This window comes from Pelecanus crispus, chromosome 4, assembly GCF_030463565.1.
Source record: "Pelecanus crispus isolate bPelCri1 chromosome 4, bPelCri1.pri, whole genome shotgun sequence".
In the NCBI taxonomy this organism is placed as follows: Eukaryota; Metazoa; Chordata; class Aves; order Pelecaniformes; family Pelecanidae; genus Pelecanus; species Pelecanus crispus.
Genome location: NC_134646.1, coordinates 25,514,925 through 25,659,103, shown reverse-complemented (window position 1 = coordinate 25,659,103; position 144,179 = coordinate 25,514,925). Strand labels below are relative to the sequence as shown.

The 144,179-nt window shown below is 41.8% G+C and overlaps 1 protein-coding gene across 1 annotated transcript; it reads left to right on the top strand.

The window, feature by feature from the left end:
- Positions 1–50,790: 50,790 nt before the first annotated feature.
- TECRL (trans-2,3-enoyl-CoA reductase like) lies at positions 50,791–122,983 on the top strand. Its single transcript, XM_075709620.1, has 12 exons — positions 50,791–51,024; positions 68,055–68,106; positions 95,094–95,138; positions 96,402–96,505; positions 108,889–109,004; positions 111,652–111,757; positions 113,520–113,592; positions 115,632–115,675; positions 119,418–119,475; positions 120,728–120,813; positions 121,238–121,283; positions 122,856–122,983. Exons 1-12 carry the CDS (start codon positions 50,791–50,793, stop codon positions 122,981–122,983), a joined length of 1,092 nt encoding a protein of 363 aa, XP_075565735.1.
- The last annotated feature ends 21,196 nt before the right edge of the window (positions 122,984–144,179 follow it).

Below are 144,179 nucleotides of genomic sequence, written 5' to 3'. Positions count from 1 at the left end.
AAAGAGGGATCAGGTTCTGGAAGAGTATGTGAAGACAGCATGAAGACCTGCATCATGTTCCAGCCTGTACCTAAGGAGACATCCTACCTGCCACCAGCCCACAGAAGCCATCACTGCAGAAATTATAGAAATGGACAGTAAATACATCCTTCATTGCTGATATATTTGAGGCAGGGGTATTGCTCCTGCAAAAATCCGATGTCATGAAAAATGACCACTGCGTACGCCTGCTATAGCTCAGGTGGCTGTCTGAGGAAGTAGAAAGCCTCAATTTTAAATAAAAGGCTTTGATTTAAAAAATAGTGTCAAGAACTTAATGAATAAGACTGAAATCAGTGGCTCAGGGAGCTATGTTTCCACTTGATAGACTGGAAGGTGGTTGAAAGCCCAAAGACTTTTGTTTCACAAAATATAAAGTAATAGTTTTGACACTTTTTGGTAAAGTTTCTAGATAAAGCAAAAAAGCCTGCTTGCAGGTCAAATTTACATTTCCATTTCATTATGAAATAGCAATTTCTTTTCATTTGCTTATTAAAATCCAGAATGAAACACAAATGGAAGATGAAAATGCCAGCTTTATTTTGGATTTCTTCAAGAAAAAAGGACAAAAGCCAAACTGCAGAAGCAGTTGAAAACAAAGACTCCACTGTCAGAAAAAAACCTCCTCATCGCCTGATTAAGGAACAAAAGTAGGAACAGGGATATTTTTCACAGACTGGTTTTTTTGGCTTTTTTTAAAATGAAATACTGTTTCCTGACTACATTTCATTCAATGGGATGGATTTTCTCACTGTTTTCATCTCAGACTTTTCTCTGCCTGCAGGCCATTCCTGCAAAAAACAGATAATGCCACTGATACATAACTAGAGGAGAACTCACTGGAGCATGGAGGTGTGAATGGTTGAACCAGCCTTGACAGGAGCTCAAAAGATGATGATGACTTGTTGCTCAGAAAGGCACTACATGGTTGTATAAGATGGGGATGGCCGGATCAGCTGTGATTTCAGATCTGAATCTGTTCTAAGTCTGGAATAATCAGAAGCTGCACGACTGCAGCAGAAGCAAAAACTTCTTAAGCAACAACTTCCCATTTAGAAATCCTGGGTCACATCCTTTACCGAGACAGTCAGCTTCTTGAGATGAACAGAGCCCACAACAGGGCTGCCTGGACTTTGTGTTCATGTTTTTAGAGCACGGGAAATTCAGCAGGAAAAGCCGTCACCAGGTGCAGCTGAACAAGTACATTTTAAGCACCACTTCTATATATATATGGAGTTTCACAGTTCAAAATTGCTTGGAGGATCTTCAAGAGGGGAAGGGAAGATGAACTGTAGATTTTAATAAACTGCTGTGTTTTGGTTTCTGTCTCTACCTTATTTGGTTGCTAAGTATATGGCAAGAATAAATGAAGATAGATAACCTAGGGGGAAAATAACTGCATTGCAAAAACAGTTCAGCCAACCTTTATTTTTCAATTGGCTAAAGCAGCAGCTTCTTAAACTTAATATGACCTAGAAACTGCACATTCCCCAACAGTCCCAGCAGCCCTAATTAGCTGAAGAAACTGAGCGTTTTACCACATAACCTTCAAATCATTTCTTTGAATTCACTCTTTGCCTCTAAATCTCACTGGTTTCCCAAGTGTTTCCTTGTCTGATTTCATACAGCTAATGAAACAACTCAATCAAGGAGCAGGTTTTCATATGTGAGCAGATTCTGTCTGCATTCTAAAGGTCTGAAATTTGAAATAAATTACCACTCTTTTGTTTCTTAAAGTAAAATAAGCATCAGCACCACATCTTCTTTCTGACCCACGAATGGTTGGTCAAGTACCTCACCTCCCTCTTTACTCTCAGAAAAATACTTTCACATCTCAGGAGGAGAAGAGTTTGGGCACAGGAATCCAAAATGCTTTGTTTCTCCTGTACAGCTGCTGTTTGCAATGTGTGCCCCCTCACAAGCTTTACCTTTTAAGATGGGGTATTTTTCTCTGTACCCTGCAAAGGATTTTGTGAACACAACACAGTTCATACTTGTCAAGGCACTGATGTTGCCAGACCTGGCACATACATATAGAAATAAAATTTTATCCAGGACAGAGGGGTAAGGGGGCATCCTGTTCACCAAAGGGCTCTCTTCCTTTCTTTTCTTCCAACAGCTGATGAGAAATTATTTGTCTTTCAGTGACCCTTAGCCCAACTTCCAGGAACAGATCCCTAACCTAAGACATCTAACCTAAATTGACCAAAGTAGTGTGATCCCATTCCAAAGGTTTGGAAATTGACCCACAGAGAAGAAGTCTGGAATTTGTGCAGCATTTCTAGAGCTTCTTCTGTCTTTCTCCTTGTTTTCTTTCACTCACTTGTTTTCACTATGACTAAGTAGGACGAATACAGGTTAAAACTGCTATTAGTTATTGCCAATGGCAATAACTCTACTAGGGGAAGAAACTGTTGGAGTTTAATCCATCTGAAATATCAGTCAATAGTACTAAGATGGTTAAAGTGTTCACATTCTATAAGTACCTGATTACCTTCAAAATCTGGGGTCTAGTTGGCTCAGTCAGCTACCCCAGAATCCTCAACATGGTCACTGTTTGCCTCTTTCTCCTTTGAACTGGACCTAGTTAAAAACAGGCATTTAGTCAAGAGATTTGTAAGCTTATCTAATCAGTGTTTTGAGGACAGCTGGTAAGCAAAATAAAATGAAGTCAACTAGTCTGTAAAAGAATTTTTAACATTACTTTTTTCTAAAAATATTCAACTAAAAGCTTGTTTAAAATATGACAAATATTACTGGATTTTCACTAAAAACCCCAAATCTGTTCCTGCTAAAGTTGTGGGTTTTTTAGAGTAACTGAAGAACATTGACCAGCCGGGTTAGCTCAGTTGGTTAGAGCATGGTGCTAATATCGCCAAGTTCACAGGTTCAATCCCTGCTTACTGCAGGGGGGTTGGGCTCGATGATCTCTCAAGGTCCCTTCCAACCCAAAGCATTCTATGATTCTATGATTGTGTGCGTGAAAGTGTTTCAGTGAAAAACATTAGGCCAGCCCCAACAGAGTCCTAGAGAACTCCTTCCTGTGTCTTACTGTTAGTCATGTGGGGATAAGTACATAATGGGGTAAAGAAATTACTTCTCAGCAAAGGCTCTTTTCTGTCTGCTTTCTGAAACAAGGACACATTGTATATTTGATGACTATAAAAACTACAATGAGAATGCAAGCCCATGGTCTGCAGCATTATAACCCATTAATGCCACGGCACAATGAAGAGAACAAAGGAAAAGAAAAAGGGAAGAGATGAAAGAAAGCAGGGCACAAAAATCTCACTTCAAGAACCAGCTGGGAATTTTCCATCAGGAGGATTCCCTGATGGAAAACATCTTTGACAAAAATCCAAATTGCATTTTTTACAGTAAGTATTTCAACTCCACAGTGAGGGAAATTGCAATGAAGCTACATAATTTCAACACTTTTCAACATCTTCGAATTCTACTTTAGGTCAAAGACAAATGCGCAAAGATTAGAATATCCCTTAGAAGAAAAAAAAAAAAAAGTCCAGATTTGCTCGCTCACTTTGACCTTCTCGGGTAAGCTTTTCTTTTGACAACCACATTCCCATCATATGGAAGCAAGGCAATGGTTCAGAACCAACTGAGATGTCATTTGGCTCACAGCTTTGACAGCTTTTGCTTTCCCGATGTTCCTGGAGGGATGTTATTCAGAGAAAGTTTGCTCCAGGTTGCAATTGCTTTCAGATGTGTTTCCTTTTCAGATTAACTGGGGACATAAACAGAAACTGCCACCACTAATAAATGACCTATCCCTGTCGTTCTGTACCACGTTCTGACTTCTCACAATGGGGTAACAGAGTAGGTTATTTGCTGGGCCTGTTCAGTATCACATAAACATATCATATATCTCTTCTGCTACAACTGTTATTCCTTTCCTAAGAGCTGCTCATTTTCATGTGCAAACTTTTACAGCTGCTTGAAAATGTGCTTATATTTCTGCACTATTTTTGCCTAGTAAGAGATTCATTCACACAACAAACTTGGAACTTTGTGAAAAATGCAATTGATTCCAGTGTTGTGTCAAAGTTCAGTATTGTGCACCTTCCACAACCATTATATTAAAGAATTAGAAATAGTAACATTTCGAATTATCAAACACTTAATTTACATATCTAAGAATGAAACTCTCTTGGAAACCTAGCTCTATGATGCTGAATTGATGTTCTACCAGATGGTTAATTAAGAGAGCACAAGACTTCTGCAGGCCAATGAACTTGTTATGTAACTCCAGTGCTCACCTTTCTGTTACCTGGCACTGATATCTTTAAGCAAACCAAAAACATTTCTTTAAACACTGTTTCATCATGAGAAAAATTTACACTGCAGAAACTTTCTAGCCCGATTAAAATGTATCTGTAGCATAAAGCATGACTGGTTCAAGGGCACACAGCAACGCAGCTCTGTTTGTTTCTCATTCTAACTCAAACCAGTTCGGCTTTGCCTACCTGGGCTTCTGCAAACTGAACTGGGCTTGTCGTCCACACACCGAGCTGTCCAGCCCAGGGCCAGGAGCTAGAAGCTGGTATTCCTCCAGGCTGGGAGAAGAGCAGTGCTGGAGCTGGTGGGCTGCTTGCACCACCTAGTGATGCCTGCGGGCTTGCACAGCAACTCCTTCTTGCCTGAAGCACAAGTGAATCCTGGTTGAGGATGCTAGCAATCTCTGGAGGGACAAAAAGAGAAAAAACAACACTTAAAACACAAATATTGAGACAAGGGCTAGTGTCCTCTCCTCAGCATCGCCACCTTAACTGGCTTTTCCTCTGACACACTATGTAACACTAAGTTAAGTACATCTTCATCACATTTGTATGAATATCAGATGAACTACATAGGGCTTACAGGGCACAAGAGAGTGGGACTGAACTGGAGAAAGCAGGATGCAGTGGGGAGGGTCAACAACATTTCCACATGCATTTTTCTGTAAATGCAAAGTTTTCAGACAAAAAAAAAAATCTAGAGGATCTAGAGTATAAAAGGCTGTCCCCGTTGAAGCAAAATCCAAAAGATCACTGACTTAATTTGGCCCAGGAATTCACACTTACATTGCTATACACTTTGACAGGAACAGCAGTATGTTACAAAAGGCAGGGTTTTGTGTTTGGTTTTTTTTCTAATTAGAAGTGGGACACAGGAGTCATAAGTCTCAGGATCTGTGCTGTAAGTTACTAAGCACTTATTTTAATTTGAATTGTTTTGCCCATCTCACTTTACCTTTGCGTAAAATAGGGGTAATTCTTACCTGTACTGTCAGAATGTTTCCAGGCTTTGCTGGCTAATACTTGAAAAAGGCGTAGAAATCTTTAAATGAAAATTCTGTAACATAGACATTCAGGGGATCAGAATTAAAACAGAACAAGAGAAAGAGCAGATTTGTACAAAAAAACATTTCTCTAGTTCTGCCATGGGGAGCAGGGAAGCTATTCACCTAAAAATGAGCTTATAGGCTACTGGTGACTTCATGGCAATTCTCTTTCTCTCAAGTTGAGTTTGAGGACAGGGAAGATGGGAAGGAATGCGAGCAGAAGTGAGATGCACTCCATTTTTTGTGGTACTGTATTAAAACCCAGGTTGAATTTGTGTTCCCAGAGATTAACTCAGGTACCTGCTCACAGTCCAATCTTCTATTACAATTACCCAAAGAGGTCTCACCTGAAGAGTTAAGTTGCTGAGTGACATCTATATACGAGCTGACATATGCGCTTTTGGAGCCTGCCTTGGTCTAGTAAAGAGCCGTGGGAGCTTTTTCATTGCACTTTGGGCTATGAAGATACATATTGCCTTTTCTCTGCCTGAGCATTTCTCTGATGACTAGTCACTTAATTCCATTAGCAATTAATATCAGGCACTCTCCCATCTGTGGCTGCAAAAATGAAAATGCTATTACTTCAGGCAAGCCATAGGTAATTGGGCCTGAACAGGGGTGGGCGAAAGCCGTGTGTGTGGGGGGGTGGATTTTCTGGTCTTTGTTTTACTTGATGGTTCTTCCTGCTCCTAATTTCTTTGGTGCTGGCATTTAAAAGGGCAAGCCAGTTGAGCTTTAAATCAATCCTTTTTTATTATTAACTTTCAAATCCATTAGGATTTCATATGTTATTTGCTCTTCAGTGAGGGCATTATTAAGAATTAAACTTAAACCCAAAAAGAGCAGACTTTTCAGGATCCTCCAGCAAACACAAAACAATATTAACACTACTCCGCTTTTCTTAATACAAAGCCATTCCATTGCTGTGTTTCAAACTAATTGAATGTTTATCTGAAAGCCTTAATTATGCTAATATCAATAGGATCCATCTCTATGCCAGCTTCTACTGAGATGACTCATTTTAATCTAGATTGTTGCAGAGCTCCATTGCACAGTAATATGAATTTAATGACAGAAGGCCTCAATTAAATCTCTGAGGTTTCCAGGAACATCTTCAGCTCTTCAAAAAGTTATTATCTCCCAGCCACGCTGATTGGCCAAAGATATTTTAAAGGCAACCTCCTCCCCCACCTCATTATGAAGGCCTGAGAAAAATTGACATGCAAACAAATGGTGGTTAGTCAATCAGCCTTTTTGTAATGATAGCAAGAGTTAATGGAGTTTGGACATCTTGATTTTAGTGTGTCATTTAAGATTCATGTTCCTTTTTCTCCGGACTTAGCCACTTTGATGTTGACCTTCCCTTGCTGCCACTGTACTTGCCCTTCTTTCCTTCCCCCATACTCATACAACCGCATGGGTGTTCCCATGAAGCACATACTCTTCACTGGTCCCAAGATTATTTTATGCATTTGTGTAACTGCCTGAGTGGGGTCTGCAGTGACAAAAGGGGATCCTTGACCCCACTCTTCTTGAGCTCCAGTGTCTGATTATTAAAGCCTCCTGCTCTTAATGCTTACCCCTCTGATTCATTGGAACAAGCAGGGGACCTCAAGACCCAACTTCTGCTAGCATAGCTCTTGTGAAGACAGTGGATCTGTGCCAGAAAAAAATTCCAGAAGTGTTAAATACCAGGGAAAATTAGATCCCTTCGTTTGACCTCCTTTACAAACTCAAGGACAGAAAAGAGCCTAAATATTCCTATTATTTAAGAACACTATCCTCAAACAGATACACATCCAATCTGAGGCCACCAAGTAATGGAGAAACCCAGCAAAGATTCTCATACATTTTCAGTTGTTAATTGGCCTCACTATTAATACCTGATCCTTATTTTTAAGTTTTTTTGAATCTAAAAGTACTGTGTCCTCCTAAACTAAATCAAGGTGCTTCCCCCGCATACAGTTATTTCTACATTATTGCCAAATCACACCTCAATCAGCTTCATGTTTAGCAGAACAAATTGCATTCCTTAGTCTCCCACTTTAATGCCCTATGGATATAATTATAACATGCAAAAATAGTATTCCTTGTTAACATTTCTGTATCACGGGTGTGCTTGACAGCTACTGTAATTTTACATCAAGGATCTGAAACTTGCCCTGAGACTGCTATACTTGAAGATGAAGTCAGGTACAGTTTCCCCTCAACATTACTGGGATTTGTCTTGAAGATGAAAAATTCCCAGACAAGCTCTGCTGTCTGTCACTCCTTGCCCCACACACCCAATGCAACTGCCTGCATTCAAACACCAAATCCCTTATTACCGTGCTTTGCAAACTGTGGCAGATATGAGAAATTCCACGTCAGTCAAGAAAAATATGAATAAATGCCTTGTCACCATTGAAAGCAAAGCCTGATGAATTCAAATTCTTTTACAAAGGCTAGATTCATGTATAAATCAAATTGAATAAACGATTGATCATATCTATCTGCATTACACACACATCTTCAGGGGTTATACTACTGTAAACATATTTGTCACAGTACTTCTGACATATGCACGACTTAGAAGTAGCGACATCTGAGTAGCATCACAATATCACCAAACACTTTCAAACCTGTGGATCTTCATTAGACATCGCCAGAAATAACTTCGTTTCCAAAGATATTGCAAGCATGCAGATTTCTTTAAGTAGCTGAGTGGATTTAACCATCCTCAGAATCGAGCTCTGTGTGAATACAGATGTGGCACCTAGACAGAGACATGATGGGCTTGGCTTCTGTTCAGTCCTTGGGTGGGAACTTGTGCAGACTTCACGTTGTATCTACACGCTCAGAAGCTGAGTGATCCCAACTCCTTCAGATACTGTCACAGTTCAACAGATGTTAAATACAATCTGCATTTCCTACACATAGGCAGCAAGCGTTTTCAGAGATGCCAGGGTTTAGAGAAGTGATGGTACTCTAAAGCAGCAGGACCAGTACTCAGAGAGTAGGTTTGGTGGTGTTTATTACCAAGAAGTCTAAGTCACGACCCAGTAGCAGCTGCTCAGTCTGTACAGAAACTTTATGTCTACATCCTGTTTGTCTACCAATTGGTTTGCTTTATCATGCGGAAGAATAGGTCCTCAAACCAAAAGCTGTGCGAGCAGTCCAGCAGCAATTCGCAGTAGGCACCTTTGAAGAAGCACCAATGATCTCTCTTTGCCTTATGAATTGGACTAGCATGGACCTGAGCACACAGCAGGCCCTGTTCCTTAAAGTTGGTTTGAAAATGGCTGTGAACAATTTCAGCACCCTCAAGAGCTTTAGAAGTTTCCAAATCTGTGCCTCTGGAATATTTTAAACTACTAGAGCAGTAACAGCCCTAAAAATTTCTCAGGCCAAACAGCTGCTAGCTGTCATGTTCCCATATTTTTAAAATGGTTCTGGGGACCACTTACGACCAGTGCCTCGCAGTTTGGCATGGAAAGCAGACTGTAATTTGGGAACTACTGCAATGCCAACAGGCATTGGCTGGCTCCTCTGTTACTTCAGCATGGACACTCTTGTTGAGCTGAAAAGCTTAGCGGGGACAGAAAACAGAGTATCATTGTGCTACCCACAGAGATGATTGATACCTTTGAGAGAATGATAACTCGACCTCCCCTTATCCCTTGGAAAAGCCATGCTGGAATGCCATAAATCTGTTTTGCTAACAATTTAAAACTGAGTCCGCATAGGCATAAACAACTTAACAAGCTGTGAAAAGACAACATTAGAGCAGGACTGGAGATTTTTTGCCCTGAAGTTAAAGATTCTTAGTAGCATTTAAGCCAAGACTTTCACATCTACTCAAGGTATTCAGTATTTTTCTGTGCAGCCTTAAATTCTACTGTTACTTATTTACATTGTTTCCACAGGTGGAGACACCAGGTAGCTTGTGATACGGAATAAAAATTCCTGCCCAACAACCCCAGAAAGGCCTAAATTTCTTGAAGAGTCCCTAAGAAAATAAGATCCCTTCACAGTTACCAAAACTCTGCAGCCTAAAGCAAGCAGCCTTTCTGCAACACTTTCTGCAACTTTGAGACAGCAGCAGATGCCTTACCCATCTTTCAAGTGCCACCCTACTGCCAGGGCAATGGGGTATTACTGGTGCAGTTAGCGGCACTTCTCGCTTGCAGAAAACAAATTGGTAGTTATGCTCTGTGGGCTGTCCATTTTACAACTGATGCACCACTGAACTAAACAGGGCCAGATCCACCCTTATCAGAAGCAGGCAAGGCTCACCCAGGTCTGGCTCTGGACTGGCTTCCCACAGGCACATATTACCTTGGTCATGGGAGCTTCTCACTGTGTCTGCAAGCAGCAGTAAATAAAGTCACTCTCAGTCACTGCCATTGCTATGCTGTAGTCAGAGGCACAGAAAAATGAGGTCCCAAAAGGTTCAAAGGCTGAGTCAGGCCCACCAGAGCTGCTATTTTCCAACTCAGTCCAGCAGCACAATTTACCATGTCACACAACTGATCGGGTGAAACTGAGTGGTGGGGAAAACCCACCTGCTCTGACAAAACAGCCATCCAGAGAGATTTCTTGGAGAAACTCTGAATCATCACTAGTGTGGTTCCTCTGGACCCCTGCGAGGCTCCTCCTTGGGTTACATTTCTGCACTCCACAACTCACTTGGATCTCAATCTTTTCATCCTGGATGAGTATCCTGCCCTGATCTGAAGTTGGTCTCTTACCCACTCCCCTAAGAGTTGCATCACAAAGCATACAAAAAGAGATTTAAGCCTCAGACTTCACAGCACAGCTTCAGATCTCTAAGCACAGCAAGTCAGCAGCCCAAGCAGGTGCATTTTACAACAGCAACATCAACAAAACACCCAGTTACGCCAGTCACCCTGCAAAGCGTGCCCATGCAAGCTGGCCACATCTGCCTGGATTGCCACCTGGATCCCACCTGCAGAGCAAGACCTACCGATCATCAACACAGCAGTTGATGATATTGCCAAATCTCACAATTTTATCACAAGTATTACGGATTCTCACCCTCCCCCCCAGGAGGCCTGACATCTGATTTTATGAAAAGTAGTTAGGTGGCTAATTATCACCACAATCAGGAAGAAAAGTCACTCAATCCCATGCAGGTTTCATGCAAAGTTTCACCTTTCTTTAAAGAAATCACCTCTTCTGAGCAATTAGCTACAGAAAGACACTTGCAGGTGGCCTATGTTTATACTTAATAGTCAATGAAAAGAAACATTGGCATTTCCTTTGTCAGACAAAGCCTTCAAGCTCATTATCTGGTGCCTTAGCTGATGATTTTCAAAGAGCTAGGCTGCATGACTTCTGAAGGCTGGTAGTGCAGCAATAGTGCCCCCAGAACAGGGGAAACGGGAGCACACCAACTCTTCAGAAAAACTATGCTTTAAGCATTGGTTAGACATGCTTTCCCCCCCCTGAAGATCACAGGGCATACTGCTAAGGATGACCTGAAATGGCTGTGCAAATGCTAGACCAGTGATCACACTAGTTGCAGCCTCTTCCCTTCTGAGGTACTTGGATTAGACCAAAACAGCAGGCAAACATCTATTGCTGATCAGCAATTGCTACGCACAAAAAAAAAGTCTGTTTCGGAGGTGATATTCTTAGGCATTAAGGTGCTATTTAACACACATAACACCCTGTGCAGCAAGACCTGTCTATATACTGCTTTATTCTGTGGGGTACTATAATCCTTTTTATCTGACTTTTTTCAGTGCTTCTTCCCCAATGCTCAAAGACATGTGACTGTATGGACATTACAGCTTTTTAGATCCTCTGACTAAACGTCATTTCCCCTCCTGAAGATATATTCGTTACAGTCAATGCCTGCTAGCCAAATGGAGAAGCAGCATTTGATTTTTTTAAAGCCGCTGGAATTGTCTCCTTTTGCTTTCTTGTCACATCAGCCAACCCTCTGCTATAACCCAGAATAAACACAAGGCTCCAGAGTCAGTTGAGATGAAGGCAGCAAGCAGCTCTGGGGAAGGAGTTTGAGGTATCTTACCTAAATGTTGATAGCGTCCATTCCTTTTTTAAGAGTACAGTATTTGCAAAATAATTTCAAGCCTATAAAGCATTCCCATGAGCGCCTGCAGCATTTTTACAATCATCAATTAGACCGTCTCACAGCCTTACACATCTTTCCCTCGTGAAGGCCATAAAAGCAGTTAGGTTACTTGTCTACGGTCAGACAGCAGACCCATATCCGAAATGGGAATGGAGATTCAGGGCTCTTTGTAGGAAGGCATTGCTATTTTCTTCTGCCAGCTTTCCGTAGGGAAACAGTGTCTCCATCCATGCTAGCTGTTTTTCGCCTTTCATAAAAAAACCCCACAAACAAACCACAAACAAAACCCCCCCAAAAACCCCAAACAAACAAAAAACCCAGGCCGTAACTATCACAAGGGAAACCGCCAGCCTTGCCGCCCCAGAGCCACCGGCGCGGCGGGGCGCTGCCGCCATTTCACCTGAGCCTCGGAGCGGCCCCCGCAGCCCCCCGGGGCTCGGGCCGCCTCCGGCGGAGCTGGGGCCAGCCCGGAGCCGGCACAGACCGCTCCGGCGGCCCTCCCGGGCGGGCGGGCTGGCTCTCCACACACAGCCTGGGCTGGTGGCCCTGCGAGGGCCTCTCACCCCCTCCCTCCCTCGGCGGTTTTGTTCCCAGAAGGTAATTACTGCCGGGGCTGTAGCAGAAGTGTTTTACCAGGCTGTCGGCCGCGGTCGCTAGAGGTCACTCCTGCCCCGCCACACGGCGGTAGGGCGGCTGGCGAGCAGCGCCATGCCCTGCGCGGCGGGCGGGGGAGCGGCGGCCGCTTAGGGTGCCGGCCCCGAGGGCCATTGGAGAGGCCAGGGACGGGGCTCGGACGGCGGGGGAGCCAGGGCGCAGCGCCGGTGAGGAGCGGGCGAGGATGCCGGGCTGGCACGGTCCAGCCGGAGGGAGATGGGGCTCCTTCGCCTCCGCTGCTCCTTTGTGCGAGGGCTGTCGCTGGCCTGAGGCTGTGGGATGAATTTGTTCCCCTGCTACATGCGGAGGTTTCCCTGCTAGGTCCACTACTGCCAATGGGAGAGCCAGCGCCTAGCTGAGCATAGCACCTGTGGCCTTTGCATATCTGAAGGCCATTTGTTTCGCAGTGGACTGTACAGTGAAAGGAAGGCTGGGAACTAGATCCAAGAAAAAAAAATGTGAGCCTTTGTCATTTCTTCTCATTCACCAGGGAATTCCAAGTACTGACTGCCACTACATGTTATCTTGATGTGATTAAGGTAAGATACTGTATGCTTAGCATGAGAGAGAAAAGTGACTGAACTAACAAAGTGTCTAGCTGGTATAGCAGTAAGAGGTCAGATTTTCATCTAAATACCAGAATAAATCCAGAGTGACTTCAGTGGCGGACTCCAGACTTCACAGGCAGAAGTGACAACAATTTGTCTAAATAGTTTAGTTTCAGTTCCCCATCAAAAGCTGCTAAGGATTTATCAAATCCATTAACCGTAGGGAATGCATTATACTTACCTTTTTTTCTTCTCACTTGTAAGCCAAAGCATTAAGCAATGCTCAAAGGAAGCCATGGGAGGAAGAACTGTACCTTTGGTAGGGTAGGTGCAAGGGAAGCAAGTTTGACATCAAACCATCAGGAAGAATCTCTGTTCTTAAAGAAAATGTTGATGCAACTTCATTTTCCAAACAGAAAATGGCATTCCAAGCTTTCCGACTAGTCAGGATGATGGATATTTTAACATTACTCACAAATAACTGCAGGATAAGTATTTCTGATGCTTTGCCTCTCAAACAGCTGTAAAATTAAAAATAGCCAATCACAGAAACTGCCATATAACCAACCAGTTTTTCCAGTTCAGTGTCTTCACCTTCCCTCTGAGTGTCTCATGATAGAGTTGAAAACAACAGCAAAAAAGTAGAAGTGCAGAACTGACCGTAACTCAAAAGATGTCACTAATCATAGACATATGGGGGACTCTCAAACAAGACAAAGTGGCAAGAACTGCCATTTATGGTTCCTTGGTTCTCTAGATGAAACATTAGTGTACTCTGGATCGGTAAAGATATTATGAATGAAGACAAAAGAATGAAGCATGGAAACAAGAACTGTCCAGGCCAAGGTCATTAAAAGTAAAATTGCTCCTCCTTTTGTACTTGCTTTTTCAGAACATTAGCTATTGCCATTAATTCAATCCAAAATGACATGGCGCTTCACATCAGCCTAAGCATCAGTCTGATCAAACAGCAAAATACAAGGAGCCCAAAAAAAGCTCTCAGAGGTGCGCTACGAATGCAAATGATAGAACAGGTGCAGAAACAATGCATTAAAAAGGGAGTTTGTCTACAAAAGGAAGAGCAGAAAGAATAATTTAGTAATGTGGCTGATGAGCAACAGGGTATACTATGTAGAACTGTCAGCTGATTTTGTATAGCTGAGCTGATAAGTCTGTCTGATGAGAAGATACTGCTTTTATTTTAACTTGATTCCATTTCAGGAGTGTTTTAGGATGTGCATTAACATGTAGCAAAAAGACATCCAATTTCTGAAGCTAGAAAGCTGCTGGGGAGGGGCTAATTAACAGAGAAAAAGCAGCTAGTCTGCTGCAGGTCTCCAAGATCTTTTAAGTGCCTGCTCACTCTTTTCTGCAGTGTGCTGTAATCTTGACTGTTACAAAACAAACCAGGAGCCACCATCTTAAATTATGGGGTGTTTCAATGGCTCATGGATACAGTTTGAGGTACATGAAAGGGATGTTCTACAGACCTTTCAGCGTTAATAGGATATTGTATGCTGGCCTGTGACGGCAGAGAACTGGCATCGGTGGTCAGCGTGGCCTCTCCTGGTTCTTTTTTTCTGGCAGTGATCCACACACCCAGTTCCCTCTCCTGCAGTGTGTTAGGACTCTTAAGCACATGCTGGTAACTGAACTACTGTCTTCCTTTAAAGAGGGAGAAAAAGGGTTGGAGAATGGAGATATTCAGGATTAGGGTTACACCTATAAAGCAACGTAGAAAACTTAACTACACTGAACAACGCTGCCAGAGGGAGTTTGCGTTGCTGGCTGTGATGTTCCCTACAACTTCCTTAAAAGCTGACTACCGATACTGACATCAAGGGACCATTGTATCAGCCTGGAAGTATCACGCAAATTTCAAAACCATTTTCAGTTTTTTCTAAAAAAGTCTTCAAGAGCTTTTGAGTCTCCAATCAATGCAGTAATTTTATTCTACAATGCATTCCAAAAGCCTGTGAGGTCTGTGAAAGGAAATATAATCCTAACATTTGCTTTTCAAATATTTGGTGCAAGTGAAGAACAATTCTGTAATATCCACAGCAATGCCTTTTTATTAAATTCTTTGAGTGTGGATATATTTTAGATCTGTAGATATTTGCATAATTAGCATACTTGATAAATAATTACTAAGTTACAGTTAATTGTCCAATTAATTATGAGAAAATCAATTTGAAAATTGGAGAAGCCTTACAAGTTGCAATAAGAAGACTGAAGAGCAGATGAAAGGAAAAGGTAAATTCAATTAAAACCTCATCTAAGTCAACTTCATCATTTTTAAGACAGTGAAGAGAGGTGGGCAATTTCCATCCTACTGCTGTGAGATACTACTTCTCTGCCATTGAGATTTCTGACACCATTAGCTCTGATCCTCTGAACCTTCGCACAGTAGCTCAACTTATTATGTAGAGACCATTAGTCATTAGAACTCTGGACCCACTTTCCCCAAGGAAGGTTTATATACGTAAACAGAGATGCTTGAAAGCTTCTCTGTTTAATAATACACTATTGGAAAGTAGCTTTCTATGCTATTTTTTTTTTTTTTCATTCATTTTTGCAGGCTCAGCATAGGGCTCATAGCAAATCTAGCTAGACCATGAGTACATACGTGATGCTGCCTCTGACAGTGTCTTCAGCTTTGCTGACCCTTCTTTGATACAGGGCTGTTAGCAGCAAACTTCAGACAGGCTTCTACAGAAAGCGAGAGCCTGGGCCAATCTGGGTGTATAGGACTGTGCATCACATTATCCACGCTGAGGGGAGCAGAAAAGCTCATTTAAAGTTTGCTTTTTAAAGAGGAAAGAAAAAAGGGTGTTACAATAGAAGAGCTGAAGAGCAAAGGGTAAATTGCCCTTTCCGTGAACCAGCATTGCAGTCACTCAAGCATAAGACAAGACAAAAGGACTGCTCATCATGGGAGGGGGGAGGCAGCATCTTGGAAGAGGCTGGGAAGTTCTGATGTTCACTTTCTTCCACCACTTTAAAGGCCAGCCTCTACTTTTCACATGTTACTTTCCAAGCCTCCCATGCCTTGGCCATAGCTGCACCCACCAGCAGGTTTGCTTTTCCAACAGCATTTGAAGTGAGGAGAGAGTAACTGCAATTTTAATAATGCTTTCAAATGTGTATTTCTTTTTAGTGAACAGCCTGTTCCTCCCTCCTTTCCTTGCATTCACAGGTAATTGGGTACACATCTCCTACTAAATTAGCTTTCATTCTTTGCCATTGTCTTCTGATAAACTTTTCCCTGTCACTCACACTTCCTTAGTAGTTGAGAATGTCTGTCAGTATGCAGTAGGTTTTACTGTTTGTTTTATGATACTAATAATGAAACTCCTTTCTTTTTTTTTTTTTTCCAATTTTCCTGGACTACAAATTACATAGCATGCAAATACGGTAACTTAAAATCTTTGCAAAGTATAATTTTTCCTCTATTTGACATATAGCGTGTTGCCATTTCCTCTCTTCCTCTGCTTTCTGATCTCCTCTATCTCCAGCTCCATGTAAACACTGATAATAGAGAGAGTACAATACCTGGATATTTCAGCATGCCAGTATTACAGATACTCCCCAAGGACTTAATGAGGGCCCCCTTTATGCCCCTGTGGCTTTTTTGCCAGGGGGGTTGGCTGTGGGTGAGAACACAAATACAGACAGATATCCCAGCTCAGCTGACTGTGGATAACTGTATTGAATGTAAGTCTTCACAATTAGTGAAAAAAGAGGAAAGCTGGATGTTTCCTAGTGCATTTGACAGTGAGAACAAGCTGCTTTGGGAAGGAGGTTTGTTTTATTCGCTTTTAGGAAAAAACTGGTTGTGGTCCTGATTCAAACATCTCTGCATTGCTAGCCACAAATTACTGATGCTCTCCAAACAATCTTTCAGTTATTGCTCATATTGTTCTTTTTCCTTGACATTTTCCTATTCTGTTATTTCAAATGTCTGCTTCAACATGGCTGTGATTACCCACTAACCAGAGCTGCACTCTAACAAAACTGCATTACCTTTTTTCATCAAAGGAAGCAGGCTGTGTTGAGATGTGTTTGGCATCAGGCAATATCCAGGGAAAAATTCGTTTGAGAGTGAAGTTCAAGGTCACCATAAGAGAAATTCAGCCTGATTTTGGAATGTAACTTTGCCTCAATAATTTTAATGACTCTTTACCTGAATGTTAGCCAAGCAGACTATTATTGTTATTCATAATGCAGGGCTGTATTAAAATGCTGAATGCTTGCTCTTTCTCAGTTTTTCCTGTTTCATTCAGCAAATACTGGAAAGTTCTAATTAAGATGGAGAAAAAAGAAATCAATGGAAATTGTGCTGCATTCATCTCAGCTGCATCAAGCAAATTCTGAAAATCTGGAACAAATGCAATTGCCAGAAGTAGTTCTGCATAGGATAATATCTGCTGCTCAGCTCCACCAGAATTGAAAACGCAGTGGTGACTCATATGTGCTCTCTCTATATATATATGAGGTAAAGGCCAATATATGCCAGGCTAGTCTGAAAACTAGCAGATCCACTTTATGATGTTCTTGGTCTTACCATCCACTACACCTAGAGCTAGGGAAACAGCGGGTGTGTACAATATATGTACTTGTATGCTCTGAGGCATATTGCCTAATACTACATTTGTAAAGGTATTTAGGGGCACTTAACTTCTAGTGATTTTACTGAGTACAGGCACCTTAGCAGCTCTTGAAATATGACCTTTACCATGTATGTGCTCAAGTCACCTGGATGTAAAAAAAAAAAAAAGCAGTGAAACATTTCCTCATAGTAACATAGGGATTGGTGTATACAGGTTTGAGATACTGAGGTAGTTTGGTGATGGAAGGCATGTAGGTCTCTGGGGAATCCCCAACAAGGATTATTCATGTATCTAAACTAATCCCTTCATATCCCAGACCCCAATCAGATATTTCTAAGCCTAACTCATCAGCTCCAGCATGGCTGGAAGCAATGCAAGGAGAGTGGAGGATCTCCTGGTGTCCCCACATAGGTGTACAGGTCTTTCACCAAACAGGCACTACCAGCAGGTCCCAGATGACAGCAGCAGTTTCCCTTCTGAGCTGAGTTGAACTGCATTGAAATCAGCATCATCTGTCTGAACAAGTCATGCTGCTCATCGCTTCCTCAGAAGGGTCATTCAAGAGCTGCTTTGTTCTGTTATGTGGGACATACACCAAGCTGTATGATAATTAGGGCCTTTGGCAGACTTTAAAAAGGTTAGGTTTTTATATAAGCCTGTTGTAAGAGCCTCAATGCCTGCTGAATTAGCAGACATTTGCCGCTGTAGTTATGTACCCAGTAACCCCAGCCACAGAGCTCTTTCCTACCTAGTGTTATGGTGGCATATCAATACTTGTCACTTGTTATTTACGGATAAAAAGGTGGCATTTCAGCAGACAGTAGGTCTCCTGTATTTAATAGGCTTAAGGCAGAGGATCAGTTCTTTGCCAAGTTCTTTCTTGCTGTACCACTTGATGGCACACTTGCATTAGCACTCTGCAGGCTGAAGGCAGGACAAATCAACGAGCAAATCCTGTCCAAAGTTGTTCCACTTAATTTGTTTTGCATCATGAATGCACCTGTTTAATTGATTAAAGGAATGTAACACTGTAGTATTGAGTAGGAATAAGCAGGGCATACAAAATAATTACAGCAAGAAAGCCCTGTATTTTGCAATTTTAATCCCAGATATTGCTTGGATAATTCATTACTTTATCATTCTTTCAGTAGGTTTGGCTGTTGCCTTAACTGGGCCTTTTCTTCCAAGGGTGGCAAATTTTCCTTGCCCAGTATTTACTTCTTTCCCTCTGTCAGAAGGTTTGTAGCATGTTCAAGCACTGGAACAGGCTGCCCAGAGAGGTGGTGGAGTCACCATCCCTGGAGGTGTTCAAAAGATATGTAGACGTGGCACTTTGGGACATGGTTTAGTAGGCATGGGTGGGTTGACGGTTGGACTGATGATCTTAGAGGTCCTTTCCGACCTTAATGATTCTGTTCTATTTTTTACTTTCATGAAAAAATAATCCAGCCACCAAGCCAGGAAACGTGAAATTATTACTCTACCCTTAATTGGTTTAGTGGTGGACTTGGTAGTGTTAGGTTAATGGTTGGACTTGATTATCTAAAAGGTCTTTTCCAACCTAAACAATTCTTTGATTCTTCATCGCATATGTTGCTAGACTGTAAATAGAAATTAATGTGTCTTCTGAGTAATAAAATTATGATCAAACTTTATATCAAAGGAATGTTCTCCAGTGGGCTATATGAGGTTAATAAATGAGTATGAACTGTTATCACATATGCCACTTATCTCTAGATGGTTATAAATACATCAGCGAATGCTGCAGATGGTTACAGGCCACAGGTAGAAACAACTTGCTGGTCTGTTGGATTTTATGACTTTGTGAAGTATGTATTAAAACATTTATTAGCTCTTTATATGCAGAATCTTAAAGGCAAATGTAACTGACCAGGATCTGAAGTTAAAATGTTTCAGGGACTGAGGTGAAATCTTCAGAGGGTAGCTGACTGTCATAGGAGAATCTTCTGTTGAAGGGCTGGGATCCAGCTTCTGAATGAGAATCTCAAGGGGAAGACTAGAAGCATCTCAGTTCAAATGACCCTTGGATTTACCAAGGCCTAAATCCCACAATCTTTTTTTAAAAACTTTACCTGGTCCACAGTGCAGTTGCTAACAGTCTTTCCTGTCCATGACTTTAACTGTCTGATCCCTTACTTTCACACTTCATCAGCTCCCCTGAGGGCTAAATTAGTGAGTGCTGAGTTCTTGCCTTTATTCTGTAATTACCCTTGTTTAACTTTCTGAATTTGTTCCCGTCCTCCCACAACACTCCTTCCCTACTCTTTCAAATGCACAGGTAAAAGATGGGCTAGAGCTTTAAACCGGGGAGAGCTCGTGCTTTTTATTCTCCCTGGAACAATGGAGGAGCAGAGTGAGAGCCTCACAAATAAGTATCATGGATAGGTAGCACCTGTGAGGTTTTGAAGCATATACTGTCCCGACTTCCTCCATTACCCACTGAATTGCATTGGCAGCAATAATTGCAGCTTCAGGAAAAATAACTGCTAAACAATGATAGCAGTAAAGCCCTACAGCCTTTCTCAATTAAATTAAGTGGAAATTTAGTCCTTGAGTGCTACTTCTGAAACTGGCTGAGCAGAATAAGAGCAAGTGCTCTGGTGGGTTGGAGGATAGTTTAGAGCAGGAGAAAGACTGCTCGCTTTGCTCTGTGACCACCCTTCTTATGGCCCCCACCTGAAAAGTCAGTGGCCACCTCTGCTCTATACCTAATGTTGGCCTGAGAATAAAAGCAGCAGATTGCACGTTCAATCTACTCTAACAGAGGCCATGTAAGCTGGTGAATTTAGTGGGGGGCCATTGTCGTCTCTGTAGCCATCATTTCTCTTCTGGTTTTGCATCAGCAGCTTGTACTTCCACCATTACTCATCTGTCTCAGCCGCAGCCTCTTGATCTTTGAAGGCTGTTTTGGTATTGTTAGTATATCCTTTCTACCTCATTTATTTCTACCCTTTCTGTTTATCCCAGTACTTGCAGTTGTTATCAACACCATCTGCAAACATCTCGCATTTGTTAATGGGTCTTATAAACTTTAGTCTTACAAAGTAGAACTTTCTGTCTCTATACATTCCTGTGTGAAGGGGAACTGGAGTAATTTTCAGTAATAAAGGAAATATATTTACACTGATTTGATGTAAACTACCCAAAATGAAAGAATAAAGCAAACAAGAAGCCTTTGTCATAATACTCAGTGTATCCAGGAGATTTTTTTCAAATGATATCTAAGAGCATTTACTTCAGCCTTCGTAAAGGAAGAGGAACTCTGCCTTAATGAACATTATTTGGGAAAAAGATGGGATAGGAAGGACAGTTTTTTATGGAAGAGGACAGCCTGCAAATTGATACAGCCTTTTAACCTCTTTCTGCAGTGCTTAGAAACAATAACCCAAATAAGTAGAAAGGTTTTTAGCCAATGTTTACATTATGTAGCTCTTTTAAGGAATGCTGTCTCAAAGTGATGCTGTCACTTTAGTACCTATTAAATGAAGACCATGCAAAAAAATACAGAAGGCGAGATGAATTTAATATGTTTTCCATTGCCACTGAAATGGTGTTTTCTGCAGCTCAGAGTATTCACCTATCTGTAGAGTATGCAAGATAGTGTGTGGGTTTGCATTCAGAGTTTGAGGTGACTTGTATCAATGCAAATACCCTGAGGGAAAACAGCAGCATGTGAGTTGGTAGGATAGGCAGGAGCAGCATGGCAGAATAGTAGTGACTTCTGAAGAGTCTGCTCAGCATGCTGGAGACAGAATTTATTCAGATCAGTCTCCAGGGGACATGGGCTCCTACTGGTGCTGGGGAAAAGAGGCTAACTTCTCCCTTCTACTTCCTTGTGACATACCTTGGTTAAGGGTCCGTACACCTGGCACAGAGGTTCTCCCCAGTGGCAAGTCAGGAGTTTTTATCCTAATAGCATTTTTGTCAGGGGATAATATTGCTTCCCTACTCACATGCATCAGGCTTTCCATGAAGCACAGAACTGGATGGATGCATGTATCTCTGCTGCTCAGTGCAAAAGTTGGGATGAAGACATGGCCTTACACTTCCTCCCTTGGGTCAGGTAATTCTTCTTCACTACAGTACAGTTCTTATGTGAAGTATCTGGGCACAGATTTCCATATCCAAATTCTTCACAGTGATTAGAAAAACTATCTAAAACTTTGGAAAGCAGCTAGACACAAGCTGTGACCCAGGAATACTGGGTGCATTCACCTTTGTCTACCATCCAAAGCTTGTCTACTGAATTTGTGCTGTTGTCCCCATAAGATGACCAAGCTCTTCACAGTGCTTGGGTCTAGCCTGAAGTTTCCTTTCATCATCACTTCTTGTGCCAGTTCCCCATTGCTTTTTGTGTATTTTGAGCAGCACTTAACCCTGGTAGTCTGTGACAGGCACTTTATCAGTGTAACAAAGCATCTCTGGTCTTGTGGGAAACAGAAGTCATGGTCTGTCTGGAAGCGGCCAAGACTTACTGCAGGTTGTCATGCAGAGTCAGAGGCTGAGAAGAGAGAACTTGCAGCTTTACCTTGATAAGCCCATGAGTGTGAAAGACATGCCACATGCAATTTCCATTACAGAGATCATCAGGAATCCATGAGCAGTATGAATGAGTCAGGCATGTAGAAAATTATTCAGACCAGAAACCTTGGGCAGTTCCAGGTGTGCCTGCTTTCCATAGGCATCAAGAGGATTCTCAAAATTGTCTTACAAGATCAAGAGAAGATCATCACAAAGTACATCAAAATAGCAAGATAACATTTTCAGATTAACCTTCCTATATTATTTCCCCTCAAGCAAAAAAGGCGATAACTTCTCTCACAGTAGGAAAGCAGTTTTAGTGCTTTTCCGCTTAGTTAGGACCATCTCCCTGGTTCACTTAAGAGTGGGGTACTACATCCTCCTTGTCTTTCCCTGATACTGGCAACTTCATCTGCAGGTACAAGCATCCTCTCCCTTTGTGCTGGAGGAGGGATATGGTCTGCTGGTGGAGTTGGCTTTCAGAGGCTGAGAACCCCAGCTGCCCTTACGATGAGAGATCAGAAACGAGGATCCTATTCTTTAGTGGCATCTCAAATTCTGTAGCTGCATGAGCAATTCGCAGCAAAGGAACTGGTATGCGCCATGCTGCTATGCAGGCAGATCCCATCCAGGAGCTGACTACAACTTGGCAACGAAGAGGACTGGCCATCATCTGGACACCTACCACTCCATTTCCTCCCTCTGAAGCACAGCAATGAATAATGATCTACAGTAAGTACTTGCACTGTGGCACCATTGCCAAGCAGTAGCAGACATCACATCCTTGAATTCAGGGTTTATCAGATGAGAAGTCATGATTTGAGGCTCATCTTCCGGAATTTGGCTGGGGGAGATGCAAGGAGCCATGCAACTCAAACATGTGTTTGTGCTTGGTTTCCAGGCACCAACTTTGTTTTAAAAGCTGATTGCAGTTAAGGAAGGAAACAAGCTTTTGTTACTTGCATTCACCCCCTCACACAAAAAGCACCTGGAAGCTGGTAACAGCACAGCATATTTGTACAAGTTAAAAATACTGTTTTGCTTAGGAAAAATAATGCCCTTTTGAAAACTGCAATTAGTTGAAAAAGTGATTAATATGCATATAAGATCTTTCAAACCGATGTTACCCCCAGACAAAGTGTTTGTTCATCAATACAGTGCTAAAATAGCACCGCTGTAAAAGTTCAGTAGCCTGGTTTAAAGAACTAAAGTCAGATAATGGTTACTTTTGCAAGACAAGTAGAAGCAAAGTCTGCTTCTGTCAATCAGTATGAAAATGTAATTTAATTCAGTGCAACAGAAATCAATTTTTCTCCCAGGATCTAAGATAACTAAATATCACACAGTCAGCTTAATTAGTTTCTGATATTTGTACAACTTCACCTTTAAACTCTGGAAAAAGCACAGTTCATGTGTTTGTTCTTTGTAATTCCCTTCTGTTCTGCTTTACTGCTTAGAAGGCGGCTGACAAAGCTTCACGGTGGCAATAAAATCTTACTCAAATTCATTTTTTCTTTTGGTGACCAGGAGATGGAATCAATGCTCCATCAGATCCATCAGGCCATTTCATTAGTATCACTAAAGCAAGCTCAACAAAAGGAAGAACGCAAAACCAGAGGTCCTTAAACCTTTCAAAAAACCCCTTTTCTCATCACTTGCCTTCCCTAGAGAAGTGGCAGCACATAAACTGAACAAGACCCTCATTCAGTTACCTGTTCCCCCCAAAATGTATCTGTCCAAACCTTTTTCAGTATCAGTGGCTTCCCCTGCTCTGCCACCTTGCAGTCCAGGGGCACCCAGATCCCCAGATTTGGGCTAGGAGCTCTCACAAAGCAATCCAAGTCTCTCTGCTGCAAACAAAGGGCTCTGTGCCTTTGTGTTGCCCTGCCCCATGCATTCCCCAGCTGCTTTTCTGGGCTCTCACACCATGCATGGCCCTGCAAGGAGCATTACGTTACCAACAGCAGAACAAGTCATAGTACCTGTGGCATGGGCACACCCCCTGCCCCAAGGGGTGCTCAGCCAGTCTGACCAGTCACTGGCACACAGGGCAGCTACCTTGGAGGTAGGGGCCCAGCAGCAGAGTGCTAGAAGAACAGGCGTGCTCCACTGAAGAGGACAAACCACGATGCACAGGTTACCTTGCCACAGCAACTTCACCAGTGTGGGGCACGCTGCCAAGCAGCACAAGTGGAGCAAAGTTGGTAGCAATAACAAGTCCCAGCAACAGCCCAGTGACCATCAGACAAATGTGCAGGGATGAAGCAAGTCCCAGGGCAAGCTAGGAAACCTGGTAAGCAAGTCAGGCTCAGCAGAGAACAAGGCTGGGCCCAAACCCTCTCTACAACACAGTGCATAGAAAGGGTTAGAGTAGTCAGACCTGAGCTTAGATAGAGCTCCTGGGATATATATATATATGGCCATAATATTTGAAAAATCATGGCAGTCAGGTGAAGTTCCTGGTGACTGGAAAAAGGGGAATGTTGCGCCCATTTTTAAAAAGGGAAGAATGGAGGACCCTGGGAACTACTGACCTGTCAGCCTTACCTCTGTGCGTGGGAAGATCATGGAACAGATCCTCCTAGAAGCTATGCTAAAGCATATGGAGGACAGGGAGGTGATTCGAGACAGCCAGCAAAGATTCACCAAGAGCAAGTCCTGCCTGACCAACCTCGTGGCTTTCTATGGAGGAGTGACTGCATCAGTGGACAAGGGAAAAGCAACGGATGTCATCTATTTGGACTTCTGTAAAGCGTTCGACACAGTCCCCCACAACATCCTTCTCTCTAAATTGGGGAGATACAGATTTGATGGGTGGACTGTTTGGTGGATAAAGAATTGGCTGGATGGTCGCATCCAGTGACCAGGTAGTGGTCAATGGCTCGGTGTCCAAATGGAGACCGGTGACAAGTGGTGTCCCTCAGGGGTCCGTACTGGTCAGTGCTGTTTAATATCTTCATCGGTGACATAGACAGTGGGATTGAGTGCACCCTCAGCAAGTTTGCAGACAACACCAAGCTGAGTGGTGCAGCTGACACACCAGAAGGACGAGATGTCATCCAAAGGGACCTGGACAAGCTGGAGAGGTGGGCCTGTGTGAACCTCATGAGGTTCAACAAGGCCAAGTGCAAGGTAGTGCACCTGGGAGGGGGCAACCCCTGATACCAGTACAGGCTGGGGGATGAAGGGATTGAGAGCAGCCCTGCAGAGAAGGACTTGGGGGTACTGGTGGATGAAAATCTGGACATGAGCCAACATTGTGTGCTTGCAGCCCAGAAAGTCAACCGTATGCTGGGCTGCATCAAAAGAAGCGTGGCCAGCAGGTCGAGGGAGGTGATTCTGCCCCTCTGCTCTGCTCTGGTGAGACCTCACCTGGAGTACTGCGTCCAGCTCTGGGGCCCTCAGCACAAGAAGGACATGGACCTGTTGGAGCGGGTCCAGAGGAGGGCCACCAAAATGATCTGAGGGCTGGAGCACCTCTCCTATGAGGCCAGGCTGAGAGAGTTGGGGTTGTTCAGCCTGGAGAAGAGAAGGCTGCAGGGAGATCTTACTGTGGCCTTTCAGTACTTAAAGGGGGCCTATAGGAAAGACGGGGACAATCTTTTTAGCAAGGCCTGTTGTGACAGGATGAGGAGTAATGGTTTTAAACTAAAGGAGGATAGATTTAGAGTTGATATAAGGAAGAAATTTTTTACAGTGAGGGTGGTGAAGCACTGGAACAGGTTGCCCAGAGAGGTAGTGGAGGCCCCATCCCTAGAAACTTTCAAGGTGAGGTTGGATGGGGCTCTGAGCAACCTGATCTGGTTAAAGCTGTCCCTGCTCACTGCAGGGGGGTTGGGCTAGATGACCTCTAAGGGTCCCTTCCAACCCAAAGCATTCTATGATTCTATGTGTGGAGGCTGGAGGCACCTGGAGAGGTTGATGAGGGTAGTTAGAGTCTATTAGCACCCTCATGGCCTACCAGCTGGCTCTCCTTCTCAGGCAGGTTTGAGTCAAGAATTTTACCACTGGTCTGTGAGACACAGTAGACACTTTGGTTTCCAAAAATCAGATTGCATTTCCTCAGTTAAAAAGAGTTTTACTTGTTATAAAAGTTTTAAGCAGACTCCTGTACTCATCCCTCATCCAAGATGAGGTTTGTAAGGTTGAACTAAATCGGCTCTTGCACTTGGGTTTGCACCTCTAAGCCTATGAGAAGTGTGATTTCTGAGACCCCTGTGACGTCTCTTTTCCAATTTGCCCTGAAACACTATGCTTTTCCCTCATACACCCTTCTGGCTCCGTAGTCCTTTTCCAGGCTTATACGCTTGCCGTGAGTGCTATCCTTGAAAAACAAAGCCAGGTCCGTGAATTTCACAGGCATTGAGAACAGGCACGGTCCTACTGTGCCTGTAACACAACCTGAACGGCCCAAGGTCACACAGGTAGTATAGGATGAAGCACAGATTTCATCCCCTATATGATTAATGTCATGTTCTCTAGACCACAATAAGCACTTTTATAAAGCCATGCTCGCTGAAGGGGGCTTCACAGCATACTGTATCTATCCAGAACTTTCTTGGCAACTGTTGGTTAGAGAGAGAGGGGATGGTTGCTTTAGCAGAGCTATGCGCTCCTTTAAGTGCAAAGTCATGATGTGATAAAATGAAAGATGGAAATCTGCATGGCTGTGCAACGTGGAGTGATAAAGATGATTATAACCTCCAGTTCTCTTTAAACTTAGCAAGGGCAATGGGGTGAGAGCTTAGTTAATCAATCCTGAGGAATCCTTTCCTGCTATCTTTTCCATCAGCGAAAGAATGAAAGCACAAATGAGGAAGATGATTCATACCCAGCAAACAAAGGCATAAGAAGCTCAAAGTGCAGTTGGCTCAACACAGCTTAATTAAAACAGGCATTGCAGGAGACTGTTGATAATGCCCTCTCAAATATCTTCTTTTTGAAGTGACTGCATCCCAATTAGATAGGGTCTTGAGGTAAAACTGCTCTAAAACTGAAGGCAAAGCGCGTGTCACTCTTTGTCCTACCCTAACACTTAGATACGTTGGGGCAGAAGGCAGCACTAGGCAGGGTAGCTATGTGAAAAGTTGTATCAGGATCACTGTGGTTTTGCCACACATGTAGCTGCTTGAGACTTTCAGAGGGATTACCTGAGTGAGAAGCTGGTTATTGGCAAATGCTAAGGCACAGCATAAAAAACACAATCCTGCCCTCAAAGGCTCACAATTCAGAGTTTCATTATTGACTCTTGGATTAGTTATAGGATTGCAGAGGTAAAGATGTTGAGAAAGGAGTGTATGTTTGTGGACTGATTGTAGAGGGAAAGAGAAAAGCATAAAAATATTAAAATTCAGACTGGCAGGGGAAGCAATTTGGAGTGAAGCCAAGCCTCTGCAGCATGTTTGATTGCCAGTGATGGCAAGAATTCTGTGCGTGGTTGAAAGTCCTCATCTTCATATTCCCACTGGAGTTGATCATAATATGTAAAATGAAGCGCCTTTCTAGAATCAGGGCTCCAGTCATTCTCTGCTAAGACAGACAGTGCCCTACCAACATGGACATTAAAACCACCATGCATGGGGCATCAGAGATGAGAAGCCTAAATTTTTGTTAATGAAAGTTGATACTGTAGCATAACCACTTTAAGAGGTGGATTTTTCCAGGAAACCTCAAAAACCTCAAAACTTGCAAGGTTCATGCTTAAAATCTCTGCAGATCTGATTTACAGCACGGGACAATTTTGGAGAAAAATAAATCATGTAGCCATAATGGTGCTTGTTATTGTGAGCAGCAGAATTAAAACAGGTTAAGTGATGGAAAGATCCTCCTTAGGAAGGAAGACAGAAAATATACTTAGTTTTCCGTGTATTTCATTAGTTTAAAGATTGGCTAGTTTCAAACTTCAGCCTTTAAAGTTCAGAATAATTTGCAGTGCAGTGTACCGGCTTGTCAGAACTTCTGACAAGAACTTGACTCAGGTCTAGGTTTGTCTTTTCAGCCTTACTTGCAACTTTCTCTTCCTGTAAATTGTTGGGCAAACTACTCAAATTTCAACTTTTTCCTGTATTGACTTGGCTCTTATCCTCTGATATCATTCATTTTTCACATATACTGGGAACTCAGCTGGGGTCTGCTACATACAGCCTCCTTTACGCTACTCAAAGGGCCTGAATTCAAATCACAACTTCCATGTGGATTATCCTTGGATTAGAAAGACATCCAAAGGTCTTGCACGTTTCTCAGCTGGAGAAATATGATGTTTATGTGGGGATGGGAGACATTCATGTCAAGAGTTAATAACAGCATGTATTTCTGGATCTCTATGCCTGTACCCACATTTGGCATAGATAAGGGCCAACCATTTAGTGGCTGAGAGCAGAATTGACCTTTGAGATCATTGATGGGACAAATATTAGCACCTCTTGTAATATTACTAGCATCTAATAATGATGCAGAAAAAATATGCAGCCCATATAAAAGGAAGATACAGATCATATCTGTCTGGGGCCTGCTGGTTTTCTGCACTGGTGCTGTCTATATTAAGATCCCATATGTATGGTGTAGGTTAGAGCAACCCCAGAGCAGCTTTAAATGGTAACGTGGCCAGTTCTGGTCTTAGGAATCATTGCATTGGAAACAGCTTTCTCATAGTCTGCAGTTTCTAACGTGTTAATCGGTCTGCCTCAAGAAGCTGACAGTGTTCAGTCTGCTGTATTTGAAGGTAAAGAACAGGATTTTCTAAAGCAGTCATGTTTAATTTTGGTTGTTTAGTAAGACATAGCAAGGAATTGTCTAATTAGCAAATATTGTCTGATACAAATTGTCCAATACTGAACATCTGATCCCCTGTCTGATCTTTGGTGAGCATGAAGGGCTGTTTATTACTAGTGCTATTTCCAGCGTGTCTGAGAAGACAGGTTTTATTTCGTTAACCTGCACAATGGTAATTCTCAGATAGCCATCCTGTTGTTCCTCTGTGGGATAGATGTATATAGCTTATGGGATGCAAAAGGTGTTCAATTTTAGTGTGGAAGGGCGAGAAGCAAACTACAGTTGTCTTTCGAGAAATGGGCAGTCACGCCACTGTCCCTTATGTTGTTGTTCTGAGAGAATGGGTAAGATGTAATTCCTTTCATCTTACACAGAAACTACTTGGCCATGTTGACATTTGCAGCCCTTTGGGATAGCTTCAGCTAGTGACCTGTTTGCTAAACACTAGTTCAGCTGTGTCAGTTCTGTCGAAAACTATTTCCTGGCATTTGTGTTCAGCTCACACTATTTTGCAGTACCCCAGCCATGATTGTTTGAGGAAAATAACCTCTCTACTTAGGCCATTGAAAACCTGGGTGTTAAATGCCTTTCATGTCTTTTATCAGCACTGTGCGCCCACCTTCGCTGTTGTGAGAAATCATTGCTGTTCATAGGATGTCCATTTGTCATGCTTCACGTCCGCAGACTGTTAGTGGGGTTGTTTCTGAGTAGCTGCACGGCACAAAATGACCTCTGAGCACTCTGGACTGTGCAACTGCATTTACGCTTAGAAGCAAAACTCAGAAGCACTGTCGCTTGTGCAGCAGAAACAGCAGAGTCCTCAGAGGCACAAAAGCCTGAAGCTATTTCCTTCTGTCAGTTACTTAACTGAAGTCATTGGGAAGTTACTGAGGACAATACATCTAATTAGAGAGATCAGTTCTGCACATCATCACAGCACTATGCATAGTTCCTTCAGTAGCAAGCAACAGAAGTTACTCACAGGCATGTCTGCAATTCTTTGAACATACTCACACTGTAAGCAGCATAGACAAGGACTGGGTTTCTGCTTGCACAGCAGCTCTAGCAGTGCTAGATAATAATTCAGACTGGAGGACGGCACTTCTACTTCCTTCCTCCAGTTCTGTACTGTAGACATCTGTAAGCTCCACAGATGTTCCCCCCATATGTCCTAGTGAGCAGTTTTGAATAGGTATTATGCCATTGCATTTCAAAAGCAGCTAATCCCACACACTTAACTGGCGCACACTCCAACGAGATTTGTTTGGGGCTTATGTTTTACTCAATGAGATAAACAGACCTGAGATTCTGTGATTCAACAAGAGAGACAAATGCATTGGAGTAGCGAAAAACTACAAAACTAAACAAGGAAATGAGTTAAGTTGTATTAAATTGTATTTTTTCCAATGACTTTATTGAAAACATCCACAAGTGTACAGCATGGGAAGAAAATATTGAAGGAGACAGAGTCTACTATTCTGATAGTAGAACACAATTAGACATTTTTTTGCAACCTGTTTAGAAAAAGCCAGTGGCAATCTGGTCTGCCTTTACAGAAGTACTCTGGTGCACTCATTTCTTGAATGTGGTGCTGAGTCTGGGTATTGTGTTATCAATAGGGAGAGATCAGAGCTTAAAGAGAAAAAATTGATGAGCAGATCATTGACTTGGAATAAGCGACTTGTACAGTATGAGAAAGATTAAAAGTACTAAAGTGATTTACACCAGCTGAGGATCTGAGCTGGCTAGTTTAGTTTTGGCCACTAGCCAACCTAAAGGGTAAGAATAGAGCTCAGCAGTCTGCAAATAACTGAAGGCTGTTAAATACCAAGGAGGAAATGAAACGATTCAATGAAGCACACAAAGGTGTAACTAGAAGTAGTTGGACTTAATTAAGGAGAGGAAAATTGTAAATGAGTATGCAGAAAGCTTCCGCTAATGAAATATAGTAGTCTGCAAAATCACCTTCGCCTGAGACTTTTAAAACTGGGTGTGACAGAATACAAATGTCTTGCAGGTTGAGAAAGATTGTGTATTTATAGGATATGAATTTCTGGGGCTAAGCTAGCTGAGGCTTTGCAGTCTTGGCCTCATCATATTAATACTTCCCAACAGACACACCAAATAATACGTGCATCTTACCTGTTGCAGGCCATCATGTATGTTTGAGTGTCATATGCACATACCCACTATATTTTTTTGCTCCCTTTAATGTATATGTGCTCCTCTCACTTCTGAAAAGAAAAAAACCCAAAACCTGTTAAGGCATGCTTAGTAGAGAACCGAGTTTATGGTTAAATGGAGAAAAGTGATGATAACTATGTGGAAGACTAGCCAGGATAGTCCTTGCCAAAACATCAAAAGATGTTTTCTGAGCTGTCTCAAAATTCTTAGAAAAAGTCCACCCTGCAGTGAAGACACTGCAAAGGGACTGCCTGTGCATTCCCAGGCAGGAGAGAAACTTGAGCTTGGCTGGAGCGTTTAGGTACCTCTGTGATGCAAAGAAGAGGTATAGAATTGTTACTGCTCCCTTGAGATTAAAACCAGTAGCAACAGACTGGGGGAGTGACATTACCATTTGTGAACACACTGTGAATCATTAGCTCAGATATTTGAGAGATGGAGATTATTCTGAATTTTCTAAAATGGCCACATCTGAATTTATTTCACAGCTCATTAGGGAGCTGTGTATAATAAATTACCCAGCATGTTATGTTCAGCTAACCTGCCAGCTCCCTGGTTTGTTTTATGCTGTGGGTTGCTGAATGTGAATAAGTGAATAGTGTCTATTTGACCATTGTTTCATTGTGCAAATGACAGAGACAGTGACTTGACAGAGTGTTTTTTCTTTTTCCTAAACCTGAAGTGGCTTCTCGCAAACCTAGAGGTGATTTCCTGCGCTCTGCATCCATGAGGGCTGTTTCCAGTTGATAAGAAAGGACACATTAGCAGAAGGACAGAGCTACCTAAGGGCAGGAGGGTCTATTTCTCTTTCCTAATTGGTGCCCACAGGGATGGTTCCTCTCTGCCCAGTAATTTCCACTGCCCAGTGGGCAGGATTTCCAGACAGGCTTGAGATGTCTTGTAGACCTCAAGGACATGCTGGACACGGGCTCAGCCTCCTGTTTTGTTGTTCACTTTGGGCTGTGGTTTCATCTGGCTGCTGCACAGCATTGGGCATAGGGAAAAACCTTCGCTTCAGTTTCATCTGTAATAGCTATGTGTGGTTTTGGGTTTTTTTGTTTGTAAACTTGACTACACAGTCTCAGTTTGCTCTGTGGTCCCACCTTACCATCTCTAGAGTTGTGAGAAGGCACAGTTGCTGATGTGGAGGAGAGTGGCAAAGCAGGAAGAATTCCTCTGTGTATTTTTTTTAAACAACTCAATTTTTCAAAGAAGAGGATATTTATATTTTTTAATTTTTTTTCCAGAATTTGAACCTTCTTGGCCAGATTTTCTTATTTTTACTTAATCTTTTTTTCCTTTTCTGTTTTACAGTTATTACCTAAAATAGGTCCTTACAGAGTGAGAAAATGTTTCATTAATTTCTTTGGTGCTTCCTAGGAAAGAATAATTCATTACTGGAACTAGTTAAATATATATACACTTATATATATGTATGTATGTATAATAGTATTTACGCTTTCTCATAGCAAAAGCTTTTGATGATGAACAGGGAGCTTTTGTGAGATGTTTCACTGTGGAGTGTTTCCATTTTCTGTCAGCACCATTCATTGACAGGATTGATTTTTTTCACAGGCTGGCTGTTCCAGGGCATAATGCTGTCTGTACAGGACTGTGTGGGGACAATTTCTGTTTACTGTTCTCTGGCATGTTTGCATTAAATCTGGTCTAAACACAAAAACTGTACCGACTGCCTATGCAGATTTCCCTGTTGATTTCATTAAATCAGTGTCATGGTTTAACCCTAGCCAGTAACTAAACACGACACAGACGTTCACTCACTCCCCCTGCCCTGGTGTGATAGGGGAGAGAATCAGAAAAGAAAAAGTGAGAAAAACTTGTGGGTTGAGATAAAAACAGTTTAATAATTGAAATAAGATAAAGTAAAATAGTAATAGTAATAATAGTAGTAGTAGTAATAATAATAATAATAATACACAAAGCAGGTGATGCACAATGTGATTGTTCACCACCCACTGACCAATGCCCAGCCCATCCCCGAGCAGCGATCGGTGCCCCCCCGGCCAACTCCCCACAGCTTATATACTGAGCATGACATCATATGGTATGGAATAGCCCTTTGGCCAGTTTGGATCAACTATCCTGTCTGTGCCCCCTCCCAGCTTCTTGCTGGAAGGGCATGGGAAGCTGAAAAGTCCTTGACTAGTGTAAGCACTACTTAGCAACAACTAAAACATTAGTGTGTTATCAACATTATTCTCATCCTAAATCCAAAACATAGCACTATACCAGCTACTAGGAAGAAAATTAACTCTATCCCAGCAGAAACCAGGACAATCAGCAACATCCATGACTTTGATATGTATTTTAGATTGGAGAGTGCTTTATTCAGTGTTCTGTGGGAACAAAAAAACAGACAAGTATTGGATACTCTTATCTCATGTAAGGACTGCCCTGCGAAAGAAATAAGTATGTCTTTACCAAATCAGATTTCAAGCGGATATAGGAAGATTGGTGCTCAGATGGACTCAGATTCTTCTATAAAGTAAGTCACAATGTAGACTTCAATTTACAGGCTGGTGTTAAGGGATCAGTAGCATTCACAGGTACATGAAAGCAATATGCAGGTGTTAAGGCACCTGAAACCAGTGGCCGCATTTTTAAAACGAGCCATTTCCATCTGCTGGGACAAGGCCAAGGGTTTGTCCGCTCGTGTGGTTGTACAGCTGACCAGCTCTTGCACAGAGCTGGCATTTGAGAACCACAGGCGCCTTGCAGCAGGCAGTAGCTATGAGCATAACTGGAGGCAGACTGTGCCATGCCTCTGTTTCACCAGCTGCGGCCAGGGAAAAAATTTCACTCACTTCTTTATATGTGCTTTCATGACAAGTGCTCTGTTATAACCAGGCAGTAGGGCTGAGAAAAATGGCCTGTCTTTATTCCCCTATGCAACCGGTAACACTACTAAACAACCACCCCCTTCACCCCCCAACCCTCCTAAATAGTTCTGCAAACTTCTGATGTTTTCTGACACTGACCTAAACAGGGGATGGAAACAACCTGCTCTATGCAACAGAATAGAGGGATTTCCATTTTCTCCAAATCCTACAGCGTACCTTAATTGCTTTCCTGTAATAATATAGTGATATGGTTTTGGCTTTGTATGAATAATTCAGGGCAGTAAAATGATAAAGTTATCAACAAAAGATGGCTTACAGTGATTATTTAATGCATTTCATAGATATTTCAAAGACTAAAAGATATATCTGCAGGTGGAATGTGAAATACTACATTGAGAATGTGTACAAATGTATTAACTCTATTACTGGGGTAGACGAAAAGTAAGAGTCAGCTGAAAATAGTGAAGAAAACATTTTTATATTCCCAGAATGTGTGCTATCTTCTTCTATTAAATAATGGACAAAAGATCTTTGCAAAATTCAGATAATCTCTTGTGCAATAGGTACACTTTATTTTATTAAAAGGAATGGGAAGATACAGAAGAAGATACAGAACTCTTTTCTAGTGGGCTGGTTAATAAATGTGGCAGTATGTATGGCAGCAACACAAAAGGGGGCAGATTTTATATATGGGTTACGCACATCAGAGGGTGCTAGGGCTTTACATTAGAAAACATGCCCCACATGCAAAAGCTCTACTTTCTTTGTCCCCCTCACTCCCCCATTCTCCATGCTCTGAATGGTGTGGGAGTGGTGACCCGAAGCAGCAACTGAAGGCAGGTTAAAAACAAAACATGGAATGTTGCAGCTCCGAGCTTTCACACTGCAGTAGTGTTTTGTGCTGCCTCTCTGGCCCAAGGTAGAATGGAAAGAACTGAGGGAAACAGCTTTTCAGAGCAAAACCCAGTGGCTACTAAAACCTCTTGACGGCTTCAGCTGTGCTAACAAATGTGAGTGATGGGGTGAAGAGCAGCCCATGTTTCCACAGGTCCCCAGTTCCCAGAGCAGAGCGGGCCTGTGCATTTTGCTCCCTGCTCGGAGCACGGGGAAGGTGGGAAGCCTCCTCATAATGCAAAGCAGAATGGCCATGTCGCGTGCTGCTTTTGCAAGCCAGCCACCAGGAAAACAGACAAAACAAGATCATAGAGTCATAGAATCATAGAATAGTTTAGGTTGGAAAAGACCTTTAAGATCATCCAGTCCAACCATTAACCTAACATTACCAAGTCCACCACTAAACCAGTTAAGGGTAGAGTAGCAACTTCATGTTTCCTGGCTTGGTGGCTGGATTATTTATAATGAAAGTAAAAACTAGGAATCATTAAGATGGGAAAGGACCTCTAAGATCATCAGTTCGACCATCAACCCAACACCACCATGCCCACTAAACCATGTCCCAAAGTGCCACATCTACCCGTTTTTTGAACACTTCTAGGGATGGTGACTCCACCACCTCTCTGGGCAGCCTGGTCCAATGCTTGACCACTCTTTCGGTGAAGAAATTTTTCCTAATATCCCATCTAAATCTCCCCTGGTGCAACTTGAGCCCATTTCCTCTTGTCCTATCGCTAACTACTTGGGAGAAGAGACCAACACCCACCTCGCTACAACCTCCTTTCAGGTAGTTGTAGAGAGCGATAAGGTCTCCCCTCAGCCTCCTCTTCTCTAGGCTAAACAACCCCAGTTCCCTCAGCTGCTCCTCATAAGGCCTGTGCTCCAGACCCTTCACCAGCCTTGTTGCCCTTCTCTGGACACGCTCCAGCACCTCAATGCCTTTCTTGTAGTGAGGGGCCCAAAACTGGACACAGTATTCCAGGTGTGGCCTCACCAGCGCCAAGTACAGGGGGACGATCACCTCCCTGCTCCTGCTTAGATGTTTCATCTAGGAATCTTCCTGCATGTTGAATCCTCACTTCTGCAGCTACCCCTCAAGGAATGTGATTTGCCCTTTCCGTGTTCTGATACAAGCACCTGGAGAAGCAGGGAATGCATGGATGCACATTTGGAGAATTGCCTGAGGCTCTTGGCAGTTTGCATGTTCAACCGCTGCCTCTGCTGTGGAGGCTGAAAGGACTGCGGTGTATCTCTCACTGCTCCATGCAGCCTGCTCAGGAAGCAGTATGGGCGCAGCCAGCCTGCTCAGGAGAGCTGCAGACTTTGCAGCCTAGACCTTGAGAACTACTTGACCAAAGACCGCTGCTTATCAGCTGCTGTGGAGAACAAAAACTGTGAAGATGGAGACTTCAAATTTTTAGGGACAAGTCTCAAGTCACTCTTAAGTTTGGATCACAGTTTGCTTCTGTAAGTCATTTATCCATGCAGTAAAGTTCTTTGTGTCCATTTACTCTTGAGAAGGGAAAGCACCACTACAGAGCTGCCCCTGAAACATGCTTGCAGATTTCTCTTTTATTAAGTAAATTGCTTTGTTAAATACATCTCCCTTTTTTTCACATTCCTCCCCATTTACAGCAAGTTAAAGAGGAATCTTCACTTTTCAGTGTAAGAGAAAAAGGAAAAAAAAAGTCTTGACTTGTCTCTTCTTCCTCTCCATTCTATTACCCTTTACACTATTCATTTACCTGTTCACTATTAAAATAACTATCTGATGGTGGCATTACTTGGTGAAGTGATACAGATATGCTAAGTGGAGTGTGACAGATGAATTCCATAATTTGAAAACCTGCTAGCTATGAGGTAGCAAGCACTGCCTTTTTCTGTCTTTATTGACTATTAAAGCTCGATTTTGCAGCACATACTGTTCCAGTGACATGGTTTTCCATGCAAAAAGTCTTGATTTTTTTTTTCCTGAAACCAAAAGTCTTCCCTTCTGAGTTCAGGTGGGCTGTATAATATTGGGGTCATTTATTCAGGCCAGAGAAAATACTTTGTTTTGTTAATAAAATGGCTTTTCATTACCTTCCTAGAATGTAATTTTTTTTTAATAGGTAAATTGAAACCTTGCTTGTTAATTGCAGATCATGCAAGTGCCATTGGCATTCTTTCAGTATATCCGTGCCAAAGCTGTTGCTGGCCGGAATGTGACAAGGCACAGGGAGAGATCTGAGGTTGTATGAATCCATCTGGTCTGAGAGATCCTGATGGGAGATCTGGCCACAAATCCCTCTTCATTGCTTTCTGTGATTGCTTTCTGCTCTAATTGCTTTGTGAAAAGACAGAATGATTGTCTTTTTGATAAGCTGACATACTTTTTAGATTGAAACTGTAAAGTGTTTTCCTTCGGTGGAGGCTTCCACTTTAATGGACTAGGAGTGCTTACAAACTCAGTTAGTTTATCTCATTTTGGCTCAGTTCAGTTCAGCAACAAACAGCTGAGGAGTAACTTCATTAAACGTGTGCTGTGTGGCAGAGGAACATTGCAGGGGAACATTGCTTGGCCAAAACCTATACTTGTTGTGAAGTATGTTATTTTAAAGAGGGAAAGCTAGGATTTCATTATACATTTATTCCCATAGTAAAGATAATTGTATTTGTCTCTCGTACAGCAACTTTCATGGACTTTAATAAACATGAATTAAACCTAACCATTTACCCTGCAAACAAAATGATAAATATCCATCTTTAAAAATCAGCTGTCAAAATAGACTTTTATTTTATATATGTATCTGTTGTTAATTGGACTGTGTGCTGAAAATGAAAGGCCAGAACTTGATCTTGGTTACTCACTAAGGAATGACAATAAATGTGCTGGGGCTGACAGATTTGTGCAGATGTTTTCATCATAAAAAACTTGTCTGCAAGTGTTAACGTTGGAACGGTGGCCTTGTCCTTCACTCTCTGGTGGCAGGTGTGCATGTGCACCGCTCTGAGAATGGTTCAGTAACTTGCCTTAAATCTTCTGGGAGTCCTGTGCTACTGGAAGGCTTTTTGTAGCTGAAATCTAAAGTGCAGTTTCTGATTACCTACAGATTGACTGGATCCTTGCCTACCGTTTCTGAGAAGTCTGCTAATCCCAAAATTTAGGCCATGCGGTGACTAAAGCAGATCAGAAAGCAGAGTTTTCATTCCTTGCGAGTTTCTGATGGTGGACATCTAGAAGAATATTCAGAGAGTAGGCCCGCAACTCCATGGAAAAGGGAGTGGTTTTTTCCCAGGCCTGATTTGGGTGCCTTGATTTACCTTCTGTCCACTGACTACGCATGTAGGAAAGGTACAAAAAACAGTTTCCTGAGCTGGATGGTGTGAATAGTTGTATTTTATTTATTTCTAGGCTAAAATCATCTGATTGAGACAACGACTAGACTGAAATCTCTCTAAACCTTTTATCCCATAAAATGTTGATATGTTTCTTAGGTTTCAAAATATTTCATTTTTTAAGTGCTTCATTCAGATACTTTTAATCAAGGACATAAACATGCTGGTGTTACTCAAGCAAAACAAAGTTTCTTCTGGCTGCTGCAAAGAGTTCCATTTTGGTTTGTGTTGTTTCTGAGCTCAGCCTCCAGGTCACTGTCTGCTGAGCCCCCTGAGGCCTTCAGTATTTGGTAAGCTCCCTCTGGCCAAATGCCCAGTCCACGCTAATGCACTTGCTGTGATTTTCAAAATTCTGCCCAGATGGTCTTTTCCTCTGGAATAGTTTGCAATGCTCAATCTCCTATTTTCCTCAGGGGAGAAATATATAATTTAATTTGTGGGTTTCAGTAGTCTTACTAATTACTTTCTGCTTGTTCTGGTGTTTTTAAGTAGTTACAGATGCTACACTGGCACTTTTATATTGTCCTGTATTGTTTCCATCAGTTGTTGAATTTCAGGAGAGATGTAAACTGTACTTCAACTTCTTTGAGACAAAGCTGACAGAGCTATTGAAAATGAGGCACATGCTGCTGCTGAAGATTTTGCCTTTTTGGGTTGCATTTTGCAAGAGAGCTGGAAAAGTATATCCATATGAGAAACTACTGATACTGAGCTTGTCTCTCAAAGTCTAAAGAGCATCAAGTAGGAAACCATTAACTTTTGGCTCAGAACTTGCCCTTTAGCAATACACAGAACATTATTAAAGCAACCTTTAAGGATTTTGCTGGTGAATATATCTGACTACTTCTTTATCAGCATCTCAGCAGTGCTAACTTAAGGCATGGGCCTGAGGAACTCAGCCGGCCTCCTGATGCGACAGGTTCACAGGTCTGCGCAATGCCCCACCGGCAATGAGTCTAGCCTGTGCATCAGCTACAACAGGAGACCTGCTGGGCTGTGTGTGTAGGATTCCTGGGGCCTCTACTGTTCTTAAAAGAACCTCATACTTTGTTTAGGAGTGTTTTAAAAAGGTGTGCTGCAGTAGTTAGCATATAATAACAAAATTTATACAAGCAGAACAAGCAGAAATTATTTCATCCTTACCTTCTGGTAAGCCATGCAAAAGCAAGATAGAAGGTTGCTATGTTCCTGTTCTGACAGATTTGTTTTTACCCTTGAGTGCTACAGCTAGCTGAAAACAGAAATGTTTTCTCAGAGAAACTTTGAAAGAAACTTCTTTTGTGGCTTTATTCATTAAAGCTGTATTTTTATTCTGGCTGAAGAACCAAGTATTTAAGTTTAAATGGGTGTTAGTCTGCTAAGGAAGTGCTCTGAAAGAAATATTCCAAGGTGGAGTTTATGGTTCCCTCGATGTAGGTAGTCCTGTGCTTAGCTTACCAGTGGTCAACATCACCACCAGTAGTCAGTCTGCTTTGCTCTAAATGCTGTGGATTCAGAGAAAAGCTATGAATTCAAATGTTCATTAGAAACCTGAGGCTTTGCAATATGTCCATTTTTTTATTAGTAAAACTGTATACACCAATAGTTCACATTGCAGCTGGGTGCTCTAATAGCTAAACCTACGAAGAAAAACTGCAACAGACAGTGATTAAACTCTTTACTAGTTATTTGCCGTGTTTGTTCTTGGCTGTTGTGCTTTTGCATGCAAAATCAGCTTTTTTGAGAGCAGAATGAAACTTCAAATTCCTCTGTATTAACAGCAGCAACAGCAAAGCAGGTTCTTTATCTGTAAAGAGACTTGCAGGCACAGCCAGTTCCTCTTGGGGCTGACATGACGCCAAGAGCTCTGGCACAAACACCGCTAAACTGGCTGGACTCAGATAGAGCATCTGTGGCGCTTGTACATGGTTTGCTCTCAGTGGAAAGTTGTAGCAGAAAGCAGGTTGGAGCAGGGTCTTTTTATGGCAGTGATGACCACAGTTGTCTGCCACTCTGGAGAGAGAAAAAAAGAGACAGAGACTGTGAAGGTACAGCATGGCTGTCACGCATGCACAGCGAGTAATCCTGGTCAACTCACACCTCCCAGTCTGCATGACAGAGCAGTACACAAGGATTACATCTAAGTACATCTGCAGCAGTACATGGTTTGCCAAATGTCTGACAGATTGAGGTGCTGGGCATATGGAAAAATAGCTGATGGTCAGGAAGGAAAAAGCAAAGCTATATCTCATTGCTTTTCAGACAGGACACAGGACCAATTATTTATTAAGGCTGTATAGGATGTCTAGAAACTTGGCTGATGAGAGTGGTCCTTTCAAATGCAGACACATACTCCAGTCTCCTGCTGTAAGATCGCACAGGTAAGCCAGGGTTCTTGGACAGTTTCCCTATTTGTAAAAAAAAAAAAAAGAATTTATCTATCTCATCAGCTTGTGGAACTAACAATAACTGCATCAGGTTCCGCTAGGCAACTGTGGATTTTCCCTTTCTACTGGTAAATTTCTAGCCCTGGAAGATTGCAGATGTGATGCTGAATCTTCCTTCATTTCACCCTTATAAAGGAGTAGCATAAATCAGCCTTTTAGAGTACTTCCTACAGTTGGGTATAGAGGGAGGACATTGTTTCTACCCAGGGGCTTTATTTTACAGCATTTTTGAAGCTGTCTCTGGATCTGAGTTGCTTTCTGCAACTTGTCCTGGTGAAGCATGCTGATACCTTACCTGTAATCCTCCAGTGTTTCTTCCCAGACTGTTAAATGCCACGGCTCTCCTTGTCACATTTATCTGTATGACCTTGCCTCCAGGATGGCTATGGAAACTGTAGAAGTGTTTTACAGAGACAGTTGTCAGCCTACGAACAGCATCAGCTTTTTTTTTTTAAAGCAAAGATAATTCTGACAGCTGGATGTAACTGCACGGTGGTTGTCCTGACATTGTTTGCAAGCTGGTCACAGTCATTCCTGACTAGGAGCTGTTAAACTGGAACTCAGACTCCAGAGTGTTGAGTGACATGCTGTTGTCCTAATGTGTCAAGCAACAAGTGCTGTCTTTTGGCAGCCTGCGCTTACATATCGGCTCCTGTCAAGGTTTTAGAGTCTACTATGGCGACCGTCTGCTTTGGCTTTGCTTGTCCTCAGAGCCAAACTACTTACCGCTGAGTTGTCACATGCTAACTAATATAAGCAGCAAGCCTCTCTCCTTTCTGATTTGCTACAGGACAAGGGAAGTCTGTGCATTGCAAACTTCACACAAATTGGTACACTATTCTCTGCCAACAGTGCTGTACAGAAGCAATTTTTTTACTTTAAAATGCTTCTGTGGCAATGTTGGTGTGACAAAACAAAGCATGAATAAACTGGGATGTGCCAGCAACAGAGAGCCAGCTGGAAAATGCTTTCTTTGCTAGGAATACAAGTGTTCCACAAGAAGCCACAAAAGCATTTTGGGAGTTAACAGTACCATTTTTCCTTGGAGCTCAAGTTTAAAACCCTGTTCTTCTCAGCTTGTTCCAGGTTGCTGTGTGGTATAATACCATTACATAGATGAAACACACACTTGTTTGTGTCTGTACTTCTTTCTGGTGGTTAACAATGGAAGTGAGGGGAGGCCTGAAGCTCACGTGGGCTCCATCTTCTTGTGCGTGGCAGGATGCCCTGATGCCATACTGAGATTCAAGAACTTGATGTCTGTGGGCAGCTCACTTCCCTTATGGGTCAGTTCTGCTTTCTCCTCAGAGTACAAACTTGTGGCACGGAGCATGAGAGCACAGGCCAGATCCTAAGAGGGACCTAAGTACTACAGTATTCTGCTCTGAGGCAGGCGTGTGCTGGAGAGGTATTCAGAGTCCAACACTGAGCTACCAGGGCACTCTGCCCTGTGTAGGGGAGGCAGGTGTCTTGGCACGGGGTACTTATCTGGATCTTGTCCTTTGAAGTTACACAGGGACTTGAGCCTGATCTGCTGGACGTTCTCCAAGAAGAGGGAGGTAGTCAGGAGGCAGGTCTTTCTGTGCCTGGTTTCTGGACCCTTAACATGGTTAGGAATGAGTGAAAGGGATAGGTTGTTCAACTAGATTGTGAGAGATCCAGCTCTCTCAACTCAATATGGCACACCTGGATGCGCCACAGGGCTCCTCATGGAGCTACTACTTGCCATGATTCTGTCAGTATCCTCCAGTCTGGCTGGATTTCCTGATGAAGGGCAGGTTTTATTTCAGGGTATGTGGTGGCTCCAGGTGTGAGGATGGCAGGTTTGATGAGGTGGTAATCTTGAGCGCGCGATCCTGCTAAATTGGAGGTAGTAAGTCAGTGACATTTTCACCTAAACCTGCTGCAAGCAGAACTGCCTGGCTGAGCACTGCTTCCCATGCTAGCACTGCTTCCCATGCTGGACCAGGCCCCAGCCCTAGCAGAAAAAGGGTCTGATCTCAGGTGAAACTTCTTTCTGCTTCTGAGGTATAAATAGAGAGTAGGTTTCTTGTAGTGCCTTAAATGTGATAGATTTCCTGTACTGTTTTAAACAACACTAGTGAGGAGACCCTGGTCTCTGATGCAACCTTGGCAGAAATAGTGGTCAAAACATGAAACAGAAATCACTAGCCCAGGACAATACCCAAATTGGGGTGGGGTCACTTCTTCATCAGGGTCGTTACTGAGAATTGTAGTAGTCTGGGGGCAGATGATTTAGCTGTATACACAGAAGAATCTAAACAGGAGAAAGAATTAGAAAAAAATCCAAGTATTTCAACCTGATGAGCATGCTTGCCTTTGTTTTTTAATTTTGCTGCATGTAAACATTTTCCCAAACATTTCAAGCTTCAAAAAACTTGGCACTGAACAACGTTCTAATGAAATAAATAAAATCCTGTCTAATTCGAAGTTTTCAGGAATTCTGCTGTTTCTCAGAATCATTCTGCATTGAGAGAAAAATGTCACAAGAATATTTTTTAGTCACAAAACGAATGTAAAAAAGACTGATCATTTTTCTTTTAGCTCAAGAATAATTTTGGGGCTGAGCCTGAATATTAAAAATGTCATACTAAATGGCAAGTTTTCTGAAAACTTGAAAGTTTGTGAAAGAAGGAGGTTATGCTGACAGATGTTTCAGAAACCTAATTAATGAAGCCCTGAAATGAAAAAGACTGAGAACAATTTGGCTTCTTGTATGAGAAGAAATAACATATAACATTTCAAAAGTAATAAAAGACCAATCACCCCAAGAACTTCAGACAAAAAGAAGTATTGTAAAACAGGAGTTAGGCTTCTTTTTCTCACTGTAAACTTTTTAAACATATCTCTGGATAGAACTGTCTGAAAGACCATGATTATATTTTGTGACAATTATTGAGGTTTCAGGATTTTTGTACATTCTACATTAGCAAACAAAACCTTTTGAATATTTTTATGTTGAAAGAGCTTCTTTAAGAATCTGTAGCTGTTCTAGTTAGGGTTGTTCTTCCCTCCTACTGGTCAGAAATTATTAGAGAGACTGGATTGTTCTGAACCTCAGAATCTTTTCATCCAAGTTAGTAAATCTTTAGAAGTGCTTCAGCGTCAATGAAAACTGCATATTTGAGCAACATTTTGTTTTACTGAAACTATTCCAAGTGGCTCCAACTTCATCCTGCACAGAACAGTTTTGCACAAAAGAAAGATGCATTTAATCTCAGCTGTAAGAGCATGGATTTGCCAGTTCTGTGCTGCTGCTGTTTGTGAAAAATGGCTTTGCCTTACTGTATTTCTTTTTATCATCCTTACCTAGTGGCTGATCAGCTTCCGATAATGTGGTTATTCGATCTTACCCTGTGAAATTACAATCCATTATCTCTTCAGGATATGTTCTAGGAGGGGGATTAAAAAAACACTGTCAGTAATATATATACTCAGTTGAAATTAAGTGAGGGCATGAAATAAGCTTACACTGCTGCAAAGTACAGAGTATCAGCACCTGTCCTTCATTAATCTGCTCAGTGCTCTCTCTTTACACTGTGAAGTGGTATGATGACATAAAGCCACAACGAAATACATGGAAACTTTTTTTCTGTCCATGCTTTGAGGACTCTCATGCACCTAGATGCTGCCTTGTTGCTTGCTTTGCTGCTGGGCATGAGTATGGGTGCTGAGATTGACAGGGAGCTCATCACAGTGTTTCCTCAAGTAATCAATGGCACATTGGAGTACGCAAAGCCTATTGTCAAACCCTGAAATGAAGCCAAACATTTGGAGGCAAGTTTCTAACCTTTGTTAACTGAGGTGCCATTTTATTAGGCAGAATTGATGATGCAGCAAGGGGTTGTCACACCATATTAAGGCCAATGTATGGAAAAACTTGTTGCCATTGAAGGGCAAAGGCTGCTTAAGGAGATGCTAAAGGGTGAATGTAATGCTGTAGGGAAAATTCTGCAGGTAAAGGTCAGTGGAAGTTTCCTTTAAAGTAGTTCTTGGATGAGTCTGGGCAACATTTCTTTGTCTGTTTTCTAAAACTGCTTTCTAACCTTTGCCTCAAACAGTGGGGTATAAAGCATATTGTCTATGTAAAAGGACTTAAAACATGAACAGTGTTGGTCTCCCTGTCTGACTGTCTGCAAAATGCCAAGACTAGCTTAAAAATCATAGACTTTGTTTTGAAAAAAAAAAAAACAAACATATCTTTGTTTCTAGACCTTTTGAGGTCAAGTTTTCAGACATTCCTATATGTTTCTAAGGGCTACATACTTACCTAAGTGAAGAAGTATAACAAAATATGTAAGTAAAAAAAAAGACAACTTACATAGCATTTCACATAGCTACATACTTCCAAATGTCATGAATTTAGGGGAAAAGACTGTCACATGCCTCAAATAATGAGAGTTAATAACATCAGGAATAACACAATTTGCACTGATTTAATTTATACAAGAACTGAAAATTCTCAGCTGCATGTCTGTAAATGTACTATTTATTGTCAATAACATTAAAAGATTGATCTAGCAGTTCACCTACAAAGATTTCTTCGGGCCTCTTCATCACCAGGAGCATCTCCTCCGGCTTCTTCTGTGCTGCAGTCCAACAGCTGTCTTTTACAATATATCCTGGCTGTCATCAGATTTGAGTTCTGATTCACGCTGTACTTATTTTGGTAGAGAAGTAGGTGTGTGTTTGTGTGCAACAGGGGCTGGGGCTGGAGGTTTCACTTTGTACTTCTTGCAGATAGAATTACTGTGCCTGTCTGTTGGCTTTGCTTGTTTCTTGTCTCTTGTGGATATCTGTGAGGGATAAAATAAGCGCCAGCTTTGGATTTGATTTGCACTGTGAATTTGCTTCTAATTGGCACCACCCACACCAAAGTTTAAAGTCAACATTTGAGTTTTCAAAGCCAGAAGGATAAAGCCAGGCTGCTAGAGTGAGATTTTAAACGGCTGGCAAAACTCCATTGCTGTGATAGTCAGTGGTAAAAACTTCTCCTGCAGGGACAAGGTGGGCACTGGAGATCTCTGGGCCCTGCTTGCAAGCTGTTCCCTGGACTGTCCCTTCTCACAGCCTCTGAAGGATGTGGCCTGACTGAGGCTTGTGGCTTTTGGCTGTGTAACGTTTCCATTGCGCAGCTCACAGGGTCAGAAAGGCTGTCATCCATTGCTGAGGAGCCCTGCCAGTATAGCTGAAGGGGAGGAACACGGCTGTTTATCACTGTCGCCCTGTCCCTTAGCACTGATGAGATCTAGTTCTGACTTCAGCATTATTTAAGATATCTTTAGGATTGTTTTGTGCTACAGAGTCAGTGCACTCTCCTTCTGTGCCTTCTATCCTGTCCATTACTTGTTTGTTAAGAGATTTAGCTTCAAGAGAGAAAATTAAAGTACCAAGTAGTTTTAGTATTAACACTGCGGAGCTTCTTCTAAGTGGCTTTTTTGTGTGTATACACATGTAGATAGAATGCTATAAATTGATTTTGAGGCTGCTAAGGTAGGCAGGAGCAGGCAAAGAAATTGCAGAGGTTCATGCAGGGGTTTTTTTGGGAGGTTTGGTTTTGATTTGGTTTGGTTTTTTTTTTTTTTTCTTTTTACCATGCAGCCTTTATAAACAGTATTTGGGTATAAGGGTATCAAATTTCACATACTGTACACTGCAATCTTAGATCTGTGTTCTTCATTTCTAGCAGCTGGGGTCACATAGTTAAATTTCTACTATGCTTCAGAAGTGCATTCTGGTTGTTACTAATATGATATGTATAATGGAATCAAACCAAATATTTAAAAGCAGTAGCCCCCAAAATAATCTGGTAATCCTGTTCCTAAACTCTCAGCCAGATGAAGCCAGGAGCCAGACAAACAAATTGTTGTTAGTGTTTTTCCAAATGAGTACATTGTATCAGGTTCTTAAATCCTTCCTTGGACACCTCAGTAAAGAGACTGAAAGCACAGCTACACTCCTGCCTGACTCTGAAAACATTAAATCCAAGATTGAAGTGGGGAGATGTGGAGCAGGGCTGATTAGATCAAGCGCAGTACCAGGCATCTGGGCTGCACAGCTACTAAACAAGGGTGCTGAGGCCATGGGCTGTGGTACGTACCACGTGAACGTATTGCTTCAGACCTCCTTAGCAAGGGGATTTGCTTGTTTGCAACACAGTTGAGCACTTGGTCCCAGCGTCTCCTTCCCCAGCAAAATGAATGGCAGAATCTCCAGAAATGGGACACTGAAGTGAGTATGTGTGACCTGGGGAATCCGCTTTGCTTTAGGCTGCATGACCTGCAGTACCGAACCCCACATACTTTGGGCTCTGGAGTCTTGTGTCTTGGGGGCATTGTTCAGTTCTTTGGCATCACAAAGCCGGTGGGAAAGGAATAACCCTGCTTCCACCAAGTATTCAAAGCGTGTGCGATAAAAAAGCGATGTGTGAGGGGCTGCTGACAAGCATCTGGACTGACAGAGATGACCCTCTGCTGCTGACTTAACAGTCGACATTCTGCAGACTGAAAGGAGATGACCAGTTCTGTGGGGAAGGAGGAGTACAAAACATGACCAAAGATGAAAGGGAACTTCAGAAGCGCCTTAAGGCCCCAGCTGAGATCTTGTGAAATCCCTTTGTGCAAAATGCACAGTGCAAGAGAGCCTCACACAGAGAAGGCATGTGGAATGGGAAGGGAAAAGCAGGAAAACCAGCAGTTCCCTCATACCTCACAGGAAATCAGTATCATAAGCAGAAACTGAATGCTAAGTCTTAGTCCCTGCCCAGCTATTTGTTACCTGTTTTGTCATGACCTGCACAGGTTGATGCTTTTTTCAAGATACTGTATTAGAAGGGTGCAAAAAAGTCCACTACAGGTGTTGCTTTTGTTGTGAAAATATCAGCAGTTTAGTTAAACAGAAATGATGGCCATGCTGCATGCTTTGGGGGTTGCATCTCCTCCTTCCTGGAAGAAGTGCCTTTCAGAAGGATGGCTTAACAAAATGCCTGCCTGTTTGCAAAATGGCTCATGTCAGCCAAGTGCCAAGTGAGGAGAGGAGGTAGAACCACAGTTTGAGAAGAGCTATGCCCATCCTTGTGGCCCCTCGAAAATATCAGCCCCTTACATGGCAGGAAATTCAGTGCGAGTTGAAGCTGTCAGAGATGATTTAATTCTTGCTGAGTGCTCTTTGACTCCTCTCAGAGTCCCAGAATGAAGCTGAGGTCAGGGACTTACTGACTGCTGGCTACTAGCCCTGCCACAGCTCCAGGAAGCTGCTGTGCCAGCAGCTCATACCCACGTAATGTGGATCAATAAATCTCACAACAGGACTGATTGCTTGTCCCCATGTGCTGGGACTCCCTATCTCCAGTGTTGGGGACTGAGATGAGGTACATATAACTGCATTAAAGGGAAGATGTGCCTTTTGTCCAGTAATTAATATTTCCCTTCTGTGTGCACTTCTACATAGAATGGGCTGAATTACTTCACATCAAGCCAGAATACCCAAACCCATTGATGACATTTCAAGCAAGTGCAGCACTTGTCACAGTAATGGCAAAATCTCCACTGCTTTTATGCATCTCCCTTTTAGAGCTTAGGTTATCAGTGGTAACTCTATCCCTGATTATTTTTGGTAGAGTAGCTCTCACCCACCTTGTATGCAAGTAATAAGTTTGTTGTAGACATGGTGCTGCAGTCTAATCCGAGACCCATAATTTAATACAGTGAGGAAAGGGCCAATCACCTTCAGGGAAGCCCTACTAGTTTATGTCGGCGAAGTATTTGGCTCTGTAAAGATCGTTGTTTATCAAGATATCGAAATTGCATATGATCAGCTTAGACTGAAAAAATAAAAATACATTTTTGTAAGCATTTTTCTGGAATTGGTTCAGATATTCAAGTGTTCATTGGTCAGTAATAAAATTCAGATCATTTAAATGTCTGCAGTAAATCAAAAGCTTTTGTTCAGAAGCAGCAGCTCAAATATTATCATTTTAAATAATGTTATAAATATACCCACAGTAATGACTGCAACACCAGTTCCTTATATACACAGAAATTATCCATGATTATCAATATTATTCTTTATTGCTTTTGAATTGAAATAAATTCAGAGATTTATTTATAATAATATATGCTATTACAGATCACTGATTCATAGATTTTATGGCTAAATGGGGATATTATATCAGTTTGTCTCATCTCTTGTAGTTTTCTTATAGTAGTCTGTTCAAAGAAGTGTATCTTACACTTGGAATTTAGGACCTGTGTATTCTGTGGTCTTTACCTGGCTGTTTTTAGTAAGTCCCTTACAGTCAGCCAATAATTTGTCACTCCCCACATTCTGACTAGTTTATACCAAAATTTCTGCTTGCTATATGGTCTCCACCAAGGTGGTGGTTCCTTGCACGCCTTTCACCTAATCTCGGCGACAGGTGTACTTCTTTGACCGCAATATAATCTTGTTCAAGTCTAACAACAATTTTTTTTCTTTAGATGCTGACTTGTTTTGCATGAATGGCAAGACACTAACTGATTTCACTATAGCCAAAATTTAATCCTTATTCGTATTAGGTGACCAATATTGTTATACATCTGCATTCCCACAGTCAGGGCTTTGCACTAACAAAGCCAGTGAAGGCATTGAAAGGCTGCATGACTGCATCAATAGGTAGCAGGGACTTTTCACTCGGACCTTAGCTACACAGAAGTTTGTCATGTCATATGGACATAAAGCATCTTAGTTATGAGTTGGGGTTAGCCTCTTTAGTCAGAATAACTGGCTAAAGAATGATAAATAAATTAGACTAGCTCTTGGTATTGCAAGTATTTTGTCGTTGCAAATGCCCAGTCCTGTTGTCACTGAGCTCAGACCTATTCATGATTTCAGCCCCTGCTAATTCACTGTTTCCTTCTCCTATGTCTTTTCCATATGTCTATAAGCAGGGCACATTTCATGTATGCAGCCTTGATTCTCCAGAACTTAAGCACATACACAACTTGAGGTAGCATGGATTATTCGATCAACAGCAACTAGATAACTCATACACGTGAAGATGAGCATATGTGTGAATATGGTCAGGAGAGGAGCTTTAGTTTGGAAATTGCCTTCCTTTGGGGGTCCCACTCACTCTCATTTTTAATTCTTGCAACAACTTATTAAGTAGTTTCTCCATTATTTCATAGAGCTTCTTGTCATGTATTGCCAAACAAGATGTGGTGACCACTGAATTTTCTGTAAGTTATAGCAGAATCAAAGAAAAGAGGCCTTCTCTCTTCCCACCCTGCCTCCCAGAGAGGGTATTAGTTGTGTGGTCACTTTTATCTTGTGGAAGGTTTTTTTCACTTAATTAAATTTCCTTAGTGTCACAAACCTATATGATTTTTTAATAGTGATCATAGTTTCCCTGAGGTTTTAGCATGTAGAAATGTATTCAGAACTTACTCTGTGTCTCCACTGGAAAGAAATGTCTGCAGAAATCCATGGTGCCCTTCTAACACCAATCCTAGGCAGCTCAGGGAAATTTAGAGAGAATCTCAGGATGGAAAAGTGCTGCTAGTTCTATTAAATCCTATTAAAAAAGTCATACAAGGGAAAATGAAGATTAAACAAGGTTTGGGGAAGCCCTTTTAGAGAAAATTTGTTGGTTTAAGTAATCCTTATTTTTACCATTAAGGCTACTTTTGTTTTGCTGTAGACTTGCATTGTGAAAATTACTTGTCAGGAAAGAATAAGAAAATAGTAAAATGATCCAAGTGCTGAATTAGTGCCTTTATGGTTATAATTTCCTTTACCTCAGTTGAGTTTCCCTGGAAGACCTGCAAGGAAAGCTCTACCCCATTAAATAACAGAGAGTCCATAGTACTAAATACACGCAGGTGCAAGATCATCTCTATATTTGCAAGCAACCCCTAAATTTTGCTGATGAACTCCTGGCATTTTGTTAGTAAATATTTCTAGAACAGATGACATCTGACATAATTTTGTAGATACATACTAAGGGTGCATACATACACACGCATATATAATATATATATGCATACCTACACATATGCACATATGTGGACACTTTTAAGCACCTGTCTCAGCAGTTAACAGTGGAATTTGCTGCATTCATTCCTGATTCCCTTGGGGCTCTGGAATTTCAGGATCTGACTTGTTCTAATAGGGAATCTCTAGATGTGTGTTTCAAATGCTGGTTTAAAGAAAAAAATAAAGCAGCAGCAATACAGCACACCACAATAGCAGGTTAAATATAGCCATGGATTACAGAGCCATTGTTTTCACTCCTGCTAAATAAGACAGTACTCTTAAAATGGAATGCCACTTGACCTTTCATGTCTCATCAGTCCGTGATTGTATTTAACTGATGCAGGGAGGAAACATTTTCCCCTTGGAACTGTCCCCTGTTGGTATGACGATCACTACTGCTGGGCCACACCATGCACAGGAGGCAGAAACCCAGCGCTCCAGAACACAAGAGGGATCTTGCCGCTCATGGAGGAGCTCTGTCCATGACCCACAATGACATGCGCTCTTTTTTCAACCTCTCTCAGCTTGTGCTCTCTGCTGGCCATCTCAGATCACCACCAGTGCTCAAACATTCAAAAATCACTTACTTTGAAGTGGAAATTCTTGATGTGCAAAGCAAGAAGCAGATCTGCATTGTGGACAAGGTAAGTGTATTACTCCAGCATACTGGGGCTGTGGCTGGTTCACACAGTGCTACTTAAAGGACTCTGTTTTCGCTCTGTTGTGGTCTTACTTTGTAGTAGGAATACTTTCATTCTTTTCTCTGGGAGATACTCAGAAGTTCTCGTTAGTCACAATCCTTGGGTATTTTACTCCAGGATTTTTACAAATAATCCAACAGTGGTTTCTTTTAGACATCCTGGCTGCTCTGTGGACTCAAGATACGTCCTTAGGCTGTCTCCTGACACTTAGATTACAGTGTTTATTTCAGAGCATGATACTTAAACATCTACTTTGGAAAGGGGATTCAGTTTTAATACATTTGTAAAGCTTAGCATCTCTGCAATGCTGTGGGTTCTTGTTGGTATCTAAATGTACTCAGCTGCGCCCTACTTATCATCTTGGGCAGGAACCTGGCAATTTTTTAAAAAAATTATTTTTAAACAAAGTATCTTAGCTAAGAGAGTTTGTTTTTTTTTTTTTTTTAATAATGTGAACCAAAAATATAAACTACAGGAAAATTGTGTAAGTAGGATGAGAGGACTGGGTAGGAAGGAAGTTTACAACACAGTAAACAACAGCTGAAAAAATGTTTCATAAATATTTTCATCACAGTTTTCGTAATTCATTGTCCCTCAGCAGAAGAGCTGGTCTCTTGCATGCCATGAAAATGGGAATCCTAATCTATTTAGACTATAGGGTTTTTCAGTAACATAGTAGAGTTTTGAGACTTACTGTTTTGCTAGAAGAGAAAAATAAAAAATTCCCTTATCCTCACTGGCAACAGCTGGAACTGGTGGGTAAGTTTGCTTCAAACATTTAATTTAATACCTTTGAAATATGCAGGGTGGAATACTAGCAGATTTCTAGTGTTCTTGATTGTTTAAAGGGCGTTTTTGCAATTTGTATGCCTAGTTAAAGGTAAATGTCTCATTCGTTCATTCTTAATGGGACAAAATATTTTTTGAGATTTTTTTAATCTAGCCAAATGGGGAAACATGTACAAAATAGTGAAACAAATATGATGACAATTAATACCAGTTCTAATGATAGTGTTTGCATTATTTAATTTACTGACTGATATTTACATAGTTATTAAAAAGGGTTATCTAAATACTATACTGAATAAGGTTTCAATCCAAGAAAAGACTGAGTCTGTTTCTTATCTTAAGCTTTCCTACAGTATCATTAAAAGAAATATATTAACAGAAACAGAATTAGTTCAAAAGCCACATTTCAGAAATCCTGCATTGAAGAACGGTAGTCTGCTGGGACAACAGCAGACCTGCCTTTTAATCTTTATTCTGAATTTTGGTGAGCCTGAACATTTTCTACACCTTCTCTAAACCAGGGACTCTGGCCCTGTAGCAGTGGAAAGAGAGTTATGAGTGGTGATTGCAAAGTAGTCCCTATATAGAGGTAAAATACACACAGAGGAGCAATAGCAACTATAAACTGAAAGTGTCTGCTCAGGAATCTATGTTCAGTTTACATGACAAATGGCCAGCAAGAAGAACCTGGTTTTTTTTTTTTTGTTGTTGTTGGCATGGTACCAGGGGATTGGTGCAAATATAGTGCAAGGCTGAGATTTCCAAAACTGCCTGAAGAATTTGGATTTTGAATGCACATTCACCTGGCTAAGTCCCTTAATTTGCTCTGATAATCCCTTCCTAAGGCAACCCTGAAAGTACAGAAGTTGAGTTCCTTACTTCTGTGAACACTTGTTAGTATTGGTGAACTTAATTTCAGTTGGTTATTAGAGCAAACAAGAGACCATTTTACTGGATTATGCATAATCTTCTGCTTAATTAAATATAACATTGATGCAGACCCAACATGACACTTCTAATACCTGTTTTCTGTTTGTAAGATAATTATGATTAACTTAATTTCTCAGGGTTGCATGTAATTATTACTTGTCAGGATTTATAACAGGAGAGAATAGGAACCATGAATTTTAAAATGTATGTATTTACACTCTTATTGCATATTGTTAGTAGTTCAGACTGTTATGATTTAGCAACACACTTGTAATATTCTCAGATTAATAAATCTAAAGGGAAAAACTATATTATAATGGCAGAGAGAAGACCCCTTTCTTTCTCCACCTAATGGAAACTCAGGCAGAGTGATTAGACTATTAATGCTATGTGGTTAAATACCAGTCACTGCTTCTAGACTGTTAATTTCTATGAGACTCTTGCATATGCATATGAATCCTATTCAGATTAGTGGGAGCTCTGTAAAGTCTGCAAAGTGATGATACATCTAACTAGTTTTGGTATTTAGAATGAAAAGATGTCTTGTGCTCAATGCAGTGTCAGGGATTTAGAAGAGGTGTGTTCAGCTGTGTGATCTTAAGCAATCAATTGACATCAGTAGGCTTTGGATCCAGCATAAGTAACTGTGAATTAATTCTCCATCTGTAAAATGAAAACAACAATATCTCCTTTGGCTTTTTTACCCATCTTACAGTTTGGGTAAGTATCAGTCAATTAATATAACTGAGCTGAGTGGTTACTACAAGGTCCTTATTGTCTTTAAGATTGGCTTAAAGGAACAGAATAAATACATATTTGCCTGGTTTTTAAGCCTGTAAGATACATTCTCATTGTACTGCAAGCTTTTCCACAGTGAGGAAACGCAGAAGGAAATACTGAAAGAAAGTAGTAGAAGAGGAAAACCCAAGACATTTTGTCCCCTCCAGGAGCTGGGTCTTGAAGAAAAATACCAAATCTTACAAAAATTGAAATAAATTCACAAGAGTCAGCAACACTGGCACTTCATTTTGCACATGCATACTTTGAACATAAAATTCTTTAAAGGAGTATTGTTTCTTTTATTTAATATTGCCAACCTTCTCTGGGGACTTTGTCTGCTATGGATATGACATTATGCAAGTAGTTTGGTGCACACAAGCTTTTCCAGTGAATTACTTAAAGAATTTAAAAGAGAAATAATAACAGTGTGAAATCTTTTTCCCCAGATTTGCTCTTGGTACAGAAATTAATTCTGAGGTGAGATGTCGTGGAGAAGAGGCTTCTGATTTTGGGGATGGAGAGAGAAAGGGGGAAACACAAACGTGTCTCAACTTTTTTTTTTTTTCAGTTATTCTACAAAATGTCCCCATACTACTTCTGGCAGGACAGCCAGCACTGGCAATTTATAGACAAAAGGGGGCTACCTTTGACCGTTGGAAAAAGGCTTCAAAAAGGAGTTAGTAGGGAAAGCTAATTTAAACCTGGCCAACAACCCCATCCGTCTGTCCTTAAAAGCAGTATATAAATGCTCAGAGGAGGTGCCCTGGGACTGTACTCACATGAGCAAAGGTATCCACACTCCAGTGTGATGGCAGCAGGGGGACAAAAGGCACTGAGGTTTCGAGGAGATGTAGGAGCGGCCTCCTGCTCTGCACAGTGCCCACGAGAGGGCAAGAGTCCAGGCGTGCGGGTCAGTTTGAATGACAGAGTCCTGGGTCTTCCTTCCGTCCCGATCCCCGGTGAGGCAGGCCGGTGTCCTGACGCACAGCATGGCCTGGCTGTATGCAGAGCATCTTGCCTGACCTGAGATCCCTCTGTAGCCCCGGACAGAACAGAAAGGTGTTTACCCAAGCACGCAAAGGCCTTACAAGAACTGGCAGCTGAAAGCCACAATTAGGCAAATTTAGCCAAGAAATTTGGCCCATATTTTGACAGTCAGTCAAGGGGTGATAAGTAACGGTTGGGCATATTGTGGGTGAATCTTCAGTAACTTCAACACATAAATTGTGCATTTGTTTTAAGATGTTGGGTAGTTGAAACATAAGTCATACAGGTTTCTTGCTCAAGGAATGAAAGAAGTATTCATAGAATCATAGAATCGTTTATGTTGGAAAAGACCTTTAAGATCATCCAGTCCAACCATTAACCTACACTACCAAGTCTACTCTAAGCCAATCAAGGGTAGACTAGACTAAACCATGTCCCAAAGTGCCACATCTACCCGTTTTTTTAACACTTCCAGGGATGGTGACTCCACCACCTATCTGGGCAGCCTGTTCCAATTCTTGACCACCCTTTCTGTAAAGAAATTTTTCCTAATTTCCAACCTAAACCTCCCCTGGCGCAGCTTAAGCCCATTTCCTCTCGTCCTATCGCTAACTACATGGGAGGAGAGACCAACACCCACCTCACTACAACCTCCTTTCAGGTAGTTGTAGAGAGCAATAAGGTCTCCCCTCAGCCTCCTCTTCTCCAGACTGAACAACCCCAGTTCCCTCAGCCACTCCTCATAAGGCCTGTGCTCCAGACCCTTCACCAGCTTTGTTGCCCTTCTCTGAACACACTCCAGCACCTCAATGTCTTTCTTGTATTGAGGGGTCCAAAACTGGACACAGTATTCCAGGTGCAGCCTCACCAGCGCTGAGTACAGGGGAACAATCACCTCCCTGCTCCTGCTGGCCACACTATTCCTGATACAAGCCAGGATGCTGTTGGCCTTCTTGGCCACCTGGGCACACTGCTGGCTCATGTTCAGCCAGCTGTCTACCAACACCCCCAGGTCCTTTTCTGCCAGGCATCTTTCCAGCCACTCTTCCCCAAGCCTGTAGCGCTGCTTGGGGTTGTTGTGACCGAAGTGCAGGACCCAGCACTTGGCCTTGTTAAACCTCATACAGTTCACCTCAGCCCATCGGTCCAGCCTGTCCAGGTCCCTCTGCAGGGCCATCCTACTCTCTAGCAGATCAACACTCCCACCCGGTTTGGTGTCGTCTGCAAACTTACTGAGGGTGCACTCAATCCCCTCATCCAGATTATCGATAAAGATATTAAACAAGGCTGGCCCCAAAACAGAGCCCTGGGGAACACCACTCGTGACCGGCTGCCAACTGGACTTAACATTTACAACTACTCTCAGGGCTCGGCCACCCAACCAGTTTTTTACCCAGCGAAGACTATGCCCATCCAAGCCATGAGCTGCCAGCTTCCCAAGGAGAATGCTATGGGAGACTGTGTCGAAAGCTTTGCTAAAGTCCAGGTAAATGACATCCACAGCCTTTCCATCATTCAGCAAGGAATAAATCTCTTCTTTGGCCAGTGTGAAACAGCAGGTGAGCCTAGATGATCACAAGTCTCTTTTTTCCTCACAATTTATTAATTTCTATGGAAGAAATTACTATCTGTCTGTAAAGAGGAGAGGGCGTGTAATTAGTGATTTCTTGTTAGATATATTTTACATGAAAGAGAGTCCTAAAATGTCTAAGGATTTTGTCTCCCATATTACTTCCAAAAAGCTACAGAAAACAACAGAACATGCAAAATTCATCAAGTCTTAAAAATGAAAGAAAATAATTCCTTTTTGTATTTTTTAACAAATAATCCACATTTTTCATCGTCAGCCACAACTTATGAAAAATACATAGCTACTCAAAAACTGTTTTACTTGTACATATACCAAAAGCCTGATGTAGGTTAGTTTTAAAGTTATGGATGTGCAGTGATTTGATTTATAAATGCTGTTAAGGCAATTCATAACTGTTTCTGTTATAGCATTCATTGTATAATATTTTTTTCTTCAAATTAACTTGTAGTAAAATGCATTTTCCCACAAACATAGTGCAATGTAATTAATTTTGCATGAGTTGCTTTTAAGGCAGAAAGTGTTACACAATACAGTTTTTACAGAATAAACCACCTTTGGGGAAACCAACAAAGAAAGCTTTTTCCCATCAAAAACCTCAGAGCTCAGTAGTTTCATGCTGTACGATTTTGCAAGTTAAGCTATAAGCAGAGGTGCAAGCTGAGGTTTTGGCTGCTACGCAGTGGCCCTCCTTTCCAGAAAACTTCTTAAGGCTTAAGAAGAGAGCTTGCTTTCTAAGGTGTGCAGGACAGAGCCTCTTTTCTTGGTGTGCTGCAAAGATGATGGAAGCTGCTTTCCTACTGTTCCTGAAACCAGCCCTCCCATGTACCCAGTACCTTCTCCCACTGAAATCTCTTTGGAAAACCCAGTTACTGATGGTTAAATGTTTGTGGTTAACGATATATACTGTAGGAACATTTAACTATATGTGAGTGTAGACAGGCCATGCAACACCTACAGTGAAAGTCATGTGAACATTGTTATTTTTCTTAAATTAAAGGACCCTTGCGTAGGGCCTGTCCTTTTGTTACTCATTTTTGTCATGCCTAGCGTAACACAAATCTATGCATCATTCCAATCACTTACATATATAACTCTTTTTGCTGTTAAATATTACACAGTATATGTATTACTACATCTTTTGCCAAAGATGAATTAGGGCTTATTCTGATTACTCTGAAAGGCTTGTCTGTCTCTGGAGGAGCTGGCAAGCATTTTTGTTTGTAAAGCACCTAAAACAATAGTGTCCTTGTATCTGCACGCTATGGCTTAGCAATACAATGGATTACACTGGCATGACAACAAAATCAGATACACGCAGAAATGGTATCTCCCGTACCAGAAATCTATTACTCTCGCCTGTGGGTTTCAGCTCTGTCCCAGAAAGTGAGCAGCCAAGAACAGTCGTCACCAGCTCTCATTTGCATAGTCATCTCTAGCAAATAAAAATAACTTCTCACATCATGACTGGAAGGTTAGACATACCACATTCATTTTAGGTGAGCAAATAGAATCATTAATGTAGGTAATGAAACTCTGCAAAGGAAATCCTTGCAGTAACAGGACATTGCCTTTTACATCAGTCTGTCCTCATTTGCTTCATTCTATGGAAGTATAGCAGAGAAGTTCTTTCCCAGAAAAGAAAGTAATATTTTCATTGCTTTGTATAGTCTTTTTTTTCCTAAATCTTGCAATTTTAATATTTCACTTCATAGGATAGTGTATTCTTCCTTGTGGAGAATGAGCAGAACCTGTGCACTTCCACAGTGGCCTCATTTCATGCACAGGATTTTTAAGATCATCATCTTTCTCATTCAAGCAATCTGTCATTAGAGATGTCCTGCCTCTGATGCCAAAGATGCCCGAAGGGATTGAATAACCAGCTATGTCAAAGGAGGTGGCTTCCATGGGAAGACCACACATTGGTGCTGAGTCCCACAAACTAGGGATTCCCACAGCAATACGGGTGAAGGAATACAGACACAAAACTGACTGGATGTAGGCTCATTGCTGTGGAAGTCCTCTTTTTTACTTCCTTTTGGAAGGAGGATTTCATAGTGTCTTGTGTCTTTTACTGTATGTTTTCACAGCATCCAGCACAACGGGGATCTGGTCCCTGCTGGGAGGCACTGCAAGAAAATACATTACATTTACAAACATGTTATAAACTCTATGCATTTTCTTGCCTGTAAGAATTGAATCTTATGCCTACCCCCCAGTGCTGGAGGTGATGACAGTAGTATTTTCTTCCTCAGTTATTAGTTACACTTGGTAAAGTAGGTAAACATATTCAAATTCTGTTGGAGCAATGCATTACACTCATTTCTTCCTGCTCTACTAGAAATTCACATCATTTTAATGTCAATATAGCTACAGATAGTTTCAGATTAAAAGAGGCAACTAGACATATTAATTTCTGCTTGCTCTTTGCTGTCATCATTCTTGTTCCAATACGACTTTTTAAATGGAGTACCTGGAGAAATGGCCTTTGATTTATCTAGAAGAGAGAGACTGGGGAGGGGAGAAGCTGGTAACTTTAGGGCATTTAGCATTTGTAAAGGTATAATTTAAAGAATTACAGAAGCCACTACAGAAGACTAATGCTTCACCTGATACTGATTTTCAAAGCTTAGAAGTGCCTTTAAATGACAGGTTTTATACATCTCTTATTTTAGATAGAAAAGTCTAAGCCTGGGGGGAAGAAAGAAAGAGTGTAATATAATAAATGATTGAAAAAAATTTAAGCTTGATTCAAAGTTCAGCAAAAACAAGAGAATGAATTCTTGAGACACCAATGGTGCTCCAGCTCTTCATAAACATAAGCCATTCTGGCCAACAGTAAAAGCCGGCCATTCTACCAGAGCAGTGAATATTGCCAAAAGTGTGTCTGTAGAGACATATTCCCAGCCAGCGTGAAAATGTCCTCTTTCCCAACAAAGTTATGACATTTTACCCCAGCTGCACATTTGCCTTATTGCATCAAAGATAATTCACAGATTATTGCAAATTATGAATACACTGGAGCAATACAAGACCATAGGGAGCTGTAGGTGTTCTATTAGTCTAATTGTTAATCAGCACAACCCATGATGGAAATTTAGGTGTATAATGGCATCTCATATAGGTATTATTGTAGCATTAAAATGCTAAAATACTCCTGCCCATGATTTACTGGTCCATGAGAGCATGCTTCGGGTTCTTTCTGAAATCAGACCTGTGATTCTTCACAAAATACCTGAGCCATGTAGTAATGGATCTATAAATATCTAACAGTATCTGTTAATGCTATCATTATAACATTTCTCCCTACATTTAAACAATTTTGGATTTTAAAAAGTCCTTAAAATGCAAACTTTCCTTTTTTAACATATACAGCTCTTGTACTACAAGAGGGAAAATCATGGCAGTCAGAGAATCTGTACCAGAAGTACAGCAAGCATCTCTTCACTGCACTTGGTATGGTGAAAATTACTTAGATTTCTAACTGACCTGATGATGTCTTAATTGTTCTCATATATCACCCTCATTTCCCATTCCTTTCTGCTTCTCAGCTTCATACTTCCCCTAATGGACCAGAGGGCACTTGCTGTCTCTCCATCTTTCCCTGACTATTCTCCCCAACATAACTTTGGACCTACTGGCCAAATTTAAATACATCTGAAAGGGAACAAAAAAGGCTCAAAAGATTACTTAGTTCCTGCTTGTCTAATGGAAGCTAGTGGCTGGGTAGCATAGTGTTTCAGAGCAGGGAGCACAGGCAGAATGCAGCCTTCACCCCTACTGTACACCAGTAGCCAGCTGTCAGCTCAACATGCACATTCTGACTGGGCAATCAGCAAGTGCATGACAGCAAAACAGCCCCAGTTTCTTGCCCAGCGGAAACATCATAGGAGACAGGGAAGCAATACGGGGCAGCTGCAAAAGGCTTTGGGGGCCTTTATTAGTAGAAAGTAAGGCTTTGTTAGCCCTGCTACTCATAGAACCACTTGTTTTGCCAATACAAGATCTCCTGCAAATTTTCTTTTACGTTGGTTGATCTCACTCTTGCTTTTTGTTCTCATACAGTCCCCCAAATAGTTTGTGACCATCCTGTGCTAAGTATTGGTTGAGTTTCTTGGGTGCACTGCTTCATTTTAAATGTTAGCAGTTTGCATAGGTATAAAAAAAGCAAGCATAAATCTTTACAGCCATTTGCTAGAAAAGGGAAGACAAATTCAGAGATATTTCACAGATAAACTGTATGCTTAATCTGTGCTAGGACTGGCAATCAAAAGCCAAACAAAACTCTAAACCCCACTGTCTTCCCTTCTTCTTGAGAAGAACTGGTCAAAATTAGGGTGGTGTTTATTTTTTAAGTGCATATTCCAAACGTTGTTTTTTTGCAAATTACAGTGAAAACAAATGAGTCTTGAATTTTTGAGGAGGTGAAATTTGGGAAAGATTGTATTACAAATTAATTTTGGAATATTTCAATCTGTTATGACATAATAAATATTTCCTTTTGAGTGCAATTTATTTTACAATGTAGTAGTGCATTTATTTGAATATTATTTCCTATTGGGTTATTTTCCATGGCATTAGAGCCATGTGTTACATTATTTTACACTATCACGACTGATGTGTTATAAAATAATGCAAAAGTAATGAAAGTTCCATACCGATGAGAAATAAAAGAAATGAAAATAGCACAGTGAAATGGATTTTCAGCATGTTCCTGAAACAAGATTTAAAAAAAAAAACAAAACATTTTCTATTTCATTTTTAAAATTTGAAGTGAATACAAACTTACATGTCCAGAGTTCTGCCAGAACAATTCCATTTTCCTGGTAGAAAAGTGTTGTGACAGAGGCTTCCTGACTGGTTCTGCTGTTAAGCTCTCAAGGTGAATACAGCAACCTTACTCAGTTCCCTTTAACAAAAGGTCAGAAGGCATGGAGACATGCCAGTTCTAGTCAAGTTTGCTCAGAAATAGGTGAACCTGTGAATTCTGTAAATTGAGGGATGTCCTGCACGCCTTTTGTCTGCTAATGGATTGCATTCTCTTTACTTCCACTCTCATCTTTAGCAGAGGGAGAAAAAGCTCTTTCTGGTGTCTGACACTTTTTCAGAAAATTTCTTGCAAACAGAGAGGATTTTTTTATATATAATTACCCATCTAGCAGTACAAAACCAATATAACATCTGTAGAGACAAACTTGGCTAGTGTAAATTGACATGACTGCACCCGGTAAGCATGTGGTTACATGTACTCTTAGATAATTTGTTCCATAGTCACTGGGAATGTTAGTCAGTTGGATTATCTCCTGTGCCAAAGTTAATGCAACCACATAACAATCTAGGGGATTGCTAAGCGATACAGCCCCCTACTCATGTATACTGGAACCGACTTGAGCTAAAATCATAGTTCGGAATATCTTCAGTTTCTGGAAAGACTGGCTTGAGATCAGAGCTAGCTCTTTAGTAGGCAGTTCACTGCAGTCTATCAAGTAAAATATTAAATTCCATATAAAGCCTTTGTGTAGTTGCTGACAACACTTGTCTATATGTAGTTACTTCTATGTCATTTCCATGGTGGGCTCATCTATTTATATCTCTTTGGACATCACCAGCACACTGGTTCACCAGGCTAACAAGAGAGCGGTGTGGGACACACTGAGGGAGGCTACAGTAAAACAGTACCCAATTTTTAATACTGTCTTTGGAAATTAACAATAAGAAAAAGTAATCTAGAAGCCAAATTCACAAAACATGGAGATCAGTTAGAACAGCTGTTTTCCTGATTAACCTTCTGTGAAATGCTGCTGATTTCTAATAATACAGCATGGTCCCAAAGCAAGGACAGGGTGCAAAAGCAGTAATGATGAAGTATTTGTGGAGTGCTGAATTTGGAAATTACCTGGCTTTCCCATTAGCTGGTTATCTGTTCTGGGGTCAGATCCTCAGCTGCAATAAACTGATGTCACCCTTTTGAACAAATTTATCCTGTCTGAAGATGGAGCTCTGTGTGGTTAATGAGCAGTTGGAGTGGCAGAATTTCTGAATTTCTGCAATTATGGAAAATGACTGCCTGTTGGAAAGTAGGTGACTGAGCAGTACTCACATGTCACAAAGAGAAAAAACATTCAAAGGGAAATGTTGAATGAAAGATCACTTATTTGCTAAAATTCTATTATTCAAATCCTTATTGGTATTGTTAACCTCTAACCCCTAAAATAATTCTTTAGTGCAAGAACTGTGTGATACAATTACATACAGATCACCAGATTTGTTATAATTCCTTGACTTATAAATGTGAAAGAGGTATGAAAGTGGATAACTATCTGATTAGCTTGCACTCACAAAAGGCAGTATTAAGTTCCCATAATATCTTCCACTTAGTGCTCTTCCTGGAGTCATAGCCTAAGTTACTAATATGGTATTTTAAATCTTAAAAAGAGATGTGATGCTTTGTGCACTGATGCATAAAGGAAGGACAGACTGGAATGGATGACCCAGAATGTCCTTTCATTCTTGAATTCCTAAAAAATGAAAAGTTGCCTTGAATGGAAAAGTAAAGGTATTTTTGCTATGGAGATACAGGAAAAACAGGATTTGAGGCTTTTAAATCATCCTTTTCTGAATGAAAACTGTAATGAATGCAACCCACACCTGTAAAATGTGCATTTCTTCATAAATTTTTCTGTGAAGGAAAAGTAGTCTTGAACCTTACACATGACGGCAAGTTACTGGAGAGTTAACTATATTTAAAATCTGGTGTTAGACTACAAGTTAAGAAGTTGGGAAAACTGGTTTGACTATCAGACATAGAAGATATGTGCTAAGAGGTGGTTTTACAATGAAATCCATCTTGTTTTAAGTAAACCAAGGGTGGTCTTTCATTCTGTTTTCCCTTTGCATATTTGAAAAGTGCTGAAATGGAAGAAAAGGAAGGTTATAACACTTTCAGAAATAATTTAAAAGAATAAAAGGAGAGTAAGACTAATAATTACAGTGAAATGTTCCAGGGTGTTTTATTCTATTAGCACAAAGGGTAGTAAGAGCAGATGCTGTTCCAGTCCTTACAATTCTTTAGCTTGTATTGATGTACAATGAAAAGAACAAAAGATAATTAATGGTCTACGGAGAGGACACTCTTAGTAGTAAGCTGATGTCTCAGCATCCATCTTCACATTGATCAATATTAGAATCTATAACTTCACCGGTTGTTTTATGAGGTCTTTAAAAAAAAGGACACAGAATTATCAAGATCATAAAAAAATGTATTTCATTCTTTTGTGGCTATAGCCTCATTATTCTGCCTGGGAAAGGACACTGTGATTCCTCTATGTGATAGCCCATTCTGAAGAGGAAGGTATTTGTATTATTTTTCAACTTGTGATCTGTGTAGTTTGTCTCAAGTGGAAGGGTCCTTGTGGTGGGTTGACCCTGGCTGGACACCAAGTGCCCATCAAAGCTACTCTATCACTCCCCTTCTCAACTGGATAGGGAGAGAAAATAAAATGAAAAAGCTCATGGGTCAAGATAAGGACAGGGAGATCACTCACCAATTACTGTCACAGGCAAAGCAGACTCGACTTAGAGAAAATCAGTTTAATTTATTACCAATCAAAACTGAGTAGGGTAATGAGAAATAAAAACTAAATCTTAAAACACCTTGCCCCCACCTCTCCCTTCTTCCCGGGCTTAACTTCACTCCTGATTTCTCTGCCGCCTCCCCCCGAGCGGCACAGGGGGATGGGCAATGGGGGTTGTGGTCAGTTCATCACATGTTGTCTCTGCTGCTCCTTCCTCCTCAGGGGAGGACTCCTCACACTCTTCCCCTGCTCCAGCGTGGTGTCCCTCCCACGGGAGACAGTCCTCCATGAACTTCTCCAACTATGGGCTACAGTTCTTCATGAACTGCTGCAGTGTGGGTCCCTTCCACAGGGTGCAGTCCTTCAGGAGCAGACTGCTCCAGCGTGGGTCCCCCACAGGGTCACGAGTCCTGCCAGCAAACCTGTTCCAGCGTGGGCTCTTCTCTGTCCACGGGTCCACAGGTCCTGCCAGGAGCCTGCTCCAGTGTGGGCTTCCCAGGGGGTCACAGCCTCCTTCAGGCACATCCACCGGCTCCAGTGTGGGGTCCTCCATGGGCTGCAGGTGGATATCTGCTCCGCCATGGACCTCCATGGGCTGCAGGGGCACAGCCTGCCTCACCAGGGTCTTCACCATGGGCTGCAGGGGAAGCTCTGCTCCGGCGCCTGGAGCACCTCCTCCCCCTCCTTCTTCACTGACCTTGGTGTCTGCAGGTTTGTTCCTCTCACATACTGTTACTCCTCACTCCAGCTGCAGTTTGTGCTGGGTTGTTCCCCCCCCCTATTCTTAAATATGTTATCTCAGAGGCGCTATCTGATTGGCTCAACCTTGGCCAGCGTTGGGTCCATCTTGGAGCCGGCTGGCATTGGCTCTGTCAGACATGGGGGAAGCTTCTAGCAGCTTCTCGCAGAAGCCACCCCTGTAGCCCCCATGCCACCAAAACCTTGCCACTCAAACCCGATACAGTCCTTCTCTAAGCCAGCTGGCCCATAAAACAAGTATCTTCCTGCCCTCCTGGCTGGATGCGTGCTCCAGGCCTTCCCTGGGCACATGCAGCCCGTACAGTGTGGTGCCATGCAGAGCTGCCAGACTGCACCTAACGTGCTCTGCCTGGGTCTGAGCTGGCAAGATTTAAACCAGCCTAAAGCAGCTCGGGTGTACTCAGGCACAGCAGTACTCTTGCTAATGAGCTCTGCCTCTCTCATAGGTGTTGTACAGAGCACAGTCCCCTGAGCTGCAGCTATGCCATTCAAGCACCAGCTTTGGTTGTAGGGGAGGTGCTGTGTGATGGTTTACATCACACCACGTGGCTACACTCACTGGTTCCTCTGCTGCAGCAGGCCATTGTAAGCACAGATCCTGGAAGGCACTTTGTAACTTTTAAACACCTGAGGCAAGTGAGTGGTTCTATAAGTAGACCTAATACACAAGCTTAGACTAACTTTTTTAGAGCTAAAGTTAGGTGACATGAATCCCATGGCTGGCATAGCAGGTTTTGGAGGGGAGAAAGCACTGACATCCTCGGGTTGAAAAATGGGAGAGGGATGTAAAGGTAGAGTTGCTAAGAAGGGCTGGACTAGAAATTTTGCACTGATTGAAAGGTTCCCTGAAGTCGACACGTACTCAGGAGTGCAGGAGATGGAGACCATGGACTCTGTTTTGAGCTAGCACTAGCTAGCGTGCTCAGCTTAACAGTCTTTCAGCTTCCCTTGACTGAATCAGATGATCAGCTCTCCAGAGCACGGGTTGGCCCTGGCTGCCCTTTTGCAGAACCCGGCATGGTGAGATGCTGATCTCCTGTAGGGATGCAGGCCCTGCAGTAATGCAGCTTATACTGTATTTAGAAAGCCAGATGATCCTCCATCACATCAGAAAAGACCATCCCTGTCCTTGAGCTGGCAATGCCAGCTCTGAAAACCTGCACACCTGCCCTGTGCTAGGACACATGACAGATTTTGGTCTGCAGTTTTGTGTGCCATGTTGTCGTTGCCAGCAAACAGCACTTGCATCCATATCTGATGGATTCTGGGCTCCAGACCTCACAGGTGTGTGACTGCAAGGTGTGAGAAAGCGATTTCAGATATTTTTAAGGGTTTTGAAAACATACCCCCTGCCCCCAACTCCCATATTCAAGTCCACAGGAGTTGTACACATTACAAGAAAAGGCACAGGTAGACTATGGGGAAGTGTGCTGTTCTACTAGATGTTGTGTGGAATGACTTAAGTAAGTGCAATGAATACAGATAAAATGTTTTCTTTCCATTTTGAATTGAGAAAGATAAGATGGCTTCTTCTATTGTTCCCTGTAGCTGGGAAGAAAAGGGATCCAGCTGGCTTCAGGAACTCCAAGGGCAATGTCCCTCTCCTGACCCAGTACTGCTCAACATGGTTTGGGAGCAACACAGACCTTGGTGATGTCGGGGAGGGGGAAAGGGTACATCCTTGGTTTCAAGGAGTCCAGCCCCTGATTTGGGTGGAGTTGGCATTGCTTAGCAGGTGCATCAGTGAGACAGTCAGGGTTCAAGTAGAGATTCAATTAGAGCAGTTTCTGCAAATAAGACTTTTCCAGTAAACCCCTCTGTAACTGTGGAAAAGAAAGTGTTCTCATCTAAACTCAAAGAAAAAGCTGGGAAAAATCTAAACTTTACATACCATTTAGCAAAGGTATTGTTTTACACCTTTAGATCACTGAAATCTGTATTGAGCTCTCTGCCTGTTCATATTATCACTGGAAACAAGTTGGCTTACTCCTAAGCACTAATGGCACATATATTGTATATTTGTGGAGGGTGTCAAATTATATAGAAGCAAAACTTTTCTTTCTGCACTGAGCTGTTGCTTTTGAGTCAGCAATTTTATTTTCTTACATGAGTATTTGTCCACACTCAGTCTTTTCAGCAAAACAACCTATGTTAAGGTGCTGGCTGATCTCTACTAGCAGAATTTCTTCTGTTTTTTATGCATGGTTATTGTCACAATTCACTAGTATCACTAATAAGTAAAAAAGATAGATAGATAAATATCACTAATCACATTTGGAAGAAGTGGGGCTACAGGCTAAAGATGGTGCCAAGATCCAAGTAAGGCTCAGTAAGTCCATTAATGGTTAAGCGTATGAGTTCTAACCAGTGCAGTGAAAGAGGAATTGGATTGCCCAGCAAACCCCATAGAAATCTTCAGGTGGGAAGAGACAGACAAGCTTCTGCAGAGCAGAACTGTTGGGTTCCTGTGTAAATGCCAAGTAGGCTATGTCGGGAAGCTACCGTGTTCTGGTTAGACTGAGGGAAGCTGGAGATGGAGTGAACCAGGTGATGAGTGCCCAGCCAGGGAAAATGGTGCCATGGCTGTTTCTCTACCTCAGCCCAAAGAAATGCTGCTGCTCCTCAAGATTTTGCAGTATGTCACCACCACTTCATACTGGTATTAGCCTATGCTGCACAGGTGCCTAAAGTCTCCAGGGAAGGTGATTTTCTGCATTCTGCTGTCTGACTGCAGCAATGAGGTCTCTTGCTAGAGCCAAAGCAGATCCCCATGGTTAAGACACAGTTCAATTTACTTCTCAGTCTCTGTGCTTAAATGAACAATATAGAATATTAAATCAGTGTCAATTGCAAAGGGATGGTCTGGTTAAGACCAGACCCTTGCCTCTTGCCACCTCGATCTCAAGCTCAAAATACTACTTCCTGAGGTGTTCCATTGCTTTTCCTTGTAAATTCAAGATATTTCTAAGTCTTTCGCTCTCGTAAATTCTGTGTTTCTCAGATACTTTTTACAAAGTGTATTAAGAAATCAATATACATAATAAAATAGAGCCTAAAAGGCCTCCAGACTGCCATCTAACACTGTGACACCTAAATTGCTTCAGTGCATATGAACAACAACATGCAGAAGCAAACTTATTTCAGGCAGAAAGAACAGAACCTGCCACCTTTGCTACTGGCCTTTCAGGAAAACCCTTTCATGTCTCTAAGAACCAGGCCCCAGCATGCTCGAACCTAACTTTAAAGGTAACCCTTCAAGTTGTCCCACTGGTTTGATCTTGGGGGCAGTTATTGCCTCAAGCAGGGCCAGCAGCTTTCCCTCTTGACCCTTGGGATTTTACCCTTCTGTTGGCCAAGCAGAGGTGGCTCAGGTAATGTGTAAATCAAATGTGGACAATCCTTAATAACTTATCAACATGTGAGAGCAAATTTGCTGATTTGCTTTGTTATTGCCTAAGGAACTTGCAGACAAATTGAATCATCTCTTCATTAGAGGAGAGGAGAAGGGATCCCAGAGTGAAGAAGACAGAAAAATTAATCTGCATGCATTTTGTTTTCTTTTCCAGGTACCTCCATCATCTACCCTTCTTGATGTGAAACACAAATTTCACAAAGCATGTAAGTACTACGGCTAGCAGGCTGGAGGCATGGTTAGAGGCCTTTCAGCTTGGAGAAATTGTCTAATTTATTTTTCATGAAATCTCTCATGAAAGCTGAGACTGGCTTGACAGCTCCAGTGCTAAATAAGAGCAGTGTTTGGACTAAGGTTCTACTGTAGCTATCGCAGATGTGAGAGGCTGGAAGGAGAGAACTGCATAATTTATCACTGCTAGCCCATGCGGGGCAATACTTTTCTGTCCTCTTTTTAACATTACACAGTGTCAATTCAAGACCACAACTGCATTTGCCCTCACAGTCTTATATTAGATAAGCTTTGATAACATTAGACTGCTTCAAGCTGGCCTTAAACAAACCATGTAGACCAATTAACTACTGTAGTGGGGAACTTGAATACAGAGTTATTAAATGACTTATCTGGGATGGTGCAGGCAGTCTGACAGACATCTCAACTGACTCAGCCATGTCCAGTTCCTTAATGGTCAGAGCAACCTCCCTTTCTACTAGTACCACTTTTTTTATTTTTCATATCCATGAGGAGGGGAGAAAATAGTTGGGGAGAGGGTAATTTTTGCACATACAGGCTGCAGTTATGGACCTTATATACATGAGACCTTACACATGAGACAGTCACAGTTGAAAATCCTTCTTTTCTTCCTGCCAGAGAACAGAGCAGTTTTGCTGGATCCTTCCTTTCTGCCTCCTCCTAGCCACATGACTCCAGCCCTTATTAGAGGGAGGTGGTTGGAAAGGTGAGAGAAAGTAGCTGAGCACCAAAGTTTGATGGCATTTACTGTTATCCACTGAATTGCTGGTCAGAATTTTGGGGAGTGGGGCCAAATGTACCTGAAACCTACAGGATGTATATATGTGCATAGCGTGCCTTGAGTTCTGAAGTGCTAAAATACTGCTGTATCTGTGTTTGTAGAGATCCTAACTGTACCACCCTTGCTCCTAGACTGAGAAATGTTTCTCTCACTCCTGCCTGTGGGAAGTAAAGTGCTACTTGTGATAAGGACTGGTAACCTTGAGTCTCACCCAAATTTGAGATGTGCATGTCTATGCAAGGCCTATTAACTTGAACTGGACTTCTTAGAACTGCAAAGGTATTTAGTTGAGTAGAAAAAGATGCAACAAAAATTGACAGTTGGAAGTGAAGGCCAGAGAAACTAAAATTAGGAATGAGGTATCTGGTTCCAAGAGGCAGGTTGGTTTACTGTTGGAGTAAGCATCTTAGATGATGGGCTTTCATTATTTTTACAAAAAAGGGTGTATTGAACTAAAGGCTGGATGCCTTTTGCAAATAAAAGCTTTAGTCAGACACTAATACTGAGTTCAGAGCAGGGTAAGTAGAAGAAATATGCTTTTCCTCTGTCCTTAAGAATTTTATAAAACACTAAACCTGAAGGCTTTTGTGGTTGCATAAAGGTTCGGTTGATGAAGCAAAAGGCTGTTGACCTGACTGCTCCAAAGCTACTTGTTTTTACTCCCTGTAAGGGCTTGTAAAATGCAAAATGGTAAAAGTTCAAAAACCCCACAGATGAATATGAAAAGACTGAGTGCATAAGTTTTAATATTTCAGTAAGAGTATGTCCTCCCATCAGTTTGTGAAATGCAGTGCATTTCTGCCCTAGACTCTCTTAAATCAATTGAAACTGGATTTGTATTGATGCAGCTTAAATCAGTTGAAGATCACTGGCACAGAGGTTTATGCCAATTTAACTGTAATAAGGTTTTTAAGGGATTTAGGCTAAAATGGCACAAGTCTGTGTATAAGCCATTTTAATGGCACCTGTTTTCATATTTAGAGGTACCTTGCTCCTCAAATACTCCCAGTGATGTAAGTGGAGTTGAGTATAAAGGAAGACAGCAAGCAATACAACAAAGCACGATACAAATCATGAATTGAAAGTGTGACAGTACAGCGTTTTACAGCACATGGAGGGGCTGGCATGTGCCTTCAATGCTTTTTCAGTTTTCAGTTTTTTAGTTTAATTCGCACCATTCCCGGGAGTACAGTGTGTCAGTATCCTGTGTCCTTTCTTCCCATTCCAGCTCATTGCTTTGATCTCTCTTTTCCAATTCAGCCTGGATGTTGTTGTCTCATGAGGTTCCCCCCTCCTCCTCCTTTCCCATTTGCAAAGAACAAACCTTCCCTTTTTTCTCTTCATATAGTTTGGAGGATGACAGCTTACAGAATACAGTTCTTTTAGGCAAGAGCTGAGAAGGGGCTGAAGCTGATCTGTGGATGCCTTTGGTTAGCATGCTATTTTGTACTAGCTCATGCATTCATTTCTGTCATTTTGTGTGTGCCAGACTCACATGTTCCCCTATAATCTCTTGCTAAAACACACTCCTACGCACACCCCCTTACAGTCTCCCTGTCTTCATACATTCTCCTTTGATCACCCATGCAATTAAGCTTTCTCCTCAGCTGGTATCTTGTCAGCCCTTCAGTGAGAGGAACCCCTGTGCAGCAATTTCACAAGCATCATCTCTGTCACTGATCAGTTTTCACTGCCTGATTCAAGAAAGGAGGAAAAAGACTGAATTATGAATTGCAGCACAGGAGGCTGTTAATCATGAAAATAAAAGAAATGGGATGCAAGTGACACATAACATGTTACTGCTCAGTAGTTTCTAAGTCAGTCAAACATTAGCTTGGATCTGTGTTTATATGAAAGGCAGAATATGGACTTAGAAGTCCAGGAACAAATACTGAAATACTCCTCAGCCCTCACTTCAGCAAAACTGTCTCTACTGAAACAACCCCGGCAAAGCCTAACCCTGTGCTTCCTCTGGCACTGAGTTCAGGGGGACAATCCCAGTTTTATCACTGGAGATTTGGGGATCTATGAGCTCTTAGTGGAGAATAACCAATTGCCAAACTGCCATTTCCATGGGAATTCAAAGGCTTTCTCCAGACTGAAGACCGCTGTTTTGAATCAGCCCCTGGTTGCTGTAGCTACTGTCCCTAGCAGGGACTGGCAGCGCCAGCCAGGGTCAGCACAGAACAGCAGTTTCCCTGTTGCAGCCTTCCAGACATCAGCTGTACAGGGGCTTTCTGTAACAGATGTTAGATCCAGGCTGTCACGCTCAATAGCAAACATCACACCCGCCCACCATGAATATGCCTAATCCTTTTTAAACCTACTTACAGATTTGACCTCAGCAAAATCCTCTGGGAACAAGTTCCACAATATAAGTACGTTGAGGACAAAAATACATCTTCTAGAGTGGCACCACACAAATGTCTATACCTCTATTGCTTGATGTTTTCTGCCTGAAATTGAGTGGCAGCTGAGTGCCTGGGTGTTACTGGCCATTGCATTGTACTATCTAAGGTATGGTCAAAGAAGCCTTAATCAAATTGGTGCTGTGCACTAGATAACTTTACTACTATTTTCCTCATTCCTGTGTATAAGAAGGAAGCCTTTTGTCCCATTTTCTCAGTTGCTTATAATGAGTTAGGTACCTGGTGTTTGCTTTATCTATAAAGATTATGTTTTCAATGGGGAAAGAAATACCTTATAGGTTAAACTTCGCAAGCTCTTGTCCTTGGCCATAACTCTTCACCTTTAATTTATTTTTATCTTCACAAAATGTATTGGACTGGTGGGGGAGGAAATCTTACAGATAGAAAATGAAAAACTGTAATAATAATGCTAATTCAAGTATCACATAACTAAAATAAAATACCTCTAGAACAGGTAATATAGTGGCGTCAGTGATCATTAAATATTTTCAAGGTTACTGCACAAAAGTTGCTGAAAAAGCTCTTGAAAGAAGAGGAAGAACAGGAAGGAGATGGGGAACTAAAAGATCTCAGCAATACTGTAACAAACTCATGGATGCAACCTCCCGCACAAGGAGGTAGCACAACTAGAGCTACTCTTTGAAGTCAGAAGACTGTGCTTAGGGAGGCCAGAAATTGCCCTCTAGGTGGAAGGAGCAGGCAGGGAAGGAAGGGCAGATGGGAGGAAGCCTGGCATTGGGTGAAAAGAAAAAGGGAAGTTGAAGAGAGAACTGAAAACATCATATGCAGAATATCCTAGTCTGCTGAGGGGAATGAGGTGGTCAAGGAATAAGGAACATTACAAGCTGCCAGCTGTCCCAATAAAATATTAATTCCTAATCCTTCAGCTCCAAAATTGCAGGCCCCCCCCATCTAAGATAACAGATGTTACATAGGGTATTTAAAATAAGTAATGTCAATGAAAGTAAATCATTAAGAAAGAAATTGTCAGTAGATGGCACTCAAGAATAAATAGCATCATTTCTGGACACTATGAAACTTTAGAAGTCTGCTATACCATCTTCTAACTGCTTCTTACAGGTATTTCTATAGCGGTCCTAAGAGCTACGTTCCCTGGAAAACCACTGAGATATTTTCTGTTGCTTTCCTCTAAAGAGAGGGCAAGGAGAAAGACAGTGCAATTCCTTCTTCATGGTAGGGACCAATCTCTCTTTTAGCCTCCTCCTTACAGGCTATAGGGCAGTGTGTTAGGATGCATTTGTCTGCCAGGTTTTATGTACTGCTTTCATCCTGCATGTTCCCTAGAAGCCATAGGAGAACAGGCAGCCCCTTAGATGTCATCACCCTCCAGACCACCTGGTCAGAGTGTACCCCATCTGACTCCCTACACAAAAGCAAGATAAGAGGCTCCTGTGCAGGCCTTTCCAACATGCCATTTCACTGAGTCTATTAAACACTCCTACTGACTTCCAAGTGCCTTGAATAAGATCTTTATTGCCTAATGCAATGAGGTACCTTACCATCTCAAAGGACAAACATAAGCAGAAGTACTATATCACACAATTGTTTTCCAGCTGCATGGAAGGCCTCTGCACATTCTCACTCCTTCCCTTCTCAAAATGACTTGTGACTGCCTCCAGCTCACTGCTCCCCGCAGTTGCCTGTCAGTAATGCTCAGCTCAGCCAGTGCTGAGCAGCTGGAAGGAGAGCAGCATTTTAAAACCAACAGGTTATTGTTCACCCAAAACTCTGAAGAAGATCTTCAAAACACAGAGCAGTGGAAGCCAAACTGGCCTAGTGAACAGGAAGGAGGAGAACTTCTCATTGTTTAGAAATCACAAGGCAAGCCCTGTAAGAACTTAAGGAACATGAGGTACTAAAACTATTTAGCGGAGGAGGTCCTCTTTCTTTTCTCCTTTCCAAAAAGTCTGCTAAGGCTTTTCATGCTCTGAATCTGCAACTTCCCTGTTTTTAATGACATCTGACAGCTACTAGCATGATTCCAAGAGAAGGGGCTTAAGGAAGAACTCCATATTTTGCCAGGCCTGTGCTAAAATGCAAGAGCTGGATGCAGAGCTTTTGCTGGAAAGGATGACTGTTCATATTGCATCATGTAATTCCCTTCTACAGGATGGTTGCAATGTTAAACTGCAAGGCTCAGAGAGGTGAGAAAGGATGCTGTGGGGATTAGTCATTAAGAGCAGTACCAGGGAGAACAGTGACTGCTAAGCCAATGCCTTGCCTACCAGCTCTGTATAATCACGACTGTCTGATAACACAGTCTTGCTGAGAACCTGCAGTTCCTCTGATTTCTCCACACTGTCTACTACAGCTGGATTCTCAGGTTTAAGAAAGTTAATGAAATCTGCCAATTTTGATGCCTGGAGAGACTCATGTGCCCGATGAATACACCTGCTGGGGACACAGAGAAGCTGAATTATGCTATTTATGGCTCTCCCAAGCTGACTTCATAGTCGTGGCCTGTCAGTCAACCAGGAGTCCTTCATGTTTCTCACACACTGAAGAGACCCAAATAAGTTATATCTAGGGCATAGAGCCTTCCAGAGGCATCTTTCTTCTGCCCTATATTAGGAGATCAGGCTTTGAAAAAGCCAAAATTTTGGGAAGAGGGTGACAATCTGATCCTGCCATGGGTCGCCTTGAGCTGGATGCACTCCCTGGACAGAAAGGCAGCTGCAAAGTCTGTAGCTTTTAACAAGTCTCAAACTCCTTCCTCCCTGTTTTTATCCTAAGTAGTTCATGCTAGGCCAGAGTCACAGCTTGAATCCATATATGAATGAGTTTTCAAAGGGACAGGCAATATCCTGCTGTGCAGGCTGACTGCAGAGCTCATAGGCCCAGCATTACGTCCCCAGCGCAGATTTGCAGAGCGCATTGGGTTGGCAGTCACATCTAACTATTGTTTTCAATAAATTTTCCCCTCTCTGTATTCGTAACAACTCAATTGGAAATTAACAATGAAGGCGAATCACTAGGGATGGGCAGTTATTGCAAATGGGCACTAAGAAGTACAGTGATTTCATCTGGGTAAATTGCTCATTCATCTGTGTTGACTTTGTAAATGAAAATGACTAGATTAGGAGGAAACATGATGATATTTATTTTGTCTTATATTTATAATTTATTTTTCCTTTGTCTTACTCACACAGCAGATATAAAGACTAGTTTACGATGAATTTCAGTATCCCTCAAATGACACAATCCTAAGCTCTTTTTACTTGTCTATGCCTGTCAACACAACTCAGTTTACTAGACATTCCTTGAATTTCTTGTTACTGCCACAGTGAGGCTTGTATATACTTAACCTCTTTACTTTTTGTTTTGCAAGGCTAAGCAGAAAGTAAGCAACAGCTCCTGCCACAAAACTCAAACCAGTTGCTACCATCTTCCTCCCCAGCTCACAATCAGACATCTAATCAGTGAATCAATTGCTTCCTGCCTCTGCAGCGCGTGCATGTCAGAACAGAGACCTAAATTCTTGCCTTGGCATGCTGCTTCAGCCACGAGGCCAGCCTATCCAGAAGGCTTCATTTCTGATCTGTGCAGGAAGAAGTATCAGGAGGATGACGTCCTCTCAGCTTATTTGTGGCATATCTGTGCAAATCTCTCTATACAAAATACACGAGTCTGCCTGCTGGTACAAATTTGTGTAACTTGAATTTATGGCTTAGCTGTCAAAATAATTGAAGCACACGTGTGAAAGCTGGAAGTATTTTCACTTCTTTTGTAATAACCAGTCAGGAAATGAGAATGGCGTCATTGACCTAACACAGTTAAAAGAAAGAAGCCGCCAAACTGAGTTAGCCTCATGATTTTAATCTTCAAAGTTACTAAAAATTCATGTTATACTTAGACCCCAAAATCTCTCTTTTTTTTTCTCCCACATTCTGTGTTGGAATTACAGAAAACCAATTCTGGCCAATTTTCAAAAGGGACAGACAATGCATGGAGCACTCCAGATGCCTTCACAGTGGTGTAGCCATCGGGTAGCCCTCCAGAAGGTTCCAGGCACTTCACAGACACTATTTTGCATCCTGAGCTGTGGTCATAACCCTCCCATTCGAGCCCTGACTCATGTGTCTCTTGTTGACACTGCTAAAGCCCAGAACTTGCATTTGGATGTTTCTAGCTGGGTGCTGATGTCTAACTTCTTGCTCCCAACTGTTGGACTTAATAACCAGAGCAAGCACCAGACTACGTACCTGCAGTTCACTTTTACTGAGCATTTGAATTTCATTATAAGTCGTGGAGAAAGAAATATTAAATCAGTCTGAAAAGCATCTGATCAGATATCCCTGGAGTTTTGCTTTCTGAAATGTACATGTGGTTACAAAGAATATTTTCATTATGTACTGAATTAGGAAACTATGGTTGAGGTTTGGCTCAACCAGCTGGTTTAGAAGCAGTGCACTTAGTAACGTAGGACCTTAAGGAAGACTTTTAGGGTCAGATTTTTAAAGCATTTTGGTTTTCTACAGATAACAATAAAAGCCAGAGGGCCAACTGGGATTTTTGAAGTCTCCTGATTCACACTGAAATGAATGTGACGTTTAAGACTTAGGTCTTTGAGACTTGATTCAAAACCAGTGGGAGTCACGCTATTGACTGGGGTGAGTTGTGTGCTAGACACTTTCTCCATTTCAAGCTTCATTTTCTCATCTATAAAATAAGATGCCTTTCATTCACCTTGGGATCTTTTGTCTGTTTTGGCTGTGATCCCGTAAGAAACATTTGGGACAAAGAATGACTTAAATATATGCCTAATGACCTATTGAACCGGAGGGAGTAAGGTGTCTAAAACACAAAAGCCAGGCTATCCATTAAGTGCTCACAGAAGTAAGATGGCCTTCAGAAAAAATAGCAATATTTAAACCAGCAATAGAAAAAGTGAAGATCAACTCAAAAACCTTAATGGAAATTCACATTATTTCTCTTTTTTTTGGCAGCTGCTGCATCTGATGTTATTGGATTTCATTAGCAGGATTGCAGATATCATTTCAGATGAGTAACGTAATAAAAGAAAAGGCAGTGAATCTATTGAGATGTAGCTTGAAGCAGAACTGGCCCTCTCTGCTCTCTGGGATATTGTTCCCAGCTGAGATTTACAGGGCTCTAACAATGCATCACAAATGACATCTTATGTAAACAATCGGAGAACAAATGTGAGATGCTATTTAAATGCCTCATTAAGAAGAGGAAATTTCATTGCTAGATTCTTTGCTTTTCTTGCCTTTGCAGTAGATTTAATTGACAGATCTAGATGAGAAACAACAAAATTTGTTTATCAGAATTGCCTATTATTAGTTACAATGTGTCTTATATTAGTGCCTGTGGCTCAACTGAGAAAAGGACAGTGCGAGGCCTTATAGGAATAAGCCCAGCCCTAGAGAATATCTGGTAAAATGAAGAATGAAAGCTTACTGAACTGTTAATAGAAGATGCCAAAGTAGTTCTGTTTTTTAAACAGCTCCTACATCAATTTAACTCAGTTATTACATTTTTGTCTGAAGAACAGGTAGACTTCCAACGTTAACCTGGTGTTCACCACCAGATTCATGTGGGCTTAATGTTCATTCAAGGAATTCAAGATACCATTGTGAAAAGAATGTCATGTCCATTAATAAGACAGATGCCTGTTGATTATGGCAGGGTTAAGATCACTTCAGGCCTTTAAATGTGCTCTGCATCTACATCAGGTTTTTCATAGGAGTCCTTGTGCTTTCGGACAGCAGAGTTGGGCAGGTGGCTTTAAAGAAAGATCCAATAGTTTCTCTTAGGAGGAGCTGCATGGAATGTCTGAGGACTTGGGGATACTGGTGGATGAAAAGCTGGACATGAGCCAACATTGTGTGCTTGCAGCCCAGAAAGCCAACCATATGCTGGGCTTCATCAAAAGAACTGTGGCCAGCAGGTCGAGGGAGGTGATTCTGCCCCTCTGCTCTGCTCTGGTGAGACCTCACCTGGAGTACTGCGTCCAGCTCTGGAGCCCTCAGCACAAGAAGGACATGGACCTGCTGGAGCAGGTCCAGAGGAGGGCCACCAAAATGATCTGAGGGCTGGAGCACCTCTCCTATGAGGCCAGGCTGAGAGAGTTGGGGTTGTTCAGCCTGGAGAAGAGAAGGCTGCAGGGAGATCTTACTGTGGCCTTTCAGTACTTAAAGGGGGCCTATAGGAAAGACGGGGACAATCTTTTTAGCAAGGCCTGTTGTGACAGGATGAGGAGTAATGGTTTTAAACTAAAGGAGGATAGATTTAGAGTTGATATAAGGAAGAAATTTTTTACAGTGAGGGTGGTGAAGCACTGGAACAGGTTGCCCAGAGAGGTGGCAGAGGCCCCATCCCTGGCAACATTCAAGGTGAGGTTGGATGGGGCTCTGAGCAACCTGATCTAGTTAAAGCTGTCTCTGCTCACTGCAGGGGGGTTGGGCTAGATGACCTCTAAGGGTCCCTTCCAACCCAAAGCATTCTATGATTCTATGTGTGGAGGCTGGAGGCACCTGGAGAGGTTGATGAGGGTAGTTAGAGTCTATTAGCACCCTCATGGCCTACCAGCTGGCTCTCCTTCTCAGGCAGGTTTGAGTCAAGAATTTTACCACTGGTCCATGAGACACAGTAGACACTTTGGTTTCCAAAATTCAGACTGCATTTCCTCAGTTAAAAGAGTTTTGGGCTAGATGGCTTCTAAAGGTTCCTTCCAACCCAAAGCATTCTATGATTCTATGTTTCTATGACTTCTTGTGGAACAGAGCCAACAATCTCTGGATAACAGAAGAGGAAGCGAATCTCCCATGCCAGAATGAGAGGAACCTACCTCCTTTTTGGAAAACTCTGGGAGAGCATGAGAAAAAAAAATGACAAGGCCCATGGTGTCACCTCTACTAGACAGGTTAGAGAAGAGGCAGCAGCTTCAACTGCTAAGTTCAGGTCTTCTCTGCCTCGTGGCTTCCATGGCTGTGCTTCTACAGCCCCTGGCTTCCACAGGGCCAAGAGGAGGTGTGACATAACAAGTAGCTGCAATTCTGGGGGTAGAGTCAGGTGAGCTGGACAAGAGTAAGGGAGGCTGTTCAGACCTGAATGTGAAGAATGTCACTCTGTGATGGTGACTTGTTTTGCATTTGTTTACATGATATCTCTCTCTCATATTTGTAGCCTGTTTATTTATTTATTTTCCTGTTTGAGCATGGGAGGAAAGAAACCCTAAGAACAACCAAAATGAGAAATCTTTCAAACAAAACTTGGTATTTGCCACTGTTTCAAGTTAATGAAAGTAATACATCAAAGACAAGAAGCTGAACAAATGATTCATAATAAAAATAATGTAGTAGAGGGGAGTTCTACCTCTTTCTAAATTGTCCCCAAATTGCAATGATGTTGAATATACTTGCTGTTGGAAATGATTCACCACTGAAATAATCAATGTGCGAGTTATACTGGATCTGCAGCTCATTCACAAGCTGTGCTGATGTAAAAAGTGGGCTGGCCTTGCCCACTGTCTGGCTCTTATGGCTACTGATGGATGTTAGGTGCCTTTGCACATCTACCTCTGTATTTCAGTCTTGCATTTAGTTATTTCCAGTCACCCAACCATGCTCTATAAACCGACATTAGATTGAAACTAATTCCTATCCCCACCAATTAGTCTCAAAGTTTTCAATGAAGGACCCAAACACCTCATCTCATATCTGGGGAAAGAGAGGCACAGGTACCTCCAGATCCCTCAGAATACTCTGGAAAGAGAAGCCAGTCTCTGAGGCTCTGTGGTGTTTCACCTATTACCTTCCCTTTCAAATTATTTTCATCTCTTTTGAACATTTGAAAACAGGCAAACACATACACAAATAGATGGGACCTCTGAAAGTGTGGAAAGCGTAGCATCTAGCTAAGAGTGGATGGGGACTTCTCTGGAATATGCTCATCTTTAGGAGAGCAATCCAGTTTTTCCTGGACATAACCCCAGTATCCATTAGGTAAGAGCAGTGGTTGCTGTATTCCCATGTATAAATCTGACATGTTCAGTTTGACCATTGCCAAGGACTGTCTTAATTTACAGTGAGATGGCTGAGTGGGAGCACCTTTGTTGAAGGAACATCTCTGATCCCTAAGAAAATGACACTGTTCTTGAGGTCTTGAAGATCTTCATGAACTTTCCATTTTGAACCGAGTAGCTGTGTGAGTCCAAACACACTGGATTCAGTACTGGCTAGATACCTTGATATGAGACGAGCTTTGAATGTGGCAAAGTATAGCCACATTTCCTGTATGATCCAAACAAGATTTACCACATAAAGATACAGGCATTTGAGCCCAGAGGAAAGGTGGGTGTTTCTGTGTATAGAATCATAGAATCTTTTAGGTTGGAAAAGACCTTTAAGATCATCAAGTCCAACTGTAAACCTAACACTGACAAGTCCACCACTAAACCATGTCCCTGAGTGCCACATCTACACATCTTTTAAACACCTCCAGGGATGGGGACTCAACCACTTCCCTGGGCAGCCTGTTCCAATGCCTGACAACGCTTTCGGTGAAGAAATTTTTTCCTAATTGCCAATCTCAACCTCCCCTGGCGCAATTTGAGGCCATTTCCTCTTGTCCTATTGCTTGTTACTTGGGAGAAGAGACCAACACCCACCTCGCTGCAACCTCCTTTCAGGTAGTTGTAGAGAGCGATAAGGTCTCCCCTCAGCCTCCTTTTCTCCAGGCTAAACAACCCCAGTTCCCTCAGCCGCTCCTCATAAGACTTGTGCTCTACATGCTTCACCAGCTTCGTTGCCCTTCTTTGGACATGCTCCAGCATCTCAATGCCTTTCTTGTAGTGAGGGGCCCAAAACTGGACACAGTATTCCAGGTGCGGCCTTACCAGTGCTGAGTACAGGGGGACGATCACTTCCCTGCTCCTGCTGGCCACACTATTCCTGATACAAGCCAGGACGCTGTTGGCCTTCTTGGCCACCTGGGCACACTGATGGCTCATATTTAACTGGCTGTCGACCAACACCAGGTCCCAGGTCCTTTTCTGCCAGGGAGCTTTCCAGCCACGCTTCCCCAAGCCTGTAGCGTTGCATGGGGTTGTTGTGACCCATCTGCAGGACCCAGCACTTGGCCTTGTTGAACCTCATACTGTTGGCCTTGGCCCATGGATCCAGCCTGTCCAGATCCCTCTGTAGAGCCTTCCTACCCTCTAGCAGATCAACACTCCCACCCAACTTGGTGTCATCTGCAAACTTACTGAGGGTGCACTCGATCCCCTTGTCCAAATCATTGATAAAGACATTAAACAGAACTGGCCGCAGTACTGAGCCCTGGGTGGCACCACTTGTGACTGCCCATCAACTGGATTTAACTCCATTCACCACAACTCTTTAGGCCTGGCCATCCAGACAGTTTTTTACCCAGCGAAGGGTATGCCTGTCCAAGCCATGAGCAGCCAGTTTCTCCAGGAGAATGCTGTGGGAAATGGTGTCAAAGGCTTTAGTAAAGTCTAGGTAGACAACATCCACAGCCTTTCCTTCACCCAGTAAGCGGGTCACCTTGTCATAGAAGGAGATCGGGTTAGTCAAGCAGGACCTGCCTTTCAGAAACCCATGCTGACTGGGCCTGATCACCTGGTTGTCCTGTGCATGCCGCGTGATGGCACTCGAGATGGTCTGTTCCATGACCTTCCCTGGCACCAAGGTCAGACTGACAGGCCTTTAGTTCCCCAAATCCTCCTTCCAGCCCTTCCTGTAGATGGGCATCACATTTGCTAACCTCCAGTCCACTGGGACCTCCTCAGTTAGCCAGGACTGCTGATAAAGGATTGAAAGTGGCTTGGTGAGCACTTCTGCCAGCTTCTTCAGTACCCTTGGGTGGATCCCATCTGGCCTCATAGACTTGTGTGTGTCTAAGTGGTGTAGCAGGTTGCTAACCATTTCCCCTTGGATTATGGGGGCTTCATTCTGCTCCCTGTCCCTGTCTTCCAGCTCAGGGGGCTGGGTACCCTAAGAACAACTGGTCTTAATATTAAAGACTGAGGCAAAGAAGACATTAAGTACCTCATCCTTTTCCTCATCATTGCCACTATGTTTCCCCCCACATCCAACAAAGGATGGAGATTCTCCTTAGCCCTCCTTTTGTTGTGAATGTATTTATAGAAACATTTTTTTACTGTCTTTTACGGCAGTAGCCAGATTAAGTTCTAGTTGAGCTCTGCCTTTCTAATTTTCTTCCTGCATAATCTCGTGACATCTTTGTAGTCCTCTTGAGTTGCCTGCCCCTTCTTCTAAAGGTCATAAACTCTGGGTTTTTTTCTTGAGTTCCAGCAAAAGCTCTCTGTTCAGCCAGGCCAGTCTTCTTCCCCACCAGCTTGTCTTTTGGCACATAGGGACGGCCTGCTCCTGCGCCTTTAAGATTTCCTTCTTGAATAACGTCCAGCCTTCCTGGACTCCTTTGCCCTTCAGGACTGCCTCCCAAGGGACTGACTCTGTCAACCAGGCCCCTAAACAGGCTGGTCTGTCCTCTGGAAGTCCAAGGTAGCAGTCCTGCTAACCCCACTCTACTTCTCCAAGAATCGAAAACTCTATCATTTCATGACTGCTGTACCCAAGATGGCCTCCAACCATCACATCACCCACAAGTCCTTCTCTCCTTCTCTGTTCGCAAACAACAGGTCCAGTGGGGTGCCTTCCCTACTTGGCTCACTCACCAGACATGTGAGGAAGTTATATATCTTTCACACAGTCCAGGAACCTCCTAGACTTTTTCCTCTCTGCTGTATTGTATTTCCAGCAAACATCTGGTAAGTTGAAGTCCCCCACAAGAACAAGGGCTAGCGATTGTGAGACTTCTCCCAGTTGCTTATAGAACATTTTGTCTGCTTCTTCATCCTCGTTGGGTGTTCTATAACAGACTCCCACCATGATATCTGCCTTGTTGGCCTTCCCCCTGATTTTTACCTATAAACATTCAACCCTTTCATCACCATCGTCAAGCTCAAGACAGTGAAAACACTCCCTAATGTATAGGGCTATCCCACCGCCTCTCCTTCCTTGCCTATCCCTTCTGAAGAGTTTATAGACATCCATCGCAGCACTCTAGTAGTGTGAGTCAACCCACCATGTTTCTGTGATTGCAACTATATCACAGATTTCCAGCTGCACAACAGCTTCCAGCTCCTCCTGTTTGTTGCCCATGCTGTGTGCATTGGTGTAGATGCACTTCAGTTGGGCTGTTGTTCCAGGCACATTTTTGGAGGAAGAAGCCCTGATTCCTACATGACCATTCTCAGGCACTTCTGTGGTTTCTAACACATCAATAACCCTTGCGTCTTTGCTGCCACATGGATCTCCATCCCCTACCTCCAATGAGACAGCAGACCAAAGGACCTTGCTAGCACACCATCCCTTGAACAGTAGCATGCCACCCCCAGGCTTATCTCTAGTGAGTCTGGTTTTATCCCTTTCCCCCTTCAAACCTAGTTTAAACCTCTTTCAATGAGCCCTGCTAACTCCTGTGCAAAGATCCTTTTCCCCCTTTGAGACAGGTGTACCCCATCTGTTGCCAGCAAGCCTGGTGTCGTGTAGACCGACCCATGATCAAAAACCCGAAAATTCTGCTAGTGGCACCAGGCTTGGAGCCAGGTATTGATCTGCTGGATCTTCCTGTGTCTTCCCTCATGATTCCCTGCAACTGGAAGGATAGAGGAGAAGACTACTTGTGCTCCTGATCCCTTAACCAGCCGTCCCAAGGCCCTGAAGTCTCTCTGATTGCCCTCAGACTTCTAGTTGCAAGTTCATGGCTGCCTACCTGAAAAATCAATAATGGATAATAATCTGAGGGCTGTACCAGGGTCGGAAGTTTTCTTTTCATACTTCGCTCGATTTTGGTTTTAGATAAACTTTTTAATTATTTAGCATACACCTTGGAAAGTCTTAACTTTTCATTCACCTCTTTTGTTGTTGCTGTTGTGATGACATATGTTGGATATAGGTTTAAGGCTGCAATCTAGACACTAGCCTGTTTTCAATGCACACTTACAGTTTCACTTGTTTTTTGGGCAATATGGCTCATACTTTTGATTTCCCATCAAAATAAATATAGGAGGTATCATGTTTTCCAATTAAGATTTCCAGCTCAGAAAGCAAAGTCATGCCTAGCATCAGTTAATGAGACTGGATTTTCTCCTTATGGCAGGCAAACTTAACTTAATTGCGTGTGAACCAGAAGTTACCAAAACTTCATACAAAGAAAAGAAGGTTTATAGTTTAAATTATTCCATAAACATGGTTAGAAAGAAAATATGGCGGTAGAAAAAGTAAAGAGAGAACTGTACATGGAAAATCAGAGGCTGAAAAAGAACCAGTAAGGCAGTCACTGAACACAAGACTAGGGTTTTTTTCTGGGTTTGAAATATATGACCTCACTTTCTCCATAAACAGCTCTGAATTCTGAAACAAAAGCCATGTTTCTAGAGCACCAAAAATATTTTTGAAAACTTTCAACTAATTCTGCCTGCAAACAAGAAAGCCAGATCCAAAAATTGTTACTGACTGGCACAGAAATAGAACAAACAGAAGGTTATGCCAGTGATTTATTTGCTTTGAACAACGTATGTTGCTCAGGTTTAAATACATACTAATGGGAAGGCAATATTTTTTTCTATATTCTGCCACTAGAGTGCAAGTTCAGAGTTCACAAACAGTCTAGATGAGCTGTGGCTGTAGCATTTACAGAGGAAAATCAGTAGAGGTGTTCAAAGGCCATTAAGTGTTTGCTGTACTGGGATGAAACGTCATCCCTCAACTATGATAATGAACATACTCACCAAGCAATATCACCATAATCAAGTCCCTCATGGGCCGTGTCTATATAACTGTGGAAAAGCAGTTTGCTGATCAGTTTTAAGCATGTTACGCTTCTTTCTACATGGCTGCCTTGTGATTGATGTGCAGAGAGCCTGCCTGGGCTCATGTCCTGCTGGGAGACCTTGGGATGGTGGGTCCTGTGCTCTCTGTATAGGCTAGAGCATCACTTACAGTGTGCACAGAAGGTGACCTGGAATCAACCATGTTTGCTGTTTATCCTCACATCTCTATTCGCTGGAAAGTTACTCGTTTCAGAGAAGGGAAACTGCAGTATGCAGAGAGAAAATTATTTGTCCTCTGTTGTAGAGCTGAGATGGGAAGAACAGTTTCCCAGGATGCATGGCAGTGCTTCTGAGGCACTGAAGCCTCTGCTCAACCTAATTAAAGCGGTGGGAGGGGGGAATTAAACCAGCCCAAATAAACTCCCAAGAAGGACACAGGAACATGACTGAGCCTCTGGCTCACATGCTAGTGTCTGATCTACTGACAAAGCAGGGCAGATCTGTGCTGCCAATTCCTCATTTCTTGTGGAGAAACTACAATATAGCCTTCTTATTAGTGGGGATTAATTTTCAGTGTGGTGAATTTACCAAAGAATTTATGAGAAGTTAATTTGCACTAAGGAAGAAATCATGTCAGTTCAAATGTGTTCAGTTAATTGTTGATGGCATTGGTGTGGCCATTAGATACAAAAACCACATTGCTATTAGGGGATAGCGAGGAAATGCATCCTGATCAGATTAGAGGCTGGAGAGAGCACTATCTCCTGGACAGTCAAATACAGAAAGAAAATTATACTTCATTAGCATTTTTTATTAGCTAATTGGCTAAGGAATGCTTTTAAAGAAGCATCGCTAGAGCCTGGGGCAGGACTTTCCTCTGCCCAGTACATCTCAGGTGGAGGCACAAATGAGCTTGTGAGCCATCTTTGCTGTATCAGCTGTGATTGTTGGGCCACTGGGTACTTTCTGATGCTGGAACGTGAATCAGCAGGGCCCCAAGCCTGCTGTGATATGATCTAAAAGGTTTTTTCCAACCTAAATGATTCTATGATTCTGTAATGTGTGCCGGCACAATGCCGCATTCAGACAGCACACAAGCAGCGCAGGGTAAAACAGCGACCTCACCCGTTCTCTCCTCTCTGCCCCTCATGCAGCTCTGTGGAGAGCTGCTACCTAAATGTAATTAGCAGTCGTGATGATTGCGGCAGCATCCAAACGAGCTTTCTGAAGTGAGGAGGCAATGACCTGTATTATCAGTGTTCTGAAACACAGTGTATCATATATTCACTGCAAGGCACAGCACTGTTTGTTGTCTCAGAACCTGGCACAGGCTGAACATGAACAAAGGTTTTAAAAGAAACAACATTTTAAAACAAGCCTTTATATGCTCTTGTTTTCTGAGACCCCGAGGATGGTCAGATATCTGTGTTTAAATGCTCTGCTTTGCTGCCTATGAAACCTTCGGCTGGGTTGGCTACTGCCACACCAACAAAGGTATTTGAGTAGTTAAGGATTCAGTTAAACAGCAACTGATTTCATAAGCCACCAAACATTAAGCTGCATTTTTAAAAATCCCATGTTAGAATATGGACAGGCAGATAGAGAAGGAAGGATATTTTTAGTCCCTGAAACACATACTTAGTTTGGCAAATGTATGTTCCTTAATGTGCACTTTCTGATGTTTGGGTTGCCCTTTGTAAGAAGGCTTCACTGATAGAGTTTATATTTAGGAAGAGAATCCTGCTCGAGTTCTCACATCCCCCCGATACCTCAACAATTACCTTTGTTACCCTTTCAGAACTTGTAGAGACAGGAGAATCAAAGACAAAGATAACTGCCAGAATACAGATCCTTAATCGGCATAAATTACTCATCTCTCTTTTAATTTGGGTTGGCATTTCAGAGCCAGAACACAACTGTCTGCAAACATGAAGCAAACTCAGTGCTATTTTAGTGCGTGGATCACAGGACACAGTCCTCCCTGGGGGTCCCTGGTCAAAAGACTCCCCAAACCCATTACGCTGAGTCCAGCTTCACTGACCAACCTGCCCACCACCACCCTGCGGCGACAGTGCACGCCTCTGTGCAGTGGCTGTGTGTCACACAGGCAGTAAAGGTAGCACGAAGCCCACGCGAGGGGAGCCAGCCCTGCAGACACACTGGTCCGGGCGTGTGTGTCACATTCAGCACCTCCTCACCTCCTTGCACTGATTAAGGGCAGTCCTCTGTGGGAACGTTGCTTCAAGCTCCAGGCTTGTCAGAGTATCTATTTTCTTGTTTCTCTGTATTCTGCTCTACAGTTGTTATTAATGAAATAAAAGGTGAGCCTCATTCCCTTTCCCTTCCCTTGCCCACGCACATTAATTTAAATGCAAATCCACACAGAAAGATCAAAATTAATTATACTGTCTGCAACAGGCTACATGGAAAATTGAAATGCACAGGGCTGGTTTTTCTTTTTCCTTTTCTCTTTTTTTGGAAGTGGAAAGGAGAAACAATGTAGCAAAATTATCAAAATACCCATCTAAATGTTGCATACTTGCTTGCTTTTAGTTTCTGATGCTTTTTGCTTGTCTAAATTTCCACAGTTGCTTTCAGTGTCAAGCTGTTTCAGAGGGAAAATTGAAAGCTTAATCTGCTAGTGACATAAATTGACCTCTAATTGACAAATAATATTCTGTTTACCACTAATAACAATCGATCTTCATTAAAAAAAACTAGCTGACTCTTAAGAAATTTGTCCATTATTGCCCGATCAGGATATAGCTAAATTCTGAGACTTGTTTTTTCAGGGAAAAAAATGTGGGGGGGAGGCAAGTGTTCTGTTCCTCTACAAGTTCAGGCATTTATATAAGTTTTTTCAATGAAAATGCAATCAAGTGAATTTGTGACCCAAGGTGCAGTGCAGAGTCCCATGGGCTGGAATTCCACATCTGGGCACAGTCACAGCAGATTAACTGCTCCCAGAAACCAATGTAGGGACAGGACTATCCTGTTTGCCAGATCCTGGGCAAGAAAAGCAAAATTCTGACACTTTTAAAGGGGAATGGCTGCAGGCATTGTATGCAATAGAATACTATTTGCTATGGAGACGTTAGGTATGCTCTGGAAAACCTTCTGGATTAGGTTCTGTGGGGCTTCAGTGGAATTGCAAGGGTGACAGTTACATGACGTTATGTAGGAAAATGGATGCTCACAGATTTTTAAGCACTTAAGGCCAATGTGGACAATCAAATGGACAGCTAAAAAGGAAGCATGTAGCCAGACGCTTCATCAGGCTGGGACTTACTTGCTTAGTGGTCTGTGAGAAGTGCGTGTTGTTCTGCCCTTTGGCCAGACCCATTCTTAGCTCTGTTGGTCTTAGCCAATGTCTGGAGACATCAATTCAGCCAGCGCACTGCTTGCTCTCCCTGTGCAAACAGTGTGGTCGTAGCTAGATGCATTCATGTATTACAAAGACCAGAAGACAGCAATGGATGCTTGTGATCAAAAAGCTCCTTTTTCAAATTCTACATGTTGTTAAGAAAGTGGTTATTTGTGTCCCCATAGCAACTAGAGGTCAAAGGTGCCTTTGTAAAACATGTGGCTAGACATCTTCCCTGGAAAGGTTACAAATTAAACAAAACAGAGAAAATAGAGAAGAAAGCTGACAAAGAAAAGGGATTTATTCCTGGGTATGGAGCCATTAAAAACAACATCCATTTCAGTACCCTGCTGAGATTTTACTGAACAGGACACACTGGATCTGCTCTTTCCACTGACTTCCCATAAAAACATGGATCTAGTTCAAGCCCTTGCTCCCGGTCTTTAAATATTCTGATACACCATATCAAAGGTCCTTCTACAAGAAAATCATAGCCTAGCTGAATGATCCTGGATCCAGCAAGTGCCTTCCCAAGGCCAGCCCCGTGCCCTAAAGACTTATCGAGAGGTGGAAGCAGCGTACAGTTGGTAGCCTGGCCCCTGCGAGCCCAGCTGGGCTCAGGAGCTCAGTATGGTGCCAGGGCAGTACAGCTGGACAATACCTGGCGGGGGCCTGGCTAGAGCTGGTCTTTCCGCACTAGCCCTGAAAAAAAAGACCCAGATGATTGTGCTGGCATTTGGCGGGTCAAAGCAGCAAAACACCTTTTGGTCTGCAGCCAAAGAGGGTCTTTCAAGTGGGGCCATGTGAAGAGGCACTGGGGCCTTGCTTGCCCCAGGCTTGCTGCCGAGAGCTGCAATTCCTCAAGTGGGCTGGTCATTCTGATTGCAGTACTCAGTGGCTGTCATTTGTTATAGTGAAGGCAAGCATAGAAAATAATAGCTTCAGATACGTTCTTGGTCTTGTGGCCCAGCTTAGTTTTACTGTGGTTTCTCAGATGTACTTTGCTTACTGCCTTCATGCTCAGGAATCACTCAAGTGCAATGTTAGCACAATAAATCCCACAGCCTTTTCTTCCAAACAAAAGCAGAAAGAAACAGCTTCAAGTCATTTCAGCATTCTGCTTTCCTGCTGTCAGCTCAGTGAAGCAAGGGTATACAAACTTCAGTCCAGCAAAGGCTGCAACTGTCAGCATGGTGATATCTCTACCCCTGTTTTCTCAGAAGTGTTCCTGAGAAAGCTCAAATGCACCTGCTGCAACCAAGAGAAACAACACTTATGACCATTACTGTTTAAGGTTGCTGTTGTGGTTTAACCCTGGCCAGCAACTAAGCACCACACAGCTGCTCACTCACCGCCCCCCTGGTGGGATGGGGGAGAGAATCGGAAAAGTGAGAAAACTCGTGGGTTGAGATAAAGACAGTTTAATAGGGAAAGCAAAAGCAGTGTGCGCAAGCAAAGCAAAACAAGGAATTCACTGCTTCCCATTGGCAGGCAGGTGTTCAGCCATCTCCAGGAAAGCAGGGTTCCATCATGTGTAATGGTTACTTGGGAAGACAAAACGCCATCACTCTGAATGTCCCTGCTTCCTTCTTTCTTCTTCCCCCAGCTTTATATGCTGAGCGTGATGTCATATGGTGTGGAATATCCCTGTGGTCAGTTGGGGTCAGCTGTCCCAGCTGTGTCTCCTCCCAGCTTCTTGTGCACCCCCAGCCTACTCGCTGGTGGGGTGGGGTGAGGAGCAGAAGAGCCCTTGCCACTGTGTAAGCACTGCTCAGCAGTAACAAAAACATCCCTGTATTATCAACACTATTTTCAGCACAAATCCCAAACATAGCCCCATACTAGCTACTATGAAGAAAATTAACTCTACCCCAGTCAAAACCAGCACAGTTGCGGACATGGATCAACTGTATTTGTTCAGCATTTAGTTGAAAGACTTCAGCAAGTTTTCAGATAATCTGTGTGTTGGTATGTCTGTCTGTCTGTCTCTATATATTATGCACAAAACCACCATCCCCACACATACTAATATGTGAATCTTTTCTAGCAATCTCTTCTTATTGCTACATAGATATCAGAATTAGTATCTGGTTAAGGTGGTGGAATGCATGTCGGCCCTGCTCAGTTCACATGAGCAAGTGCTGTTACACTTCTCAGCCAATGTGTAACATTTTGTGATCATATAAGGGATATTGGTGCTGCAGTGGTCCCCAGAATTTCCTGTATTTCTGCAAATTTAAACAACATGCTGCTGCTGATTGATGACAGTAATTTTGTTGTTCATATCATCCTATTCATATCACAGCAGGTATTGCTTGTAATTATTAAGGCTATTTGTTATTAGAGATGCATGGGTGGTAAAATACAATGAGAAGCAAACAATTTAACTGATAACAAAATTAGCTGATCATGGAAAGTCAATCTGCTAATTATATCCAAACTGTGTCCGTCAGCTCTGTTTTGCATTTCGTAGACTCCTTGCTCCCCAGCAGAATAACTTGTGCAGGGCTGCATTCTCAGGAACACAACAAATTTCCCAGCAAGAGGGGTCTTCATCATGTTATACCTTTGCTCTCATACAGGTTCACATAACTTCATAAATACTTTGTGACAAATAGGCATTTGATTGAGTAATTTACTACAGAACAGGCAGCGCGCTAAAGAATTTGTATGGAAGGTTCTTTTTGAAACTTAGTGAAAATTAGACTGACCCCTTCAATTTCATAACTACTGGAAAGTACCTAGTACTTAAGATTTCTTAAGTTGTTAAATTTTCAAAACCTCTTCTGATATTTAAGTGGTGGAGCACACATTATGGTCAATTTGAATCGTGGATACAGCGTACCTTCGGATGCTTTTAAAACTGCATATGGGCTTTTAAAACAGTCCTCACTTCCTGTGACTGTCAGCAGATTCAGTTACTGAAATTCTAGTACAAATGCAGTGAAAAAACAACCTGTGTGAGTTGTGGGACTGGTAGACCTTGGTTTTCTGTGCATCTTTGCATAGTGGCATTGGCAGCTGGGCATGGCACTGAGGCTGTCATTTTAGCAAGCATTTGCATGGTTGTTTAATAGCACTACATCTCCTTTTTATATCCAGTATTAATAGGTGGTTTCATAGTTGGGTATAGTCAAATTAAAGGTGGCTGTCAGTTTTTATATATCCTGTCAGTTTGCTTATGTTTTAATTTTTGTTTTAAATACTGGCACGTACAACAAATAACCCATCCAAAATTAAATATTTTTCTCCATGTCCATTTTTTAAATCAGATTATTAAAAGTAAACATTGAGTCACTTTCCAAGAAAATACCATCCTGTGTTGAAAAATTATGATGCTTTAAAGGTAATAGCATTAAAATATTTTAACTGTTTTTAAATAAATATATGGATTTTTTCCAAAAAGTTGGAAAAAATCCTACAGAGAAGATGGAATAAGGAGAATTCCAAGATGGAATAAGGTAAAAGGCTTAAGACTTATCATGAACCATTTACACTTCCAGACTAAAGGAAGCCTGTACACATGCAAGAAACATTGTTTGAATCATAACAGAATGAATCATAGAATTGTAAAACAGTTTGGGTTGGAAGGGATGTTAAAATATTATCTAGTCCCAGACCCCCTGCCATGGGCAGGGACATCTTTCAGTAGCTTAGGTTGCTCAGTGAAGAAGACTGATATTGATAACACTTAAAATCAAGGACTTTGTGAACAACCTTTCAGCTGAGGAATAGGCAAAGCTTTCAGGTGCCTATGTGCATGCAGTTGGGGGGTGACCATATTAAAGTCTGAGACAAATGTCCTTCAAGAGACGGCTAAGTCAGGAGGGTAGAAATAATCAAATAGGAGATGGAAAACCATGAAGACATTTCAATAGCTGTTCAAACACACTGCAAAGAAAGGAACCAAAGCTGTTCTACACAAATGCTAGAAATCTAAGAAATGTGATAGAGGAACCACAGTATTGGCTAAATATCAGAGGATATAAGATTGGCTAAACAGACCTGTGGTTTGAACCATGATGGCCATTCTTATTTTCTGGTCAGCCTACATCTGCTTTTTCAAGTCAAAAGCAGTCTGGGATGTAAATGGGCTGAAACGCTATTTTTACAACTTTGTTTCAAGTGTGAAATGCATAGCCAAAACCATAACCCCACATAAGGGAGCTGAACAGCTCTGCTCATCACAAGGAATATACAGGGACTGTGGCCTACCAAGTACGATGTGGCTGAGCCCTGATGCACCATCACAATTTCAGAAAGTAAAGAATAATACATGCCTGATCTTAGATGCAACAGGAGTTACAAGATAAACTTCAGTCACCCATGTTCTTAGATTGCCATTAATCTCTGCAGGAGGCACCAATGGAAAGTGTTAATAAGAATAAACTGGGAAGTAAATGCTACTAAAAAAAAACAACCCAGGAAAAAAGAAACCCTCCAGCTTTAGATTGGAAGCAAGGGGAGCTTTGCCAGGTGTGGGAGTGCAGAGAGGCCTTTGAGTGCTGCACAGAGCTGCAGCTGTGTCTCTGTCTTTAGTGAGTGCTTGTTTCCTCTGTCTGGGAGCATGCACTCTCCACATGCACTTCTGAACTCCTGCTGATGGCAGGTGAAGCTTATCTGCCAGATAGTACTGGCTCGAGGTATCCAAGAGAGCCATCAACCCCCTACACTGACAGGCAGTAGCAAGAGTTAATATGGGTGATAACTAGTCACTGTGTTTGGCTTCTTTTTACTATTAAAAGAAAGAAGAGCTCTTCTCCCATAGGAATGACATGAATGTGTGTTTGCCAGAGCCAGGCTGGATTGGAATGGCTTCCCCCATTGCCAAACAGAGATCCAGAGCTGTCCTAGTGAGAACTCTGGAGGATCCCTGTGGAAAACAGTCACAGGAAGAAGGCAGGTAAATGGTGACAGGTGGGGCCAGGGTCCCCTTGGCTGACTGCTACCAAATGGTGAGCAGGCAAATCTCTGATGCCTAGGAATGTGTGGGGTTTCCTCTCTCTGAAATGAGCCTCATCAGGCTGGGAGAGCAGACCAGCCAGACCTCTGAGACCTCCCAAGGAATAAAGTGGGGTCACACTTCTCTCCAGAAAGCAATGCTGGTTTTTTGCAGGACCCCAGGCATCTAAGACTTGTGAACAGCCTTGCTAAAGCCTGCTGCCAGTAAACATTGAAACTGGGAAACTTTCATATTCAGACTAAACCCAACATACTTACAAATGGACACGTGTTTGGACTTTGTCCCCCACTCCATTTGCATAGCCTTTCCACTTGACATTAGCTAGTGGCCCCCCACCAATAGTAAGAGCTGGGAAGCAACATCCCAACAGCTAATTCCAGGTCCCTCCAGCCAAATACACACAGCACCCCAATGATGGTCTGGAAACCGGAGAGACACAGTGGTGTGATAACAAGGTCACTGCAGACAAGCAGCAGCAAAGGCACACTGCCATCTGTCTAAATCTTTGAGTATGTTTGAACATAATGGTGTACTGAGGCTAAAGGACTGGAAATGTGGGATGACGTGCTTAAACGCACAACCTCTGTTTGCCCTTGTGAAGATTATGAGCCATACCTAAAAGCACACTGTCACAGGATCAGGTAAATTGGCTTTTATTGAAACATACTGTAATATGAGGCAGGGGGGCTGGGGGGAAGATTCCAATTTAACACCAGTACATTGCATTTCAGGCTCCCAAATAACTATTGATATCTGCTGTCCTGGAGCAAATCATATCTTCCTTGACAAGTCAGACAGCTGCTCTTTCTCTATCTCCCTTTTGTTATCTTTAATAGCCATGGATTGTTGTGGTACCTTGAAAAAAATGTTTGCGACTTACTTGATGGATGTCTCACCTCCTGCTATTAACCCTAGTTCATGGGTTCATCTAATGCCTGTTCTTGCCTACAAAACTCAGACCAAGTGCTTTTGAAGTGAGAGTGTGCTGGGTGCCACTGCACAGTGGGTGCAGAGCACACTGTGTACAGCTTCTCTTCCCCTCCAGCTGGCAGCCAGTGGGGTGAACAAGCTCTCTTGATCATCCTGAAATACAGTTAAGGTAGAAGCAACCTCTGGAGCTTATCTGGTCCAGGCCCCTGCTCAGAGCAGGGCCAACCTTCAAGTCCGATAAGATTGCTCAGGGTCTTCCCCAGCTGAGGCCTGGCTATCTTCAGGGAAGTAGATCCCACAGTTTCTCGGGGAAAATGCTTCCATGTTTGATCACAGTCATTGTGATGAATTTTTTTCCATTTGTTTAAGGTACAGGAATACTGATATCTTAAATACAGGAATACTAACAATTGTAAGATAGGTCTAAAGAAAACCATGGCTATATTTGACCATTTTCTCCCAGACTTTGAATAGAAAAGACAAAGCAAATCTCTTTCAGGCTATGAACTGTCCTAAGGTGTGTCAAAGGAAATAAAGACAAATGTGGTAGAAATGGCCGGGGGTGGTGATAGTGCAGCTGTTGCCTTGCTTTCCTCTGTCAGACTTTGCTGCCCCCAAATTTCAGTCAACACCATGGGCTGTGTAAGGTCTCCCCAGGCTGCTCCAGGTCAGCCCTAAAAACCTTCAACAGCAAACAGAAGTGTGTGTGTGTGGGTTAAGCTAAGTTACATGTTGCAAACAAGGAGCGCTTATATTGTCCGTTCAGCCAGCACAGCTGTAGGGGCACAGCCTCTGCATACAGACACTACAAAAAGCTGGACAAGTTAACAATTTGAAGAGCCACAATCCCTTCTGCAGTCTTTCTGTGGCACTTACCCACTTGCCCTGACACCGAGAGAAAGAACTGCAGCTGGACACCTGTACCTGTTTGAACAAACAGTCGGGTCCCCGTCCAAAATCATCAAAGGGCACCTAATAACAACTGCCAACTGCTATTGTGCGTTTAGGAGCAACCTTTAAACCAGAGCATTTAAAAATCTGCTTATGGGGAACATCCTTAAGTTGATGGGTATCATGGAAGTCATGTAACCCAGTATTAGCTACCCCGGTGCCTCTGCTTTTTGTGTCTGTATTTGCCTGATTAATCCATGATTAAGAACGAGAGCTAGCTGCACGTCCCTAGTAAGGTTTTATATTCCTAAATAGGAAAAACCAACCCCTTTGGACCAGACTGTAGAACAAGCATCATTTTGGAGAGAGGGGCAAGACTGACACATTTAGTATGGAGTTGCAGCATATAGTAATAAACAGGGCCCTCTTTCTACTTCTCAGTGGTGTGCACACATGCCCATTTTTCATGTGCTGATGGAGCATTCAGCATTGAGATTGGCACTTCCAACACTCAAGTGGGGAGAAGGGATTTCTGCTCTAATCTGTGTATTGTGTACTCCTCCTAGCTCTCTTGTATTCTCCTTGTGTAGCTGAGACCAAAAGAGAGGATTTTTTTTAATCTCACATTTGTAGCTATCAGCTAAAAAGAATACTAACAGAAAGAGAAATTTAGATCCTCCACCATGAAATTAACAGCCATGCTTTGTGATTTGAACAGGTCCCCAGTGGTACCCTTCCCGTGTTGGCCTGCAACTAGAACGCAGTAAGTATTCATATGGTTGAACACAACCACCTAACATATTACTAATCCTCTGGCAAGTTCTCCTTCTAACAGTATTGCTCTCTCTATACGTGTTATCGGGTGAACTGTTAGCACTCTTTCATTAATTGATAACAATGATTAACTTATTAGCATTCTTATTAATAAAGGAATCTAATGGTTTTCATAACCACTGAGTAAAAATGTTTCAGAATACAGCATATGATCAAATAATGAAGACAAGTTTTAAAACCATTCACTCACTTCCCTCACTCCTTGCATTATCTGTTTTAATACTTGTTCACAGCCTCATCAGAAGATGCAACTGGCTGAAGGAGGCAGCCTCTATTTTTGTGCCAGTACACCAGTTCTTGATGGACATGGCAGTGGGTGATGAAGCTGCCACGGGCTGTGTGGCAGTTGGTCTGTGGACATGTAGCATTGCAGAGCCTTAGAAAATGAGGGCTCAGCACCTGGTGGAATTTAGCACCCTCACTGACTTAAACAGTCAACAGAAGTATATTGAAAAGGAGACACAATACCCAAAGTGGAAAAGAGAAAAGAAGCGTTGCAGCCATGGCAACACCCCATGCCAGTGGCTGTTGGGGTTTCCTAATATCCAACTCACTGCCTCTATTAAAAAAAAGAGAACCAGATATTGCCATTTTATGTCTCTGCCTGTACACTCGGTGCATCAGGACTGGAAGCAGATGCCTCAGAATACTGTGAAAAGTAATGTAATGCTTAGACACACCTGGTCTGTCTAGGTCAGACAACTTACAAAGAAATCTTGGTCTGTGGGCCTTTGCCCGAGAGGTTGGTTCATCATGATGGTGTCACCTATTGTAAAATAGCCTGAGAATGCAAACACTTCAGCAAAAGAGATCAGTGAGGGATACACTGTATAACATTGACTTTCCCATTAGTATTGCAAGACAGAACAAGAAGTGCTCTATGAAATTGTAGGTGTGGTTGCACGGCATCTCTCTAATAGTTTAGATTAACAGAGAGCGCATCGTAACAATTGCTATGCATTGCCGCCCAGTGTCATGTCAGCCTAATGCTTTTGTTAAAATGAGAGGAGAATAACTCATAGAAATGCTCCAAGTTGCTAACCTGGAGAATAAGTACCAAGTCACCAAAATAAATCTGAATACAAGTTGGGCCTACACCTTGACCCAGGCATGGCAGCCTACACATTATGCTGAGCGTCTGAGAGGATGCCTGTTGTTTGTGCCATCTCCTTTTCCCTTTTTGTCATTACAGATGGGCCCTATTTGAAGGATTCCATTAACATTCAAAGCCTTGCCGTTTCTTCCATTATTACACTGTATTTTACAGACCTGGGTCAGCAGGTCAGTTGGACCACAGTAAGTATGTCCTTGTAACAATCAACATGATACATCTTTAATGTACAATGTGTTTTAGCATCAAATTACTCCAACTTCCTCAGCCTGTCCTTCCCTTGGTCAAATGGTGTAATTACTTTATCAGCAGTCAAAACAGAATTAAATGCATAGTGAGCCAAGTTATCAACATGCTAACTCTGACATCCAATTAAAGATTAGAAGGTGGACATAACAATATTGCCTGAGAAAAAAAAAATCCATTTTTAAAAACAGTGGTATCTTATCTAGGGTTTGTATGCCTGTGCAGGACCTGTAGCCAAATACATTCATTTGCTGAAACGCTCTTCAGCTTTGAAAGTGGAAGGATATTAAAAAGAAAAAATGGATTTCTGGTAATCCTGTTACTAACACAGGAAAATTATTGGATGGGAATGTCTTACTCTTTGTTCACCCAGCGAACAGTTCTGAGAGAGTGGTGAGGCCAAGGATTCCAGGCAGAAGATGCCCAGCCAGGCTCAGGAGTCACAAAACTTTTGAATCTCTTTGTAAAACAAAAGCATTCATCATGAACATCAATACCTGTATTATGCTGTGGGTAGAACCACGGTCTGTTTTTACTTCTGGTCTCAGTTTGACTTCAGTTACATTCCTTTAAGCAGCTATTAGAAGGTCAGGGTGGTGAGAGAGAGGCAACATGTTCCACCCAAATGGGATTGTGGGGAACTCTAACCTTACGGGCTCTTCCGTGCAAGGAGGAAGTGAAAGATTCAATTCTTTCATAGCCCAAAGACAGAAGACAGCAGAAGGGTTTGAAAGGACAGTGAAGGAATGGGAGAGGAAGAGACCTTTCCAACGTCCTGCAGCAGGCATAGATGCAGAGCTGAAAGTAGTCTCACTACTAGACTGACCTAGCTTTTGCTGTAGTTTGCATGTACTGTGTTAGCTGGAGTAACACACAACTCACATCTGTATTTTGGGTTGTGAGATTCCCAATTTCTGCAGTGAGAAACATGAGTAAGATAGAACTCCAGTTTCTGAAAGCCATAAAAGCCATGATGAGACTGTTCATAGCAATGGAAAACAAACTGCCAATTGCTTGCAATTTCTTTAATGAAGCAAGTGAGTTTTCACTAATTGGCATCAAGTCTGTTGGCCAAATTATTAGATTCTTACCTCAGGCAGCCCACAGATCCCACCCTGCTCATGTGGGGTGACCACAAGGCCCACTGACAAGCCACTGTCCTTCCTTGGCTGTGCCTATATGGATGGATCCTGTGAGTGTCAGGTCTTTAAGCAGCTTGCAGATGACAGTACTGGTTCCTCTCTCCAGTAGGTCACTATGGGCTAGGAAGCATTTACTGCAAGACACTTAGAATGGACATGCTATTTTACAGCTCCTTATCCGTTAAACAGTACACTCAAGGTGGATGTTACTGCCAGAACTGCCCTTGACTTTGGGAAGAGTCAGCTTCTGGATCAGCACTGTAAGGTCAAATATCCATCTCACCTGCTCAAGCTCATGTGCATTTCTCTCTCTCCAAGGAAGCAGATAGCCCTTTGCACCACAAACTGTGTGAGGTTTTAGCCCCTATGAACAAGAACATGACCTATATCTATCCTTCCCAGTTCTAACAACAAGACCCAAATGCCCAGGTGGTGACAAGCAGTTTACTTCAGTGGAGTTAGAGCAGTTTACACTATGTGACCTACCCATTTCAGCAGAGGTCTGCAAGTTTACCAAGGCTGAGGCTTTACCCCACTGATTCCCATAGTGATTAATGGCTTACTGGGGCCATACTGATTAATGCTAGTTGGGGTCCTGTTTCCCCCCTCAACCCATCCCACCACCTCTCAACCGTGGAATTGCCTTGCAAAGCAAAATTGTGAGTAGTGCAGCCTCCTGTTTGCTACAACTAAGTAATCTGCAAGAACTTTATTTATTCTCTCCTTTCCTGGTGGTTTATGTAGCCTAAGACAGTAACATAACTAAAGCTTAATATCCCATTATAAATAGTGCAGTTATGACTAGGCGTTGATACTGCAGGCAGTGGCATTTTTTTATGATTTAATCTGTGTGTGCAGAAAGTTGACTCCATGAGTTTCTAAATATTCATCTTATCCCATTCTGTTCCATATTCTAAATTGTATCCGTTCTCAGTGGGAGAAATCTTCTTCCTAGCCACATCATTTAAACAGTCAAGAGATTTTTATATTATAGCTAGTCTATAGCAATAGAGAAAAGGTTCAGAGAAGACTGTATTCTAACAATAGCAATTAAGAATGTATTTGTACACAGGATATGTAGTTTTACTGCCATTTTTACTGTGCTTAGAGCTCCCATTCTCCCATCCCCCTTGATGCTACATCAGATTTATATACACAGTGAGGGATGCGTCTGATTTAAAGGGTTGACATTTAAATAAACAAAGCACAGAATAAAAATGTTATCTCATCAGCAAAATGATAGCTGAGGTACAAACAGCAACATTCAGGTCTGGACTCCAAAAATAGTCACAGAAGCACAAGGAGATATGTTGGTGTTCCAGAGGTCGATGCATTGGGCATGGGGAAAACCAAGCACAGAAATGGGTCTTCTGGGGCTTTGTCACCTCATTGGAGATCGCACTCGAGATGCCCACTTGAGGATCAAGAACACTAAGATCCCCAATGCTGGGGATTTACACCAAGACAATGAACTTGTGTTTTTTAAAAGGAGAAAGTGGTACGCACCTCCACCTCCTGGAGGCAGTACCCTCTCCAGGCATGCTGTAAAATAAAAGATGATGCTGTTGTCTGTTCCCAAACAAACAGTTTGGGTCCCTAAGTCTAGGAGCATATTTCTGTATCAAGAAAGCTCAGCGTCCCTTTTGGAGCATGCACAAACTCTGATTTACAGTCCTTGTCAAACTCCACCTTGGTGGCTTGAGTTTGTCATCTGTTGTCTACTCAGTCTCTCTGTCAGAGGCTGCCACTTTGTAGGAAAGATGTTTCCTTCTCATCCTCAGCCTTCTTAAAACATGGTTGCGCAGTGACCGAAGTATTTTTGGTGTTTTGTGCTGTGAAAGGCCAGACATCCCCTGGGCTCAGGTTACACTGAGATTGGTTGACCAGATTTCAACAAGTTCTAGAGGCTGGGTTGCTCTGAGGGAGGAGGGAGGACAAACTGGGGTGAGGGATTTCTGTTCTCCTCCACTAGAGCAATTACTTGTCAATCTCTTTTGAAAATGAGACCCTTTCCTGGGATAATGCGGGTAGAAATCCAACCTCAGATGGCTCTTTTAGAAGAATGGAGGCCCTCAAGGCTCATCTCCGGAAAGCAATTCAGGGAGAAAACAAAACATGTTTCTTAGTATCATGGATTTTGTTAGAACTCTCTCTCTACTCTGCCTTCTTTTTTATAAAACAAATATTATTATCTGAAACACATAATTTACTTGTGCACAAGATTTACCAATTCCTTTACCCTACCTGGAGGGGATAGTTGAGGTTTGCTGACTGATGCTGCAGAGATACTAATGGGAGCTGAGTTTACAGATCTTTTCTATGTGCCTCCTGCAAAGATTGTACCCCCAGGGGTGTTTGAAATTCCCACCACTGGAGTGATGGGTTTTATTTTTAATCTCTGTCCAGTTTTGGGCCTAAGCACATTTGACAGAGACCTCTTTTTATATATTGCAATGTGGCATGTGACTTTTTGAAACATGGCTGGCATTTTACCACTAAGAAAGCATACTGGTGCTGTAGTCAAAAGGAAAAAAAAAAAAAGCATTCTTCCTGCATAGATTCAGACTTCTGTTAAAGCTTTCCTCATTTGAGCAGCGATTGCAATTTCTGATTTATCAGCTTCTGTTTTCTAGTTGCTACCCAGGCAGGCTACCAGAAGGATCAACATAATCCTGGGAAAACAGCATAGAACTGTGAAAAATACATTTTACCTCCAAGTCTGTGCATTTCTTAAGATTAACCCTGAAACACAGTACTTCAGTAAATATTTTTTGTAACTGTGATTTAAAATTAGGGATTGCTTAAATACTTTGACTTCTGAGAGCCTTAAAATGCTGAGGCTGGCAGCAGAACTGCTCCATTTGCTTAGATTATAGTTCCTTAGGTTGTGCATTTTTTTGCTTTGTGTTTGTACAGCCCCCCCGCCCCCGCATACCCTCCCTATATGACTCTGATTCCACACAGCTCTGTGATACAAACAAATAATCACACAGAGAAAAATGTTGATTCTCTCTGATCTGAGTTACCACTTCAATAGACTTCTGCTGGTATAAAACAGAGCTGGCTGAAAAATGGAACTGTATTTAATAGGTTTAAGATTATATTATACATAATTTCTCTGGAATAGTTTCAAATTTTCCAATTAAAAAAAGATTCTGCTCAATTTAGAAATGTAGAGACTAATACTTATTTAAACCTGAGAACATCTTTGAAATCTGAAAATCTACGCTTTCACTAATTGGTCTGCTTCCTTCTGGCTGGCAAGCAAAATTATCACGAAGTTAGACATTGTGGAAAATGAACAAGAAGCCAAGAGATCTATGTTTGAAGCGTTGTGGTTATGTATAGCAGGTGTACACAGTGGGGAAGTGTGTGCTGTACTGAATAATGAGGCGCGCCTGTTCTCTTGGGGGGAAGGCAGTGTTTCTGTCAGTGGGGTTCTCTCCTTTTACTTGCACACAGTGCACGCATGCTGTTTTTCTATCCTGTGGGTGTGGGTGGGTGGTGAATAGGGGAGAAGCAGTTTGCTCTGACTGTGGCTGGCAGAGCTCACTCAGTTGGTCCTGTAAACATGGAACAATCCCATGAAGTCTGTGGGATGAGTGTGATATGAAGAAATTTATGAGTATTGATGGTTTTAAAAAAGACTCATTTTCTCCACCTTCTCTATACTGAGGTCAGCTTTGGGCTTCCCATGGGGAACAACTTAAGATGTTTTCCCTAATTTGGGAACAGAAGAAAAGACTTCAATAAAGATTTATAACATCTCAACAGGATGTAGAAGTACAGACAATTATAATAGAAGAAAAAAGACAGGATCTGAAGAATTTGAAGGAGTGGGAGGGCTGGGAGTCCCAGCAAACTAGTGGGCCAGTGTAAAGAAGATAAATGTAAGAAAACTCACATGATCATTGCTTAAGAAGGAATTTGAGATCAAGGTAAGAGAACGAGCTGAGGATCTGTAGGATGTATCAGTGGAGAATGTAATGGAATATATTTCTCAGCGGATGCATATCAGAACTTGCATATTTTGGGGCCGATTCAAACACAGTTAGCTGTGGGACAGGACCCTACAAATTGAATAACACTTTCAGGGAATTGTAGGTACCTGGAAAACTTAGCAGCAGTGCCAAATAAACAGAATGTGTGATCCTGTGTAAATCTGTGGGTGGCTTAAGAACGACCACAACAAAGTACCAAAGAGAGAGAAATCCCCAAATGTTTTTTCATTGCTAGACCTCTTAGATCAGTAGATAATTTGATCATAGAAGAAGTTCTCCGGAAAAAAAGAAGTCACTATTTCCTCTACAGCCCCTTTTCCAACTACAATTATTTGTAATGCAAAGCACCTCCATTTTACAGTTAGCAGTTCATACTTGGCAGAGGTTTCTGCTTGAACACGCAGTAAGTGCTGCTCTACCTTGGTACAGCTGGCCAGGTCTTGAGCTGATCCCAGTCAAATGCTACGAACTTCCAAAATGTTGTAACCTTTCACAAAGGCAAACTACACACACAAGATTGGTCTTATTTTTCATTTAATTAAGTCTAATAGATTTCAACCTCCAGGGTTATCAGGAGAGAACAGCTTGCATTTGCCTGATTTCTTGCCATGGTTTTGTATTGTTTGTGCCTTTTGTTGGGCCACATACACTTTTGGCTCTTTATTACTGCCCAGTGGCAGCATGAAGTCAACTGATAAGGGAAGAGGAGACCTCTGAAACTGCCCAGCAAGCTGACTGGGATTCCTCAGATGCTGCTTCTAATAAGGCAAACAGTGTTGCAATAATTTCTCTTGGTCTCAGCAACAAATACCACAAGCTCATGATGAACCATGCCAGTGTGTCAATTTTTCAGGTGCCAAAAGGAGTTAGGGAGCGACTAGGAAAATTAATTCTGAGGGGTGAACGTTTTGGTTGCTGTTGAGCACAGTACAAGCTGAAGAACCTGTGCATAAGTGTTTATAGTAATACCCTTGAGTTTTTACCACTTCGAGCACAAAAAGAAGGTAGAGGGAATTCAGTAAGCATAAACAAACAAGCTATTTCTTTCAGTTGTACACAACTTCATGCTTAAACCCTTCCTGCTACTTAAGGAACAAAGAGCTACTTAATGTATGGTGCTGATAAGTGCAGACCCTTTCTTATTTGTATTCAGAGTAACTAGGGAGGTTGACAATTTGTCAATATACACAAATTTGAGAAGTTTTAGTCCCTCTAGAGTGCATAAGCCTGGCAAAATTATTTTGTATGGGGAATTTTTACCCAACCCCATACCAAGGGGTAAGGAGAGCACAAAGAGGAGAGTGAACCAGAGAGTGAACCAGTGTTTGGGAGACCCCGGTGCCCTTTTGTCAGTCTTTGCCCACCTTGTCTGGTGAACTTGACAAGTCACTGAATTTCTCTGTATCTCAGTTTCCACATCTGCGGCAGGAAAATAACAGTATTTTCCTCTTTGTGAAGTGCTTTGAGGCTTCTAGATGAAAAGCACTGTGGAAGAGCTATTTGAGGTTATTAGTAATAGCCAGGTGTTAAAAAGCACTATTTCATTTAGGTATCTACATAGCAGACGATAGATATATATTTTTAAATGATACACATTATATGGCAGATTTCAAAGTGCTGTAAAGATTTGGCAGCAAATCTGAACTCACATTGGTGTTTGGTTACAAACAGAACTTCAGTGCTTCGCTGAATATGTATAGGTACAAACATATATAACATGCATATATGTGTGTGTGTAAGAAGAGCATTTGTTCGCTTGCAGTAATTTTCCATTTTGAGTAAGAAACATGCAAAGGCTTGTGCTCTCAGGGAGGAATCTTGACCAGAGTACGGATGTGGTCTCATGCCAAACCAGTGGTTTCAGACAGCTCAGTCTGAAGAGACAGGAGGAAGCCGGGGTTTCACCTCCCTTTTCCCACAGAGGGAGCACGGGCCTGGCTCAGGGAGAAACGGCATCCATCATTGTTCACTCCCCAGCTCCTGAAGCTGGCCTAAGTCTGTAATTTGCCTATAAAATGCTACAACAAATCTATCCCTATCTCTGATATTTGCAGTAAATATTGAACTGCAGCCTGAAATACTCTTAGACACCCAGTCACTGCAAAATCTGTCCAGACAAAGGAAGTTTCAGGTGCCTCTGCATGCGCTGTTTAAGTTTTGTAGAATGGATTAGCCAGTTCCATGAGAACTGAAACAAAAGTCATTGAATATTCAGGCAGCCTTTAAGAATTGTACTGCCTGATGCAAAACTGCTGCTGCGGATTTTTGCAAACATGAAAGTACAAAAATTTTAAAAAGGTGAAAATTTAGAGATGCTGCTAAAATGATGCCATTATCATCCCCAGGTGACTATATGGCCTTTAATGAGGTAGCAAAGCATATGAAGTAGAAATTAGTCCAGAAATTAATAATGTGTCTTAATGATCATTAGCTCAAGAGTACTTAGGGCTGGCATTGTGAAAGGAGCCTGAGGTAGTTAGATGCTAAGTTTAATGTGATTTGGCGACTTGGGGGGCTTCAGCTGCTTGTTTCTCAGAAATCCCAGCTGCTCTCTGTACACTCGCACATAGTAATGGCCTGCCTGATATCAGTAGATCCTCCTCTTTATGCAGTACGTACTGTCTCAGTCTGACCCTGGCTCAGACCTGCAACTAGTGCCTTTGTCTCACATTTATCAGAGAAACTAAGCTCTGTCCATTAGATAATTTATATACTGCAGCTGCTTTTGCATCAAAGTTACCCAGGCCACACTTGAGCTATTTTGTATCTCTTGCTGTGCTGAGAGCTTTGGGCAATGACCCAAAGTCATTGTCCCGGCTGCAGGTATTATCCTCATACCACACCCTCCGCTTCCCCTGTTGGAACCCAGGCATACCGTTGGCAGAGGAAGAGAAGACATCATGACCAGCACCGATGAACTGGGAAACTGCCCCTACATGGCATGGAAAGAGCTGCAGGAAGGGATCAGTATGGAAAAGGCTGTATGGCCTTTCCTCAGCTCTGCTCTGCAGCTCGTCATAAATGAGATAATGTGAGACTATGCCAAAAGGCAACATGATACAAGATAGGGTGTGTTGTGTGGTATTACAGAAAGGGCATGTCATAAACATTACAGAGAGGAATTAGCTGATGCCCTCATGTGAAGATTGGTAATCCGTGGGCTGTTCGTTTATAAAGATTCTGATGGACTTTTTTCAGACTCCCTCCACTCCACCCCCCGTGTTTATAGCTTCCTTTTGTCCTTTTCTGCCTTCTCCCAACCAGTACACACGGTACTACTAACTCACATCAAAATCCTTTCCATCCCCTGTAGTAGACCTGTTGGGATGGTGTCAGGCACTATGCCAGCTGCCCCTACCAGCCAGAAAATTCACCTCATATTCCCTCAAATAACTTTAAAGAGCTCCTTTCACCTCTGCTGCATTCATATCTCCCTAAATATACCCTCTGCCTCATAAGGTCTGGGATTGTAATTCCTGACTTGGTTGTTACTCAGTTTAGCAAGGTGTTACTGGCATGATCATCTGAACAGAGATAAAAGAACCAGGTACAATCTGGCTCATGCAAGATGAAATGACTTGCTGGTGTGCAAATTAGCTGTCCTGTATTGTTTTCCCATTTGTCTCATCATTTCTTGAATGATGGAGACTTCTACATTAGCTCCCTTTTGACATATTTCAGATCTCCATTTTTTTTGTTTATGTAGTAGATGTTTCCAGTTTAGGTATTACTGAATCGGGTCCCCAAGGACCTGATAATTGAGATAGTTAAAGAAGCTTGAGGTTAGCACCCTGTATGGAGCTCATGCCTGGGAGAGGTTTGATTTAAGAACAGCACTTTCTCTATGCTGCTGAGAGTAAGAGGTATATAGAGTATATAATGCCAGAAACTGTAGAGGAGAGAAGGAAGGTAAGAGAACTAGACACTGTGCAAGATATGAAACAGTATGTATAGATGTAGAAAAAAGGGACAATGTCCTGCTTTCCTTCTTCAGGGAGTTAATGATGAGCTCAGCAGTTAAATTCTGTTGAGCTATGCGCGTTGTAATAGAGATGTAATGCTCCTCCAGGAAAAGATCTTTGTGTTTACTATGGACCACCATATTTGGCTGCACCAAATACATCAAAATGATCTAGGCAGGCCCACACAATGGTAAAGAAAAAGGAATTTTCTTCTAAATATTGAATTTTTTTTTTATATTTCTGCAGAAGAAAAATACTCTGTGTTTTAAATGATCACTTTTTTGTTTTTTTACAAAATGGTATTTCTTTTGTCTAGAAACTACAGGATACAATGTTACTATTTTTAGGATTTTGTTTAAAATTTTATTATTATTTTTGTAGGATACGTCAGCAGGAACTAGTATCTTAGTAACTTTGTAGGTTTTTTGAGGATCTGTAAAAATGATAGGTTGAACTGATCCTTAACACATCTAATAACTCCCCAAGCCCAGCAATTAGTCAACTATAGGATGAGCATGAAGGTACTAGGTAGGCTTAATTGCATATATTCATTGAGAATCAATAGTAAAAGAATGGTGCTTGCCTTGGATTGCCAATGGTTAGAATCAATTGTAATTTTGTGTTAATTTAAGACTACTTTCCCTTCTACCTGCATGAACTCATGGGATTTTTAGTGGAGTTTCTCTGCCTGCCTTTCTGGAACTCAGTTTTCATTTCTGATAAATTTAAAATCAGTAGGCCAGAGAAGGAGACCAGAGGTTGCAGCATGGGAGATGCAACAGAGGAAAACAGACTGAAACTCACCCAAAATGTAAAAAAAAAACCCCAAAGCACTACAGCAAATTGAACCTTATTCTCTAAAATAGAATGCTACTGATCTTAACTATGTTCCAGCAGTGTGACACAGTTATGACAAAGGCAAATACAGTCCTGCCTGCCAGACAATACCTACTTTGATTGCAAATCTCACAGCTGACCCTGGACCGCCTGCCTCTACATGGGAGATTAACGCTTTGTGTTGGATGTGACTGACACAGATAAGATGGGACCTTGTCCCTGGCCTGTAAACCACCCTGAGCGTGCTGATGGTGCTCATCTCCGCAAACCCCAACCCAAGAGCTGCTGTTGGTGCTCTCAGCTGCTTTGCTGAATTGCTCTGATGGCAGGAGGCTCTGCATCCCCCCTCCTACATCAAAACCACCTTCTCACCCAGTCACAGGGATTCAGGTATAACATGTCTGGTAGCTTTGGCTGTTAAATAGAGACTGGATGTTTTTTACTAAATTCTGAAGCTTTCCTTCTCCTTACAGCATCTGAAATCAGCCAGGGGGTGAGGGGGGAATGCTTGGTGCAGTGACAAGTAACCACAACTCGGTGCTAAGTCCTGCCAAACCTTTCTTGGCAGCTTTGTAATATGCTCATGCCAAACATGATAAAAGCTGGCAGTTACGGGTGTATTTTGTGGTGCAAAGTGTGGCTGAGAGGAAAAGCTACACTGAAGAAAGCAGCTCATTCCAAGCTCTTCCACTGACCTGCTCAGACCATATTATCTGCACCTCTGTCTCCTATATTACCATTTATGTAGTGTGTTAGGTTTTAATAGTGGAGGCCATCTCTTACAGTGTTTGCAGAGTGCCTAACACAGTGGGCTCACAGTTAGGAATAGACCCATACAACTGCTATTAGGACAAAATTCTAATAAGCCCTTGGCTGTGGTGTGTCCCACAACAATGTGCGCTCTTAGACACTCCTTGATTAAATGTTTTCATACACACACACACACATCCCCACTCGCTCTTGGAATCATGCAGAGTCTAAATGGAGCACAGAAATGATGGTGTCACGTGGAACAAAAGAAAATTTGACATTTCCCTGGTAGAGAACACTTAAGTCTGTTACTTTTGGAGACAGTCCTGCTATGAAAGGCTGAAATTTCAAAAAGTTTCCCCCTGTAATAGAGGAAAAGAAATGGTACTGGGGGTTCCAAATGAAGGAAACCTAATTGCAGAATATTTCTGCAGGAAAAACTTTCCATTTCAAAGCTCTTCTGAGGAGCGATTAGAAGAACAGCTCACTGGGTGTTGTTCCTGCCAAATACTACTTTTGAGAAAAATAGTCTAAATTCAGTGTTGCTTCCTTAAGCCACAGGTGTTTATCCATTACAATTCTATAGCAGTGCAAATAGCCACCTTAAAGCCAAATCGCCCATTAGTTATGAATTTTTATCCCTTAAGCAATACTAAGCACTTGAGTTATGATTTGCCAGTTGCTGGTCCTTATAAACATGTAGGACTACACCATTTCCATTTTATTTTGAGATTCATTCCAGTGGGGACAGATGATCAAATCCAGACCCCACATCACTCTAACCACATTTTACTTCCTCCAGCTGTTTGCAGCTTAAGAGTGTGCCCTGACAAAAGGCAATACAGGCTGTACCAAACCAAAGCCAGAACATAAAACTGAGTGTGGCTCATGGCTGTGCTATAACTTTGCCTTCTCTCCCTGCCCCCATATCTCCTCTTGGCTCTCTGTGTCTAGCAGGGGTGACAGTGGGGAGATGAAATTATTTCATTCTGTTTTACAGGGTAACTTAGTTGTCCAGTCCACCCACTGCAGGCTACTTCTGCTGATGCCTGCAGAGGGAGGAGTCCCGCTTGGTTACTGAACAAAGGCTCAAAGCGCCACACGCCAGGGAGGCAGGTCCTGCTCTTCCACCCACCACCAAATTTCAAGCAATGATCCGTCCCAGATGACTCTGCTAGCAACGAGGATTCAAAGCTATGTTTGTGCCTGTCATGCTTGGTTGGCTTTTAACTGATGTATCACTTAATTGCAGAAAACACTGGCAGAAAGCAAGCTGCCTTCAGCTTTTGGGCCTTAATTTTCAGTGTTATTTAGATTCCAAATAGGCATCTGATGGCACAGCCAAAAGTATAAAGAGGAGATGACTGTGATTTTGACCACCTTCCATGAAGCCTTCCTGACTGGGTTAATGTTCTGCACAGAATCCTCTCTCTCATTTCCTACATGGATTTTACTCCTTTGCTAAAGAGAGAGCAGAAGAAAACCCTATGTGTCATTTAAGTCCTCAGAATGAAGCCAAAATGACATTTGAAGGATGAATAGGTGTTGTGGATAGGGGTACTTTTTTTTCTCATGCCTTTATTGGTACAATTTCCTACTCTGATACAGCTATTTTCTTTTTCATTTCTAGTTTTTTCTAACAGAATACACCGGGCCTCTTCTAATATATCTGCTCTTTTACATTCGTCTCTCAACCATTTATGATCAAGTGGAAAGTACAAAGAACTTCCGCCACCCAGTGGTTCAGTAAGTGACATTTGCGTGAACTATTTTCCTGGAGGACAGGGAGCCAGAGGGATGGTGAGTGCATTTCCACGGCTGAGGAGGTTACAGGGGGTGTGAGGCTGCATGCCTGGTCTCAGAGTCAGTGGGAGTTTCAGATTGTTCTTATCAATAGCGGTTGGGCATTTTAGGAGCACTCATAAGCCTGACCAAAAATAGGATCCCAGTTGCAATGGTCACTGCGCCTGTTCACAATGGGAGATGTAGTATTTTCCCCAAATAGTTTGCACTCCAAACACACAGCCTGAACAGAAGGTGAAATCATAAACACAGAAAGTAGTAACCCAAAGTCACACTTGACAGAGAAGAGAGGACAAGATTTCGGGCATCCCACTCACAGTCTCTTTATAGTGCATTTCCACTCATAAGGTAAGTAGCATCATCATCCAGCACAGAAGATAACTACCCCCATGCCAGCTCTCACCTAGGCACAACAAGGAGGAATTTTGAGAGGTCTGCATGTCATGACTCCAGTCAAGAACAACTGACAAAAAAAGAAGCACCATAGGAATTCAGAACCGGTAATCTGATTTTTGAAACATACGTCTTCAAACTGTAATTGTTCCCCAGGGCCATACACAACATATTTGAGTTCTGAAAGACTTTTAAGAAATAAAACACTTAAGTGACAAACAAAAGTAAGAGCTCAGCCACTGTTATAGTACAGTGAAGAGCGCAGGTTGTATCTAGCATTACAGAAGCAAATCAGAGGAGCTCATATATAAGCATAAACCGGATAGCTTTGCTTCTCTCCATCACTGGAACAGTAAGCTAACAAGGAAAATTAAACAGCTCCGATATAATACAGCAGGACCTGACCACAAGGAAGTGCACTCTGCTTAGTCTGTACTCAAGAGCATGCCAAAAAGCAATGAAGAGAGAACAGCCAACCAAGATAGCTTTTTACGACCTTCAAAAGTCCCTGCCATTCCCAAGCTTTGTGAAGGACTCTGAAAGAAACAAAGCAGACCTGATCAATGGGAGGGATTAAGAACTGTTACAGACAAGAACGTGGCAAGCAGCTACGCAAGATAACTGCCAGAGAGGCTCAAGGCACTGCCACCACCCCTCCACAGGATGGTGGGTAATGCACCAGGCGGGATGGGAACTTTCACACCTAAGGAACTTACTTCTCTGCAGTGTGATTGTCCCTATTCTGGGGGATTAGTGCCTGCCAGAGGGGTGGAATGTGATCAGGGAAAGCCTAGTGGCTGCATCAGTTGGAGCGCTGGAAGTGGGAGGGCACACAGGGAACCAGGAGTCTCAAGGGACTGTACAGGTTTTCCAAAGCACTTTTTCCACACTATGATTGCAGAATCAAGGGAGCTGGTATACAGCAGAGAAACACAGTGAGTAATAATACCATTTACAGATGGAGGAACAGAGACTTGGAGAGACATTAAGGGAGTTAGTGGAGCTTGGAATGAGAACACAGAATGCTGAATTCAAATCCAGAGCTGCAAGATGTTTACCTTCCTTCTCTTGCTCATACACTTCAAAGGAGAGATTTTCTAGTAGCACAGAAGAGCCAGCAATACCTTTACCTTCGTTTAAGTGGGCAAGGGATGTGCAGAATCCTTTCAGTGACTACTTCTTAACAGGTTCATCTGAGGTCCCCATCCTAAGCCAAATTAATTTTAAAATTCCCAGCAAAGCTGGAAATTTGCTCCAGACTTCAGATAAGTCATTATTTGTTTGAAATTTTCTTAGCCCAACTCTCTCTGGTTTAATTACTTTGAAATTGTTTAATCTTTGACTCTGGCTACCATACAAGATGCATAATAAAAGTATTTGAGATTTCACATGCTGAAAACCACTCTTCATTTATGTCTTATAATTGGTTTGCAGTGAGACGGACTCTGGTAGTATGATATATGTAACCAAGATAAAATGCCACAAGGAATGACTCTTGACATTTGTTTCTGAAACTCAATCTCTATGAGCTGCAACTCATTCTCGGAAGTGAATCAGCAACGCCTGTTATTGTTTCATAATCTTCCTCAAAAGAGAATCAGTATAATAATTTCTACAACAATTACCTCATTTCTTTGTAATGGGCAACAAAAAAGCCATCAGAATGGATTAACTTTGCCACAAAATCTCATTTTGAGTCCACAAGGAGATGAAATACAAACTACCTCCATGCAGCTACTTGAGTTGGCAAAGGACAAGGAAACCATTCAGAAGATATTCAGAGTGTTTTTAAATGTCAGACACATCCTACAGGAGCATTAAGGTGGCCTTAAAACATGGGAGACATCTTTTGGAAAAGCACAGCAGACGCCTGCTTGTATACACAGCTGTCCTGTTAAAAATGTCTTGTCAGGGCTATGTATCACATTCAGAGCTCAAGGAGCTCTTTTTAATTCAAGGCTAGTAAAAATAAGTTGCTTCCCTGCAAAATGAAAGCAACTTTGTATAAGACTGAAAATGATTCCATTAATCTTTGGTTCCAGATGCTTCAATTAAGACAGTATCTTAAATCCCACAATTTCAGTGTCACTCTGCAGTTTTGGAATATTAGTCCTTATTCCTTTTGCGACATTAAACTGTGAAGTAATAAAAAGCAATCTTTCACTTACCTTAATTTCCTTTTTTTTTTCCCTTCCAGTTTGGCCTGCTTCTGCCATTGTTTACACTACATCAGACATCTTCTGGAGACATTATTTGTTCACAAGTTTTCAGGAGGGCACACGCCTCTGAAAAATATGATAAAGGTGACAATATGTTTATCATCTTGTGTAAGAGAGAATATCCTCATATCAAAACAGTCCTTGGAAGAAGATAGGAAAATAAAAAATAATTCATTTTCTAGCTTCAGGAATTATGATTAGTCAAAATACAAATATAGGAAGAATTTCAGGGCCATGTCCCCAAGGACATGAACTGAAATCAATGCCGATTTTAGTTCCTGCATGTCAATGTCCACTTTGACTTATCCACCCAAAGGGCTGATTGCCATGTCCAGGATATTTTTCAGACTGAATGCTATTTTATTATGAGATATGCTGCTGCAACATCTAGCAATACTGACAGAAATCACACTCCATGTCCTCAGTGCAATATAAATAGAGAGCAAAAGGCAGACTTTTCATTAGGAAGCTAAAATCAAATTACAAGTAGAAAAGAAAAAAATTCTCCTTCTATAGGTGGAGGCATCAGGAAGGAAGATACTGAACTAGCCTAAAGTCTTCTATCTCCCAAAGCCTCCGGAATTTTGACCATGTGTCGTTACTCATAGGCTCTCCTTTCTTTTATTTCACATACTCAATCTTGGTCATTTTGTGTCACCCCACCCCCCATCCCATCCAGAGTGATGTAAAGACCCTCCCTTTAAAAGTTTTGCAGTGCATTTAAGATTTTAGTGAAGGAGAGAAACGTATGGCCATGATATGGGGCTCAACTTGATTCCAGTCAGAAAGGAGGTAACGAGATGCACAGCTAGAGGTGTTTTACAATACCCAGTGTTTTAAAAAAAAAAAAAAGAGGAGTGTAAGCTAAACGGCTTTGGAACCAGAGTGCTATTTCCTAAGTGATTCATGTATGTGGGAGTTAAAGACCCACAGTTACTGTTGTCTTCTCATGTCTGTGATACATGTACCGCAGTGGCATTGCATAAAAAGATTAAAAAAAGAAACCCTGACTTACAGCCCTACTTATAGGATGGAGCTGTAGCCAGTCCCAGCACACTGCTCTTCCTGAGAGGGTACTGAGCATGGGACCCTTAACTTAGACACGTAGAAAGGCTTTATCCAGTCTCCAGGGTGGTTTCAGTTGTTTGGCTGGTGGGTTTTGGTTTTCCCTTGTACAAAGGACGGGAGCAGTGACCCCTACACAGGACAAGAACATGATCACATTATCTCTGCTTGGGCTTTCCCAAGCCCATGGCTTCAGTCACCAAGCAAAGGCAGCTGGGGTGCTGCTTTTTAACAAGAGGATGAAGTGGGGCTGAATCCATAGGAGTAGATGCAGTATGTAGCTCAAATATCTTTATAGGAACTGCGTGCCTTTTTTTTGCCAGGGTTAAACCAGGCCTATTCAGTTTTACTCTTTACTGTCTCAGCTGGTTTAGCATTCTGTTTGGCTAGCTCTGTCTTGCTTAGAAATGCTGAGTTTAAGGTATAGTAACAGCTCAGCTGTTTTAACCAGCCCTAGCCTTTTAATAGTACAACTCAGAGAAATGTGCCCTTCAGCGGTAGAATCAAATAAGGAGAAAACAAACGTCAATTCCTAGAACAGGCATAAACCACATTCAACACAATCAAAAAAATCTACACTGTGACCCCTTTTTTGTTTATTTTTTTAAGTGGTTTCACAGCATCTTAAAAACATCTATACTCTGTGACTCAAGAAGCCACTGCAAAGTCTTTCAATGGTCATCTGGGTTTTGCACTTACCAGAGTTTATATTTATAAAGTTATGGTTTGTACTTGCTTATCACCCTTTCTAACACAAAAAAGTATCTTTTGTCTGTTCCAGGGCTGTGCCTTTTACTGGGGATTCACTTCCTGGATTGCATACTACATCAACCATCCACGATATACACCACCATGTATGTATAAGTAGAACACAAAACTGACCTTGGTTTTAAAAAGTTTTTGGTATGCAATCTTAAGTCCTCCAAAATCGATAGGTGGCCCCCACATGAGATCATGTGACTAATCTAGCCAGAGATTAGCCTTTACTCCCCGTCAGAAGGAAGGTTGTTGCATGGAGGCACTCCTGCTGTGCCACTGAACGTACGTTCCTGTTCAGCAATGGTCAATCACTGTCCAGTTTTATGAACTAGAAATATTGGCCAAGTGGAGGAAACACAAAGATCAATATATGTTGCTCATCTTCACAATATTTGTATTAAGAATGCAGGTGAGAGCTAGAGCTGGCTGCATTTTCTTGGAGGAGATATTTATTTGCTAAAGGTACATCCTTTTTATGAACATTAAGATTTTTTTGTGTGTGTGAAAATCAGTAGAAGTTGATCAGACACTGCTGATAAAAATGAAAAAAATCCTATGCTTTTTGCTTCCAGATTTCATTCATCATTTTGTTTCCTCTCATTGTATTGTATTGTTGCACTGCTGTTTCTTCGTGATTTTTTTTTCTTCTTGCTTGCTCTTTGAACTTTTTCTTCTTTTGAGCATAATTGTCATAAAATTTGTTTCCTTTTAATTTACTTCCCTTGTTACAGTCTTTCTTTTCCTCTGCATCTTATACTTATCTATGAGCTTTGGGAACAAAGGGTTTGCTTTGCGATTTTTATTTACACTCAGTTAAATTACAGATTTTTTTCCAATCAAAAATTTCTCCTACATGGGACTTGCTTTTCTTTCAAAATAATACAAAAGTTCTGTTTCAATATGATGTGATTCATTGAAAGGCAGTTGAATTTGATGTGTCTTTAACAGTAATGCTGCAAACAATGTTGAAAACTCCCTAGACACAATTTTTAGCAGTCTGGGCCATCAGATCAGTAGGTGCAGCTTCTTTATAGAGGAAACCATTTGTTCAAGACACAGCTTTCCAACAGAGAAAGCATTCAGAAGGAGTACTTCTAATTGCTTGCCACTGCCTTAAAATGACAATTATCAGTACATGGGTCTAATGCTGAAGATCACCAGCCCTCTGGTGTTAGTTAACTGGATCAGTAAAACACTGATGGTTTATTTTGGATACAGGAGCAGGTGACCTCCACAGCCATATCCAGAGACGGCTGGTTTGGGGACAGATAAAGAAAGGCAAGCGAGTACTTACAGAATGCTATGCAGGAGTGGTAAATTAAACCAGGCTGACAAAAGACCCATGAAGAACATCTGCTTAGCAGCTACATACACACATGTTGACATGTACTGGTTGTCCTGAGGAAGAATTTTAGTGCATGCCCTTAGCACCACAGTGTGTCAGCCAGAGAAAAAGGGTTCTCAAAAGTACAGGCTCGATGAGACTTGGTCAGGGAAGTGAGGTACATACATGTGGTTTGTGTCCCTCTGCTGTGACCAAGGTTTACTCAAGAACTGTAAACTTTTGGAGAACATGATACAGCACTACAGTGGTCTGGGGACAACAGCAAAAAGGAGAGGGCAGGCAAAAATTGCAAAGGCTAAATATATTTCTTGCATGGTGAGACTGTGAAGCAGATAGTGGCTATATAGTAAAGCCTCACTACTAAAAAAAAAGTAATGGATAGGTTATGTCTTGGGTTCTCTGCTCCTGGAGATAGAAGGAAGGGCCTATGGATAAGGCTGTGATTCCTGGCCTGGTTCTGCCACTGACCTTCACTTCATCCCTCCCCTTGCCTTTCCAAGGAATTTAACACCACCAACTGCTTTGACAAAGCACTTGGATATATGAAGCTGACATATACTAGAAAAAGTTAGGTGAAAACTGCATTGAGATCAGTGGTGAAGAGACTGGCATTTCTAGAGTGCTGTTAAAATTTGCGTTGTCTTCATATTGTGTGTGATAATATCCATTCTTTCTGCAGAGCCTGTCAGGAAAGAAGTATTTCTGCTCCTCAGCACTAGGTTAATTTCACCCATAGCAAACCGTGTGCATACTGTAAAATGCAATTTACAATTTCATTCTATTTTCTAGCATTTGGCCACAGACAAGTTTCTTTTGCTGCCCTTGCTTTCCTGGTATGTACAAAAATGAAGTTTTATTAATGATTGTGAAATAGGAGTAAATCACGATTTAGCAAAATGCAGTAATGCTGCTATGCATTTGTGTGTACATTTATATATGTCCACATCCACAGCCCTGTGTCCTTTGACTGGATTTAGTGATAATCTATTGAGGTTTCTAGGCCAGGAAGTCTCCTAGTACTATTTACCTATACAGAGCTTAATGTGAAGTACTGTATCTGAGAGCCATGAGAACATCATCAGCATTATAACTACTCATGATTGTGTAAAAACACTAATATTTAGACAGATTGGAACATTTTTAAAACACTGAAGAATTACATCATAAGCAGATTTTGCACTAGTACTGTGTGCCCTGAATAACTTAACCTCAACAGCTGTTAAAACCAATAAAAACAATCCTTGACAAAGTGGGTTAAGCCAAGGGAAAGTGCAGGTGATGAAGGATGACTGAGACTACCAAACCTGATGTTTGAATGAACATAATCATATAGTGAGACAGAGGCTCAGTAAGAAATTCTTACATGGAAATGGATATTCTTTTCCATCCTGTGTGGGCATTGCACTTGGAAATGATGAGTGTTGACTTACCCAAGCAAGCATGGGTCAGTAGCCAGAATAGTCAGCTCTTTGAAAATCAGATACAGATCAGTTTCCAGAAATATAACAGGAAGATGGGACAGTAATGTGTCTAGGCTCCTGCAGGCAAACACTATTCAGAAAAGTGTTCAAATGACTCTTTAGCAATTTTTAAATGCTTTTGTAAATTGGGACCCTTAAAGATCACAGTTTTGGCAGTATTTGTCTCCGGGGGTTGACCATGCAGTTCTCAGCTTTTGCTGCCCTAACAAGGTATAGCAAAGACAAGCAAAATACTCATATGAAGAAGTTCACGCACTCAATTACACTCTACTGCCAAAAGCAATAATCTTGCACTGTGGAGACAGGAGGTTGTGGCAGCAGTAGGCAGTGGTGTGCCCAGAGCCTTACTGTCTACGCCCTTCCCAAGCTCAGGGGTTACTTGAAAACAAGCAAACCGCTTGCCTGAATATTCAGTGCTACCAGTAAAAATAGTCCTCCTCAAAATCTCTGCATAGAAGAAGCCTCCTTTCTAATGAAACATCCTTCCTTTCTTCAATGTAACATGCCCTGCTATAGCTTTTATGGAAAATGCTGCCATCAAGCAGAGAGATGAGTCTTGTTGGGGGTATTTGCCTTCAGATCTGCATCAGCAGATCACCTGGTTTGTGGCCTGAATTCTTGCAGCTCTTTTGAGAACTTCCTACCCATGGAAACTCAAAACCTTTCCCTTTCAGACCTTGTTCTGGCAGGTTCCCAGCCAATGAATTTAAAACAGCAACATACAAAATAAAATAATTTTAAGCTGTTTTCACAGGTTTCTAAAACAAGTGAATAAAATATTTGGACGATTTCTTTTTTTCCCCTCTTTTAAGGCTTGTCTTTATTACATATCCCGATTTAAGTGTATACATCTGCAGCTGCTGTAAACAGTACTGAGTAATTTGAAGAGTGTCAGCAGGCCCTTCTGAAAGGTTCTCGTATTTAGAGAAATTACTCTAAGCTTTGCAGGGACATTTTTCTCATAGGGTGCACATGGAATATAAAGAGGTGGAACAGTATGTAGACTTCAATATTTTATCATCATAAATATGGGGTTTTTTCTGCTGTTCCCCACTCCCTGCTGCCCCATATTTTATATCTGAGACACTAAGGACTAGCTTACATTTAGCAGTATTTCTCGATATAGAGCATTAGCAGCCACATTTCTAAAGAGGGACATAAGAACCAATTATAGCAGAATGCAGCTGCAGAGTCAAAGGTAAGCCAATAAAAATCCCTGCAGAAATGCCCTTTGCTTGTTTTACTTAGAATGAATTGATTATAAAATTAGTAGGTGTTAACTATGGTGTGTGAATCTCTTGTTGCACAATAGTAAGGGGATTGCACATTTCAGTATGTATAGGGTTTCTTTTAACTTTTAACTTTGAAACTTTCTTCTTTAAAATAATAGTAATCAGAAACAATCATGTTCCTAGCTCATAATTGGAAGTACGTAAATTAAAATTAGTTCTATTGCTGTGGCTAGAATTATAGCTTCTGATATGACATTTTATAATAGAATTTCCTTTTCTGGCTATTTAGTGTTTTACATCTGGTGTTTATGATAGATGACAGCCAGCTAGTTGTAATTAAAAATCATAAAAGGACTGCAGGATTTGACCCATGTCTACATATCCATGCAGAATAACAGCTTTGCTAATAGAACTGATTTAAACTTTCCTAACAAAAGCCACAGAAATCTCCCTGCCAAAAAAGGGGAAAATTCTTCAGCACTGCTATCTACAATGTTCTTTCAGATAACGGCACATTTCAATATAAAATGAAGTTACATATTCCTTTCAATTAGTTTTAACTGAAGTTTGTTATGGCTGACTTTCAGAATTGACTTTAAAAATTACAATCGTATTTCTTCTTTTTCTTTATTAATTTTGTGACTTTACACTTTTAACTTCTCTAGGTTTTAGCACTCTTCCTTTGTATTTTAATTTCTTAATTTTTTCCAGCTTTGCAAAATTTAGAATAACAAATGATATGAGAAAACACAACTTTTTAACAATACATTTTTTTCAATTTGAGAGGAGAAATGAGTCTTCAAACCCAGAAATGAATAAAAAAGTTCAAGTCGGTCCAAGAGAGAAATATATACAGCATTTTAGTTTTCTTTGTAAAACAGGGGAAAAATGAAAAACATCAAATTAGATTGTTGTAGTGACAGGCTTTCTTTTTCAGGAACTGAAACTGGTTTTCCTACCAGTTCCCACTTTAAATATGGGTAGTAATTAGTTCTGATTCTACAGTGGTTGTAATTGATGAAGGACTGAAAGCCACAAGCAAATCTGAAATCACCTTGTACTACATGCTGTATAACCAAGTGGGGAGACATGGTACCTCTTCCAAAGATTTAAACCATCTAAATATTAAAGACCAAGTTTGAAGAGGTTGGTTAGGGCTGGAAATGGCATAACCAGAGAGTGGCAGAACCAGGAATAATACTGGCTCCCTTCACTTATCAGTTCCTGACTACTATCCATTTGACCAGTCTGCCCTTCAGAGAACTGCTGCCTGTTTATTCACCTGTTTATTCGTTCATATTTTTCCTTCCTCTATGACTTACCCAGAGAACTGGTTACTGTGCTCTGTAACCAGCGTAACAAAGGCGTTACGCTGAACACCTTTGAAAGTGTGTGTAGGAAGAGGGTAGGCACATTAACGCATTACATTTTTACAAAACCAGTAGTCAACTTTTCACCTGCTTCTTTGCAGGCTGGATTAAATCCAAATTCTGACAATGATGTTCCGTTCAGAAAAGTATCTTGCTAAATTCCTTAGACCCCAGGGAACCTCTCTGATCTCCCCAGACCAAAGCATGTTGCACATGCTGGGCGCGGGAACCGCACTGAAGGCCTGCCTGCACTGAGCTCTACGGAGCTGAAACATGGGCTTTCACCTCAGGCTGCGCCCACGGTGCTCACTAGACACTTGTGCATTTGACAAAGACCACAGAATGTAATTCCCATGGGAGAGTCATTTTGGAGTACATATTTTCTGGATACAGAGACTAAGCTGTAACGGGGCGATTCTGGTTATGCACTGCAACGCAGTTACCGCAGCATTTTAGGCATACAACTGAAAATATATTTTTAATGTCTTGCAGATGTGTGAAGCTGGAAATCACTTTATCAACGTAGCTTTAGCTCACCAAAATCATTCAGGTCTGTCTTTGTTCCCTGTTTGTCTACTTAAGACGGAAGTGTGCTTAACCTATCCATCTTCTGCTGGTATACAGTAATTTATGTATCTACATCCACAGAATAAAGAAAGATGAAGTAGGTACCATGCCATCGGTATAACATCTTCAAAATAAATGTGGTGACAAGGAAACATTAGCAAGACTGCTGTTGTTCCAAAGCTTATAGCAAATTTATCTTAATTATACACAACTGCAATTTAAATATGGATTTAAGCATGGAAGTTCTCTAAAGCATCTTGTTGACTGACAACAGAGGATTCCATTTTAAATAATTTTCAAAAACTTTTAAACTAGATTGCAGAGATTTTAGATACGTGCATCTCATGCAGAGATACACACACATACATATACAAATAAACAAAGATAGACTCATGAATACCTGCACAGGCATCAATGTATATGTATGCTCTTAAAAGGTTGCTCCAAGCATGGGTTTTCAGGGTCTTTTGTACCATGAGAATAAAAGTTATACTATATATAGTAGAAAGTAAAATATATTTTCAGTTAATAATAGTATAATTTTGCACTATAACGCCCTGTTAAAGAAAATACTTCACCACGGTATGATCAACTTCATGCAGTGAAGTAAGTTTCTGTTCCGGAAAGCGTTTGACATGCTGTGGTTAAGCAGGTGCTTATGATGTTTGTTGCAAGGGGCCTAATTCAGGCATTGTTCCCACAACTTAAAAATGAAGTGTTGCATATGTGGCATTTTGTATGAGCATTATCAGAGGCTGTAGCAAGTCATGCTGTTAGCTCTGGAGTTGTTTTCCTGTGCTACCCTGGGATGAAGGATGAGGGTGTGAGAGGGGACAGGTTCACATTCCTGAGTCAGGCTGAATAAGATACAACTGCATGTTTATATCCCAGAAGAGTGCCCTTTAGCCCTCGCCTGCCGGATAGTCCTCATTAAACTACTTGTCTCTCTCTTCCTCTGAACAAAGGTTGCATCCTTTGGACATGCCAGACCTTTCCTGTAAAAACTGATACATGGCTCGCTAAGCAGCATTCTCACTAGGATAAATACAGCTTTTGCTGTCTCAAAAGATTTGAAACTTTTTTAACAAGTTGTACTCTGGGAGCATTGGCCAAGGGGATGGCTGTTACATAGGCAAGCTGTGATAAGGCTCAGTTCCCCTCCCTGTATTGAAACTGGTTTTGTCTGTTCGGTTTTTTTTTCCCCCTTCCTTCTTTTTTTTTCTTCTTTCATAAAGGAAGTAAAGCCTGTTTTCCAAGTCCAACCTACAACCCCTTCACATGGCTTTTCTTGCTGGTATCCTGTCCCAACTATACGTATGAGGTACATGACTTTCTTCTGCTTATATGCAAAGGGTAGGTGGTTACTGTGTTTCAGCCTTTGCCTGCAGAAAATCTGCGATGCCTCCATGCAGTTCCTTCTGCATATCAATCATTATGTTCTGTATGTCAGAGTCTTCTTGGTCCCACGAATATGTCTCCACCAGACCCTTCTCTTCCTTCACATCAATATCACGACTTTCGTGAATATTCCCCTCCACTGCAGACTCCCCAATGATCCAAGGATTTACCACCCAACTCTTCACCCCCATCCAGCACACTGGGGGGTCCCTTTCTAGCTATTTTTGCAGTATGAGTATCATGCTTTTCTTGCAGGGGGAGCTTTTGGGGAAGTGGTCACTTTTGAAAACTTGCCCTTTTGCTTTACAGAAAGTATACAATTAACAGTGCCTTTTTCTTTGCAACAGGTTGGATCTTGGATTAGTTTCACAGTGATGACACAAACCCTGCCAGGTAAGTTTGAAACAGAATGGAGATAGCCTCTAAATTGTTGTTTGCAGAAGTGAATTCTGGAAATTTAAAATTTGCCAAAAAATTTGTGGCATATGAAATATTGCCATCAAATCCCCCCTGTGACATGACTGTGTAAACCTTCAAAGTGCTACCCTCAGAAAGCTGCAGAGAGCACGAACACTACTGCAACACCTTCTTTTGATAAAAACCAGCTCTCTGCTTTTTGTGAAATACTGTTTCTTCTGTTTCCACAGTGAAAACAAAGTTTGAAATTTAGAATAAACAAGAAGCCAGTATTCTTCATTTACAGTCAATCATTTTTGATATAGAAAAACTTCTTTGCATTGTAAACTTGCAATAATACTTCTAATAGGGAGAGGAAAACAGATGTACTTAGTATTTCAAAAGAGGAAAGACACACATATTCCTGGTAGCATTTCCCTGTTTGCTTATATCAGGCAGCCAGCTTGAAACTGCAGCCTGCTTAGTAGCGTTTGCAACTCTTGCTCAGTACTTTCCTGCATCCTTAGAGACTTAAATACCCATGCAAGTATGGTCCCTGGGACTGAGCTCTCCAAAACATTGACTTTTTAATTATTTTTCCATTCCGAAAGAGAAACCTGTAAAAGCTACTTGCAAAAAGTAGCCCCACATGGTTTACAAATCAAAAAGAAAGGAATTTCAAAAGTAGATTAAACTGCATCATGTGAAAATTAAACTTTTACTTTTGTTTGAAAAGATATAACATTTTTTGTGCTTTAGGCTCTGGTATGGAAATGACCTGAAAGTTTGGGGACATTGTAGATCTGTGTTTACGAGGGCAGGGAGCAGCAACATATGCAGCACGCTCCTCCTTGCTGTAATTGTCCCAAACATAACTTGACCAGATGCTGAATGAATGTTTCTGATCCACCAGGTCATTTTAAGGAAGACAGGATAATGACTTTGCAAAAATCACCTGTTAAAACACTCGCCATTTGGTGCCACTGAGCCCGAAGGGAGAGGTACCCGAGAGACCACTTACTGGCTCCTCACAACCACAGCAGGGGCCTGGGCAGCTATAGTTGCTAGGCTTTGCGAGACCTTGCTGCCAGGCAGCTAAATCTGTTTGTGCACCTACTGCCTCCTTGCTCCAGGGCCAAGCTCTCCCTCCATGCAACAGGAAGTTACGGCACAGCTCCCTGTTATGACTGGGAGCCAGAGGTAAAAACAAAGAAGTGTTATAGGCCAAAAGCAAACCAGAAAAATAGTCGACAGAGGCCCTGAGTAATTCTGTGTTGAGACGGCACCGTGCCCAAGGAGGCCTTGTGATTTATGGTGAAGTCACAGGTGATAGAGGGTGTGTCTAGCAGATGTGAACATCACCCGTGTGAATTCTGATGTGGAGGCTGAGCCTCAGGCTATGGTATATCAGCAACTGCAAGGCTGAGAGCAAGGGCAGAGTTAACTTGTCTCTGCCCACAGAAGAGACTGCAGACTTTTCCATAAACCCTCTTGTGTTCACAGAAACAGATACTGAAAGAAGACACGTGATCTTTTTTTTTTTTTTTTTTTTTCCTTTTTCCTTGGTAGTTGGCATTTTTGCTTTCCTGATGGTCATCCAGATGTCTCTCTGGGCCCAAAAGAAACACAAGCTGTACCTGAAGAGATTTTATCCAGAGGTGCGGAGAAAAGCAGCTATGATTCCTATCATCTTCTAAGCTCTTCACAAGAGTTGGAGCCTAAGTGTACAGTTCAAGAGCTAACTCAGAGTAAATGAGCCATTTCATTGAGTAACCAAAGTGGATCAGAGGAAGAAATACTGGATATCTTTTTCAGAAAATTAACAGTTCAAGACGTCGAGCTTTTAATTAAGTGAAAAAATGTAGTTCTTGAATTCTTGGTTCCTGCTAAAAGATATGATTTAATTAGATTTTCTGTAACGGAGCTAATTGGGAAGGGACAAGAAAATTGCTTATATTGAATGTTAGGCTAGATATTTAGCTGGTGTAAATGGGCAGAGATGCTGTTAGAATTAATGACTACAGCTCATCTGCATGCATTCAGGTCTGGTGATTTTAAGGTTCAGTGTTCGATGTTGATGAGAGTCTTGGATTTTTGCATCAGAAGATGTTTCACAGCCTTATTTTTATTAAACTGCACAGAAACAGCACATTCTGCCTCAGCTCCTCTAAAGCATCACATCAAAGAACGACTGCTATGCTGTTAACACAGTTTAGTCTAGCTTTACAAGGTTTTTCTTTCTTTCTTTTTTTTTTTAATTGAATCTCATAGCAAATTGTTCAATACAAATTGGCTTAAATTGATCACTGCAGAGAGGTCTGGCTTGCTTTTATTTTCAGGTAGACAGATCAGCCCCACGATCCCAGGAGGGGACTGTTTGTGAGGTGCTTCCCAACTTGCTACTAATTTGCAGCATGACCTTCGGTACATCATTTAAGTCCATCCCCCTTTCTCACATTGAACAGTTCTGGAAATAGCAGAAGACTTTCTGGACTAACAAGCGTGTTAAGATCCCCTTGACTGGATGCAGTCAGGCACTGAACACCATTCACCTTACTTGTATCAAGCACTGTGAAATCCTTGGGCACAAGGTGAACCAGAGTACAGCTCGTTATCAAAAAGGAAAGGGATCCTGCCAAATGCATTTCAGTCCGTATCTGAACTGCCTCAGATGGACACTGCTGAAAGGCTTCAGCTCTCCTTCAATTTGGTCAGTCTCTATCTGCTACTTTGCTTTCCAGGCCATTATTTTTTAAGGGATTCTTTGGGCTTGCTATTCAAGTCCTGAAAACTCTATTTAGCTCCATTTGTAAATCAGTGGCATCCATGTCATGGAGAAGCACAATTTTTAGCAATTTTACTTACAGAGAGCACAAGAACCAGAACTGCTTCAGCAAGTATTAAGATATGGAGACTTAGGGCATTAAGTCCCGTTTTCATTCTCTCTCTCTTGCACATTTATCAATGTCTTTTGGCTCCCTTAGGCTGGTGAAAAAGCTTGCCTAAAGAACTTTAATCATTAGAGAAACACCAGATTACACAAGCAAGGCAGGCAGTTTGTCTCCTAAAGGCACTGTTATCTTTGCACCAGCTCAAGTGTTCTAACAAAGTTAATTTGCCCAGTAAATTGGGTTCATATCCCTCTTCTAATGTCTAACTTGCAACACTTATCCTATTAGCCACTGTAACTCAATTTCCTGTTGGTAATGTAATTCCATATTTTTTAACTTGTAACCTGTGAACACCTGGAATTTTTTATTCTTCTCAATGGAAAACCCGAGTCACAGTGAACATCCAGTTCTCTAACCCAGACTGCTAATAAAGATCTATTTTTGAAAAATTATTTTTGGTACTCTTTAGTCATTTGTACCTAACAACAATATATTTGAAACCCATCTTTTTCCAGCCAGTGTTAGATGCGTGAGTCAAGACTGTTGTCTATTTTTTTTAATCCAGCTACTGGGACTGTTTTCATTTCATGTTTATTAAAAGTCTCATTTCAGTAATCTTCAAGTTTAAAATAGTTCATGTGGGAGGGTTACTTGCCAACATTACTTTCTTATCTGTCACTCTCTTGATTACAATGGCTGCAGCTTTAAGTCTGTTCAGGGCATGTTTCCAGAGTAATTCCAATTGCTAGGAGTGTGGTTCCTATTCAACTTCCTAGCTTAGGCAAAGGAAGTACTTCAGGAGTTGTTTACTTCCCTGCTTATTAGTTGGTCTTTCAGTACATGGGGTGGGGGGAGAAGGGCTTTGGCTCCTGTAGTAAATGACTAAAGTTTTAAAATGGGGGTAAGAGCAAATGCTAGGTAAGAACAATGAAGGTATGTTCCAGAAGGCTGTCTCAGATAAACATGGCAGATATTTTGAGATTCACCAATGGGGTGTTGACCAGCTAAAATTGCTCTGAACAGTGTTAAATGGCTTCACAAATAGCAATAAATCCAACTTCCTGTACCTCCACAGATCTTTCTGTATTACTCTGCCCTCTCTGATTTTCAGGGCAAGTTCCATATGATTAGAACAGGTAAGATAACTTCCTGGCATGGGGGGCATGTTTTGCTTTAAAACAAAAAGTATATAAAAATGGTCAGTCTTTGTTTTGATAAAGGTTTTGGGGGCCTTGCTTTAAAATAAAAATTAAAAAAAAAACCCACAAAATAATCCTAGCAAACAAAAAAAAAAACCAGGCAAAAAGTAAGTATCACTATATAAAAAATTGTGATTGACAGTGATTTTAGCCACAAGTGCCATGTACCTTTTGAACCAAAATAATTGTCTCCACACAAACATTTTCATGGGAAAGTTTGTCAAGACTGTGCTGATTACCTGGGGGGAAAAGAAAAATGCCTTATTGAGCTCTAAATATACCAGTATTTCCTGTATTAGGGACTGATGAGGAAGTAAGTGGTTAACTGCAGATTCCTTTGGCAATATTTTGTCTTAAGCACAGACTTAACTTTTTCACAGCCACCAGTAGAAGGAAGGCATGGGCAAGGCCACACCACTACCAGAATGTCATCATGCTTCAAGGTCAAATGGAAGGAGTCAACCTCCAACGTGAGCCATCAGATGCAGCTCGGGTAGTTGCTCCCCACTTTGGTCACTCTTAATACGGAGCTGTTTCACAGGCATAGCTAAGGATGTCACCATTCCAGTGCATTGGATGCACTGGTGTCCATGGAAAAGGGAAAATAATCAGGACAATTTGAATTACATTTTGCAATCCCGCTTCTCCATGAGGGCCATGAAATCCTCTACTTGCAACAAAAACCAATTTGTCCCTTTGAGCTAAATGCCTTTCTGATGCCGTTTTCCTCAGTTTTTGCATCTTGGAAAGGTGACAGACTGCAGGGCAGTGAATCCACTCCCCGTGGTGCCCTGCCCTTGCCTTTGCTCCCAGGGCCAGCCTGAGCTGCCCTGTGGCTTCTGTCAGCCCCAGAGCTTTCCTAACAGCTTGTAGACGCAAATTAAGGCATTTGTCACAAAAGACAGGAGGCAGCAGCACTGTGCAGCAGAAAAATCGAGTGGTTGAAGTTGGAGACACATTCTGGCTAGATAGGAGGAGCAGGTGCAATCACTGGCTCAGTTAGGCCCCCGTGTATAGGGGCAATTCCTGCTCAACGCTCCTCAGAGGCTAAGCCATCTAAGCCGAGAGATCACAAACAAAGCAAGACACAGAGACACTGGGCCTACTAGACAACAGTTTTGGCAGGAAATGTGTAAAAATAAATCAGATTTATAGAATGGCATTGCTCAGCCTGTGGGCTCAAAGCGTAGCTCAAAATAATTGCTTCCTGGTCCACCTGGAGAGACTGCTCAACACCCAGGTCCCTCCAAGTTCACCCTGCAGCTTGCAACTGGGTTTCTGCTGTGATCCTCCAGATGGGTGAGTCTCATCTTTCCCAGAGTATTCCCAAGACCTTCAAATTCCAGAGCCTAAAGTTAAGCCTTCAGATACGCAGCTCTGCATTTTTGTGGCCTGCTCTTGCCATGAAACGCCAACCTGGAAAAGAGCAGGCACCAGCTCAGGCTTCCTGGTGGTGCAGGGAGGCGTTGTGACGGGGAACCGAAATGGCAGATGCTCCTGTACACAACTTGGCAGCCTATATTTGAATTCCCAGTTTGAAAAAGCCCTTAAGACCCAGCCATATGCTTGTCTTATAACACGGTTACCACATCTTCGCAGCTGACAGGACTGAAAATGATCTCAGTGATTTCATCTTTCCATAGGGAAAGTAGAGCTGGAAAGGACACCGAAAGCAGGAGAAGTGAATAAAGGCAGATGGTCATCCTTTTTTAAAGATGCTATTATCATCAAAATATCTTGTACTTTCCATTGTTTTGTATAAAGAAAGTGACTCTAAATTGGCTTTTATCACACTAGGAACTGAGATAAAGCAGCCTGATATCAAAGTAGTTCTCTGAAAGAGAGCCTGCAGTGATAGCTAAATATAATAAAATAAAAATCACTGAATGTGAAGACTTCTAAAGCACACTATAAGAGGGAGAAAGCTGTAGGAAAGCAAGAGACTATTTATCTATTTATAGTTTTAACAAGTGCTGCTGAACTAAAAATTAATTCAAACCATAAAGAGTTTTCCAGCAAGCTAATATTTTCCACATGATGCTTTATTGGCTTCCCTTTTCTATATTTTCCTAGGCACAAGTTTTGTCTTCAAGCCATATTCCCTCCCATTAACATTCATGAAAGCTTTTAGAGAAACGCACTCTATGCCTGTTCCAGTGTTCCACAGATAAACATAAACGAAGTGTTGTGCTGTCATTGCACGCAGATTAGTATCTACACGGATAATATTTTATTATGAAAAGCCTGGTTTATCATAGGTGAGTGTATAAAGGCTTCTGTATAGCTACAATTAAAGGCAATTTTCACATCACACATGTTTAGCATCACGGAAGAATGTTTATTTTAATGGTGTCTGCACATCTTCAGCCCTATGTGACTCAAACATACAACTCTTTCTGCAGGTATCAGAACCAAGACCTGAGCTGTCCCAGGCCTTTATCATGGTCCCAGTGTTTGGTTATTTATTTGTCTAGCACACCGGAGACTGGCTCTCACCCGGCTCTGCCCTGTGATGACATCTGAGAAAACATTTCCTTGTCCATCTTGTCTGACCGGACAAGCAGTTGTCCAGGTGAGGAGCGTCAGTCACTGTGTGACTGAAATAATTTGCAGTGAATTCCTTGCAATGTAATAGTCAATCTAAAACCTCTTTACCAAAGGACAAGACAAGTTAATGGGTCCTGAAATATGTATGCTTAGATTTAAAAAGATCTACCACATATTAACACCTCCACAATACCCAGGCTTCTAATGTATACCTGCTTTTATCTAACTTCTAAAGCCTTTGAAGACTGAGGAACCAAGCAAGAGGAAATCATTTATAGTTAAAAGAAATATAATAATAGTATTCAATAATACTAATGAATTCCTTATTTAAAAAAGCAAACTTCACATCTTTTGTCAAAGAAATCTGATTGTTAGCCAGCTTCCTCCTAATACACAGTGTTATTCCTGTGAAAAAGTAATATCGCTCTACCAGTTATCCCTTTTATTGTTCTGAGTACCTGGCCATACTCAATAAGGAAGGATTTTCTTTTAAAATTACAGGTTTCACCATTTGGGGGCTCTTTTAAAGCACTACAGGACAGGCTCCAAAGAAAACAGACCACATCAAACATTCTTTTCTTCTTGTTCATACTGAAAAGTTGAGTTTTCAGTTGACTGGTGAAACACTGTGACACTAAGTTACAAAACAAACAAATATTTTAAAAGGTGTCCCTCTCCTCAAGATAAGAAAAGGAAAAAAAAAAAAAGGTGTTCTTTGTCTTTTCTATTAATAATATGAGGCCATTTCCCAGGTTCAAGGGCATCCTTGCAGAAGGAAACATTGATTAGAGAGCTGGAAGGACCAGAATGTGGTCACAGTGTGCTTTCAGGGATTAGCAGCTATGTCTTTTTGGAAAGAAATTTCACTCTTTCTGACAACTGAGCTTTACAGAAATGGATTAAAGATGACACATCTCCAATATCGTATCTAATGAAAAACAAAGTACCTATTCTTAAACCAACAGGGAATATTTGTCACATAAACAACCACTGTATTTTTCCACCCTCTGGTTTACATCATCTCTTTGCAGAAGGTGCTTTGCATTTGGACTTGTACACCTTTCATTCTAACTCTTAATTACTTACCTATTAGAGCTTTGATATACACAGTGATGTCACACTGTTAAGCAATTTCAGCCCATGTTGCCATTTTTACATATCATTCCAATAGCCATGTGAAGCATGGTGCCATGTTCAGAGACTTGCCAAACATCCCACCTTAATCCAGTTGCAGAGCACAGAGCTAAACCTCAAAGCAGCGAATTGCAATACTCTGCACTACCTGAGCCCTGACTTCAAGACAACTCTCCTTGCTTCCTTTGCTCCTAACCTCTGCAGGGTTGAAGCTGTTCAGGGACTTCTCTCTGCAAAAACACAGGTGTAATTCTTCCAGGTTTGCAACAGTATCTTACTATTAAACCATAAATTTGTAACAATAGAAGCTGCAACACTCTCACTTACATGTTTGACATGTTTTGCTATTCAGAGGGCCCTAGCAGGTAAAAGGAAGGTGGATACTGTGCTTATATGCATACAGGGACAATGTGAACAGGGCTGTAGTAATCTGGGAGCTGGCATCTACTCAGGGGCTCAGTGCCGTGGGAACCTATCCCAGGAGAGGGCAGTGCAATAAAGATTTACTGCAATCTAATGAAGGCAATGCTGATCTTGATTATGGATTTGAAATTAAAGAAACAGGTAATCTATTCTGATCACACACAAATATTTGCTGGAAGCTGTACTTCAAACATTTTTCCACTTGGTTTGGAAATACCAATTTTAGAAGAATTCTCACTCACACACTGTAAGCTTGCACAGAGTAATGCAAGTTACACAGGAAATTACTGCATGCCCTGTTATTATATATAGTTGCTTGTCTTCATTTTTTCTCAGGAAATTAAGTGCTTTTACTACCTGAGAAGTGGTGGCAAAGTTTCCTGCCCTTATGAGCTGCAATACCAAATCCTTAGGGCAGACACAAGACTTTGCCTGAATGTGTCAAAGTACGTGAACTTCACAGCGGGAGTTCAGGAGTCGTTCACAGATAGAAGATAACAGTCTCCACGGACTGCCCTGCTCCAGTGCTGATGGCCCTGAGCCCATGATGGACCAAAGCCCATCTCAGCCACTGCTTCTCCCTCTCAGAGTCCCTTTGCCCATGGGCCATGGCCCTGGCCAGCAGTTTCAGCGCACAAGTCCTCTTTGAACTGCTCAAGAGCTGAAGCGTTACAGGTCGGCCACAGCTGTGCTAGGAGATGTGCTGCAGCTGCAAGGCCAGGATGCTGAAGCCAGATGCAAGATGGGCTTAGCCATCTAAATAAGCAGCCTGCTAAACAGTTTTTCATCCTTAGGCAAGTCATTGGTGTTTGCTTCTCACCCCTTAGGCAACTTTTGTGGTCCTTCAGAGACGTGCTTTGTTAAGGCACACATCTGACTCGCTCTCAGTGGTAGAGGACTGCCCAGACCAACAGAAGTGAGCACAGCAGCCATTGCCATCAAACACTTAGTAAAATGACTACTTTTATTTACTGGCAAACAGTTTATATAAGCACAGTAAATCTGAACACGCGCAACAGGCGATATGGGGCAATCTTGCCTACTGCAGTTCTGGGGCCTCGGGACTGCAGATGCATATATCATCCAAAAGGAATATCTAAGCAAGCAAAAGGAAATACCTTGTGTAATCACATTGTCATGTTGTAATTATATGCGAATAATGCATTATAAAACATGTTGACAAGATCCCCACTTCTCAGCAGCCCTTTGAGCACTCACTTTTCAGATATCATTGAGCAAACAGAAATAAAATCAAATCCTTCAGCGCCCACAAATGTGTGGTTGACATACACAATCAATAGGCAGTTACAAAGACAGAAAAACTGCAGGAGTTTTCTTACTGGAGATAAGGAGTGGGGGGAGAAACTTTGTTTCCCCCCCACCACCTTTAGCAGGGAAAATAAAATTGATTCATTGGTTACAGTGCAAGGAGATGAGCATCTCCAGCAGAAATTAAGGGCACAAACAAGGTCATGATACATAAAAATTTCAAGCAGCAGCAGACAGGACTGGCTAAACTGACTGCCATTTTAACTGCAATTGTCGATAAAACGGTCACATTAAGAGGCAGGCTGAAGGATGGTCAAAAGGTTAAGCCAGGCAGGCTGGTAGAGAAAACATAAAAAATGTCCTCTGCCACAACAAATGTCTGCAGACAGGGCTGCTTCTGCTGCTGTCCTGATGGGGAGAAGGATGGAAAAATCAGGGCAAGTAGGGGTCCTAATGCCTTGACCTCAGGCAAGCCCTGTAGGACTTGCGAATTGAAGGCAACGAAAGTTAGTGGCACCAAAACTCATGCCTGCTATTTCTGTTACTTATAGAGCTTCTAATGAATTTCCCTGCAATGTTTTCTCTCCATCTCAATTTCCTTTATCCCCAGAGGATATACTATATGCCTTTATGTTGCAGCAAAATATTCTACAGCCACAAGAAATGAAAGCCATCTGTTCTTTGAAAGTAAAGTCTCAGCTAGGATTTTTTTGGTTTAGTGTCGTGTTCCCCCCCCCCCCCCCCCCGTTTTTTCTAATTAATACAACTAATCTATCAGCTTGCTTGCATTTCACACACAGCTGAAATACTAAGCATTTCAGCATAAGCTAGGAGAGGAAAAAGTTCAATCAATCCAAAATCACTGCATTTTTTTTCCTTCCAATTTTTGATTCACAGAAAGTGTTGAATATTTACATTTAGACCAGGAATCAGGATCTACTACTTCCCACTGGGGAACCCCCTCTCCAAATCTCCTTTTTAGGAATGAGTTGCTCACAGTGCTTCTTTCCCTCAAACCAAGCATCACTTCATTGCTAATTACTGTAAATTACAAGTGCAAGGGACAGTATTCCACTGTTTTCAGAGAAAGAACCAGCTGGGCTGAATGCTGCAAACTGGAAAACCTAGTGTTTGATTTCCCCAGCAGAAACATCCTCTGACTGCTCTGTAAGTGGGAGTCTGACACAGCTTGAACTGCGAGTGAGCCAAACCTGATGCTTCAGACCACTGAAAAGTCAAAAGGAAGATTCAGCATGCTGCCAAGGGGGAAACAAATGTTGCTGGGAAGCTCTGACCTTTTCTTTAACAAATGTAACAAGGGGTAAGACTATAAGGGGAAAAAGACTGTGCTGTAACTGAGACTTATTGTACACCCAAATTTTTGCTCTGAAAATGGGCTACCCTTATACTTGAAATGGCAGTGTAGACATGGGGTCAGTGTCCAGGTTGTTCCATCCATTGGATGGATGTGGGAGAGAAATGGGTGAGAAACAGGCTGCCTCTCTCCTTACCCCCAGCTGATGCGATGGAGTTTGCTGGTAGCATGGGCTCACTGTCCAGGGGCCAGGAGGAAGCAGAGGGTCTGACGGAGCAGAGAGTCTCTGAGACCCTGTGGCTCCCAGGGATAACCAGGTGGTGTGATGGGTCATGCATTTCCCCATGCCTCGCTTGGGGCTCCAGCCCCAAGAGGCTTCTCATAGTGTCACCAGTCTGCACGGCTCCAAAGCAACATCAGGGCAAGAGGGGCTAAAGTCACCAGAGACAATAAGTGTCCCTTTCCCAGGCTCTTAGCAAGCCTTATCGCTCCGAGCGAGCTAATATCCTTGAAGCCCTGCCCTCTCCCTCATGTTCCCCTGCCCTCGATGGTGCCATAGCGCATTCCTCCAAAACAAAAGCTGCCCGCAGTTGCAGATGGCCATTGTAATCTCCCTGAGTGACATAAATAAAATAGATGGATGCAAGCAGACTAATGATCTACTCTAGGACGCTTGGTTATGATGTACTGAAAAGAACAGCTGGTTGTCAGCAACATATTTACCAGGAATTTAAAAGACAACAACAGCCATATAATCCAGAGGATTTAATGACAGAGTAGAATGAATGCTGAATAAATGCTCCTTTTGATAAACTCACAAACATTTGGGGGATGCAACAGTGATTTATATTCTTCTGGGAGAAATAAACAAATTAACAATTTCACAGCCTTGTGGAGACCAGATTTTGTAAATGTGTATTTCTGTCTACTTTCAGATTAACCTTTTCTCTCTTGGTATTAGAGGGAAACAAAACATGGAATTTTCAACTTGCAAGAAGCTTCAGATTTTTGGTATTCAGTTCCCTTGTTATTCTGATTCTAAATCAAGTGACAAAATTTTGTTGCAGATTCAAAATGTATTGTGGAACAGCATTTTGAACCTGGTTTATCATGAAACCATGAAATGACCATACCAAAACATTATGGTTTAACCCCATCCGGCAACTAAGCACCACAGAGCTGCTCACTCACTCCCCCCTGGTGGGATGAGGGAGAGAATCGGAAGAGTAAAAGTAAGAAAACTCATGGGTTGAGATAAAGACTGTTTAATAGGTAAAGCAAAAGCAGTGCACACAAGCAAAGCAAAACAAGGAATTCATTCACTGCTTCCCATCGGCAGGCAGGTGTTCAGCCATCTCCAGGAAAGCAGCACTCCATCATGCGTAATGGTTACTTGGGAAGACAAAAAAACATCACTCCAAACATCCCCCCTTCTTTCTTCTTCCCCCAGCTTTACATGCTGAGCATGACATCATATGGTGTGGAATATCCCTGTGGTCAGTCGGGGTCAGCTGTCCCGGCTGTGTCCCCTCCCAGCTTCTTGTGCACCCCCAGCCTGCTCACTGGTGGGGTGGGGTGAGGAGCAGAAAAGGTCTTGACTCTGTGTAAGCACTGCTCAGCAGCAACTAAAACATCCCTGAATTATCAACATTGTTTCCAGCACAAGTCCAAAACATAGCTCCATACTAGCTAATATGAAGAAACTCTACCCCAGTCAAAACCAGCACACAAAATTTTACCTTTGTGGATGTCAAAAATCTTTGAGTAAAGAGTTTAGTTTTCATAGTGTCAAAATGTTTCCTTGCAACATGGTAGAATCACTGCAATTCATAGTGCTGAGTATGACAGTTGCATTTAAAAATGACTTATCATCCAAACTAACATAAACAGGCAGTACTATTGATAGGTAAATTGAAACAATTAAAAAAAAAAATAGTGCTGTCTGAATTTGGCTGTTGGATATCTTCCTACAGAATTTTCAGATGTCAACAAAAGAGCATTTTTCAACAAAAATTGTTCCAGAAAATGGCTTTGGCCAGCTCCGAGGAATGTGTTGATAACTGAAGGTACAAAGCGCATGAGTCTCTGGCCCTACCTGCTCTTCAACATCGGACCTCTTGCATCTGTTCTTCCCAGCGTTCATATTTCTATACTCTCCAAAGGCACAGCAACAGGCAGCACAGCACAGCCTTCCCTGGCTGCTGCAGCAGCAGCAAAGCACAGAGCACTCTCAGTTCATAGCTCATTTAAACCCAAGCATGCAGAAGTCACTCCCTCCATGTGCACCCTCCAGTAACACAAGACATGAAGTTCAAGATTGGAAAGAAGCACCTTGGTAAGTCAGCAGTTTAGGGAGCGGGTGATTGTCCTGGTTTCAGCTGGGATAGAGTTAATTTTCTTCCTAGTAGCTGGCATAGTGCTGTGTTTTGGATTTAGTAGGAGAAGAATGTTGATAACACGCTGATGTTTTACTTGTTGCTAAGTACTGCTTATGCTAGTCAAGGATTTTCAGCTTCCCATGCTCTGCCAGGTGTACAAGAAACTGGGAGGGGGCACAGCCAGAATAGGTGATCCAAACTGACCAAAGGGCTATTCCATACCATATGACGTCATGCTCAGTATATAAACTGGGGGGGGTGGCCGGGGAGCAGCGATCGCTGCTCGGGAACTGTCTGGGTATCGGTCGGCGGGTGGTGAGCAATTGCATTGTGCATCACTTGCTTTGTATATTATTATTATTATTATCATTATTATATTGTTATTATTATCATTACTATTTTACTTTATTTCAATTATTAAACTGTTCTTATCTCAACCCAAGAGTGTTTCTTACTCTTACTCCTCCAATTCTCTCCCCCATCCCATTGGGGTAGGGCGAGCGAGCGAGCGGCTGCGTGGTGCTGAGTTGCTGGCTGGGGCTAAACCACGACAGTGATGCATTGTGAATCATGGCCATCACATTCAGCATATCAGATGCCTCTAACCCAGAAGTAAGAGATCTCTCTCCTGTCCCACCCTGTGTGTGCTGGCAGGATTTAGAAGCATATTCCATATGGATCCCCTGACCAGATCAGGCTCTCAGGAGAATTTCCTCTTCTGCATGTGTGACTTGGTGTGGTGGATGGCACTGCTCAGGTGGCTCTCAGGGACTTATTATGGGGCAGGAAGCCCTAGATACATAACACCACAAATCAGACATTGATGAAATGCTGGCAGGACTCTCAGACATGATCAATACATAGAGGATCCTGCTATTTACTGACAAAATCTTTTTCTTACTTCTTAGCATAAGAAGATGTTGCTCTCTTTTGCTGAAGTCCTTCCTGAAATGCAACTCCTTTCATCCTGCCTCATCATCAGATACCAACCTTCAGCTGTAAACACAGAGCATTTTTACTGCACTGTCATTGCTACCACTGTGCTGAAGCTAGTTATTTTGTACCCTGACTAACTGCTACCAGCATTGTTATAAATCTGCATTACACAAGCGTTCAGAGTTCTCTGGTCGCTATCCTGAGCCAAGACACAGGCACATACTTAACCCCAAGCGGGCTGCAAGCCCCACACAAATCAATGGGCCAAGACTTCTGCAGCCCTCAGTACCTGACATTTAACACTGAAAGCAGTATTGGAACTCTTCCCCTGACCACGGTATTCAGCTATGTGAAAAGGGCAGTCTTTTAGCATTGGCAAAAAGTTCATGAACTCAGCAGGGGAATCATGTTGCAAGTTCACCAGAGTGCCTATTTCTCTTCCTGTTGGATGCTGAAGGAAGCAATGATCCATATTTCCTACCACATGCTCTGTTCCCCCAGACAGCTCACAGCTTTCTCCTGTTCCCCATACTTGGACCCATTGTTGCTTATTAGTTGCTACATTAACACCTGAAGCAAAGATCAAGACATCATTGTGCTAGATGCTGTAAGCAAAAATAAAAAGGAAAACAATCCCTATTCCCATCTAAGCATGAGGGAAGGCAACAAATACAAGGTATGAGGGCAATAAGTCTTGAATTATGGAGGATGATGTGGAAAGAAAAAAGTCCTTCTAGATTTTCATTACCAAACTCATTTGAGATAAACTGGAAGAATGATAATTTCTTGGAGGGGAAACGAACTTCATACAGTTAAGTCTATGCTGCCAAAAGCAAAAGATAAGGATGACCTTTGCTTTTAATGTATTTGTCGTTCCATATCCATTCATAGACAGTGAACCCAGCCTATTAGCACCATTGGTCTAACACTAAAAGTCAATTTGATTTAACCATATTTGCTGGCACTGCAAACTGCCTGACTATCACTCAATTAGAAAAGAGACATTAGCTCAGGTGTTGCCTAGAATCTATCTTCTCCCTCGCCTTTGTCATGTACCCTGGATTCTGCTCTAATTCAATGTTCTGTAATCACCTGGGTTTAAATCAATCCAGGGTTGTCAAAAGCATATGGGATCAAATGAAAATGTGAAATTTAAAATACAAATAACCATTGAAGGTAGATTTTAACTGCTAATGCTGTATCATTACAGCAAAGTTGATGTCATTTACAGCAACATTAAAGCAAGTGTTATTAAGAGAAAATGAAGCATTTGTCAATGAGTGTTTTTAGTGTCATTGAAGGTCTCAGAATTAACGCACTTGCAATATTTTGACTAAAATAAGCTCATTCAAAGGCTTTTTCTAGCACATTAGCATCTCGTTAGACTTTGAGGATGTTTCAGATCTTCCTTCCTTAACTAGTAAAGGAAGAAATGAAATTTCACTAAGAATGGTACAAAGCTATGGAAGTGTATTATCTGCTGTTGCATGTACACTTTGAGATAAAATTACTCAGAATAGAAATATCAGCCTTTTTGCCAGAAAGTATAAAACTTAATTTCCATGGTCCCAAAAGGAAATATGAGCCAAATTCTGATATCCCCAGCCATTACTGAAGATTTTTTGATTATATTAATTACCCATTACTTTTTATAGGGCTATTTTTTTCAGTGAGAACGCACCCACTGAGATTAGAGGTCTGTCTCCAGCATCATAAAGTTAAAACAAGCTGCTAGTGAATATCACAGATGGGTATACGTTTATTGTGAGAGCATTTTTCGAATATTCAATTGCAGGAGGAAACTTCTGAAAACAAATCTGAGTTGTTTGCAGAGTCCTTAAAAAATTTATTTCTCTCTCTGTTCTCCTCCAAACACCTCTAGTGACTTGTATGTATGGATATCTCAGTACAGAAACACACATGGGAAACCCCACCTACTGCACACTACCCCAAGAAGGACAGACAGGGTTCCCCCTGCATGGACAGACATCTGGATTTTGCTCCCAAATACTGGTGCATCACAGGCACCCTTCCTGGACCCTCCTGTTTTCTCCTCTACTGCCTCGCCTCTGCCACCCAGGCCAAATCCTTGTGTTTCCCACCCTCTTTAATACAGTGCTGCTGGACACAGCTGCCTCAAAAAGATGGCATTTCTGCAGTACACTGCAGGGGGACTTTCTTACCACAGAAAAGCAGGTTTAAAAATTAATGTCTAGTTCTGGCTGCTCACCTTCAGTGTTCCTAATAGAAGCTCATGTTACACCCAGACTACCTCCCTGCTAAACCTTACAAATGGAAATGTGATGATGTCAGGGAAAGACTCATAAGCACATGAAAAGTTTGGGGTACAGCTGTGGGCAGACTGGTCCAGGGCATAGCACAAGGCTATGGCCACGCTGTATCACATGAAAGGCCCATCTGACCCCGCATCTTGTCTTCAAAAGCATCCAGAAAGGATGACAAAGGAGGAATGCAATGACAAAGCAATTGCATATGCCTCAGGACTGTGACTTAGCAGGTGTATCTATGTGGGCAGAAGCAGACAGGCTCAGTGTACAATCCAAAGAGCCAAACCCAAAATATTTCTGGGGCAGAAAACACATAACAGCAATAGCATATATGCCCAGGCAAATTCACACTCCTTGAAAGATCTGCATCTTGCAGGCTACAGTTGGCGTACATCTCTCCAATTCAGAGCACAGCAAGAGAAAAACACTGTGGTCTCATTTGGGGTCTTACACCTATCTACCTGGTGTTAACCAGGATATACACCCTTGACCATTGTATACATTCATTAGAATGCAAAGCCCTCCTACTATGCTGAAATGTGTGAAAAGGAACTACAGGTTTCTTTCCCAAATGGTTTGCACTCATGCTAATTTATATTTACAGGTCCTAAGTGGCTCATGCCAAGTAGACTGGGCTGGCATCGTCATTTACTGAAGTCCACATATGATGAGATACAGAGAGGCTATGAGAGTGCCCTTCCAGTTGGCTTACAGACGGGGTGAGATAAAAGAAAAATGCATGAAGACTCAGGTAATAAGAACAAATGCTTTAAGTTATTAAAAGACTGTGATATAAATACGATTGTGCTGAAATGCACGTTGAGCAGGCCACTGCGAGTGCCATCCCTTTTGGCTGAGGAAGGTCTGGTTCTGTGGCTTATTGCTCAATTATAAAGTTAATCAAAGAACTAATTGAGCTTGGTCAACTTGGTCTTTTGAGCCTTTTGTTATGGATTAGCTTTTATTAGAGCTAACAGAGGACATGAGGAAGGCTGTAAAGGGCAAGAAGATGATAAGCCTAGTATGTGAGAGGAATGATAGCTGTATGGCATATTTGTGAAGACAAAATTGGGATGATTTATTAAAGATGCCGTTAAAAGTGAACTTGCATTATTGGATGTGGGCTTTGAAATTAAGGCACATGATTGAGTTCTGTGGAAAAACAGCAATGAGTTACAGTTCCTGACACTTTCATGCTATTTTTTCTCTGAGACTAATATGGAGAAAAAAAATTGTTCTATACTTCAGAGAAATTAGAATATTTTATCTTTTAAAATTGTTTTGGAGAGCACACATTCTGCAAATGTCTTAGCGCATACTGGGTAATGATGAGCAAGCTAAACAGAATTTCATGCTTTCTAAAATGTAAATATAAGGAGGCATTCTTTTCTCTTTCTGATGATCATCCTATACTACAATTGCCTTCCTTTTGGCTGTCTAAATAATATTCTCTTGATGAAAAGGAAAGTACTCATGGGAACCCCCATCACATAGTTACAGAGGAAGAAACTGTCTTATTTAATGCACAGCAGCCAGGATTCAAAGGGAAAGTATTGAAGTTGAAGGTGCTCCCTGGCTATATGATTTTTGCTTATCCCTGGTATGAGACAAGAGCTACTGACCGGGAAATACATGGCTATTGTAAAGTTCTCAGAGTCAGGAGTTTTGGTACACACATTCACTTCTGAAAGCTGATGCAAAATAGGCCATTTCAGTGACCACAATTCCTTCCTCCCAGGAGAGAAGACTATCATTTCCCACATAAGTCAACCAGGGGAGATGTTGACTGAAGTTCAGGGGACAGTTCTCGCTAGGTCTGTGCAAAAATATAAACCCAACAGGGCATAGGTGCAGGATGATCAAAGAACTGACGAGTTTGTCTCTCAAGAGTGAACTAAGAGTGTTTGTCTTACTTAGCTTAGCAAAGCGGAGGCCGAAAGAGATCTGACTGAGCTCTATAAATACATTGGGGTAAGCATCAGGGAGCAATTTTAGCTAAAGAACAATGTTGGCATGAGAACAAATGAGCATTAATTGGCATGAATATATTTTGGCTGGAAAGCTGAGGGTGATTTCTAGCTATACAAGGAGTGATTTCCTGGAACAGCCTTCCAGTGGGAGAAGAAAAAGCAAAAATAAACAAAAAAAGCAACAAAAAGCAAACATCAAGGAGATTTAAAGTAGAGGCTGATGCATGCCTGACTGGGATGCGACAGCATGGCCATCTGTGATAGCAGCAGACAGAATTTAAGCGATCCTTTCCTGCCCTACTTTTCCACGTTCATTTTCTTGGTGGGATTACCATTTACAGAAACTACCCCTCTTTGCAGTCTGAGATGTTATTGATGCTTTCAAAGAAATGTAAAGACGTCCTAGGAGTGCAGATGCTTGCCTTGTGATATGAAGCCTCTGGATTTTGGACCGAATCACATGGTCCTCACAGTATGAGAGTATGCCTACCACAACCTATATGATTCACGTAAAGTTAAATCTCTGCACAGTACAAACCAGTGGTCCTAAGATGCTAATGTCATAAGCAGAAATATACAGCAGAAGGGACAGCCCTTTATTCTTTAATTAACTCATACAGTTCTTCAGCCATATCGTATGTCAAGCCTGGCCATAAAAATGGCAATTTTATAGTGTGTAAAAAAAGAACAAAATGATTCACAGAGATTGAAGATCCATTTACAGCAAATGTATATGCCTTTCTGAGTACAACAGATTCCAAACAGATACGTTACTGTGACCCATAAAACTACTTCGATAACTTATTTACTGTAACTTTGGGTGACAATGTCACAGATTAATGGTTTTGTAAAATGCATAGGTGCATCAGGTCATCATATTGTTCTTGAAGGGATTTTTTTGGTCAGATATGTGATGCTGATGTGTAGCTAATAGGCATTGCAATTGCTTGATGTCCATTACTTTGTTTACATATTGTTAGGATATAAAATGAGTTGATGAACACCAGAATAATCTGGGAAATTTAAGGCAAACCTAATTAGAATGTTTCTTGCCTAAACTTTTTACCCTGAAAACCTGAAAGACAAGATTTAAGTGTAACGTAAATGTGACCAATTTAAAAAAAAAAAAAAAAGATAAAATTTAAAATGAAGATGGGAATAAGAACTTAAATGCTGTAATCTCTGAAGAGAACCAGCAATCAAAGTCTAATATCCTCATATTGTGCCAGATAATGAAACATTAAGCTGGAGATAATAAGATTTCTTTCCACTGGATAGTCTTCAGCATAGTTAAACCTATGAATGAACAGCTGAAGTGTTTTATATGAGCAAAAGGTTATATGTCAAGGATTCTGAGGGGTGAAAAAAAAAAAAATCCCAGCCCATTTACTACAAACTAGCTAGAACTCAGATCTCTCATTCTCTTTTAAAATTGTGCCATAATTAAATGCCTTTTAAGAAACCTTCACCACTGCGCACTGATGGGGACTGGGGATGCAGTGGACATTTTTTACCTAGCTTCCCTAAGGAAACAAAGGCTAGGAAATGGTGCTGTACATATGCGTACATCTACGCCTTCATCCTGCCCAGTAAATGCAAAGATTTCCATCAAATTTGATAAAAAGGCAGAGATCTTAAAGACAGTAAATTCCTAAAAACTTTCACAGAACTGGGAAAGCTAATAAAGAGAGATATATTAGCAGCCTCCCACTGCAGGAACAGATAGGGACAAGTCACCCACGTCAGCCTCCGAGAAGCCAACACTGGCACAAAAAGTCATAGGAAACCAAGCTAAATTCATCAATTCATCCTACCACAGATGGAGCTGCCAGCTCTTTAACATGCCAGTGAGGTGCAATTACAGTGGCAGAACAATTACTGCCCTGACTGTCTATGGTACTGGATTTCTGTAGTCATTCACCTGAGGGGTTTTGTATTTAGAGCTGCAAGGAGGGGATGAGTTCACCATGCCCGCTATGGAACAGAAAGAAAAAATGAGCTTTACATTGTAAAGAGACGTGCAGAAGAGAAATATTTCAGCTGGGATCTTACAAAACCCCATGGGACTGAGACAAGCACAACTCAGTCAAACACAGCTCCCTGCCTCCTTGAACTTCACATAGAAATCAAAGACAATCACCCCAGTAAAAACTATAAAATGCAACAAAGAATTACATACACAGCCCTTGTTGATCAATTCAAGCGTCCACAGAGTGAGCTTCTACCTCTGAGCTTGACAGGAAGAGGCCTTTGCAGAAGAACATAGAGGAGGACATAGGCAGAGTACCCATTCCTCTGGGACTCCCTCCCTCCTCCTTGCAGCGTAGAGGCTTGCATCCAACAGTTACCAGTGGGCCACTGCATGTAATAGCGACCAATAGGCCTCTCTCCTGCCAACATCTTTAATGTCTGTTCCCCCTGATCCTTCTTTTTGACAGATGTTTGCTCACTTTTACAAAAGCGATATAGATATTTTGCCAATTTTCAAAAATGCCTTTGAAACAACAAATCATCAGTGCTATAACACCACGCTTCATAACAGCAACCTGCTGTACAATAAATGAAAAAAGAACAACCTTTCACACTATTTTTCAAAGTGCATTAAATTGCTAACTCAATGAGATGAGCAGTGTTTTCTCATGGAGTAGTTTTTGAATGGATGTTCTCTTTTACATGTTTATGAATGCCTATGCTCCCTTTAACTATCACAAATATTCACAGCACATCTCTGCTTCATCCCAAAGTACAAAATCCCATCAATTAATCTCTTTCCTTCATCTGCGTTTTTGCATGATCCCTTTTGTAGACAAATTGTGGAGAGGCAGACTTGGTCGTATAACCAACATCAAAGTCAGGGACAATAGGAGCTAGGTGGATTCTTATTTTCTAAAAAAAGATGAAGATTGTACAAGCTGGATGGGGAGGCATCAGTGAAGTGCAGTTTGGGAGTTAACCCACTGAACCGCTGTAACATACAAGATCAGACATGGAGTGTGGCAGCACTGAATGCAGCATTGTGATTACAGCATGGGATGCCAACATAAGTAACATCATGTCACAGACGTGATATAACATACATAACATGCTATTCGTGGATTGCTGTGTGGATTAACATAAAAGGCAGATTTTTTTTCTTTTTTCTTTCTTCTTTTACTTCTGCTAAACTTTTTGTTAAGCAGAATCTCACAGAAGTACTACCCTTTACCACATTAACAAAATTGCTGTAGAAAATGTGCACAGAGAATGTGAATTTATACTTGTAGCTGAACTACCTTTCCAGCAAAGGCAAAACCAGGTTCTCTTGGGAGCATGTTTGGTCTTTGCAAAACAGTGAATATGTTAGGGTTTTTCTTCTCTTCTAAAATAAACCAGAGTAATGCACAAAGAAGGTGGCAGATGGTTGCTTCCTAATCTGCACATGAAATATCTTCCAATTACAGAATTTGTTGCTTAATGTCTCAAAGTCCGTATTAATTATACACACTAACAGAGGGGCAGTACTGAAAATGACTGGATCTGGTTGTGAGGCTGAACAGTCTTCAGTGTGGAGTTTAATTGTTGTTCCTCATAAAGCAAGTGAAAAGCTCAGACAAAGAAATTTTGCCAGATGGCAGCTGATAACACAACATGTTGTGCTGCTTTTTCTGCTGCAAACTGCCAGGGGAAAAGCGGTCCACAAAATCTCCTGTGGGTTTGAGGATTTGGGATTTTTTTAAGCATGGGATAGAATTCATACTTGCTTTTGAGGTGACAACAAGGTCTACTAAGTACCTTGTGACACTTCAAAATAAGCTATAGGCACTCTTTGAATGCCATACAGGCCCTGTCCTGATCTTCTGCCAGGGTTAAATACTCAATAGGTTACTATCAGTCACTGAATTGCAAGAAAATGTATTTTTGATACACACATTAAGGAATCAGATTAATTACACACCCACACCCTTGTGAAGCTGCAAACCTGCAATAGAGAAACCAGCTATTTTATGATGCTGAAAGGAAGAAAAATACCATGGCAACTTTTCTGTGCTATTTAATCACATTTACTGAAATTTTATTAGGTGCTTTTGAAGTAAAATGGCAGGAAATAATCTATAAAAAATAATGTGCTTTTAAATACAAAGGCCTTGAATTTGAGTACAAAAAGGAAACCAAATCTCTAATTTAGTGGAACCAGTATGATTAAAAATAATTACATTTGTAAAGTGAACATTTGGAGAAAAGAAGGATTAATGTGCTTAGTAATAACATCCATCTAATTTGTATAATGAGCATTTTCATTTAAAGCCATGTTTCCATTCAAAATATGAGGAGATTAAAAAGAAATAACTCAGAGTCGTTAGTATCATCTACCCGTATTTACATCAGCATTCTGATTCTGAGTATGACATGGTTTTATGGCTCCGTTTACCATTCAGTCTTTACAAAAAAACCAAGAATGACAACTTCTAATTAATTTTTTAAATTTATAAACTCACATACATGCCATGAAACATTAATTGTGGAAAATCAAAAGAAATACTAGACATTTAAATACTGATTGCTC

Coding starts and splice junctions, on each gene's coding strand:
- TECRL (XM_075709620.1), top strand. CDS start 50,791: ATGCACAGGAGGCAGAAACCCAGCGCTCCAGAACACAAGAGGGATCTT. Junction 113,593..115,631: donor TCCACGATATACACCACCAT/GTATGTATAAGT, acceptor TCTATTTTCTAG/CATTTGGCCACAGACAAGTT. Junction 120,814..121,237: donor GTCCCAACTATACGTATGAG/GTACATGACTTT, acceptor TCTTTGCAACAG/GTTGGATCTTGGATTAGTTT.